Here is a 130,774-nt window from a genome sequence, read left to right as displayed (position 1 = left end):
TCTCAGCCTCAATAGAGAAGACCCTCATCCATGCCTTCATCACCACCCACCTGGATTATTGCAAAGGAGTCCTGTCTGGAGGACCTAGCAAAGCCCGACAGGCTTCAGTATGTGCAGAATTCAGCTGCCAGGGTGCTCACCCACACCAAGTCCTGGCAACACATCACTCCCACCCTTGTCCACCTTCACTGGCTCCTGGTCAAATCCTGACTTTCCTATCAAATCCTCCTCCTCCTCACTGATGAAGCCCTCCATGCCCTTACCACTCAGGACCTATCAGACCTCCTCAACCTCTATATTCTGTCCCAGAATCTGCAGTCTGCAGACACGGGCTTGCTTTCCATCCCCCACCACAACCTGTGGACTTTGGGGGTTAGAGCCTTTAGTGTGGCAGCCTCCACCCTTTGGAACTATATTCCAGCAGAGATCCACAACACTGCTTCTTTGGACAAGTTTAAAAGACTACTGAAACCTACCTTTTTACTAAGGCCTATGGTCTGTAGACTTTTAATCTTTGTTTTAATCCTTTCTATTGTTCTTATCTAGTGTAAAGTGTCATTGGGTTCCTTGAAAGGCGCTATACAAAACTAAATTGTTGTTGTTGTTGTTGTTGTTGTTGTTGTTGTTGTTGTTGTTCTATGAAGTCTGCAGCTTGTAATTTTGGCTCCAGGTAGCATGTGTATGCATGTCTATGTCTTTATCACAGCAACAACTGCAGAGAGACTCATGATGCCTGCATACACAAATCTGACCCCATCAACTTGTAAATATATATAAAATATGTAAATAAATAAAATAAAATGTAAGGTCACTATGTGCATTATTTTATCCTGTTGTGTAAGTCACCTTGTGATGTTGTTCAGGAAGGTGTGATATAAATAAAGTGTATTGTTATTTATTATGTATTGTTATAAATAATGCAGACAGTCAGTCCTAAAGGTCACATGTGAGAACAACAGTGGAAGTGCCTGCAGTGTAAACATGGGTTAGATGGGTCATATAAAGGTGTGTGATGGTATCAGTGGGGTCCATACCTGGCTCAAAAATGTCAGCATCACATGTCTCCTCTGGTTCTGAAAAGTCAGTACACTTGATTAACTGTCAGCAAGTTAGGTGAGGCTTTAAGTGAACATGGTTTTGACACGATGCTATCAAGAATGTACAATATGCGTCTTGGTGAAGTCACCTGTGCAGTTAAGCGTTCCAGGGGGAAACAGCGCCACCTGGCTGTAGAAGGAGTCCTCGTCAGGTCTGGTGGCCTCAGCTGCATTACCAAACACGTCTTGGGTTGCCTTGTAGGAGGTGAAATCTGTCGCCAGGCAGGCCTGTGTGTCGTTAGAGACACTTAGAAGGTAGTAGGAAGGCTCATAATTATCCTCTGTAGAAAAGAAAAACAAAACAACTTAATTATTGAGACTATTATATTGTTATATATTGACCCTGTGACGGCCTGGCGGCCTGTCCAGGGTGTCTCCCCGCCTGCCGCCCAATGACTGCTGGGATAGGCTCCAGCACCCCGTGACCCTGAGAGCAGGATGAGCGGTTTGGAGAATGGATGGATGGATTATTCTTATTATTATTATACGATAGTGCTCCTTAAGAAAGGTACAACGTGCTTGAGTTTGCATAACTGAGAATAACCAAATCCAAAACGAGCCACGTGATAATGGGCTGGCAGTTAAGGTTGGAGGTGGCACAGATAATCAGTATGACGTCACCGGTTATGAGTACAGGGAAAACTGTACAGTGTTTTTCTTTTTTAATTCTAGTCCTACGTTACCATGCCAACCTTATATTTACCCAATCAACTTTTAAATCTTATTTAAAGTAAAAATAAATCAGAGCAGATTAGGATATGTTTACAGGATAGTCAGCAATTTATGACCAGCAAATATTTTGTTTGTCTTTCTGTTTACTTGTTCATTTGTCTGTTTTCCATGCAAACAGGTTTTATGGACAGAGACGTTTGAGCAGCATAAAGACAACATGAAACCACATTTGTGTGTTTAATTTACTCGGTAGTGGTTGTACGGGGACGTCAGAATGTAGAAATAATTAAATCATTAATAAAACAATGTGGGACACTGCATTCTCAAAGCTAGCATAGCACAAGTCCAGTCAGGTGACAGTGGAGCATTAGCATGTCCACCATTCAAGATGTCAGTAAGAAGTGGAACATGAGGACTTTCACCATGGAGACAATTCACCTCAGTCAGCATCATTTCTGTTTCTTGTTGCTGTTGTTCAGCTCTCGTCATCAGAAAGAAAAGGAGGGGATTTACCTGACCTCTTATTGGCTGGAGCCTTTCACACTAACATATATATATACACACACACACACACATATATATATATATATATATATATATATATGTTAGTGTGATGCAACTTTTACCAATAAAGCATCATGATAAAGAATCCAACTTGTCTTCAGTGAGAATCTTTGAATTCCTGTCTTCCTGTCATGTTGTTCTGTTAGTTTTTAACAAACCTAAGTTATAACCATTAGTGCCATATTGTTTTAGTGAATGTTGAATTTAAACTTATTGGAGTCAATAGTCAACTTTGCTCCACGGCCAAAGATGATTTTGTTGTAGGTCGACACACAATGACTGAGACCTGATCAATAACCACCAGCCTTCAACAAGCCTTTTGAACACTCAAGTCTCCTTTCCCCTTTATTTATCATCCGTCCTCCCTGCAAACTCTTAACCCTACATGTCCAACTAATCACAACAAGACACATGTAAGCTGTTGGTAGAATATATTACAGTAGATTATCAACACACTTCATTTCATTCTTAACCTGCCTGCTGTGGGATTAGATGTGGCGCTATCTCCGTCTGTCTGATACTGACGTGACTCAACAAAAGCATCAGCTTGCAGAATATGTCTGCCCTGTTGATTCAGTCTTACAGAAGTACTTACTTGTACGGTTACTGTAGTTACAGTAACCGTACAAGTAAGATTACAGCAACACCTGCCAGCTTCAGATGGGCTCGTTTCCATCTTGTGCCTTTGTCATCTGCAATATTGTTTTTGGTGTAAAATGATGTAGCGTGAGGTCCAGCATTCATCAGCCCTTCATGGCTTCATCCTCACTCTGGCCTCCAGAAGCACACATCATCTTTATGCTTTGGTTTGTTTCTTTCATGGTAACGAGTCTCATGATAAACCTCCAGAGGCCTCCCCAAATATTCTCCCTGTTTGACCAGTCGCCCCCCCCCGCTACATTTAAACTGATGGGCTTACAAACCTCTTCAGACACCAACCAGAATGGGACTGGTTAAAAGATCATCTTCTTCTACATATTGTTGTTAAAAAACCTGACTTGTGTATAATAACTGGCTTTTCCCTCTTATTCAACTTACCAGATATGACAAACAACTGGGTCCCGGCTCCAACAGTCATGTTATCAGCACCTCCTCCCCACACACCGTGTTTGACTGCTAACTGAAAACCAAGGTCTCCTCAGCTACCCATGACAAGGTCAGTTGTCTTGTACCCTCAGCAAATAATCATGAAAACAAAACAAATCCCCTGGATTATTACTGGCCACAAAGCTTTCTGTACCAGTAAACACACTGGTCATTCTACTGACGTGTTTCTACCAGCAGTTTGGCTCCAGGACCAAAGTTGGTCCTGTAGCCCATGTCAAGCTACCTGCTCTGCTCATCGGCATGAAACCAAGCCAACATTATCCACATGAAATGAAACAAACACAAAGAGAATTTAACAAGAGATGAGACATTTCCTCAGCATCAACCCCACCACATCCAGCAGTTCATTCAGAGCTTCATCCATGTCAAACCCAGCATTTATCACCCCCACACACATGAACCTTCTGTCCCCCACATGTTTTAGGGCTCCAACACACGACTCTGACTCGCCACTGGAGACTAAATATTCTGCAACTCTTCCAGGGCTCCCAGTGTTCCCAGTACCGCTTACACCACCTACACCACCAGCCTCTAAAGTCCACTATGTTTACAAAATCCACTTCATAAGCCAACCCAACCACACATAATCACATGCAGGAAAAGGTCAAAGGTCTGAGTCCATTAAAAGCCACGTGTTCTGTCCACATGTCCTCTTAAGCATCAGTTAAAACATGCAAATTGTAAAATACATGAAATCTTTTTTCTATTACAAAATATTTTCCACATCAGGTTTTTGTCTCATTTGTATACATGTCTAACTTGCTGCAGTTTATAATAAGCAGGTTTATACCTGACAACTAAGAAACACTTTAGTGTGTGTGTGTGTGTGTGTGTGTGTGTGTGTGTGTGTGTGTGTGTGTGTGTGTGTGTGTGTGTGTGTGTGTGTGTGTGTGTATATATATATATATATATATATATATCTTAAATGTTTATCTCTGTCTGTATTTCTGTATTTTCTCATGCTAAGTGCAGTGATAGGAATTTTTAAGTCTTTTGAATATGTTTTATGAATTAACTTGGATTTATTTTGTGCCTGTTGGTTCTTCCATGACATAATCTTGATCTCTTAAAACCAGTTTTACCACAGGTGTCCATGTTAATGTTCATCTGTTTTCATTTTATTTGACGCCACCTCAAATATAAGGAACGTCTGATGTGTCAAAACAGAAAGTCGTTGCAATTTGTGTGTAGTTTTTGGACTTACCAGTGTCCACAATCAGTTTTGTCCCTCTGCCAAAGTGAAGCTTGTCCCCTGACTATTCACACGACATCACTGACTGTGACAAATACTGACCCTCCATCAAACGCTCATAGAAGCCATCACATGGAAAGAACAATAAAAACAAAAGCACTTCTCCAGTCTGCAGGAGTCAAACTTCACTCCACTTTCCCCACATGACGATATGTCCCCAGCTCAACATTTCCCCAGCGCCCGTCCATATTCTGACTCTCTAAAACTGAAGTTAAAGCAGAAGTTTATTGTCCCCTGAGCCTGACTATATGTCAGTCTGGGTAAGATGACCAGTAGGACAGAAATAACTCACTTAGCTGAACTTTTAAACTGATTCCTGGTCCAAAGGTGAGCTTGTCAACTGCAGCAGACGGCCACACTGCTCCAGTCCAGCACAAAAACCTTCCTCATCTCTGCAGCAAGCTAACACAGACACTGTTTCTACCAAGACACATAGGATTAGCACTCTTCACTATGACATTATATCATCCACCTCCTCTTCTCACGGACTAAATGTTCATATACAACATGTTTGCTATTCCCAAAATATCACGACACCATCATTCTGTTACAAGTATGATGCATGTCAACGTGTTGATGAATGAGGACGTTGTGGAGGACTTCCACTCAGATTGTCTGTTTTAGTACTATTAGACTAGAGATGGTTAAGTTACATAAGCTGTATACAACATTTCCTCTGTGACTGGGTCCTTTATAAGTATTTAGGTGTGGTTAATAGTTGTACAATACCCTCCCCACTGGGACCACTACCATCACCACTATTGATGGTTATGTGGGTAAGACCTATCATGCCCTGTACACCCTTTAATTAGCATGGGTACTATGACTACTGGTATTATCCCCTGCTGATATTACCAGTAAAACCACTACTGCTAGCCTCACTGCTTCTGCTGTCTTTGACCAGTGCACTTGCTGCTTCTGTTGCCAGAACAACCAGCACTAGATTACGTTTAGCAATACTAACATTTAACTTGGTCCAGCACTCCTTATGGTAAAACATTCTCCATCTGCTCTTCTACAAAGTACTGGCCTCTGATAAACTGTCATTTACAAAAGATACTGACCCAAATCCATGTTGCTGCCATGCTTGTGTTAAAAATTAACTCCAGTACGAGGTCATCATCTCCTGCTGGACGGAGGAGTAACATGTGAAAAGACATCCGGCGTATCTGACTCCCTGCAGATGGATTGGATTGGGCAGCCCGTCACCATTCAGCTCCCTTCATGATCAGCCAGTAGAAATGCTCATTCTACAGACACATAGCTTAAAAGTAAGTTGCTCTGTGACGTGCAGGAAGTAGGCACAACAGCTTCTCACCAACATCGTGCCTCCGGTGACCCGTTGGCCTGTATTCTCCACACCACGCTTCACCTGTGACCTCTATTTGGGGCATGACCCTATACATCTACATCACAGTCTCATTCTTTAGAAAAGAAAACACTTCCCTGGTTCTCTATTTTTAAAATGTGTCAAGGGAGATCCTATAGGTTCACTTCTTTTTTACAAAACAGAAAATGAGCTGCTTTGCAGTATGACTGAAGTTTAATGATGAAGAAAGGTTCACAGGGAGAGCTTTTTTTTTTTTGGTTGTACGTCCACTAAAAGAAAAAGTAAAGAGCACAAGAAGGCATGGCACTGAGTAAGAGACAAGTTTCAACCAAACCTTATTCATCAGGCAGCATGCAATGATTTAAATGAATCATGATAAATCAAGCACCCCATTAATAATAATAACTTTATTTATAAAACACTTTTCTAAAACAATGTTACAAAGTGCTTCACAAGGAAATAAAACCAGACAAGGCAAAAATAAGAGTAAGACCAAATAACTAACAGTAAAAATAAAAATAATATAAACAAATAGAAAAGACAACTTGGAGATGGGTTTGTAGTTACTTAGGGACAGGGGATCTAAATTAGGTTTCTCCAGCAATGGTTGAACAATGGCATGCTTAAAACTATGTGGAAAAAAAAACAGAGGCCAGAGAATTATGAAAAATTTGCAGAATAACAGGGCTGATAAGTGCAAATACCTCCTTGAGCAGCTTGGTGGGAATGATGTCTAAGATATAAATCTTTTGTAAAAGCTTTCATAAAAACAAAAGCTTTATGATGAGATAAAAAACAAAAACAAAAAACAACTACAGACCTGGTTTGTCTTAGTTCAATAGGAAGAGGGTTCCATATTGTGGGGGTTCTATTAGCAAAAGCCCAATCACTCTTTGTAAAAAACCGAGACCTTGGAATAACCAGCAGGGCTCCATCTGTAGATCTTAATTGTCGAGAGGATATTCACCAGGTCAATAAATTAGAAATGTATGTAGGGATATTAGAAATGTATTAGAAATGTATTTAAAGCCTTAAGCCGGAGCAATACAATTTTAAAATCAATTCAACATGTATCAGGGAGTCAGTGTATGGAAGCAATTACAGGACTGACATGGTCATGCCACTTTGTCCTGGTAATGAGCCGAGCAGTGGCATTTTGTACCAACTGCAGATGGTGGAGGGAGCCCTGATACCAGAATAAAGTGCTTTACAATATTCAATCTGAGAATAGATAAAAACATGTCCAACTTTTTGCAGATCGGCAATTGACAAAAATGACCTAATTTTGGATATTGTCTTGAGTTGGAGAAAGCATGACTAAACATGTTTTATTTGATTATCAAAACCGACGTTAGCACTGAATGTTGCCCCAGGATTCCTAGCAGCCTGCTTAAAACTACTTGACAGACCACCAAGATTAGTTACAAAAGTGCTGACGGGGTTTTATGGACATTTTCGGACATCCAGGATTTAATGCCAGAGGGTCAAGCTGTGAGATTTGCTAGGGCGCCAGGATCTGTGGGTTTTAGTGGCATGTATAACTGAGTGTCATCCAAATAAAAATGGTAAAGTACGTCATGATTTTGAATGACCTGGCCAAGGGGCAGCATGTATATAGAAAAGATAAGGGGCCAAGAACTGAGCCTTGATGGACACCATAACTCAACTGAGCCATCTAAGGAGCAACGTTACCCAGAACAACAGAAAAGGTTCTTTTGGTGAGTTAAGAGTGTAATAAACTAAGAGCCAAGCCCTTGATGCCAACCCAAGTCTGTAAATGATGTAAGAGGATTTTGTAATCGACTGTGTCAAAGGCAGCACTTATGTGGAGAAGACGAGAAGTGGAAGAACCATTAATAACAGAATCAATTACCCTAAAGAAAACGTTAGGATTGTGGTTATTCTTGATATTAGTTCAGAGAAGAATGCTGATCTCGCATCCTTAGCTGCCTTCTGGTAAATTAATATTTGGTTTTAAAGGCATTATGTGCTAATTCAGACTTGTTGACCTTCTATTGTCATTCAAATTTTCTACAGAGTCTTCTAAGGGCAAGAGTCTGATTTTTATTTGATTTTTATTTCCTAGTTTTAAATGATGCAATTTGGTGGAGGATGGATAGGCAGTGATCATTGAATGAATTTCACAGTGCATCTGGATTAATTAAGTAACTGCATCATCAGACTGGACAATTGGAAACTGCCTAGTACAATTCAAGGGACTGGGTTTAAATTCCTTGTGTAGCTCAAGAAACAAGGCACCAACTCTGCCATAGTTCTGACTGTCACACTAAACCCATACCCGAACAGTTCTGCAAGATATCTTGTGTTAAAGACTCAAATAGAGGTTCGATATTATATTCAGCTAACTTGTGCCTGGTACTTTGACTGATCAGCAGCTGTTTGTTGATAAATAATGCCAAAAGACATTAAAGTGCGTTGTTTTCAGATGGTTTTTAAATTGGTTGTCATTGTGTTGAAAATTAATTAAAACAAAGCAGGAAGAAAAAAACCTCACAAAAACAAATTCAACGTTCATCTAGAGGTGATAGAGATCGGCAAGATATCCAGCAGAGGGCAGCATCCCATCAGATGTTTACCAGCAGGTGGCTCTCCGTTTCATTCATACACAATTTAGTGCTGTGAAAATGTATATGTGTGTTTTATGAAACCTACATGAACATTCACATTTACTGGTGTGGCGTTGGGTTGCAATGAAAACCCTCAATCACATGGTTCTCTATAACTTGTTATATATGCATTTGAAATTACAGGAAATAAAGCAAATAAACTTTTCTGACTGCCCTCTATTCATCAGATCATCTCTATAATCATGTATGATATTCTAGAAATGCTCATTTTATCTACTGTAATGACACTGGGGTTTGGAGTCTTTGCTGGTCGGTGGTCATGTTGTCAGTCTAAGAATTTAAACTCATGCAACACCGTCAATGATTTGGAGACTCACTAGATAATGGATGAGTGAACAAGCAGGATATCACATACAGATAATCCATTGCCAATAATCTGAAGTGATCAACAAATCCACACATCAAACTCAACGAATAAATCTCCTTATACATCAGATTCTTTGTCACATGTTTGATAAGGAGTAGGAGGAAGTATACACTTATTTTGTCCCTACCCCTGATCAACTACTCTTAGTTAATTCATCTACTGTACATTACAAAAGGAAGAAGAAAGTAGAAAAAAATATGTCAATAAAATAATTTCTACATATAAAAACAACCCTAATATCACTCGGTGTCATATGAAGGAAAACGAAAGGGGAAAGAATGTAATTGGGAATATTTAAAGAAAAGTAAAACTTTAACAGTTAACACAACTCTTCATCATCCCTATATCTTTTTTAAATATTGTTTTATTAAAGTCTTCAACATACAAACACATCGGCAATGCCAGTATACTGTATAACAACAGAGCAGGCTAACAACAGTACACACAAACACGTCAAAGACAATGAGAACAAAACAAGGAAACAGGAATAGTAAATTAAAAAGAGACAAAACAAATAAAACATATATAAAAATAAAATAAGATAAAATAAAATCAAGTAAATAAAATCAAATAAAGCCAAGAAAAATAAAAAAGATAAAATAAAACAAATACAAATAAAATAAATAAAATAGAATAAAATAAAGTAAAGTAAAGTAAATTAAAAAATAGTTAAATTAAAATAATAATAATAAAATAAAATAAGTTTAAATACAATAAAATAGGACAATAGAATTTTTCAGGGGTTAAATTAGTTTAAATTGTTCTATAGTACAGAATGATTGTTGGGCATTTCTGTTTTTCATACTTTTTAGAGATGTGTAAAATGTCCCCAGTTGGTTTTTAAAGGCTGCTAAACAGGGTTGTGTTGTGTAAGGGAGAGGGGGACATGCTTCCATGTTGTGTTTCTATTACAAGTCCCTTGTCTTGCAGGAAAGTGGTCACCTGGTTCTCCACACACATCACTTCCTGGTCGTTGAGTTCTCCGCCGTATAGATCCGGTCTCAGTGCTGCGGCGTACTGTCGGTTAACCTCCAAACCACAGACAATACTGTCGTTCATATCGTGTATTGTTCCAGGTCATCCATGCGGTCTTCTAGAAGGACAGTTTTATCATCCCTCTCGTTGCTCAGCTCCCTTAGGGCTTTAATTTCGACCATCACGTCCTCAAGAAGGCTGTGTTTGTCCTGTTGGTCTTGGAGCGATTGATTTAGCTGACCAGTTTTTTGAAAACAACTCATATGAATTATTTTAGATTTAATCAAAGTAAAATAATTTGAATGCTAATGAGAAACGGATGAAACAAAAAAGGCACAGAGTAATGTGTTGTACAGACGCATGTTCACTCCACACAGAGCACTGTCAGCTGAGACCAACAAGAACACTTGTTGAAGTGTTTCTTGGAAACGGAAGCTGCTTCCAGATCGTAATCTGCAGGTTTGGTTTTTCAGTTAAAATGTGGTTTCATCTGCTGTGCCGGCCTACAGCATGCAACATTATCTACATGCACAAAACAATAACTACAGACACACAATATCAGAGGCCATGACAACCCATTTTCTTAACCAGCTTCTCACTGGAAGCAGTGAGGTCCTGTGCATTTTTAACCACAGGACTGAAAGTGCTTTACATGAAATGACTGCATCAGTGACGGTGGCTTTAACTACCGACACAAAACACCAACCACAGACAATATTATCTATTGACCGACATGAACTACAGACTGTAGGATGATATGGAAAATACCATTACCAGGATATCTGCTGACGTATGTAAACCACCGTGTTTAAGAACCCAGCTGAGAGTCAGCACACTGAGCTGTGTGGTAATGTAAAGTACAACATCAACCCAAGACTGGTTTTACATAATACTCCCTGAAACATTTCACACCTCATTTTAGGAGACATTTCAGCTGACCGCTTCTCGTTATCACTTTAGACAACAAAAGCAACAATGTTGTGTTATTGGCCATCCTACAGACACACAGCATTATTTACAGACCTGAAATAAGCAACTGACTAATACAGACAAATGATACTGACGCCAGTTTGACAAATGATCTCGACCGGAGTCACAATCACATCAGGAAAAACACATTCTTCCCCTGAGAAGCTGTGAACCCACACGACACAGCCACCACTCACACACAGCCTGATTACCCACATGTACATGTGGGTTCTTAAAAGAACTTGAAATGTTCTGCACCGTTTGATGCCGAACCGCTCAGTAGAACTTTTAGCCACTGACCAGTTACATCCTGTTAAAGTCCCTTTGGATTAAACCCACTACTTTTTATTCATTTGTTGATATATTAATATCTACTGCATCCATATAAGTGTATTTGCTCAGAGGACGTTGGTACTTTCAGAAGGACTGCTGGGAAATTAAATACCTGCTTGATAAAATGAGAAGACTTCACTGAGCGATCCCGTCGATATTAGACATGGTGATAAACTCCAGGTCAAAGCGGATGAACACATTTGTTGAACAGGACTCAGGAAAGTACCATAACGTAGGTTTGGAGCCGTGTGGAGGTTTTGGGGATGTTGGATCTGTATCGACCGCTAGAGACCAACACTTGGACAGTGAGCAGAACATTTAAAAGCAGGGCTTTGACGAGGAACCCTCTCAACCCGTTCACCAGCAGCACCGCGAGTTGGGCCTGATATATTCTGCACAGCAAAAGAGTCATTTTACTCTCCAGCCCAAAGAGACAAACAGCGAACAAACCACTTTCCCCGTCTCTACTTTCTGTGGAATCACTTACATCCACACACCTCTTCCTCACAGAAGTTCACTTGAAAATAAAGCAGCACAATCAGCTCTGAGAGACTGGCCCTGCTGACCAGACAACATGTAAAACCATTTGAAAACGTCATTAAAACTTTGGCTTTCCAACAAAGCAGCAGTGATTTAATCAGGGAAATAGAAGTGTGTACATTTTAAGAAGCTCCTGTTTTCAAATCACATTTACTAAGAAAAGTTCTTTAGGTCACTGGTTACAAAAGCTAAGCCTTTAATATAGCCATCCATCACTTCTCCATCATTCATCCATGATCATTCTCTCTGTGCCACTGCTCTCAGCACTAGTTGTTTCAGTGTGCATAAAGAGTTTAAATCAGGAATCCAACAGGTTATCAATACTCTGATTAAATTCACATTGTTTGGGGGCTGTACAATTGGACATATTTATTTTCCAAAGTGATTAGAGAATGTTGAGGCTATTATAAGGTGGTCTGTTGATACCTTTCCTGTTTCTGGACTTTAGTTTCATGTCCTATTCTGCCATCTCCACCAGGACTAACCTGACAACTACACATTTAAAATAAAAAATACAATTATTTCCCCTGTTCTCAACTGAATAAATGAACCAGCATGCAGAAAAAGTATTTCCTTACCTTTTGGTTGGACCGTGAGACGGATGGGCGCACCGAAGATAATATCCCACCCCGTAGCACAGTATTAAAGCCCCCTACAAAAACCCTCCTTCAGCAGACGTCTCTAATTAAATGGACATGATCTATTGTAATATCTGGACTGTGCTGTGTGACACGGAGTGAATTATCAGCACAGCCTAGATGTTGAATTTCAAGGTTTAAAAAACACAGGACTTGAAATGTTTCTACTCAGTAAAACACGACGGATCTTAACAACGTTTGTGTTCAGCAGTTATTCTACCATTTAACCAGCAGGGAATATTTAACCAAGACAAAGAGCTGCTTTCTCTGACGAGTCTGGATGAAATGAGGACCCTTCCAGGCTCTTACCAATGGAAGGACATGGGGAGGTTTCTGCTGAGCTCCGTCTGAACATTCAGTCCCCATGGTGTGTATGAACCCCACTTCTTCTTTCAGCTTGTTCCCTGTTTCTCAGGGGTCGCCACAGCAGATATTATGATATGTATGAAACCCACACGGAGAGAAAAGCCCCGACAGAAACTCTGTGGTGGTTTCTGAAAGGCAAGACAGATGAAAAAGGAAGAGACACGTGTTTGATTCCCATGTAGACGTTACACAGGGTAAAACACATCAGAGGTGATGCTAAACAGGAGGATGTATTTGATTACAGTCTCTGGAATTGTCATGAAAGAGTGTTTTGGTAAATGTGCAGTGATATGCTGTCTGCAAACTGAAGAGTTATTTCATGAGAAAGCTGAACTGAGATGTGTCAGGGACAAACTTCCCCCTTTTACTGCTTTTTACAGTTTGTAAGTTTTGATTCCTGTTCATTTTCGGTATGATTCATTGTGCTGATTTAGGTACAAAACAAAGCAGCCACTGAGGACGCACAAGCCAGTGCATTCTTACTGTCCATCCCAAGCCCGGATCAATGGGAGGGGGGGGGTGGTCAGGAAGGGCATCCGGCATAAAACCTTTGCTGAATCAAATATGTGGATCATAAATCAGATTCCCATAAGAGATCGGTTGAGGTCCGGGTTACCAACGACCACCACCGGTACTGTGGACCAGCAGGGTGTCGATGGAAACTATGCTGCTGTTGGGTGAAGGAGAAGGAGAAGGGGAGGCCTGTCCAGAGGCAGCGGGAGAAGGAGAATTCAGTTGTCTTGGTGCATGTTCAGTAACCCAGGTGAGATGATCACACAAGGTTGGATCAGTTCATCTGGATACGACGTTTATTGGGGGCACCGTTTCATCCCTCAACCAAGAGACACCCATCCATCATTCATCATCCATCCATCCATCATCCATTCATCCATCTATACATTATCCATACCGCTCATCCCAACCGGGGTCACGGGAAGCTGGAGACTATCCCAGCAGCCATTGGGCGGCTGTTGTGTTCCCCGTAAGGTCCAGGGGATGAGCGGAAGTAACAAAGAAAATAAAAGTGTCCTGGGGGAAGAAGAAAGGTGGGAGGTGGATCCAGGTGTAAAATCACATAGATTTATTTACACATATGAACCTTCAGTCAAAATATAGAATAACAAGGCAACTAAAGATGCTAGCTCTTAGCTAACCAGGCTTAGCTAACAAAACAAATTCCAATCAAACAAACAAACAAACAAACAAACAAACCAGAACAATTAAGAATGTCTCGCTCCGTCTCGAGGAGTAACGGATGTCGACACAGAAGCTCGCTCTCTGGCTGCCACCAATGGCCCACTGGCCCTGTTGGGTGTCTCTCTCCAAGGTACGTATATACCCAGCTGATGAGCAATTGGGGCACCTGGGCTCTCTCAGCAGTTCCACAGTAGGCGGGGCATTACCTGGAGAGGCAAGATTACACACACGGGGCACTAGGGCCGTAACACCCCTCCCTTAAAAACACACCCTAGCTTTGTATACGAGAGGGTCATTGTAGACACACAACAGTAGGGCCGTAACAGAGGCAGACAGGGAGACACCCCGGACAGGGAGACACCCCGGACAGGGAGACACCCCGGACAGGGAGACACCCCGGACAGGGAGACACACCGGACAGGGAGACACCCCGGACAGGGAGACACCCCGGACAGGGAGACACCCCGGACAGGGAGACACCCCGGAGAGGGAGACACCCCGGACAGGGAGACACCCCGGACAGGGAGACACCCCGGACAGGGAGACACCCCGGACAGGGAGACACCCCGGACAGGGAGACACCTCGGACAGGCCGCCGGTCCATCACAGGGCTCACACACACACACACACACAACGACCCGGGACGACCCCCAAGGTTGGACGACCCCGGGGGTTTGAACCCAGGACCTTCTTGCTGTGAGGCCACCACGCTAACCACGGCACCACTGTGCTGCCCAACTGAGTGTCCTCGTCAGTCTCAACTGACTGCAGGTGTCCCACCCTTATCAACAATACAGAGGCATAACGAGCCAAACCAACGAGCAGCTTGCCATGTAAACATGGGGGTGAGCATTAACTAGAGTCTCAGGGCTCATGTGTGGTGTTCACAGAGGGTTGGGAATGTGTGTTGCTGTCGCCATCTTACAATGCTGGGGCTGCAAACACATGAACTGACTCAAGTGTCTGTGAAAGTGGTTTGTTGACATGTTGTGTATTACTGTTAAACATACTACGGAGTACCTCGTAGGGAGTACTGGCACATCATTAGCTTTGTAGATACCCTCATATGGAAATGAAGTCTATCCACTTGTTTCTAACGTCTTGTTATGTGAGAAGACGGCAAACTAAGGATGTCACTGTACAAGACACCGTGTTCCCTCTGTGTGTGTGACCATAAAGACTTTGGCTTGACTTTGAATGTGACAGTACAACTTGTACCACATGGAATGAACCACACACACACACACACACAAAGCTTTGGCTGGGTTAAGTTGGGGCAGTAGAAGTCACAGGGATGTGTACTGGACTGTAGTTGTGGAGTTGTCCCGTGGGGCTTTCAGGCTCTCTCAGAAGGCCGCTGTGTTGGACCTTTTAAACACTTAGATAAAGACCGACAACCCCTGCCAACGCTTTGCTGCCTGTCCAGAGGAAAAACCAGGTCCAGGAATTTCATCAAGCTCGGATTTGGTCACACATGCATATCTGCACAGACAGCAGCCCAGCCAGCAGAACCACAAGATGGTCTTAACCACACACAACGGAAGGCCGTCTCCACAAAAACAGGAAGTTATATAATGAAAGGAAGGCTTCAAGACAGCAGCCAAGACCCCCATTCACAATCAATCAATCAATCAATCAATCAATCAATCAATCAATCAATCAATCAATCAATCAATCAATCAATCAGACTTTATTTGTATAGCACTTTTCATACAATCAAATGTAACACAAAGTGCTTCACACAATAAAACAATTAAATCTGCCACCTCACAAAAAGTACAAACAGGTCTTATAAAAGTACAGACAAGTTTAAAACTGATGTAGTAAAATAAAAGTGTGGTACACACTGATACACGTAGTGGAACCACCACGAATGAGTAGACTGGCTAGCCGGTTGGCTAACGGGTCGGCCTCTTTAGTCGACTGGTTAACTTAGTCGCCCGTGGTGTGGGAGACGTGGGTTTGAGTCCCGGCTGTGGCGGTTCCCGGCTGCCCCCCTGAATTTGCTAAACTCTAAACCAGGGTAGTGAATTCAGGGGGCAGCCGGGAACCGCCACAGCCGGGACGTGAACCGTTGGCGTCCCGGCTGCGTGTAGGCTTGTTTGTGTTGTCCATGTGTTGTGCGGGGTTTCCTACAGTCATCACCACCCGGTGGGACGTTGTGTGGTGTGACATGTGTACAGTGGCTGTTGTTGCTGGTTGGGATGGCTGGAGGTGTGACAGCAGGAGTACCTGTGTGATAGGTGGCTACTGACAGGACATCCAGAAAACACACACATTTACACACTGGGGACACAAGTCCAGCTGGCTTCACTACCAAGCTGGAGATCTGGTGGCTCAGCAGGGGGCAGAGGAAAAGGACCCAGGTGTCGTGGCCGATAGTTCAGCTGAATGTCACTCGCACATTTCTGAAAAGTTAAACAGCAGACTCTCTGCTGGCGGCCACTAGAAGAGCTGTGATAAAGCTGAGTAAGGAAATAGTTTCTCCATCATATAAATCCTTGGTGGGACCTCCTCTTGAATTGGCAGGCTGGGTCTGGTGTCCTGATGAAGTGAAACCTGTAGAGAAGCCTGAGAAGGTTCAGAGAAGAGCTGCTAAACTAATCCCAGGTCTGGAAGAGGTGTCACATGAAGAGAGGTTCAGAGAGGTACAACTACCAACTCCAGTACACAGGACACATAGAGGAGACATGATGGACGTCTGTCAGCTTGCTCCCACAATGTATGACGTCACAGATGAGCCTGCTGTCTGGGGTTGTGCTGACAGGTGTGAGTTAAGAGGGAACTGCTTAAAACTAGTCCCATTAAAGTGTCCCTCTGAAAAGAGAAACAGCTTCTCCACATTGGTGCTGTAAGAGCATGGAAGGACCTTCCAGAGGGGTGGTGCAGCGCCCCCACTCCACCCTTCTAAACACAGAGTACACACACGGTGTCCACAAAGGACTGGGATACAATGATACAGCTGGGTTGTGACCACTGTGAGGGTTGTGTGACTGTGATTACTTGTCAGACTCATGTATTTGTGGGACTTGTGATCGTGTGTGAGATCATTGTGATTGTAATAACTACATTGTGGGTCTTTGTGTGTGGTTGTTTGTGTGACTGGTGGAGTCTGGTGTAGAGCATTTGGATCCTGTGCCAGAAAACGTTTCATTAAACTTCATTAAACTTCATTAAATAACAGCCTGTCAGAATAAATGCAGGTCTCTAAGAGAACTCTGTGTGTGTGTGTGTGTGTGTGTGTGTGTGTGTGTGTGTGTGTGTGTGTGTGTGTGTGTGTGTGTGTGTGTGTGAGGGAAAGAAAATGTAATATTCCAGTAAAGTAATGTGAACATAAATACATGTAACTGTGTTTGTGTAGTGTGGTACTGCAGCATGTCAGTAAATGTGTACTGATAGCAGGTGTGAAGTATTCTGCTTCTACTCAGTACTAATACTAATTACTAACAAGTACTAATATTTTTAACATCACACTTCATAATTAATCTGGAGAGTAAACAACAGTTTTTGAGGTTCACATTTCAATTGTTCAGTGATTAAGACGTGTACTTTGAATGGAAAGAAGCATGAAAGGAAAAAGTGGCTGTGATAAAGCATGAATTAACATGAATTAACATGAATTACCATGAATTAACATTAATTAACACGAATTAACACAAGTTAACAGAATCCATCTGAGAGAAAGCTGTGGTTTGATCACCACTTCCCTTCTCTCTGAAGAAGACTGAGATATCTGGCTCCAAGTTTTTGTAAAGACTCTTCTAGACTTTCTATCACTGTGGGTCTTCCCAGACTATCTGTCACTGTGCATGCCAGAACACAGTAGTAGAGAGCAGTGTCTGCCAGGGTTACATCTGTTATGGTGAGTTCAGTTGATGTATAAGATGTTATGGTTTGATAACGAGGATCAGGGATGTTTCCCCATGTGCTCCATGTCCCGGCTCCTTTAAAGAGGATAAACTGAGGTGCCTGGTTAGGATGTTGTCTGAACCAGTAAAGTCCAACACCAGCAGCACTTGTCTGGTAAGAGCATGTCAGGGTGACAGATTCTCCTTCTCTTCCATTGACTTCCTGTTTTACAGGAGAGATGCTGTGCTGTCCAGCTATCATCCCTGGAAACAAGTAGAGAAAATGAAGCTATTAGACTGACATTGTCCATGAGGGTTGGAGGAGAAGACCGTGGAGAAACTCTTCATAACGTGATGAAAACTGTTCCTATTCATGTAAATAAGAGAATAAAAGGTGTTTTATCATCATCTAAATCTTCTTCCAAACTACCACCTATAAGATGTGGAAATATCCAAGAAGGTGCTGCAGAGAAAAGGTGTCGTGGTGGTAATTCAGTGAGTTAGTGTGGGCTTTGTGTGTTGGTTGTTGTCCATATTGAGCCTGCTGGTGATGGTAAATGTGTGTGTCTGCTTGTCAGCCTGTATGGTCAGAGTCAGTGTGCAGCAGGTTGTCATGGTGACAGCAGACTCACCTGTTAGTACAGAAAGGAACCAGATGAGATGGAGCAGCATGCTGCTGTTAGTTCAGCTGTCTCTTTAGTTGCACTGTGGACTTTACCAGTCCTTCCTGCTAACGTCCTCCCCTCATAGTGTGTCTGGCTCCTCCTATTCACCCACTGTTCACACCAACCTCCTCACTACTCCTCACATGCCAGCCAACCTCTGTGTCCTTCACTAGACCCACTAGCAGCTGTTTTACTGCATGTCCACATGGCTCTTCTGCTGCTGCTGCTGCTGCCTTCATTTACTCCATTCATCTCATATGGCTGCTTTGTGTGGGAGACGGTGTTGGATTTAATGGGGTTTTATTCTCAGTCCAGTTAAATCTCTCATAAAACCTGGATGACTTCTACAACACAATGGCCTGTTACTGATTTTGTTGAGAGCAGAACTTCAGCTCACTCAGATTTGGACCGAACATGAATGTTTTGTTGCTACAAAAGTGTTTTTTTTAAATGATCACATTTTATTAATCAGAACCAGAACCAGAACACTTGATTCGTCCCGAGGGGAAATTGGGTTCTACTACAGACACTCACGCTCCAGTAAGAAAAAACTAGAAACTAACAAGATACAAGATAACAAGAAAACAGAAACAAATAGAAACAAGAAAACAGAAACAAATAGAAATAACAGATACAATAAGAAATAGAAATAAGAACAAAATACATCAACAAGCATGGAGCACATACCAGCCTATCTATACTGCACTAGCGCAGCACACCACCACAGCACAAACACCCCCCGGCAGGGTGAAACAGGTGAGGGGCAGTCCAGTGGCCATTACCTCCGAGTGTCTGACCCTCTGAGGGAGCAGCTGTACAGTTTGATGGCCACAGCCAGGAATGACCACCTGTGGCGCTGTAGAGCATTTCGGCAGAATGTGGTGAGCTAGCGTGGAAGAAGACGTCGTGAGGCAGAGATTTCACCTTCATGGCGATCCCCGTGTCCCGTACACCGTCCGAGCCCGGGACTGCTCTTTTATTTACCAACGAGACAGAGTTCAGCACTTCCCAAGACCCCCCGACGTCACAACAGGACACGTTAGTCCAAGTCACGGTCCTACAGTCAGCCAGTCAGTACATGGTCTTCTACTTAGTCCGGGTCGAACCCCCAAACACACCCCAACATGAAGAGAACATGTGGACACGTGGAAATACGACATGGGTCATAACAATCTCCCACTCCCATGATCCTTTGGGCAGAACAAGGTGTAATACTGCGGTCCATCCGCTTGGGGTCACTACAATAATTGTCTCAATAACAGAAGGTTTAAAACATGAAGCATTGGCACAGCTAGTTTGTGTAGTTGGACTGCAGATGAAGATGTGTTATTGTAGTGTTGGCAGTGACGTCAGAAACATCAGCAGTTGTAGGAAGCTGGCTTGTCAACCTGTCCCACGTGTTTTTCTTCAACAAGGAGCCGATGAGATTAGAATGTGAATACTGCCCTCTAGTGGATGTGGGTTAACATCGTGTGGTCTCTGGATTCTTGATAGACCCTCCAAAGGTTTGTGTAGTAGGTTCTGCAGTTTCCTGTCACTTTGGGCCTCAGAGCACAGTAGTACACAGCAGAGTCAGACAGCTGCAGACTCTGGATCTTCAGAGGAACTGGTCTTGAGCTGGGATCCAGGCTGGAATCAGATCTCTCCTCGAACCCGTCCTCTGTGTCCCCTGATCCATAAGAATAGGGTCTCCGAATGAATGTGGGCTTGTCGTCTGCAGCCTGTCTGTACCAGTAAAGAGATGGACTGGTGTTATAGTGAATGTCCAGTGTTACTGTCTCTCCCTCACTAACAGTCACACCTCCTTTGGGTTGGAGCACGTTGTCTTTTTGAGCTCTGCATTCTGTGGGACAACAACAGACGGTGTCAGTGTGAGGAAAAGAATCAACAAGACAAAGTTCAGATTAATAACAAGCAAACCAAGAGTTACATTTCACGTACTCCAAAATGGCTGAGAGGGTTATTGCATTGTGACATCATCCACAATAGCTCGCTGGAAAGAAGAAAAACGATGGAGGTGCATTCTCCGTGCCAATCCCGGACAATATGACCCCCTGTGGTCATATGTCCTCCCACCGACCCCGTATTGGCACGCCCACCGGAAGCGCTATTCCCCTTTCCATCTCCAACTAAATGAGATCGGTCGATGGCTGTTTCTCTCTCGCTGGGACTAAGAGGAAAGCTGCAAATACGCAAGTAATCTAGTGATATACTGGTATATTAGATACTAACTTATAGTTAGTTTACCTTTTATCGCCAAGATGTTCGTTAATCCGGTCGATGTGGCCGCATTCTACGCTTGGTGCGGGTGTGTTAAACCGGCGACGCTCCGATGGGACCCCCATCCGGACTGTGTCTCCCATATCCCGCATGTTCACTACACGGGCTACTTGAGGGATGTAGACCTTAATGAGATCGACTGCAATTTCTGTAAAACCATCAGAGGATCGGGGCGCCAAAGGTGGGCTTTCCTGTACCGTCAAAGATGGGGACTTGCAGATCCCTTCGCACCTGCTAACGAGGCGGCTAGCATGGTGCTACCTAGCTATAGCCATGGGGCGGAGGCTAGCAACATCCCTCCGATGCTTCCTAGCTACAGTCACGGGACGGCGGCTAGCATTAGCATCCCTCCGGAGCCAGAGGCTATCCCACCATCCGGGATAGTTAGAGAGGACTGGATCAATGAGATCCTATCTCTCCCTGGTGAATCCGTGGCATGTTATTCGGCGGGTGCGGAACCCGAGGATTCACTGCCTGAGGAAGTAGACGATCAGGGCGTGGAAGACGACCAGCCAAGTTCGTCTCAACCAAACAAAGATGGTGACGCCATGCAACGTGGGTCCGAAACATTCCTCGCCAGTTTCCGCGATCTGTTCGCGCGAGCGGTCAAGTCTGCCGACATCGTTACCGAGCCGGGCAATCCTCAAGATCCGGTGGTAGCCGATTTTCCACGAATGGCAGAGAGGGTCAGGGACTCCACTCTACCACCTTATCCTCACATCGAACGAGCGTTTAAGCGGGCGGAGGCGGATCCGCTACTTAAATCGTCCTCAAAGTTCAGTCAGAAGGGGGTTGACGTCTTAGCAGTCGAGGTTAGGAACCTCAACTACAAAGACTGGAAAATTCCGCAACCAGAGAGGGACGTTTGATCGTTCAACCCTAACACCAAGGTGGGGTCTCGCGATACTCCCAAACACCCTTCGCAGTGGGGCCAACAGGTGGATCGTTACGCGTGTGATGCATGGCACGCCAGTACACGCGCAGCTGGACTCGTCTCAACGGCTTGGATGATAACGGCGTACATGCGCAAGCTCTGCAGCCTATCAAACGTCAAGCAAAGCAAAGCCGCCATCGCTACAGCAGGTATCGACGGGGCCGAGTTCGGTGACGTAGTGGCCAGCGAAGCAGGTTGTGAGTACATCTTGGAAATGGAACGCATAGCTGACTCCCTGGGATCGCTGCTGTATTCCATCGCTCTAGAGTGCGGTTCTAGCGCAGCTGCCTCCACCCTTTCGCGCAGACGTCTCTGGCTAGAGACAGCCGGGGTAAAAGAGGAATTCTGCAAGGAGTGGATGGCCCACTCCTGCGCAGGGAACCAGGGCCTGTTTGGAACGACCCCGGACATTATCAGCAAATACAAGGCCGCCCAGGCCGAGCGCGAAACCTTGCACAAGGAGCTTCTCCCGATGATGAAGAACCCGCCTACCCCTAAGCCCGCGGTGGGCACAGGGCAGGGGGACAAGCCTGCGCGCAAGCAGAAATGGAGAGAGACTTATCCAAAAAGAGGTGGTAAAGTGGGGCGCGGGCGTGGACAGGGCTCACGTCCAAACTCCCAGTCTTCCACAGATCCAGCGGCCAAGGCGGCCAAGCCGGACAGCACAGACACTTCCAAGAAGGGAGCTGCCAAGTGACGTGTTTCGGCAGGATGTTACGACCCACACCAACAGACTGATTCCAGAGCCGTCTCCGGCGATATAGACGCTTGTTCAGGGGACACAGCGTGCGCAGGGCTAAACTCTGCGCCTTTTATTTTGGTTTCTGATGCACAGTCTACTTGTTCTATTCCAAAGGTTGTGAATGTGAATAAAAGTTTTTATGTTGGTGATGATGGTGATTGCGTTTTAAAAGGTTTGAAACACAAGTCTGATTGTCTGTCTGAATCTTTAGGTAAAGATGATGATAACAATGTAATAACATCCCTGCTGGAAATATTGGATAATAATGACATGAGCGCAAATGAGCCCCTGGGAGGGGACTATGATGCGACAATGTTTAGTCTCTCTGATGGGTCAAATGGTAATTTGGAAAGGTTCAAAACGCCAATTCCCCCATCTGGGTCTCCTTTACAAGGACGAAGCCCCCCCATGGATGCAGGGCATGGCGGGCGGGGTTTCCCCAGACCCTTTACGCGCAACTTACGCGCGCTACCTGAACAGCAAGGTACAGGAGGCAACGAGACCTCTGTCACGCATGTTACACAGGTGGAAGGAATTGGTCCCGTCGGCTTCTGTTTTGGATCAGATAGCCCACGGACACCAAATCCTTTTCGAGAACGGTATTGTACCCCCGTACTTGGGAATAGTGCATACGGAACCGGGGTCGGTGGCCGAAGCACAAATCCTAGACAACGAACTCACAGAGTTACGCTCGAAAGGGGCAATCACGGTGGTTCCTCCCCTAGAAAGAGAAGACGGGTTTTACAGCCGTTACTTTCTGGTCCCGAAGAAGGATGGGGGCATGCGCCCAATCCTAGATTTGAAACCCTTCAACAAGTATGTAGAGAAGGTCAGTTTCAAAATGCTACGCACACCGGTTCTGCTGTCAATAGTGACACAGTCCGATTGGCTAACTTCGGTCGACCTAAAAGATGCTTTCTATCATTGTCCGATTGCGGAAAGACACAGAAAGTATCTTCGGTTCTGTTACCGGGGTCAGTGTTACCAGTACACATGCCTCCCGTTCGGATATCGCCTCTCTCCTCTGACATTCACAAGGTGTGTGAAAGCAGCGCTCGGAGTGTTGATGCGCAAAGGTATGCGCTTGGCATGGTTCCTAGACGACCTGTTGGTGTTGGCCCGGTCGCCGGAACAAGCAATACTCCATACTCAGGAGTTGATGGAATTCATGGAGTACATGGGTTTCACTATCAACATAAAGAAGAGCGCGCCATGGCCTTCGTGCCAGGCAACGTATCTGGGTCTGAGTTTGGATACGGTATCCATGCGCACAACCCTTACGCAAGAGAGATGGCATTCCACCAGGACCACGTTAGCACATTTCGTCCCGGGGACATATTTCACTTATCGGATGATCAGGAGGCTGCTGGGCCTTCTGGCATCGGCTCACCAAGTTGTTCCTTTAGGTCTGTTGTTCATGAGGAGACTGCAATTGTGGTTCGCAGTTCACTTCTTGAAATACGGCAACGAACGCCGGTACAACAACCATCTTATCCTGGTCCCGCGCGTGGTAGCGCAGGACCTAGACCACTGGAACAGAGCCTGCGTGGACATGTCTGGGGTCCCTATGGGCCCCAGGGGACCCGAGGTAACGATTTATACGGATGCGTCCCTCTCGGGTTGGGGGGCCATCCTTGGCTACAAAACAGCGCGAGGAGTGTGGCCGTCTGGGGAGAAGGTCCACATCAACGCGCGCGAGACAGAGACGATTTGGCTGGCTATCCCGCATTTCGCTCAGGATCTCGTAGGCCGTCACATACTGCTAATGACAGACAGCATGACGGCCAAGGCCTACATCAACCGCCAAGGCGGTATGAAGTCCAAGCGTTGCAGAGAGTTGGCCATGGAAATTTGGATTTGGGTCAACAGCAACGCGCTATCAATCAGGGCGCTTCATGTTCCTGGGAAGGACAACGAAGCAGCGGACATCCTCTCGAGAGGCGGCCCGCATGCGGACAATTGGAGCCTCAACCCAGCCATAGTGGCTATGATCTGGGAGAGGTTCGGGGTAGCTCAAGTGGATCTGTTCGCATCGAAACTCAATTACAAGTGCCCTCGTTGGTACTCGATGCTCCCGTCCGACCTAGCGCCGTTGGGGGTCAACGCGCTTGGACTAGATCCATGGCCCGAGGAGATGCTTTACGCATTCCCCCCGCGCAGGTGCCTCCTAGACCTGGTGGTCAACTTCGAGCGCACAGGGGGTCGGTTAGTTCTCGTGGCCCCGTACGAACCGAGCACCCCATGGTTTCCGCGAATAGTGCCCTGGATAGTAGGCGAGCGGTTCGACGTCCCGGAGTGGGCGGACGTGCTCACGCAAGCAGGAGGGCTGCTACGGGAGGGCCCCTGGATAGGAGGCTCCCGATTAGCGGCGTGGATGCTTACAAAGCCAGGCTCTTACCTATGGGACTTAGTGTGCAAGTGATTCGTGTCATCTTAGCGGGGCGTAAAGACTCCACGTATTCCAGGTACCAGGGGTACTGGAATCGATTTGACCAATTTTGCGCTGAACGCGACATGGACCCTTTGTCAGTAGGGATTGGCCCTATACTGACTTTTGTGGAGGTCTGTAGGAGTGATAGACTATGGTCTTTCTCCTCGGTCAAAGTCTGTGTATCGGCTCTCACGTTCTTCCGGGGGGAAGATCGAGGGTAGCACGGTTTTCACGCACCCGCTCATGACGCAGTACCTGTTGGGTGCTAAGAAGCTCTCAGCTAAGGAGCTTACGAGAGCTGAAACTTGGGATGCTTCCCTTGTTCTGCGCGCACTAGAGAAAGATCCCTTTGAACCCATGTCTACGGCAGACATGCGTTATGTCTCGGCTAAGCTGGCTGTGCTCTTGGCACTTACCACCGCAGCGAGGGGTTGTGAGCTCACTGCACTCACCATCAAAGGGATGGTGTTTTCTGGTGATCTGATGGTCACGCTCTTTACAGACCCCAGCTTCGTGCCCAAAACTGTGTCTGTCCTGACGCGTAGGGCCCCGGTGGTGATACACGCGTTTCATCCGTCACCGGTGACTAGGGATGAGAAACGCTTGCACCTCTCGTGTCCTGTACGGGCTTTACGCATTTACATGCGGCGCACAGCAGATATTCGTAGGTCTGACAGGCTGCTGTTGACCTACAGAGTGAGCAAACCAGGTTATGCCCTTTCCACCCAGAGGCTAGCACACTGGCTGGTGGATGGTATTACGGAGGCGTATACCAAAGCGGGTAAAACAGCTCCTAAGCTGAAGGCGCATTCTACCCGAGGGACTGCTACGTCGATAGCTGTGTTGTCAGGTATCGACTGGGAGGTCATCCGCCAGGCGGCGGTTTGGAGTGGTGAGACCACTTTCTTACGGCATTATTACCGGCACGTTAAGGTGCGGTCGGTTGCCGACGCTGTTCTGGAGCAGGCCTCTTAGGATGCTCTCATCAGAACGCGTACCCCTTCCCACCAGGGGTTTGAAGGGTTCATTGGACGGCTAGGGAAAGGAGGCACGAATCCTGTCGTTGTTCAATGCAATAACGCGAACCCAAAGTTACATTTCACGTACTCCAAAATGGCTGAGAATAGAGCCGTTCTCCTACCCGGGCCACAGGTGTGGTGCTCATTTAGTTGGAGATGGTTCGACTTACAAAGAGGAATAGCGCTTCCGGTGGGCGTGCCAATACGGGGTCGGTGGGAGGACATATGACCACAGGGGGTCATATTGTCCAGGATTGGCACGGAGAATGCACCTCCATCGTTTTTCTTCTTTCCAGCGAGCTATTGTGGATGATGTCACAATGCAATAACCCTCTCAGCCATTTTGTCGTTGTTCATATAACTAGGGTTCGCTTCGCGAACCCAAAGTTGTGTCCTACCAAAGGTTCAGACAGTACAACACATGTTACATCATATTCCTGGTGAGGGGAATTGTCTTTAAAACAATGAACACGTGTTATTATTCAACTTCTACAACAGCATCAAACATTTATCTACCTGTCTTTTAATCAGGATTTGGTTTGTTTGGTTGTGTGTTTCTAACTGGAGTGGACGTGAAACAAGTGTAAGGTGTTGTGAATAACATGCACATTAAAAAGTACAGTCATCATTGTGAGTGTAAAGTTGTCTTTAGTTGTGGAGTTATGATAACAAAACTTCTGCCTTTTGCTAATCACTGGATTATTTGGACAGAAACACTCTGAGACAAACGAAGAGGACACTAAGATCTGAGTTATCACACCAAACTCCACCAGCATGGAAACCAAACTTAAAGGTCTGTAGTCTACCAGTCAAACGTTCATGTGTGTAACTATTGTCACACGAAGGGTTTATGTCAGACCACCTCCACTCCCAGACAGCATCCGGATGTAGACCACTTCAGCCAGTGATGCAGCACTGATGGTCTTCTTCTGGCCCTGACAAAATGGATGTGAGCCTGAAGTGGCCCACATGTATAACAGCAAACATGGCCCAAATATGCCACATCACATGTGGGCCTTTGGTGGCAAAGCTGCGGTGCTCTGGGCAACATGTAGTCTGGATGTGAGCCTGCAGCGCCCCGTGTGGTAAATGGGGAATATGGCCCAAATATCACAAAACAAATATGGCCACCTTTGGCAAACATGCAGCATTGCTGTGGCTTGGTTCTGGCCCAGATCTGGCAAACAGGAGCGGACCGCCCCAGTGCCATCAGTCCACGTGGTATGTGGGCCGGATGAAGTGCCGGGTGTGGGACGGGTCCGGGCCACAGCAGCTTTGCTGTCTGGGTAACGTTGTTAAAGTTAGTCTCAGTGCTAGTTTCTTTCCACAAGCCCTCAGGTTGCTGAGCAGCTGACACCCCCATATGCACCGTATATTGTGGTGTTGTCATGGACTGTGTATTGTGTACATAATGTGTACATTCTGTGTACACGGTCCATGTAGGGTTGAGATGTCGATAGAAAGGACAGAACCGAGCTGACTCTGAATAAAGAGTGTGTAGCTTAGAAGTCAACGCTGCTGTGTGTCCTCCCCTCAACACACCGATTTACATGTAGAAATAACCTTCATACATTAAACCAGACTGTCATGTGTCTGGTCAAACGGTCCCATCACTACACACGGCGACGTGTGCCGGGCAGCCTCATTAAATGGAAGACTTGTAGTCCTGTAGAGGACACACTGTCTTCTCTACTCTCTGTCTTTTATCTGATAGGACATGTTTTTACTTTCAATAAGTCAGGGGTGGATCTTTTCTGAGCTCCACTCATATCGTCTACCTGCCTCATCCACACTGTAAAAACACTACACACAGTTGTGTGCTTGTGACATCACCAATCCTGTGTTGAAGGGCACTTTGAAGTGTTTAACGTTGTGGCTCTGCCCTGTAGGACAGAGCTGCTGTGGGCGGGAACTCGCGTCTGCCAATCTGAAATGTCAGCAATCTGATTGGTCATGTGGGGCCTCCAGCAGAAAGCAGCAGCATCTGACCGGAAGCTGTTATTTATCATTGTTATTGTTATCATCACCACATTCCTCCTCTGGTGCTCTTCCTGAGGTTTCTCCATCGCTGTTGTTCTCCTGACGTCACTGCCAGCTGTTTCCAGCTCCCACCCTCGGGGGAGGCGAGAGAGGCGATTCAAGATGGCGACCTGTGTGGTTGGTGGGTGGTGGGAAGGCTTGTTCCTGCAACCTTGATGCCTGTCTTAGCTTATGACAACCTCTTGTATTCTGCTGCATCTGCTAAATGTCTTCAGGCCACTGACCCGGTCTACCATGGTGCACTGAGCTTGATCACAGACTGAAAGGCTCTGCCTCGTCACTGCACGCTTCATTCCAGGGGGAGCTGGCCTGCACTACACATGTGTAGGCTTAGCCACTGCTCTCTCTTCATATATAAGGCCATTCTTGGCCTTTTGCCTACTTGTGTAGTTGTGTGTGTAGCAGCAATGCTGCAGGACGTCCCCCGTGCTGCCATATTGTCCTACTGTCCATTCCTAATGTGCACACTGGAATGGGAATGAAGGCTTTCAGCTATTTTGACTCTTTTTCCTGGAATTGTCTCCAAAGGAGCCAAAATGGGTCAACCTGGTGGCCCTGAATGACTTCAAGTTAATGAAGTTGAAAACCCGAGAGGCAGAGTTTCTGTCCTGCCTTGGTTTTAACACTGTAAATGCATATATAGATACCCTGTTCTTCATCTATATTGCAGTCCACTGTTTGTGTTGTGTGTGTGTGTGTGTGTGTGTGTGTGTGTGTGTGTGTGTGTGTGTGTGTGTGTGTGTGTGTGTGTGTGTGTGTCTGCTGCTGCCTCCCGTGGCCAGGGCACTCTTGTAAAAGACATTTCTAATCTCGGTGAGTTTCTTCCCTGGCTGAATCAAATTAAATATCACTGTTTTTTAAGGAAACCTTCTCTTTTTATCACGAAACCAAACATTTACTCTTTCATGTACGGATCATCAAAATATTTCTCTGGCATTCAGTTGGGTTCAAAGAGCTCGAGGTAACGAAACAAACCAGTTGTTGCCCGTTTGGTTGGAGACGGACCTGAGAGTTAATGAGAATGAAGCTGGGTCGTTAGAAGTCAAGCAACTGTTTATGTTTCCGGTTGAGTGCTGTTGGGAAATAGTATATTTAGGGCTGCAACGGAGTATTTTCATTATCGCTTAATCCAAAACATGATCTACAAAATAAACAGTTTGTAATTTAGTTAATGAAATGTCAACAGAGATGTCTACCTGTCATGTCCTGAAACACTCGAGTCTGACCAGCAGCCAAAAAAGCCCTACGTGTTGATGTCATACTGATGTGAGTCAGAGGAAGACGAGCCCATCTTAGCATTTGTACTGCTGCCACAGGCCAACATTTGGTCTTCCTACTGACAAATAACTAACATGACTGAATGGTTATACAATTATACTCCATTAGAGAGAGTCAAAACCAGACGGGAAATAGATGTGAAAGAAGATCTGACCTTTGACCGGGGCTCCTGTTTCTCAGGAATACTTGTTCCGTTAATTATCAGGGAGAAAACTGACGACCTCTTACTATTGGATGCTGTCATGCAGTTGATGTAAACATGAACTTAAGCGATTTAGAAGATCTGAGATGTTTACAGAGACAGAATTCTCTCTTTAGGACAGTTAAATACAGGCCTGACCTTTGACCTTCCCACTGTTGATGCCCAAATAATTCTTATTTTACAGTTGGTCTCATTACAAGTGTGCACGTGTCAGGTGAAATAAACATCAGCGATGCTTCACTACAAGCAGAACCTGCAGGAGCTACTTAGGATGTTGCAAGTTTCTCCTCTTGGTGGTATTCCTTGGTGGAAGGGTGGTCAGAACATTCATGTTGTGGTGAACCCTCCTGCATCTTCAGCAGGTATGTCAGGGTCACAAGTGTTTCGCCCCTTAGCCTGTACGCCTCACCTGAGTGGGGCAGCAAAGACCAAATTAGCCTTCACCTGCAGAAGGGCTCCAACTGTGGGCTCTCATCAACCACAACCATCTTGAGCTGGTCTCAGCTGCCGTGGGTATCTCACCAATGGCTTGCCTCAGCTGTCTGGTTTCCAAACCCATCTTCTGCAGGAAGTAGAGCAATGATGTTGCTGGGAAACCACAGCTGCTGACCTTGATGGGGAACAAGGTTGGGTACCATCCTTTGACGAAAGCTTCATCAATTAAATCCTGGTACTTGGCTTTCTCCTGTTGGTGAGAGATGGCTAGCCTGTCCTCCCAGGGCACTGTGAGTTCGGCTACTAAGATAGTTTTTGTGCTGCTGGATAGAAGTACCATGTCTGGTCTGAGTGAGGTTTCTACCACCTCTTCTGGAAAGACAAGTCTCTTCTTCACATCCACTTACATCTCCCAGTCAGAAGCCCGATGCAAAAGGGAGCACAAGTTCTTGGCAGTTGGCTTTGGCCTTCTACAGGTCTGTCCATTTGGTAATGTCTGTAAGAACATCTGAGATGTTTACAGAAACAGAATTCTGTCTGTATGACATTTAAATACAGGTCTGACCTTTGACCTTCTCACTGTTGATGTCCAAAGAATTCTTATTTTACAGTTAGTCTCATTACAAGTCTGCACGTGTCAATATTTAGCGCATATCTAACAGCCTTATATAGAAATATCACTTATAATCACTAATTATAGGATTTCAAGTAAATTATCACTACTTTATAATTTATCTTACACCAGATGTTACCCGGCTCATCATTTCTGCTCTCACACTGATTCCTCCCGTGGCCGCCACACCTGATGCAACTTCCTGTCTGTGCCTGCAGAGCATGGCTGGCCTCGTTCCACACACACACACACATCCTGTCACAGCAGGGTGAGGGTAGAAACCCTCACCAGGGGCAGATAGGTTGTCATGCTGCGCCTCCACCACAAGCCACTTCCTGTGGAAATTGTGATGCTGAGAACTGCCGGCGCTGCTCCGGCCCACTCAGCACCAGGAGAACTAGTAGATCAGACTTGATCAAACCACTGTGAAATGTTCAAAGTCTCAAAATGATCAAGGCAAACAGCAAACTGTCAACTGTTTCCTCACTCTTGCTCATCTTTGTTTTGAGGGCAGTTAAAACGTGGAAGTTGTTTGGAAAGTGAGTGTGAAGAAGGGCATCATGAAGCGGATGATGTTGGTAGACGTGTTTCAGGAGTCTCTGAGACACAGCAGACAGAAAGACCAATCTGACCCTCAGTAATTAGTTTATTCTGACAACAGCTGCTCTGACTGAACAGCAGCTACGCTGTTTAAACCGTCACGTCTTCATGCTAACACCAGTTAGCAGTGCTAGCAGGCTGCTGTGGAGGTTTCTCTTCAGGTGTGGAGGCACGTCGGCCATCGAGTCCAACACAACCTCAAGGTTCCTCCTCACAACATCCAACATGTCAGACATGACTGACACCAAGCCACTGACAAGATGTGACCCAAAGTCTACAAACATACTGTAACGACCACGGAAGTGGAGACTTGCTAGCAGCAGGGGTGGGCAGCTTATCCAGAAAGGGCCGGTGTGGGTGAAGGTTTTTGTTCCAACCAAGCAGTTACACTCCTGATGCCCCTGATCAACCAGTAGAGTCTTTGCTGAGGAACTTGATTAGGACACACAGGTGTGTAACTGCTTGGTTGGAACAAAAACCTTCCCTCACACTGGCCCTTTCTGGATAAGATTGCCCACCTATGCGTGGCTAGCTCTTGGCTAATAGTCCAACCCTTTAGTCAACTGGCTAGCACAGTCGCCCATGGTGCAGGAGACTCGGTTTCACGTATCGTCTGCGGCAATTCCCCACTGCCTCCTGACTTTGCTAATATACATTTATATACACGAGGTTTGAAGTACTTGGGTGTGTACTTTAGGAGGAAGTGATCTTAAATAATATTTAAATGGAATAATATACTTATGTGGTCTCCACATCTCCTGATTGTCTTACAGGAAAACCCTCATGAGGAGTCCATACTGTCCTCCTTCTACTGTGATGTTCATTTTTACCTTTTTGTTTCTGGATTCTAGAGACATGAATGAGCTGCATACAGGACACATTTATATATGAAGCAACAAGACCTTTGTTGTTTGCAGATGAGTGTTAAGCTGAGGTGGTCATGTTGATGCTGACCATGTGTCACCAAGTCCCAGATCTCTCAGACCCCATGTGACCCATCCCCATATGCCGACTGTGGCCCTCTGATGTTTCTCCTGTCATCTGACCCCGTCAGCACCTCAGCTAAACTCACAGAGGTGCCAGTGAAGTGGCTGAAGATCCATGACCTTCATGTCTGCAGCAGCAGATATGAAGATCCATGACCTTCATGTCTGCACCAGCAGATATGAAGATCCATGACCTTCATGTCTGCACCAGCAGGATATGAAGATCCATGACCTTCATGTCTGCACCAGCAGATATGAAGATCCATGACCTTCATGTCTGCACCAGCAGGATATGAAGATCCATGACCTTCATATCTGCAGCAGCACACTGGGATGTCAGCAGCTCATATTCTACTTGAATTTATTCTTTATATTAATCCCTTTATTGTTCAGCTAACTTGTTATCTCTATACATCTTAGGTTTTCATACATACATACATAAATACTTTCATAGACACACACACACAAACACACACAAACACACACACACACAACAGAGTGTGGGTGGAAAACAGGTGTGGTGGATGTGGGCTTTACTTCGTGACAGCTGTCAACATGTTTTTCTTTTCCTTCATCGACACAAGATGACAGGAAGTGTTGAATCACGTGACACTCCTTCAGCACACTTCAGTTAGTATAAATATTCTTCTATCTTCTATATGAGGACTCCCCTATATATACACACACTCAGGGCCTTCTGGGAATTAGACGGGTTCAGGGCCGAGCACCTCTCACTGTTTTCATCCATTACCAGAGTTCAACACCACCATATGTGTGTGTGTGTGTGTGTGAGTGTGTGTGTGTGTGAGTGTGTGTGTGTGTGTGTGTGTGTGTGTGTGTGTGTGTGTGTGTGTGTGTGTGTGTGTGTGTGTGTGTGTGTGTGTGTGTGTGTGTGTTAGTGGAGGTGACATAACAACATCTTGGTGCTCGGTGTCATGTGTTTTGTGTAGTGCAGCTCTTGGTAAAGGAAGTGGTATGACATGAACAGTAAAACACATTCACCATCTGTTCATCTCTCCATTTATTCATTCATTCACTGGTGTGTTTAAACTGCAACTAAAACTAAGCAGCAAGCTCAGATAAAAGCACATGTGACATCCTGTAATATAGTAGAAGGACATATCACATCCATCCATCCATGATCCAAACCACTTATCCTGCTCTCCAACACGTTTTGGTGGGTGGAGGACTCCACCAAGGTTGTCCCTTGTCTCCGATGCTGTTTGAGATATTCATGGACAGGACCTCAAGGTGCAGCCAAGGTGAGGAGTGTGTCCGTTTTGGGAACCTCAGGACTGCATCTCTGCTCTTCTCAGATGAAGTGGTTTTGTTGGCTTCATCAGAACGTGACCTCCAGCCTGCACTGGGGCGGTTTGCAGCTGTGAGTTGTGGTCTCAAGTGAAGGAGTTCAAGTATCTCTGGGTCTTGTTCAGGAGTGAGGGTAGGATGGAGCGGGAGATTGACAGGTGGGTTGGTGCAGCATCAGCAGTAATGTGGACGTTGTACCGGACCGTTGTGGTGAAGAGGGAGCTGAGCCGGAAGACAAAGCTCTCAATTTACCAGTCAGTCTTCCTCCCAACCCTCACCTATGGTCATGAGCTTTGGGTAGTGACCGAAAGAGTGAGATCGTGGATATAAGAGGCTCTAGACAAGCGGAAGAAAGGGGAAAATCATAAAAAACAATACAAAACAGTATTGTTGTTGCTTTAGCAGATTATGTTGTGCGACAGTTATTTCTTATTGTTGATGGAGATGCTGTTAACACTCATGTTGACCTGCTGTGACCATACACATCATTATGTTGTCCTGCTATGCAGTGCCCTGACCTGAACACACAGAGAGACAGACAGGAAGGTAGAGAGACAGACATGAAGGTAGAGAGACAGACAGACAGGAAGGTGGAGAGACAGACATGAAGGTAGAGAGAGACAGACATGAAGGTAGAGAGAGACAGACAGGAAGGCAGAGAGAGACAGACAAACATAAGTAGAGACAGACAGATCAAGAGAAACAGAGAGACAGACAGGAAGGTAGAGAGACAGACAGACATGAAGGTAGAGAGAGACAGACAGGAAGGTAGAGAGAGACAGACAGGAAGGTAGAGAGAGACAGACAAACATAAGTAGAGACAGACAGATTTAGAGAAACAGAGAGACAGACAGAGGGATAATAGACAGTGAGACAGTAGACATGTGTAATGAACACAGTGACTCCTGGTGTTACTCCTCCTGTTTATTGGTAGATGTTTAAGATATAAAACATTTAAAAAGTGACACACTGCTACTGAACAGAGGTAACAACACAACACTGTACAACACACATCACAATACATGTACATGTACATGTGCCGTACAAGATGTGGTGCTGGCATCTTTCCAGCCATGCCATGTGCCATGTGAGGAAGGGGGGATGAAGGCTTTAGGTGTGAGGCTGAGTACAGCAGAGCGGCTGTGCTGCTGGCTTGGTGTTTCTTCACTACAGAAGGAACATGAGGAGGAGGTCTTTAGGAGGGTCTGCACATCTGCACCAATAATTACATTTAACATCTGCACTGCACATGTTCAGCTGAGACTCCTGTCCAGGACAACTGGATTCTAACAGCAAAACAAGCTCCTATGTCCACACCAGTATCACCAACATTACAAGCAACGGGGGAGGAGGTCAAGGGTCAATCCTTCCAAAGGAGGTGTGGACATGGAGAACTGGTTCATGTCCTCAGCATCATGGAGAGAGGGCGCCGTGGCTTCCATCTAAAAGATATGAAACAAAAGTTATATTGTCTCCAACATACACTACTAACACTATCTGTGGTGGACTACACCAATATCCACCTTACATCATCATCATCATCATCATCATCATCATCATCTATCTGTCATGTCCCATGGGAACAGACTCAACATGGAGTTTTTCCCAAAGAGACCTACAGGTGTGGATGATGAAAACCGCTTCGTTACCCAGATAATTAAAGCTGGCAGTGTTGCAGGTTCCCCGTGAGAAAGAGGCCAGAGACAGACAGAAGAAACAGGACAGAACAATACATTAAACACATGTCTTACCTGTCTACTGGGTGTAGCTCCTCCACAGCTGAAGCATCATGAGAACGTTGAAGACAACGGTCTTGATGAAGACCAGTCTCAGGCCTTGCATGACCAGGGCCAGGAAGTTCACCTTCTCATCTGGAAACGGAGACCACACGATAGAGTCAAACCTTTACACAATGTGGTGAAAGCATATCCATTCTGACTGAGCAGGGTGAGCACCAGTACACAAATCTGTCCTTCATCCCAGAGGGACGGAGGCTGTAGCTTAGCTTATGTTCACACTGGCAGCTCAAATCTGATTTCTGGCAGTAGCTCCATTTACACCTGACATTAACATGTGATGTGTGTCTGGATATATGATCTGGATGAGGAACAATGCATGTTAATGCAAGGTGTAAAGGAAGGAGGGCTGTCGATCTTCTCCTCGACGTGGATGGCTGCTCCATCTGCCCATCCCCAGAGGTCAGCAACCTTGGTGTCATTCTGGACTCCACCCTCTCATTCCAGTCACACATCAAACTTGTCACCAAATCTGCTTTCTTTCACCTCAAAAACATCTCCAGACTCCGGACACTAGTCTCAGACTCAATAGAGAAGACCCTCATCCATGCCTTCATCACCCCCCACCTGGATTATTGCAAAGGAGTCCTGTCTGGAGGACCTAGCAAAGCCCGACAGGCTTCAGTATGTGCAGAATTCAGCTGCCAGGGTGCTCACCCACACCAAGTCCTGGCAACACATCACTCCCACCCTTGTCCACCTTCACTGGCTCCTGGTCAAATCCTGACTTTCCTATCAAATCCTCCTCCTCCTCACCGATGAAGCCCTCCATGCCCTTACCACTCAGGACCTATCAGACCTCCTCAACCTCTATATTCTGTCACAGAATCTGCAGTCTGCAGACACGGGCTTGCTTTCCATCCCCCACACCAACCTGTGGACTTTGGGGGCCAGAGCCTTTAGTGTGGCAGCCTCCACCCTTTGGAACTATATTCCAGCAGAGATCCACAACACTGCTTCTTTGGACAAGTTTAAAAGACTACTGAAACCTACCTTTTTACTAAGGCCTATGGTCTGTAGACTTTTAATCTTTGTTTTAATCTTTTTTATTGTTCTTATCTAGTGTAAAGTGTCATTGGGTTCCTTGAAAGGTGCTATACAAAACTAAATTGTTGTTGTTGTTGTTGTTGTTGTTGTTGTTGTTGTTCTATGAAGTCTGCAGCTTGTAATTTTGGCTCCAGGTAGCATGTGTATGCATGTCTATGTCTTTATCACAGCAACAACTGCAGAGAGACTCATGATGCCTGCATACACAAAACTGACCCCATCAACTTGTAAATATATATAAAATATGTAAATAAATAATATAAAATGTAAGGTCACTATGTGCATTATTTTATCCTGTTGTGTAAGTCACCTTGTGATGTTGTTCAGGAAGGTGTGATATAAATAAAGTGTATTATTATTTATTATGTATTGTTATAAATAATGCAGACAGTCAGTCCTAAAGGTCACATGTGAGAACAACAGTGGAAGTGCCTGCAGTGTAAACATGGTTTAGATGGGTCATATAAAGGTGTGTGATGGTATCAGTGGGGTCCATACCTGGCTCAAAAATGTCAGCATCACATGTCTCCTCTGGTTCTGAAAAGTCAGGACACTTGATTAACTGTCAGCAAGTTAGGTGAGGCTTTAAGTGAACATGGTTTTGACACGATGCTATCAAGAATGTACAATATGCATCTTGGTGAAGTCACCTGTGCAGTTAAGCGTTCCAGGGGGAAACAGCGCCACCTGGCTGTAGAAGGAGTCCTCGTCAGGTCTGGTGGCCTCAGCTGCATCACCAAACACGTCTTGGGTTGCCTTGTAGGAGGTGAAATCTGCCGCCAGGCAGGCCTGTGTGTCGTTAGAGACACTTAGAAGGTAGTAGGAAGGCTCATAATTATCCTCTGTAGAAAAGAAAAACAAAACAACTTAATTATTGAGACTATTATATTGTTATATATTGACCCTGTGACGGCCTGGCGGCCTGTCCAGGGTGTCTCCCCGCCTGCCGCCCAATGACTGCTGGGATAGGCTCCAGCACCCCGTGACCCTGAGAGCAGGATGAGCGGTTTGGAGAATGGATGGATGGATTATTCTTATTATTATTATACGATAGTGCTCCTTAAGAAAGGTACAAAGTGCTTGAGTTTGCATAACTGAGAATAACCAAATCCAAAACGAGCCACGTGATAATGGGCTGGCAGTTAAGGTTGGAGGTGGCACAGATAATCAGTATGACGTCACCGGTTATGAGTACAGGGAAAACTGTACAGTGTTTTTCTTTTTTAATGCTAGTCCTACATTACCATGCCAACCTTATATTTACCCAATCAACTTTTACATCTTATTTAAAGTAAAAATAAATCAGAGCAGATTAGGATAGGTTTACAGGATAGTCAGCAATTTATGACCAGCAAATGTTTTGTTTGTCTTTCTGTTTACTTGTTCATTTGTCTGTTTTCCATGCAAACAGGTTTTATATCTTATAAACATGATATTTTCCACACATGAGGAAATGGAAGCTCTTGTCAGTAATCACATGAAACCCATCAAAGAAAGTGGAATCAGGTCTTGTGGACACGGCGTTTATGGACAGAGACGTTTGAGCAGCATAAAGACAACATGAAACCACATTTGTGTGTTTAATTTACTCGGTAGTGGTTGTACGGGGACGTCAGAATGTAGAAATAATTAAATCATTAATAAAACAATGTGGGACACTGCATTCTCAAAGCTAGCATAGCACAAGTCCAGTCAGGTGACAGTGGAGCATTAGCATGTCCACCATTCAAGATGTCAGTAAGAAGTGGAACATGAGGACTTTCACCATGGAGACAATTCACCTCAGTCAGCATCATTTCTGTTTCTTGTTGCTGTTGTTCAGCTCTCGTCATCAGAAAGAGAAGGAGGGGATTTACCTGACCTCTTATTGGCTGGAGCCTTTCACACTAACATATATATATACATATACATATACATATACATATATATAGTGAGAATCTTTGGATTCCTGTCTTCCTGTCATGTTGTTCTGTTAGTTTTTAACAAACCTAAGTTATAACCATTAGTGTCATATTGTTTTAGTGAATGTTGAATTTAAACTTATTGGAGTCAATAGTCAACTTTGCTCCACGGCCAAAGATGATTTTGTTGTAGGTCGACACACAATGACTGAGACCTGATCAATAACCACCAGCCTTCAACAAGCCTTTTGAACACTCAAGTCTCCTTTCCCCTTTATTTATCATCCGTCCTCCCTGCAAACTCTTAACCCTACATGTCCAACTAACCACAACAAGACACATGTAAGCTGTTGGTAGAATATATTACAGTAGATTATCAACACACTTCATTTCATTCTTAACCTGCCTGCTGTGGGATTAGATGTGGCGCTATCTCCGTCTGTCTGATACTGACGTGACTCAACAAAAGCATCAGCTTGCAGAATATGTCTGCCCTGTTGATTCAGTCTAACAGAAGTACTTACTTGTACTGTTACTGTAGTTACAGTAACAGTACAAGTAAGATTACAGCAACACCTGCCAGCTTCAGATGGGCTCGTTTCCATCTTGTGCCTTTGTCATCTGCAATATTGTTTTTGGTGTAAAATGATGTAGCGTGAGGTCCAGCCTTCATCAGCCCTTCATGGCTTCATCCTCACTCTGGCCTCCAGAAGCACACATCATCTTTATGCTTTGGTTTGTTTCTCTCATGGTAACGAGTCTCATGATAAACCTCCAGAGGCCTCCCCAAATATTCTCCCTGTTTGACCAGTCGTCTCCCCCCCCCCGCTACATTTAAACTGATGGGCTTACAAACCTCTTCAGACACCAACCAGAATGGGACTGGTTAAAAGATCATCTTCTTCTACATATTGTTGTTAAAAAACCTGACTTGTGTATAATAACTGGCTTTTCCCTCTTATTCAACTTACCAGATATGACAAACAACTGGGTCCCGGCTCCAAAAGTCATGTTATCAGCACCTCCTCCCCACACACCGTGTTTGACTGCTAACTGAAAACCAAGGTCTCCTCAACTACCCATGACAAGGTCAGTTGTCTTGTACCCTCAACAAATAATCATGAAAACAAAACCAATCCCCTGGATTATTACTGGCCACAAAGCTTTCTGTACCAGTAAACACACTGGTCATTCTACTGACGTGTTTCTACCAGCAGTTTGGCTCCAGGACCAAAGTTGCTCCTGTAGCCCATGTCAAGCTACCTGCTCTGCTCATCGGCATGAAACCAAGCCAACATTATCCACATGAAATGAAACAAACACAAAGAGAATTTAACAAGAGATGAGACATTTCCTCAGCATCAACCCCACCACATCCAGCAGTTCATTCAGAGCTTCATCCATGTCAAACCCAGCATTTATCACCCCCACACACATGAACCTTCTGTCCCCCACATGTTTTAGGGCTCCAACACACGACTCTGACTCGCCACTGGAGACTAAATATTCTGCAACTCTTCCAGGGCTCCCAGTGTTCCCAGTACCGCTTACACCACCTACACCACCAGCCTCTAAAGTCCACTATGTTTACAAAATCCACTTCATAAACCAACCCAACCAAACATAATCACATGCAGGAAAAGGTCAAAGGTCTGAGTCCATGAAAAGCCACGTGTTCTGTCCACATGTCCTCTTAAGCATCAGTTAAAACATGCAAATTGTAAAATACATGAAATCTTTTTTCTTTTACAAAATATTTTCCACATCAGGTTTTTTGTCTCATTTGTATACATGTGTAACTTGCTGCAGTTTATAATAAGCAGGTTTATACCCGACAACTAAGAAACACTTTAGTGTGTGTGTGTGTATATATATATATATATATATATATATATATATATATATATATATATATATATCTTAAATGTTTATCTCTTATGTATTTCTATATTTTCTCATGCTAAGTGCAGTGATAGGAATTTCTAAGTCTTATGAATATGTTTTATGAATTAACTTGGATTTATTTTGTGCCTGTTGGTTCTTCCATGACATAATCTTGATCTCTTAAAACCAGTTTTACCACAGGTGTCCATGTTAATGTTCATCTGTTTTCATTTTATTTGACGCCACCTCAAATATAAGGAACGTCTGATGTGTCAAAACAGAAAGTCGTTGCAATTTGTCTGTAGTTTTTGGACTTACCAGTGTCCACAATCAGTTTTGTCCCTCTGCCAAAGTGAAGCTTGTCCCCTGACTATTCACACGACATCACTGACTGTGACAAATACTGACCCTCCATCAAACGCTCATAGAAGCCATCACATGGAAAGAACAATAAAAACAAAAGCACTTCTCCAGTCTGCAGGAGTCAAACTTCACTCCACTTTCCCCACATGACGATATGTCCCCAGCTCAACATTTCCCCAGCGCCCGTCCATATTCGGACTCCCTAAAACTGAAGTTAAAGCAGAAGTTTATTGTCCCCTGAGCCTGACTATATTTCAGTCTGGGTAAGATGACCAGTAGGACAGAAATAACTCACTTAGCTGAACTTTTCAACTGATTCCTGGTCCAAAGGTGAGCTTGTCAACTGCAGCAGACGGCCACACTGCTCCAGTCCAGCACAAAAACCTTCCTCATCTCTGCAGCAAGCTACCACAGACACTGTTTCTACCAAGACACATAGGATTAGCACTCTTCACTATGACATTATATCATCCACCACCTCTCACGGACTAAATGTTCATATACAACTTGTTTGCTATTCCCAAAATATCACGACACCATCATTCTGTTACAAGTATGATGCATGTCAACGTGTTGATGAATGAGGACGTTGTGGAGGACTTCCACTCAGATTGTCTGTTTTAGTACTATTAGACTAGAGATGGTTAAGTTACATAAGCTGTATACAACATTTCCTCTGTGACTGGGTCCTTTATAAGTATTTAGGTGTGGTTAATAGTTGTACAATACCCTCCCCAATGGGACCACTACCATCACCACTATTGATGGTTATGTGGGTAAGACCTATCATGCCCTGTACACCCTTTAATTAGCATGGGTACTATGACTACTAGTATTATCCCCTGCTGATATTACCAGTAAAACCACTACTGCTAGCCTCACTGCTTCTGCTGTCTTTGACCAGTGCACTTGCTGCTTCTGTTGCCAGAACAACCAGCACTAGATTACGTTTAGCAATACTAACATTTAACTTGGTCCAGCACTCCTTATGGTAAAACATTCTCCATCTGCTCTTCTACAAAGTACTGGCCTCTGATAAACTGTCATTTACAAAAGATACTGACCCAAATCCATGTTGCTGCCATGCTTGTGTTAAAAATTAACTCCAGTACGAGGTCATCATCTCCTGCTGGACGGAGGAGGAACATGTGAAAAGACATCCGGCGTATCTGACTCCCTGCAGATGGATTGGATTGGGCAGCCCGTCACCATTCAGCTCCCTTCATGATCAGCCAGTAGAAATGCTCATTCTACAGACACATAGCTTAAAAGTAAGTTGCACTGTGACGTGCAGGAAGTAGGCACAACAGTTTCTCACCAACATCGTGCCTCCGGTGACCCGTTGGCCTGTATTCTCCACACCACGCTTCACCTGTGACCTCTATTTGGGGCATGACCCTATACATCTACATCACAGTCTCATTCTTTAGAAAAGAAAACACTTCCCTGGTTCTCTATTTTTAAAATGTGTCAAGGGAGATCCTACAGGTTCACTTCTTTTTTACAAAACAGAAAATGAGCTGCTTTGCAGTATGACTGAAGTTTAATGATGAAGAAAGGTTCACAGGGAGAACTTTTTTTTTTTTGGTTGTACGTCCACTAAAAGAAAAAGTAAAGAGCACAAGAAGGCATGGCACTGAGTAAGAGACAAGTTTCAACCAAACCTTATTCATCAGGCAGCATGCAATGATTTAAATGAATCATGATCAATCAAGCACCCCATTAATAATAATAACTTTATTTATATAACACTTTTCTAAAACAATGTTACAAAGTGCTTCACAAGGAAATAAAACCAGACAAGGCAAAAATAAGAGTAAGACCAAATAACTAACAGTAAAAATAAAAATAATATAAACAAATAGAAAAGACAACTTGGAGATTGGTTTGTAGTTACTTAAGGACAGGGGATCTAAATAAGGTTTCTCCAGCAATGGTTGAACAATGGCATGCTTAAAACTATGTGGAAAAAAAACAGAGGCCAGAGAAATATGAAAAATTTGCAGAATAACAGGGCTGATAAGTGAAAATACCTCCTGGAGCAGCTTGGTGGGAATGATGTCTAAGATATAAATCTTTTGTAAAAGCTTTCATAAAAACAAAAGCTTTATGATGAGATAAAAAAACAAAAACAAAAAAACAACTACAGACCTGGTTTGTCTTAGTTCAATAGGAAGAGGGTTCCATATTGTGGGTGTTCTATTAGTAAAAGCCCAATCACTCTTTGTAAAAAAACCGAGACCTTGGAATAACCAGCAGGGCTCCATCTGTAGATCTTAATTGTCGAGAGGATGTTTACCAGGTCAATAAATTAGAAATGTATGTCGGAATATTAGAAATGTATTAGAAATGTATTTAAAGCCTTAAACCGGAGCAATACAATTTTAAAATCAATTCAACATGTATCAGGGAGTCAGTGTATGGAAGCAATTACAGGACTGATATGGTCATGCCTCTTTGACCTGGTAATGAGCCGAGCAGTGGCATTTTGTACCAACTGCAGATGGTGGAGGGAGCCCTGATACCAGAATAAAGTGCTTTACAATATTCAATCTGAGAATAGATAAAAACATGTACAACTTTTTGCAGATCGGCAATTGACAAAAATGACCTAATTTTGGATATTGTCTTGAGTTGGAGAAAGCATGACTAAACATGTTTTATTTGATTATCAAAACCGACGTTAGCATTGAATGTTACCCCAGGATTCCTAGCAGCCTTCTTAAAACTACTTGACAGACCACCAAGATTAGTTACAAAAGTGCTGACGGGATTTTATGGACATTTTCGGACATCCAGGATTTAATGCCAGAGGGTCAAGCTGTGAGATTTGCTAGGGCGCCAGGATCTGTGGATTTTAGTGGCATGTATAACTGAGGGTCATCCGCATAAAAATGGTAAAGTACGTCATGATTTTGAATGACCTGGCCAAGGGGCAGCATGTATATAGAAAAGATAAGGGGGCCAAGAACTGAGCCTTGATGGACACCATAACTCAACTGAGCCATCTAGGGAGCAATGTTACCCAGAACAACAGAAAAGGTTCTTTTGGTGAGTTAAGAGTGTAATAAACTAAGAGCCAAGCCCTTGATGCCAACCCAAGTCTCTAAATGATGTAAGAGGATTTTGTAATCGACTGTGTCAAAGGCAGCACTTATGTGGAGAAGACGAGAAGTGGAAGAACCATTAATAACAGAATCAATTACCCTAAAGAAAACGTTAGGATTGTGGTTATTCTTGATATTAGTTCAGAGAATTATGCTGATCTCGCATCCTTAGCTGCCTTCAGGTAAATTAATATTTGGTTTTAAAGGCATTATGTGCTAATTCAGACTTGTTGACCTTCTATTGTCATTCAAATTTTCTACAGAGTCTTCTGAGGGCAAGAGTCTGATTTTTATTTCCTAGTTTTATATGATGCAATTTGGTGGATGATGGATAGGCAGTGATCATTGAATAAATTTCATAGTGCATCTGGATTAATGAAGGAACTGCATCATCAGACTGGACAATTGGAAACTGCCTAGTACAATTGAAGGGACTGGGTTTAAATTCCTTGTGTAGCTCAAGAAACAAGGCACCAACTCTGCCATAGTTCTGACTGTCACACTAAACCCATACCCGAACAGTTCTGCAAGATATCTTGTGTTAAAGACTCAAATAGAGGTTCGATATTATATTCAGCTAACTTGTGCCTGGTACTTTGACTGATCAGCAGCTGTTTGTTGATAAATAATGCCAAAAGAGATTAAAGTGCGTTGTTTTCAGATGGTTTTTAAATTGGTTGTCATTGTGTTGAAAATTCATTTAAACAAAGCAGGAAGAAAAAACCTCACAAAAGCAAATTGAACAAGTTCATCTAGAGGTGATAGAGATCAGCAAAATATCCAGCAGAGGGCAGCATCCCATCAGATGTTTACCAGCAGGTGGCTCTTCGTTTCATTCATACACAATTTAGTGCTGTGAAAATGTATATGTGTGTTTTATGAAACCTACATGAACATTCACATTTACTGGTGTGGCGTTGGGTTGCAATGAAAACCCTCAATCACATGGTTCTCTATAACTTGTTATATATGCATTTGAAATTACAGGAAATAAAGCAAATAAACTTTTCTGACTGCCCTCTATTCATCAGATCATCTCTATAATCATGTATGATATTCTAGAAATGCTCATTTTATCTTCTGTAATGACACTGGGGTTTGGAGTCTTTGCTGGTCGGTGGTCATGTTGTCAGTCTATGAATTTAAACTCATGCAACACCGTCAATGATTTGGAGACTCACTAGATGATGGATGAGTGAACAAGCAGGATATCACATACAGATAATCCATTGCCAGTAATCTGAAGTGATCAACAAATCCACACATCAAACTCAACGAATAAATCTCCTTATACATCAGATTCCTTGTCACATGTTTGATAATGAGTAGGAGGAAGTGTACACTTATTTTGTCCCTACCCCTGATCAACTACTCTTAGTTAATTCAGCTACTATACATTACAAAAGGAAGAAGAAAGTAGAAAAAAATATGTCAATAAAATAATTTCTACATATAAAAACAACCCTAATATCACTCGGTGTCATATGAAGGAAAACGAAAGGGGAAAGAATGTAATTGGGAATATTTAAAGAAAAGTAAAACTTTAACAGTTAACACAACTCTTCATCATCCCTATATCTTTTTTAAATATTGTTTTATTAAAGTCTTCAACATACAAACACATCGGCAATGCCAGTATACTGTATAACAACAGAGCAGGCTAACAACAGTAAACACAAACACGTCAAAGACAATGAGAACAAAACAAGGAAACAGGAATAGTAAATTAGAAAGAGACAAAACAAATAAAAAAATAAATAAAAATAAAATAAAACCAAGTAAATAAAATAAAATAATACAAAATAAAACAAATAAAATAGAATAAAACAAAATAAAGTAAATAAAAAAATCTTTAAAAAAAGTTTAAATACAATAAAATAATGACAATAGAATTTTCCAGGGGTTAAATTAGTTTAAATTGTTCTATAGTACAGAATGATTGTTGGGCATTTCTGTTTTTCATACATTTTAGAGATGTGTAAAATGTCCCCAGTTGGTTTTTAAAGGCTGCTAAACAGGGTTGTGTTGTGTAAGGGAGAGGGGGACATGCTTCCATGTTGTGTTTCTATTACAAGTCCCTTGTCTTGCAGGAAAGTGGTCACCTGGTTCTCCACACACATCACTTCCTGGTCGTTGAGTTCTCCGCCGTATAGATCCGGTCTCAGTGATGCGGCATACTGTCAGTTAACCTCCAAACCACAGACAATACTGTCGTTCATCTCGTGTATTGTTCCAGGTCATCCATGCGGTCTTCTAGAAGGACAGTTTTATCATCCCTCTCGTTGCTCAGCTCCCTTAGGGCTTTAATTTCGTCCATCACGTCCTCAAGAAGGCTGTGTTTGTCCTGTTGGTCTTGGAGCGATTGATTTAGCTGACCAGTTTTTTTGAAAACAACTCATGTGAATTATTTTAGATTTAATCAAAGTAAAATAATTTGAATGCTAATGAGAAACGGATAAAACAAAAAAGGCACAGAGTAATGTGTTGTACAGACGCATGATCACTCCACACAGAGCACTGTCAGCTGAGACCAACAAGAACACTTGTTGAAGTGTTTCTTGGAAACGGAAGCTGCTTCCAGATCGTAATCTGCAGGTTTGGCTTTTCAGTTAAAATGTGGTTTCATCTGCTGTGCCGGCCTACAGCATGCAACATTACCTACATGCACAACACAATAACTACAGACACACAATATCAGAGGCCATGACAACCCATTTCCTTAACCAGCTTCTTACTGGAAGCAGTGAGGTCCTGTGCATTTTTAACCACAGGACTGAAAGTGCTTTACATGAAATGACTGCATCAGTGACGGTGGCTTTAACTACCGACACAAAACACCAACCACAGACAATATTATCTACAGACACGACATGAACTACAGACTGTAGGATGATATGGAAAATACCATTACCGTGATATCTGCTGACGTATGTAAACCACCGTGTTTAAGAACCCAGCTGAGAGTCAGCACACTGAGCTGTGTGGTAATGTAAAGTACAACATCAACCCAAGACTGGTTTTACATAATACTCCCTGAAACATTTCACACCTCATTTTAGGAGACATTTCAGCTGACCACTTCTCATTATCACTTTAGACAACAAAAGCAACAATGCTGTGTTATTGGCCATCCTGCAGACACACAGCATTATTTACAGACCTGAAATAAGCAACTGACTAATACAGACAAATGATACTGACGCCAGTTTGACAAATGATCTCGACCGGAGTCACAATCACATCAGGAAAAACACATTCTTCCCCTGAGAAGCTGTGAACCCACACGACACAGCCACCACTCACACACAGCCTGATTACCCACATGTACATGTGGGTTCTTAAAAGAACTTGAAATGTTCTGCACCGTTTGATGCAGAACCGCTCAGCAGAACTTTTAGCCACTGACCAGTTACATCCTGTTAAAGTCCCTTTGGATTAAACCCACTACTTTTTATTATTTGTTGATATATTAATATCTACTGCATCCATATAAGTGTATTTGCTCAGAGGACATTGGTACTTTCAGAAGGACTGCTGGGAAATTAAATACTTGCTTGATAAAATGAGAAGACTTCACTGAGCGATCCCGTCAATATTAGACATGGTGATAAACTCCAGGTCAAAGCGGATGAACACATTTGTTGAACAGGACTCAGGAAAGTACCATAACGTAGGTTTGGAGCCGTGTGGAGGTTTTGGGGATGTTGGATCTGGATCGAACTCTAGAGACCAACACTTGGACAGTGAGCAGAACATTTAAAAGCAGGGCTTTGACGAGCAACCCTCTCAACCCGTTCACCAGCAGCACCGCGAGTTGGGCCTGATATATTCTGCACAGCAAAAGAGTCATTTTACTCTCCAGCCCAAAAAGACAAACAGCGAACAAACCACTTTCCCCGTCTCTACTTTCTGTGGAATCACTTACATCCACACACCTCTTCCTCACAGAAGTTCACTTGAAAATAAAGCAGCACAATCAGCTCTGAGAGACTGGCCTTGCTGACCAGACAACATGTACAACCATCCATCACTTCTCCATCATTCATCCATGATCATTGTCTCTGTGTCACTTCTGTCAGAACTTTTTGTTTCAATGTACATAATAAGTTTAAAGCAGGAATCCAACAGGTTATCAAGTCTCTGATTAAATTCACATTATTTGGGGGCTGTGTAACTGGAGATATTTCAAGTTTCCAAAATGATTACAGAATGTTGAGGCTATTATAAGGTGGTCTATTGATACCTCTCCTGTTTCTTGACTTTAGAGTTTCATGTCCTATTCTGCTATCTCAACCAGGACTAACCCGGCAACTAAACGTTTAAAATAAAAAAAAACAATTATTTCCCCTGTTCTCAGCTGAATAAATAAACCAACATACAGAAAAAAGTCTTTCCTTACCTTTTGGTTGGACTGTTAGACGGATGGGCTCACCGACGATGTTATTCACAGTATTAAAGCCCCCTACAAAAACCCTCCTTCAGCAGACGTCTCTAATTAAATGGACATGATCTATTGTAATATCTGGACTGTCCTGTGTGACACGGAGTGAATTATCAGCACAGCCTAGATGTTGAATTTCAAGGTTTAAAAAACACAGGACTTGAAATGTTTCTACTCAGTAAAACACGACGGATCTTAACAACGTTTGTGTTCAGCAGTTATTCTACCATTTAACCAGCAGGGAATATTTAACCAAGACAAAGAGCTGCTTTCTCTGACGAGTCTGGGTGAAATGAGGACCCTTCCAGGCTCTTACCAATGGAAGGACATGGGGAGGTTTCTGCTGAGCTCCGTCTGAACATTCAGTCCCCATGGTGTGTATGAACCCCACTTCTTCTTTCAGCTTGTCCCCTGTTTCTCAGGGGTCGCCACAGCAGATGTTATGATATGTATGAAACCCACACGGAGAGAAAAGCCCCGACAGAAACTCTGTGGTGGTTTCTGAAAGGCAAGACAGATGAGAAAAGGAAGAGACACGTGTTTGATTCCCATGTAGACGTTACACAGGGTAAAACACATCAGAGGTGATGCTAAACAGGAGGATGTATTTGATTACAGTCTCTGGAATTGTCCTGAAAGAGTGTTTTGGTAAATGTGCAGTAATATGCTGTCTGCAAACTGAAGAGTTATTTCATAAGAAAGCTGAACTGAGATGTTTCAGGGACAAACTTCCCCCTTTTACTGCTTTTTACAGTTTGTCTGTGAATGTTCTCATTAATCCAGGTCATGGTTCTCCAAAGGAGTTGAATCAAGTGCAACTGGACTTGGTATATATCCGTGAAGACGGTTCGCCTCTCATCCAAGAGGCTTCCTCAGTTCGTGCCTTTCTGACTAGACCAAGCTAGTCTGACTGGCTGCTGATGAGACTCAGCATTTATCCTCTTTGGTGTCGTTGTCAGAGCTATAGATGTCCATGGCTCTTTGTGTCCTGATGTTTACCAACGCCCATCACTAACAGAACCATAGATATGCGTGGCTCTCCTGTGCTCCGATGTCCAGCCGCGCCCGTCGCCATCGGAGCTGTTGATATGCATGTTTAGCAGCGACGGTGGTTGGGGGTGTTAGTCTCGACTTCATTGTTCAGTGGTCATGAGAGTGGTTGGAGCCGTTAGTGACTGACTGTTGTTCTTGGAGGCTAGGCTTCTTGAGTCTCCTGGGTAGAGATGAAAGGACGGCATTGTAAGTGGGAGATAGGTGGTGTAGCAGACCTCCTCCTCTGTTGAGGGATGGTTTTCCAGTTTGGCATAGATGGCTTCCTTCACCCCTCTTTCAAACCATCTATCTTCTCTGTCCAAAATGTGTACGTTGCTGTCCTGGAAGGAGTGTGTCTTCTCCATTAGGTGTAGATAGACTGCTGAGTCTTGTCCTGAGGAGTTTGGCCTTCTGTGTTGGGCCATCCGTTTGTGTAGTGGTTGTTTGGTTTCTCCTATGTACAGGTCAGTGCACTCCTCATTGCATTGTACGGCATACACCAGACTGCTTTTTTGGTTGTGTGGTACATGGTCTTTGAGATGAACCAGTCTTTTTCGGTGTGTGTTGCTGGGTTTGAAGTAACTATACAAAAAAAAAAAAAAAAAACGAAAACATTTGACTCACCAGTGTTGTCTATTTGAAGACAAAATCCATTCTCCTTTGTCTAGATGAAGCGGTCGATCACACGTCATAGAGCACTCCTTTGGCTTTTAAATCCACCAGAATGTCCTTTGACAATGGAGGCCAATCCTGTGAGTCGTGTCTGTCCCGTTGTATTCCCGGAATACATTTTATTATTTTAAGTGCTAAAAATGTACCTTTCAACAGATGCTGTGGAAACTGTCACAGCTAAACAAGTGAAATGCCGAACATAGGTCTTGAAAATGGTGTGACTAATAAAACTGCCACCACATCATTCACGAGCATAGCCGGCCCGTCGTATAGGCGAAATAGGCAGTCGCCTAGGGCCCCGAAACAACGGTAGGGCCCCGAAACAACGGTAGGGCCCTGAAACGGTTAAAATAATAATAAAAAAATTAACATATAATAATCGCCGTGTTGCTCAATGTCCAAGATAAACGCTGTGACTGGTGAAATGAGGTGTCTGCAGAGATGATTGAATAATTTCTGGCGAATCACCTAATTTCACCAGTCACCTGACTGGGGTGTGGGCTGGGCTGGGCTAGATTGTCAACACAACGGTCATCTCAAATATGTCGTGTAGGCAGTACCCCTCTGGCGCCCAAAAAAGAAAATGTAAAAAAGAAGATGAAGAAAAACAAGGCCAAAGTAGAGGCTTGTATGTCCTTGAATTTCATTATTTAGTTAGTGGTTAGCACAACTGGCTAAGCAGCAACGTTGTTAGCTAGCTAGCCAGCTAGATTTAGCTACCATCCATCATCATCAGTATTAACTTAAGTTATAGCTAGTAGCCTAGTGTGCAGTAATAATAGAAGTAACATTAACTGTATGTAGAAATATGGCAGGAAGGGTCATTTATTATGGGAAATGGCATTGTTTGCCTGAAATCAAGTTATGCTAGAGAAGATTAGCATGGCCCCTGTGCAAGGATGACTTGCAGACGGCGGTCTGGACTTTGAAAAGCCCGCCTGCCTACTTTCTGTCCCCTCGTATCTAGCTAGTGCTAGCTAGCTAGGTAATTTAGCGGAGATACAGAGAGCAAGGCCAAAGTACCCGTTTGGTGCATAAAACTGCAACAGTGACTAGCATAACTAGCCAAGCTGGGTTTTTTTTTAACCAGACAGAATGGCGAGTGGTCTTAAAACAACACTATAGAACGTCTAGATTTTAGGCGATTTGTAGGGGACTGGCGCCGCCCAGTGGATGCTTGTGAAACTACACTCCATTGACTTCCATTCACTCGCGAAAATTGGCTTAAAGTTACATACTGTAGTCCTACAACCAGGCATTGGGGGTAGTGAGTGGGAAGGATAGGGGCTCAGTTCTCCCTAGTACAAGGCAGTGTCCCATCCAAATAATTCTGAAACTGTTATTTTAAGATAAAAATGTTACCTAGTGCTTCAATTTACTCGACAATGGCTAAATTTACCTTCCATTGGCAAGTATATAGGGTTCATTTTTAACCTTGGCTTCTGTATTCCTGTAGGAGCTTTGTTGAAATTTCTTAGTGGGTCCCCACCCACCTCCCCAAGTGTCTCCAACTACTGCTGTTGGTGAGTAATGGTTCAAAATACTGTGTTATTTGTGTGACATTGCAGATGTCCAGTATGTCCATTTTAGGTAAAGGTTTTCTGATTATTATACATTATCTTATACTGTATGTCTGTTTGAAGGTCCTTCTACTCAAAAGGACCCTGACCCAGGTCCTTCTACTCAAAGGGACCCTGAGCCAGGTCCTTCTACTCGAGGGGATCCTGAGCCAGGTCCTTCTACTGAAGTTTGTCCTACTACTGCTGGTAAGAGAAAAATAATGTTTCATAGTCTACACTGTGTTATATCATGTCATGTGTGACATTGCAGGACATTTGTAGTGTCTTATGTCTACTTGAAGGTCCTTCTACTCAGGCTGTACCTGAAACAGACCTCACCCACCCACCTCCTGTCCCAGCTGCCAGCCAAGCTCCACCTTCTAACCCAGCTGACTGGCCCTCTGTCTTATCAGACACAGTAAGAGCTGATGTTGTAAGCAAAGGTCCACTATAGCCTAAATCTGACTACACCTTCCCCAAAAGAGAAGATAGCAGTGCATGCCACCACCACTACTTATTTTGAACATTGGTAAATGGTGAGAAAATGAGTAGAAGCTGGTTAACTTATTCCCCCAAAAGCAATGCACTTTTTTATTTTTGCTGCAAATTGTTTTCTCCAAAAGAGTATAATTTAGTCAAATGGGGGGGAAGTGATTGGAAGAATGCACAATCTATCTTGAAAAGCCATGAGAGTTCTCCTGAACACACCAAGCATATGGCAGCCTGGAAGGATTTAGAGTTGCGTCTCAAAAAGGGGAAGACTATAGACAGGCAGGACATGTTACTACTAGAGGCTGAGAAGAGGTGTTAGAAGGATGTTCTTACTCATTTAGTGGCCATTAGCCAATCTCTAGCACAGAGAAACCTCACTTTAAGAGGATCAAGTGACGCATTGTACCAGCCAGACAACGGTAACTTTTTGAAAGAGGTGGAACGTCTTGCTAAGTTTCATCCTGTAATACAGCAACATATTGCAAGGGTGCAAAGTGCAGTTGGATATCATCCACATTACATAGGGGAAACTGTTCAGAATGAACTAATTGCAGCAATGAGTAGCAAAGTAATGGAAGAAATTGTGACCGAAATCAAACCAGCCAAATACTTCTCAATCATATTAGATTGCACCTCAGATTGAAGCCACCAAGAACAAATGTCTGCAATCATTCAAATAGTCTGTTTCAGTGACATGCCAGAGATCAAGGAACATTTCATTGGTTTTCTTGTGGCAGACGAAAGCACTGGTGAAAATTTGACAAACCTCATACTCAAAAAGTTAAATGAACACAATCTCCCCTTTGGTGACTGCAGAGGTCAGGCTTACGATAATGGATCGAACATGTGTGGGAAACACAAGGGTGTACAGGCCAGACACTTAGAAGTCAATCCCCAAGCCTTTTTTGTGCACTGTGGGGCAAATACCCTGAACTTAGTTGTTTCTGATGCAGCCAAAGCCTCCACAGATGCAATTAGTTACTTTGGATACCTCCAAAAGAACTATGTCCTTTTTTCAGCAAGTGTTCAGAGATGGGCAATCCTGAAAAAACATGTTACAATTAGTGTGAAGTCCTGGGCAGAAACTAGGTGGGAGAGCAGAATCAAAAGTGTAGAGGCTCTACGCTATCAGGCTGCAGAGGTAAGGGAGGCCCTCTTGGAGGTGAGGGATAAGGCCTCTGATGGAAACATCAGGATTGAAGCTCAGTCTTTGGCAGAAGAAGTGGGCTCATACCGTTGTTCTGTTTGCTCGGTTGTGTGGTATGAAATTCTAGCAAAGATCCAGCATGTCAGCTAACTTATGCAGTCATCTGAAATGCAGTTAGATGTAGCTGTTGGTCTGCTCAGGGACACACAGAGATTCCTTGCTGACTACAGAGTCACTGGTTTTGCATCGTCGTAAGCCTGCGCTATCACTTTATCTCTCTGCTGCTCTCCCTTCTATCACTTTATCTCTCTGCTGCTCTCCCTTCTATCACTTTATAGCTCTGCTGCTCTCCCTTCTATCACTTTATCTCTCTGCTGTTCTCCCTTCTATCACTTTATCTCTCTGCTGCTCTCCCTTCTATCACTTTATCTCTCTGCTGTTCTCCCTTCTATCACTTTATCTCTCTGCTGTTCTCCCTTCTATCACTTTATCTCTCTGCTGCTCTCCCTTCTATCACTTTATCTCTCTGCTGTTCTCCCTTCTATCAATTTATCTCTCTGCTGTTCTCCCTTCTATCACTTTATCTCTCTGCTGTTCACCCTTCTATCACTTTATCTCTCTGCTGCTCTCCCTTCTATCACTTTATCTCTCTGCTGTTCTCCCTTCTATCACTTTATCTCTCTGCTGTTCTCCCTTCTATCACTTTATCTCTCTGCTGCTCTCCCTTCTATCACTTTATCTCTCTGCTGCTCTTCCTTCTATCACATTATCTCTCTGCTGTTCTCCCTTCTATCACTTTATCTCTCTGCTGTTCTCCCTTCTATCACTTTATCTCTCTGCTGCTCTCCCTTCTATCACTTTATCTCTCTGCTGTTCTCCCTTCTATCACTTTATCTCTCTGCTGCTCTCCCTTCTATCACTTTATCTCTCTGCTGTTCTCCCTTCTATCACTTTATCTCTCTGCTGCTCTCCCTTCTATCACTTTATCTCTCTGCTGTTCTCCCTTCTATCACTTTATCTCTCTGCTGCTCTCCCTTCTATCACTTTATCTCTCTGCTGCTCTCCCTTCTATCACTATATCTCTCTGCTGTTCTCCCTTCTATCACTTTATCTCTCTGCTGCTCTCCCTTCTATCACTTTCTCTCTCTGCTGCTCTCCCTTCTATCACTTTATCTCTCTGCTGTTCTCCCTTCTATCACTTTATCTCTCTGCTGTTCTCCCTTCTATCACTTTATCTCTCTGCTGTTCTCCCTTCTATCACTTTATCTCTCTGCTGCTCTCCCTTCTATCACTTTATCTCTCTGCTGCTCTCCCTTCTATCACTTTATCTCTGCTGCTCTCTCCCTTCTATCACTTTATAGCTCTGCTGTTCTCCCTTCTATCACTTTATCTCTCTGCTGCTCTCCCTTCTATCACTTTATCTCTCTGCTGTTCTCCCTTCCATCACTTTATCTCTCTGCTGCTCTCCCTTCTATCACTTTATCTCTCTGCTGCTCTCCCTTCTATCACTTTATCTCTCTGCTGCTCTCCCTTCTATCACTTTATCTCTCTGCTGCTCTCCCTTCTATCACTTTATCTCTCTGCTGTTCTCCCTTCTATCACTTTATCTCTGCTGCTCTCTCCCTTCTATCACTTTATAGCTCTGCTGTTCTCCCTTCTATCACTTTATCTCTGCTGCTCTCCCTTCTATCACATTATCTCTCTGCTGCTCTCCCTTCTATCACTTTATCTCTCTGCTGCTCTCCCTTCTATCACTTTATCTCTCTGCTGTTCTCCCTTCTATCACTTTATCTCTGCTGCTCTCCCTTCTATCACTTTATCTCTCTGCTGCTCTCCCTTCTATCGCTTTATCTCTCTGCTGCTCTCCCTTCTATCACTTTATCTCACTGTTGCTCTCCCTTCTATCACTTTATCTCTCTGTTGCTCTCCCTTCTATCACTTTATCTCTGCTGTTCTCTCCCTTCTATCACTTTATAGCTCTGCTGTTCTCCCTTCTATCACTTTATCTCTGCTGCTCTCCCTTCTATCACTTTATCTCTCTGCTGCTCTCCCTTCTATCACATTAAAATCCACTAGTCCGAGAAAAACCCCAGGGTCGGCAGCGTCACTGCTCTCATCATGGCCACATAATCCAAGTTCATATGGTTTGGACGACATCTCTCCATCTCTTCACCTAACGTTATTCTACTGGAGTCAACTGTTCTAGGCTAGCGCGCTCTGTAAGACTGACTGAGCCATGCAATGCACAGAGAGAGGGGGGAAATAAGGCCAATCCATCCTGGTAATTTGGCCAAAAATGGAGAAACAAAACACAAGCTTGTTTCATTTGTAACTTTTTAATACATACAATTATAATTTTAAGTACATTCACTTACTCACGATAATAATAAAAATAATAATAGTGTTCTCTGAAGGGCCCCTGTCCGTGCTGGGCCCTTGGCATCATCCTAACCCCCCTCCACATTACGGCGCCCCAGGTTGCAAGCAATGTTTTTTCATCAGTTATCACACTGTTCCATGATAATGCATGCTTTATGTAAATATAACAATTGAATTTTATACACACACGGCACCACAATTTAAAAAATAATTTGTTACAATACTTATTTTCCAATTGGAACTGTAGGTAAGGCGGCGCCCTAGCGCCCTTAGTGGACGACACGCCACTGGAAAGAACTTCCAGAGGGGTGGTGCAGCGCCCCCACTCCACCCTTCTAAACACAGAGTACAAACACGGTGTCCACAAAGGACTGGGATACAATGATACAGCTGGGTTGTGACCACTGTGAGGGTTGTGTGACTGTGGTTACTTGTCAGACTCATGTATTTGTGGGACTTGTGATCGTGTGTGAGATCATTGTGATTGTAATAACTACATTGTGGGTCTTTGTGTGTGGTTGTTTGTGTGACTGGTGGAGTCTGGTGTAGAGCATTTGGATCCTGTGCCAGAAAACGTTTCATTAAACTTCATTAAACTTCATTAATTAACAGCCTGTCAGAATAAATGCAGGTCTCTAAGAGAACTCTGTGTGTGTGTGTGTGTGTGCGTGTGTGTGTGTGTGTGTGTGTGTGTGTGTGTGTGTGTGTGTGTGTGTGTGTGTGTGTGTGTGTGTGTGTGTGTGTGTGTGTGTGTGTGTGTGTGAGGGAAAGAAAATGTAATATTCCAGTAAAGTAATGTGAACATAAATACACGTAACTGTGTTTGTCTAGTGTGGTACTGCAGCATGTCAGTAAATGTGTACTGATAGCAGTTGTGAAGTATTCTGCTTCTACTCAGTACTAATACTAATTACTAACAAGTACTAATATCTTTAACATCACACTTCATAATTAATCTGGAGAGTAAACAACAGTTTTTGAGGTTCACATTTCAATTGTTCAGTGAATGGAAATAAGCATGAAAAGAAAAAGTGACTGTGATAAAGCATGAATTAACATGAATTAACAGGAATTAACATGAATTAACATGAATTAACACGAATTAACATGAATTAACATTAATTAACACGAATTAACACAAGTTAGCAGAATCCATCTGAGAGAAAGCTGTGGTTTGATCACCACTTCCCTTCGCTCTGAAGAAGACTGAGATATCTGGCTCCAAGTTTTTGTAAAGACTCTTCTAGACTTTCTATCACTGTGGGTCTTCCCAGACTATCTGTCACTGTGCGTACCAGAACACAGTAGTAGAGAGCAGTGTCTGCCAGGGTTACATCTGTTATGGTGAGTTTAGTTGACATGTGAGATGTTATGGTTTGGTAACGAGGATCAGGGATGTTTCCCCATGTGCTCGCTGTCCCGGCTCCTTTAAAGAGGATAAACTGAGGTGCCTGGTTAGGATGTTTTCTGAACCAGTAAAGTACAACACCAGCATCACTGGTCTGGTAAGAGCATGTCAGGGGGACAGATTCTCCTTCTCTTCCATTGACTTCCTGTTTTTCAGGAGAGATGCTGTGCTGTCCAGCTATCATCCCTGGAAACAAGTAGAGAAAATGAAGCTATTAGACTGACATTGTCCATGAGGGTTGGAGGAGAAGACAGTGGAGAAACTCTTCATAACGTGATGAAAACTGTTCCTATTCATGTAAATAAGAGAATAAAAGGTGTTTTATCATCATCTAAATCTTCTTCCAAACTACCACCTATAAGATGTGGAAATATCCAAGAAGGTGCTGCAGAGAAAAGGTGTCGTGGTGGTAATTCAGTGAGTTAGTGTGGGCTTTGTGTGTTGGTTGTTGTCCATATTGAGCCTGCTGGTGATGGTAAATGTGTGTGTCTGCTTGTCAGCCTGTATGGTCAGAGTCAGTGTGCAGCAGGTTGTCATGGTGACAGCAGACTCACCTGTTAGTACAGAAAGGAACCAGATGAGATGGAGCAGCATGCTGCTGTTAGTTCAGCTGTCTCTTTAGTTGCACTGTGGACTTTACCAGTCCTTCCTGCTAACGTCCTCCCCTCATAGTGTGTCTGGCTCCTCCTATTCACCCACTGTTCACACCAACCTCCTCACTACTCCTCACATGCCAGCCAACCTCTGTGTCCTTCACTAGACCCACTAGCAGCTGTTTTACTGCATGTCCACATGGCTCTTCTGCTGCTGCTGCTGCTGCTGCCTTCATTTACTCCATTCATCTCATATGGCTGCTTTGTGTGGGAGACGGTGTTGGATTTAATGGGGTTTTATTCTCAGTCCAGTTAAATCTCTCATAAAACCTGGATGACTTCTACAACACAATGGCCTGTTACTGATTTTGTTGAGAGCAGAATTTCAACTCACTCAGATTTGGACCGAACATGAATGTTTTGTTGCTACAAAAGTGTTTTTTTTTTAATTATCACATTTTATTAATCAGAACCAGAACCAGAACCAGAACACTTTATTCGTCCCGAGGGGAAATTGGGTTCTACTACAGACACTCACGCTCCAGTAAGAAAAAACTAGAAACTAACAAGATACAAGATAACAAGAAAACAGAAACAAATAGAAACAAGAAAACAGAAACAAATAGAAATAACAGATACAATAAGAAATAGAAATAAGAACAAAATACATCAACAAGCATGGAGCACATACCAGCCTATCTATACTGCACTAGCGCAGCACACCACCACAGCACAAACACCCCCCGGCAGGGTGAAACAGGTGAGGGGCAGTCCAGTGGCCATTACCCCCGAGTGTCTGACCCTCTGAGGGAGCAGTTGTACAGTTTGATGGCCACAGCCAGGAATGACCACCTGTGGCGCTGTAGAGCATTTCGGCAGAATGTGGTGAGCTGGCGTGGAAGAAGACGTCGTGAGGCAGAGATTTCACCTTCATGGCGATCCCCGTGTCCCGTACACCGTCCGAGCCCGGGACTGCTCTTTTAATTAGCAACGAGACAGAACTCAGCACTTCCCAAGACCCCCCGAGGTCACAACAGGACACGTTAGTCCAAGTCACGGTCCTACAGTCAGACAGTCAGTACCTGGTCTTCTACTTAGTCCGGGTCGAACCCCCAAACACACCCCAACATGAAGAGAACATGTGGACACGTGGAAATACGACATGGGTCATAACAATCTCCCACTCCCATGATCCTTTGGGCAGAACAAGTTGTAATACTGCGGTCCATCCGCTTGGGGTCACTACAATAATTGTCTCAATAACAGAAGGTTTAAAACACGAAGCATTGGCACAGCTAGTTTGTGTAGTTGGAGTGCAGATGAAGATGTGTTATTGTAGTGTTGGCGGTGACGTCAGAAACATCAGCAGTTGTAGGAAGCTGGCTTGTCAACCTGTCCCACGTGTTTTTCTTCAACAAGCAGCCGATGACATTAGAATGTGAATACTGCCCTCTAGTGGATGTGGGTTAACATCGCGTTGTCTCTGGATTCTTGATAGACCCTCCAAAGGTTTTTGTAGTAGGTTCTGCAGTTTCCTGTCACTGTGGACCTCACAGCACAGTAGTACACAGCAGAGTCTGTCACTGCAGCAGAGGACATCTCCAGATGAAACTCTATTCTTTCTCTCTTGTGCTTAAAAGTCAACCCTGGTATTTTCTCTGAATAATCCATGATAAGAAGCTGTGGAGGTGAGCTGGAGTACTGTTGATACCAGTAGAGGTTTCTTGGCTTGTAGAGACAGAGTAGTTGCAGGAGAGAGTGACCGTGTCTTCTAAATCCAGAATTCTATCATGAAATGGTGTAACTCAATCCTCAGAGGTCCCTAGATAGACAGGTCGATTTTTAAAAACACAATATTTCATGGAAATACCTTATGGATAATAATAGGATGTATGTTCTTCCATTTCATATTTACCAGTATGAAAGGTAGATATCATCAGCCAGATTAAATGGAGTAACATTGTGACTGAAGTGTATTGAATCACCAAATGAAAAGAACTCAGCAGCTCTTCAGTTCCAACATGAAGTCTTTGACATTCAGTTCTCTAACGCCTCCTCTTGTCTTGGTCTGTTTACTGTTATGGTGATGGAGGTTCAGAAATGAATGTCATGATGTCCCCTTCACCTCTTTGTTCTCATAAATTATAAAAATAGAAACAATGGTATTCTTACATTTTAAGAAATGATAAATGTGTTGATCGAAACAGCTTGACATAGAATAAGATTAATCATTATAATGATTAAATGGTTTGTGAACATGACCCAAAGTCAATAAGTCTCATCAACCATGACAGAGACAAAAAACAGTGGAGAGAAAGGATCTCCTTATCAAGTGCCTCTACTGATCAGCTTGAGGTGGAGAGGGAGGAATCATTGAGTCAAATACATGGTTGGGATGATGAGGTGGCCAGATAGAGAGCCAGGTTGGGAATTTTGCCAGGACACCGGGGGGAACCCCCCCCCGGGAACCCCCCCCCCCCGAGTCTTTGCGATAAGTGCCATGGGTCTTTAATGACCACACTGAATCAGGACCTCAGTTTAACATCTCATCCGAAGGACAGGAGATGGGTAGTTCAGCAGAGGTGATGTTATATGGTGCGATGCCGGAACAGCAATCCAAGCCAAAGATATGACCCTTGGTGTGGGTTGCAAAGTTGACATATTGCATTAGATCAAAGCAATCTAACATCACGTTAAAACATGTGGTGAATATCTTGTCAGTGTTATGAAAATGAACATTTAAATCCCCCATTAGGATTATATAGGGAGACATTGTACTAAGGGTGGTTAAAACTGTTGAGCGTTCAGTGATAAAAACATTCGATGCCTTAGGTGGTCTGTAGAGAGCAGCAACAATGGTGGGTGAAGGTCCATTGAGCTTAACAGCCAGCAGTTCAAAGGAAGAGTGATCAAGTAGAGAGAGTTGTGTTGGTTTTATACTGTCACAATAAATCTGCACAAGGCCGCCTCCTCTGCCTGAAGACCGAGGTTTGGATATTAAACAAAGTTGTTTAATTTAACTATAGAAAGACATATTGTGACTGCCAGGTTTCTGTCAGACATAAGTAGTCCAGCTTGTGCTCTGTGATGGCGTTATTGACCTGAGGGGCTTTGTTGGTAATAGATCGGATATTGTAAAGGGCAAACTTACGACAGGTTGTGCACGTATAAACACCTGATTTAACTAGTGGAGTTAGCACACTGTGGTCCACATCCAGGTCAAGTTGGAATATGTCGTGTGGATAAGAGACCCGGTGCCTAATAGTAGTCTGTTTTGGGAAAACTACCGGTGACAGGTTTAATGACAGATGAGACCAGTGGGGGGAGCTATCGGACAAAACAGGTTGCACCCCACAGGGTCTGGAAGGAACGTTTGGAATGTAAACAGTCAGTCACATAGAGAAGTGTGTAGGGCGTGCTGCAGAAATTAGGTGATAAATCTCACAGCCACAAATTCAAGCATTGTCAGCAACAATCTTAATCAACTCTGTAGATAATTAATAGAGTAGGACTCACCAGTCACTTGAAAACAAAACCCATCCTTCGTTCAGTAAAGTATCTCGTGAAGGCCTTGCCTTCCTGTGTGAGGCCTTCGAGTTTAGGTCCTGATCTCTCCCTTTGATCACTCATAACAATTCACTGGCCAGATCAGTTAAGCAAGAATATACAAATAAATCAATCAAAATATCCTCGTTTAAGATTAATCTTTAATGAATTTAATAGCATTAATATTATAATTTCCTATTTTATATTACCTTTACATTTGTATTTTTCTTAATTCGTCATTTAGTTTTTGTTTGTTTGTTTTTTTTTTTGTTTAGTTTTTGTTTATATGTGAGACCGTATGGGATTTACAGTTATTTTTCTTCTAACACTAGAATACGATACAGGAATGCAGCATTTGTTAAACAAAACTACATATAACATTAATAATTTTCTTTATCAAGACAGTTTAACATTTTAATGCAGATTAAAATGTTTTGAATGTTGTATTGACACATTGGATGAATCAGCAGTTGTAGGAAGCTGGCTTGTCAAACTGTCCAATGTGTTTTTCTTCAACAAGGAGTCGAAGAGATTAAAATGGGAATACTGCCCTCTATTGGATGTGGGTTAACATTGTTTTGTATCTGGATTCTTGATAGACCCGCCAAAGGTTTGTGTAGTAGGTTCTGCAGTTTCCTGTCACTGTGGGCCTCAGAGCACAGTAGTACACAGCAGAGTCAGACAGCTGCAGACTCTGGATCTTCAGAGGAACTGATCTTGAGCTGGAATCCAGGCTGGAATCAAATCTCTCCTTGAACCCGTCCGCTGTGTTCCCTGATTCAGCAGTAAAGCGGCTCAGAATGAATGTGGGCTTGTCGTCTGCAGCCTGTCTGTACCAGTAAAGATATGGACCTGAGTCACTGGTGTTATAGTGACAGTCCAGTGTTACTGTCTCTCCCTCACTAACAGTCACATCTCTTTGGGGTTGGAGCACGTTGTCTTTTTGAGCTCGGCATTCTGTGGGACAACAGCGGTGTCGATGCGAGGAATAGCATCAACAAGACAAAGTTCGGATTAATAACAAGCAAACAAAGTGGCAAAGGACGGCCTGACTGCTTCCCCTGCAAGAATCCACGGAGCAGCAGAAGCCTTTCTTCCTGACCTGAGAAGCTTTCCTCTATTGGAGGCTGAGGAGGGGCCGAAGAGTGAGATGAACGAAGCTGACAACAGTTGGAGAGAGCTGTTCTCCTTCTGGAATGGTTCAGAGGAGGAGAAAATAAATAAAACAAATGGGGAACTGCCTTTGTAACGTTTTTCAGGGTAACATTGTTGATTTGTATTACTGAAAAGACCAAACACTAAGATTTTTGAGGCTGCCAGGATTGCTGCAGCAGAGAGCTGCAGGCAGGCCAGGAAAGACCGTTCCAGCTACCCTCCAGCTACTACCACTATCCCATGCCCACACTGCCAAAGAATATCTAGGGCGCAGATTGGACTAACCAGCCATTTTCGCACCCACAGAAATTGACACCTACAGGATGAACAGATGGCATTTATCACTGTGACGGACAAACAACATATTACTCAAAAGACCAAGCACTTTTAAGATAGACCAATCCTGAAAAAGTGAATGATGTGGAAATGTTTCACCCTCTAGTGGGGTGGGGGGCGTTACCAATGGGGGGCATTTACATGGTCAAGTGTAAAATCAACCTGCTTAACATATGCTGACCCAATGTGTACTTAAAATACCTGATGCTCACTATCAGCAGAGCCATAAGGTTTGTCTGTACTGTGCACTTCAGATTCAGATTCAGATTCAGACAACTTTATTTATCCCAGAAGGACAATTCAGTTCCACAATCTACCCAGACCATACACAAGCTCACACACAAGCAGCAAGCAGCAGTATGTCAGAGACAAGACAGATCAGTACATGGGCAAGAGATGCACAAGGGCGCCCTCGTGTGGCCTTGAATGCAGACTCACATGAGGACCAGGCAAAAGATAAAAATGCACACAAGTTAAAAGAACAAATAAGCAAATAAATAAACAAACAAATAAATAAATAGATAAATAATACATCCTAAGATACATTGCATTGCATTCCAGCACAACATTCAGTGAACGTACAGGCCCACAAGCCATGTGAACAACAGACAAGGTATAAACCAACTGTAACCCACATGATTACATGTACCATGTGACATATGTCAGTTCCACTAGTAGCCTCTAGGAGGCGCACGAGCTGCAGAGTTAAACCACAACAAACAACCGTCAACAATAGAGAAGAGAGGGTGAATCTGACGAGAGAAAGACTGGAAGAGAAGAGAGATACGGATATTTTGAAATACGGACAACTTTGACTACGGATATTTGGACTACAGGACATTTGAACTACGACATAAAGATCCTCCCACCAAGCTTCCTTGGTGAGCCGCTAGCCAAAGCTAAAAGTAAGCAGCTTCCTGTGTTCCATGTGATCATAGCCATTTACGTAGGATATCTTGATTTTATCCAAAGACAGATGATCTCCCGTTGAAGGAAGAAGGAAGACTCTTGTCTCTTGTGTTTTGTACGCTGCTGGAATCCTGGTGAGCTAAGAGTTTAAAATCTTGAAATCTAAAGACTGACAATTTTCCATTGGTTGCTAAGCTAAGCTAACCCAGCTAAAACGTATATCTATGATCCTTAGCAGTTCCCATATGATTCAGAGCTTTAAAACCAGTCAGGATACCCGGTCCATAGGGTTTATTTGATGTAGGAATGTTAGACATTTTAATATAATAATATGCTTGTTGTTAAAAAAACCTGTAAGCTCCAGTTGCCACTAGCCACCGAGCCAACTCGGGCTACATGGCATCCATGGAACCCATAGCAACCAGCTAGACGTGAATTCACGTTGGTAGTGCCGTCTGACCGTCATGCAGCCTGGCTGCGATGACGTTGTTTTAACGGTTCTGACAGCAATAGGCTGTTGTCATTCAGCCGCATATTAGTTATATGTAGGAAATGATTTGATTCTGAGAATTGACTCTAGATTTGGGTATTTTTATTTTGCTTGTAATTGTTTGATAGACATTGCAATTAATAAGGAATCTGTACAATTTTGTGCAGACTGGTTTTTTTAGTACCCCGAAGAACCCCCCTTGCTACACCTTTTGGAACCCTTGGATACCCCCCTTTGGATTGCCCCCATCATCGCCCTGGATTTGGATTCTTCATCATCGCCCTCTACATTACCTTGCCCCTTGCTTTTGGACTGCCTTACATCACCATCCCCTTGCCCCTGTGATTGTGGTAGGATCTGGACATTGCGCCTTGCACAAATTGGAAGACTGAATCATTCCCCCTTTTCTTTATTATTTTCTTTGAGTGCACTCATACTTTATTTAGGGTTATTTTGTTTAATTTGTTAATATAGAATATGGTTGCATAAGTAATATATTAGAAGGGTATAAAATAAAATATTAAGAAAGTAATATTATAAATAGATATTAAATAGGAAAATAGAAAGGACATAAATAAGATATTAAATAGAAGATAGATATAAAATAGTATATAGATAGATATCGACAATAAATAGAATATTAGGAGGAACTTTTAAAAAGTATAATAGAGTAAAAAAAAAATATATATTTAACATAACACATCTCATTTAGTATTGATATTAAATAACTTGACTTTGAACTATTGAAATAAATTATGTTTATATTGTAGCCTATACCCACGAGTGTGTGTGTTGTCTTTGGGGTGAGTACTAGAATCTGGTCTAGAAAGACATTGCAATTAATAAGGAATCTGTACAATTTTGTGCAGACTGGTTTTTTTAGTACCCCGAAGAACCCCCCTTGCTACACCTTTTGGAACCCTTGGATACCCCCCTTTGGATTGCCCCCATCATCGCCCTGGATTTGGATTCATCATCATCGCCCTCTACATTACCTTGCCCCTTGCTTTTGGACTGCCTTACATCACCATCCCCTTGCCCCTGTGATTGTGGTAGGATCTGGACATTGCGCCTTGCACAAATTGGAAGACTGAATCATTCCCCCTTTTCTTTATTATTTTCTTTGAGTGCACTCATACTTTATTTAGGGTTATTTTGTTTAATTTGTTAATATAGAATATGGTTGCATAAGTAATATATTAGAAGGGTATAAAATAAAATATTAAGAAAGTAATATTATAAATAGATATTAAATAGGAAAATAGAAAGGACATAAATAAGATATTAAATAGAAGATAGATATAAAATAGTATATAGATAGATATCGACAATAAATAGAATATTAGGAGGAACTTTTAAAAAGTATAATAGAGTAAAAAAAATATATATATTTAACATAACACATCTCATTTAGTATTGATATTAAATAACTTGACTTTGAACTATTGAAATAAATTATGTTTATATTGTAGCCTATACCCACGAGTGTGTGTGTTGTCTTTGGGGTGAGTACTAGAATCTGGTCTAGAAAGACATTGCAATTAATAAGGAATCTGTACAATTTTGTGCAGACTGGTTTTTTTAGTACCCCGAAGAACCCCCCTTGCTACACCTTTTGGAACCCTTGGATACCCCCCTTTGGATTGCCCCCATCATCGCCCTGGATTTGGATTCATCATCATCGCCCTCTACATTACCTTGCCCCTTGCTTTTGGACTGCCTTACATCACCATCCCCTTGCCCCTGTGATTGTGGTAGGATCTGGACATTGCGCCTTGCACAAATTGGAAGACTGAATCATTCCCCCTTTTCTTTATTATTTTCTTTGAGTGCACTCATACTTTATTTAGGGTTATTTTGTTTAATTTGTTAATATAGAATATGGTTGCATAAGTAATATATTAGAAGGGTATAAAATAAAATATTAAGAAAGTAATATTATAAATAGATATTAAATAGGAAAATAGAAAGGACATAAATAAGATATTAAATAGAAGATAGATATAAAATAGTATATAGATAGATATCGACAATAAATAGAATATTAGGAGGAACTTTTAAAAAGTATAATAGAGTAAAAAAAATATATATATTTAACATAACACATCTCATTTAGTATTGATATTAAATAACTTGACTTTGAACTATTGAAATAAATTATGTTTATATTGTAGCCTATACCCACGAGTGTGCGTGTTGTCTTTGGGGTGAGTACTAGAATCTGGTCTAGAAAAAAAACGTACACCAATCTCCACTGAACTTAGACATTAGACTGTAGACTGTCCCTGCGCAAGCATAGGCCCATTCCCCTGTCATGCAGGTTGCACGACTATTGTGGTTTAAAACAAAATAAAGTATTCATTTAAAATGATTACTCTCAGGGCGTCCGGGTAGCCTAGCGGTCGATTCCGTTGCCTACCAACACAGGGATCGCCGGTTCGAATCCCCGTGTTACCTCCGGCCTGGTCGGGCGTCCCTACGGACACAATTGGCTGTGTCTGCGGGTGGGAAGCCGGATGTGGGTAGATGTGACCTGGTCGCTGCACTAGCGCCTCATTTGTCTTGACTCCCCAGCTCCTTCCATTGCAGCCAGGCCTCTGTGCTTTCACAGCAGGAGCACGCTTGTTCTTCTCCTACTTGCTGTCATCGCTTCGTCTTTCAAGCAACCTGACAGCTCGACAGAAGAGTGTGTTCCCCGCCTCTCCCTTCCTTCTCGACACGACTCCTCCAGGGCAGCCAAATGAATCAGGAACAAAACATTTGCCTTGCAGAAAATGCACCAGTCCAGCTCAGTCATGACTCTCATCACAGTGGTAAACGATTTATAGTGACGACCAGGGAACACGATGTTTTGTATGCGTGTTCAAAAGTAAGACAGGGAGCTAAAATAATGAGTCTTGAAAGAATAGCTGTTAAATAAGCAGGACTAAACACCACCACTCACCTGTCACCATACACACTGCTACTTGTCCCATGGATTAGTCAAGCAGTCTCGCTTCCATCAAGTAACCACCAAGCTCTGACTTCCATCAAGTTATTTTTCTTCTAAGACTAGAATACAATGCAGAATTTGTTAAACGAATCTACAGAAGACATTAATACTTTTCTTTATCAAGACAGTTTAACGTTTCAATGCAGAATAAAATGTTTTTGAATGTTGGATTGACACATTGGACAAATCAGCAGTTGTAGGAAGCTGGCTTGTCAAACGGTCCAAGGTGTTTTTCTTCAGCAAGGAGCGATGAGATTAGTATGTGAACACTGCCCTCTAGTGGATGTGGTTTAACATTGCGTTGTCTCTGGATTCTTGATAGACCCTCCAAAGGTTTGTGTAGCAGGTTCTGCAGTTTCCTGTCACTGTGGGCCTCAGAGCACAGTAGTACACAGCAGAGTCAGACAGCTGCAGACTCTGGATCTTCAGAGGAACTGATCTTGAGCTGGAATCCAGGCTGGAATCAAATCTCTCCTTGAACTCGTCCGCTGTGTCCCCTGATCCAAAAGTAGAGCGGCTCAGAATGAATGTGGGCTTGTCGTCTGCAGCCTGTCTGTACCAGTAAAGATATGGATTTGTGTCACTGGTGTTATAGTGACAGTCCAGTGTTACTGTCTCTCCCTCACTAACAGTCACACCTCCTTTGGGTTGGAGCACGTTGTCTTTTTGAGCTCTGCATTCTGTGGGACAACAACAGACGGTGTCAGTGTGAGGAAAAGAATCAACAAGACAAAGTTCAGATTAATAACAAGCAAACAAAGAGTTGTGTCCTACCAAAGCACATAGCAGCCAACAGCAGTGAGATGAGCAGGAAGCTCATAGCTCTTCTGTTCAGTAACTATGAGCTCCAGTGACCAGAGAGGACTTCCTGTGTCTCACTGTGGAACCTGCTTTTAGCTCCAACACTAAGTGGTAGATTTGAAGGAGGGGCTTGTTCAGAGTGACAGGGCTGATGACCAATCCCCTGTTATTACTGCTGCTGACAGATTCAGACAGTAAAACACATTTTACATTCAATTCAATTCAATTCAATTTTATTGTCATTAAAAACAATGTGCAGGCACATGTTAAAAATGAAATGAGGGCTGTGGCTTCACCAAACAGTGCAAGACAGACACAGACAAACACAGCAAACACAGGAAATCACGTCAGGACACAGCGCTGTCGCTCGACACAACCTCTCCGTGGCATTCTTTATTTAGACTGACACAGCATCAAAGGCAGACCCGATCAAACAACCCAGAGCCCGCAGGCATCACCAATCGATCCCAGCACAATAGAACAGCACCAAATCAAATGCAGCACTGTCGATGTGTGCATACATAACATTCCCCCCCCCCCCCGGCAGGATTTCAAACATGAAAGGTTGACACAAAGTCCTCTAGGTGGCCAGGGCGTAAACGTGTGCGAACAGGTCGCGGGGCGGCCTGAGGCTGGGCAGGACGAGGTGAGGAGGGAGATGGCAGGGGAAGCTGAGGCCCAGGAATGTCTGGGGCCCGTGTAGGAACTGCATGAAGCCCCGGGGCGTCTCGCCATGCTGAGGGAATGGCTATGGTTGTGTCACCAGCTGTGTGTGGCGGAGCTGACACCTTCCGTAGACGACTGGAGTGCCACCGAGTGCCATCGCTGAGGAGGTAAGTGGCTGGGCCCAGCTGACGGGTGACTTGGAGAGGAGAGGACCAGTATGAAGCCATTTTATTGTCCCTGTGGGGCCTGCGGACCCTGACCCAGTCTGACACATTGATGTCTGGCACCCTGGTTCGTTTTGACTGGTCAAACCGTTGCTTCATCCGCGTCTGCTGACGAGTGACTGAGGCTCTGACCCCAGAGGGAGGTGCCTGAGGTGTGGAGGGGCGGAGCCTGTCAAGGGGCATGCACAGTTCCCGGCCTAGCATGAGAGAGGCTGGGGAGACGCCTGTGGTCGAGTGCTGTGTGGCCCGATAGTGTAGCAGAGTGTGACGGATGGCCTGCGTGAAAGAGCACCCTTGGGCCATGTGTGCTCTGAGGCCGTTCTTCAGTGACTGGTGAAAACGTTCAATGCCGCCATTGGCCTGGGGGTGGTAGTACGCAGTGCGTATATGACGGATGCCCTTGCTTTCGAGATAAGCAGTGAACTCAGCAGAGACCAGCTGAGGGCCGTTGTCAGTGGTGATGGCCTTTGGGAGGCCCCAGCGAGAGAAAAGAGAGTCCAGGAAGTCGATGATGATCTGTGAGGTCACAGTGCCGGAAGTGGTGAGTTCAGGCCATTTTGAGTGTAGATCGTAGGCGACCACCATGAAGCGTTGGTGGTGGGGAACTCCATGGATCTCACCACAAATGTCCAACTGCAGGTGTTCCCAGGGCTGAGAGGGCCAGGCGAGAGGTTGCAGGGGTGGGGGAGCCTGGTGGCCGGTCTTGCCACTCACAAGGCAGGCAGAACAGTCCTTCACCAGAGCCTCAATATCTCTGTCTATCCCCGGCCACCACACCAGGTCTCGGCAGCGCTGTTTCAGTTTCACAATGCCCAGGTGGCCTTCATGCGCCGTATTCAAAACACGTGCACGGAGAGCAGCTGGGACCACTGTGCAAAACCCACGTGCCACGCAGGTGTCGTTCCAGCAGGAGAGCTCCTGTCTGACTCGGGCGAACGCAGCCAGCTCCTCTGGGACCTTGTGAGGCCAGCCGTTCTGGATGTAGGTGCGGAGCTGGGAGAGGACAGGGTCCTGTTCGGAGGCTGCCCTCAGCTCCTGCAGAGAGACAGTGGCCTGGAGGGGTGTGTGTAGCATTTGGACAATGTCCTTTTCCACACAGTCAGTGTCCGTCTGTGGAGCTGGGGTGGAGACAGAGCGAGAGAGCAGGTCGGCGACAACATTGTCTCTGCCTGGGGTGAACTGCAGGCTGAAGTTGTACTGGCGGAGGCGGTCAGACCAGCGGTGCAGCCTCAGGGGTTTGTGGCCTGTCCCAGATGTGGACAGCAGCGCTGTCAGGGCCTGGTGATCTGTCCTGAGGGTGAAGGAGCGGCCATAGAGGTAGAGGTGCCACCTTTCACAAGCCCAGATACAGGCTAACGCCTCACGCTCACCCACGGAGTACCGCTGCTCGGTCAGGTTGAGGGCACGGGAGGCGAAGGCAATGGGCTTCTCCACACCGTTCTGGGTTTGAGACAGCACGGCCCCTATCGCTGTGGCTGATGCGTCACAGGTCACAAAGGTGGAGCTGGAGATGTTGAAGTGAGCCAACACTGGTGGTGAAGTCAGTTGAGTCTTGAGATCACGCACAGCGTCACTGCATGCCTTTGACCACACCCATGGCTCGTCCTTACGCAGCAGCAGGCGCAGGGGGGCTGTGGTCGCAGAGTACTGGGGAAGAAACCTCAGGTAGTAACTTGTCATACCCAGGAAGGAGGCGACCTGGGCGGCCGAGCTGGGCTCAGGGATGGTCTGAATGGCGTCCACGTTGGATTGTAGTGGAGTTACACCGCTCGCTGACAGCCGGAACCCCACGAAGTCGATGGCTGGCACAGAGAGGACACATTTCTCAGCATTGAGAGTTAGCTTGTGCTTGGACAGGGCTGCGAAGACCATGTTAAGGCGCTTGTCGTGGATTTCACTGGTGGGCCCGTGTACCACTATATCGTCCAGATAAATGGCCACGCCAAGTATGCCAGCCAGCACGGAGACCATGATTTTCTGGAAGCAGCTAGGGGCGGAGCTGAGACCGAAAGGCATCCTGGTGTAGCGAAACACTCCTGCATGTGTCACAAAGGCTGTGAGGTTTCGGCTGCTGGGGTGGAGGGGCACCTGTAAGTACCCCTGTCTGAGGTCGAGCTTGGAGAACACCTCAGAGCCATAGAACTGAGCAGTGAGTTCTTCTGAGGTGGGCAGTGGATACTTATCAGGGACCACTGCCTTATTTACTGCACGTAGATCGACGCAGACACGCAGGCCCCCCGACTTCTTCTTAGCCACCACGAGGTTTGAGACCCAAGGTGACGCGTCCACCGGTTCAATGATGCCAGCTTCCAGCAGTTGTTGCAGCTCGGCGGAGACCCCATCACGGAGAGCCAACGGGATGCGGCGCAGTGGTTGGATGACAGATTTCACAGCAGGGTTGAGGAGAGGTTGATGGGTGAAGGCGGAGAGGCAGCCAAGCCCCATAAACAGCGATGGCCACTTCTGCTGCCAAGGTGTGGCGACAGTCAGGATTGCTGCCCCCCTTGTGTCTAAGAGGGAGAACCCCAGAGCGGAGAACAGGTCCAGGCCCATCAGGTTGGCCCCACGGTGTGCCACATGAAAAACTGCATTAGGCACCAGCTTGGTTCCATAGCGGACAGTCAGTTGGAGAGAGCCAACCAGATCGATTTTGGAGTCACCATACCCACAGAGGACAGCTGAGGGTGCGGACAGTGGCAGTGAACCGAAAAATTGACTGTAGGTATCAACATTCAGGAGAGACACACCTGCACCGGTGTCCAACAGCAGGGGGATGCACACATCATTAATGTTGACTGCGCATGATTTGAATGACACTGGCGCAGAGCTCACCTTGTGAATGACGGCGGTTGAAGACTGGGGGGTGTGGCCCTCTGACCCAGCCGGGGAAGATCGACAGACGTTGGCAAAGTGATTGTGCTTACCGCAGCTACGGCATGTCTGGCCACGGGCAGGGCAGTTCTGAGCCCTTGAAACATGAGACCGAGATCCACAGTTACCACAGGACTGTTGAGGGCGGGGCCGAGAACGCCGTCGTTGCAGTTGCAAGACGTCCCCAGTGGAGTCGGCGCCCGCCTCGCTCTGGCTGGGTTGCGTCCCGAGGGGCAGCCGTGAGTAGAGGGAGGAGTCGTTGGCAGCTTGACTGGAGGTGGCCACTTGCTGTGTATTTAGCATAGCAGCACACTCAGCTGCTCCCTCAACCTGTACTGCGATGGTAATTGCTCTGGACAGCAGCAGACCGTCTTTTTCCAGCAGGAGAGTCTCACGCACCTTTGCGTTGTTGGTGTGTTCGATTAGCTGGTCGCGAACCATCTCGTCCTGAAGCGCGCCAAACTTGCATGAGCTAGCTAGCCCTCGCAAATTAGCTACGTACTGCTGCACAGACTCACCAGGCAGTTGGTGTCGCTGACGGAATATAAATCGCCGAAGGAGGGCACTCTGTGGAGCAGTGAAATGGGTGCTCATAAGTCCCACAGCTTCGGCAAAGTTTGTGACGTTTCCCAGAGTCCCGAGCACACGATGACCCTCTGCTCCCAAGCAGTGTAGCAACAGAGCCGTCTTCCTAGCCTGGCTCACGTCGTCGAGCCCTGAGGCGATGATGTAATTTTCAAAACTATGTAGCCAGCGAGTCCATGGTACCGGAGGCTCGCCAGGTAATGCCAGGAAGGGGGCAGGTGGTGGGAGGGAGATATCATCCCATCCTCGTCGCCAATATTAAGTTTAGAAATCACGTCAGGACACAGCGCTGTCGCTCGACACAACCTCTCCGTGGCATTCTTTATTTAGACTGACACAGCATCACAGGCAGACCCGATCAAACAACCCAGAGCCCGCAGGCATCACCAATCGATCCCAGCACAATAGAACAGCACCAAATCAAATGCAGCACTGTCGATGTGTGCATACATAACACCCTAAGTATAAGATATACACACATGAAGACCCAGCTAAAAATAAGTTTAAAATAAGTTAAAATTTATAAGTTACATCATATTCCTGTTGAGGGGAATTGTCTTTAGAAACAATCAACGCGTGTTATGTTGTTCTTATTTATGTGATTCGTATAAAGTTGAATCCATTTTGGTTCATCTTTGGAAATGAAGGACATTTAATATTCAAATATTTAAAATTTGAGCTATTTATTATTTGGATTTTGTTTTTGTTTTTGATTTGTTTTGTTTTTTGTTTTTGCTTTTGTTTTTTTCTTTTGCATTTTATGGAGAAAACCGGAAGAATAATTGCATTGTGTTGTGAATAACATAGATAATAAAAATGCAGAAATCTTTGTTTTGGAAAAGCACATTCATCCTGTGTCATTAAAGAGTGTGGGTGTGATGTGCTAATAAACTGATGGAATCACAGCAAAGTTGATGGAGTATTTGGAAAGAAATAAAGGTTTGTTTTTCCTCATCATTTTAATTGTAGATGTCTGAAACCTAAAATCATCTTCAGACTGTTGATCTGTTTTCATAATTTGAAGAACTTTTAGCATCTCAGTGTATCTGTGAGGATTCAGCTGTGATTCCACTCAGCTCTACATGACTCTTCATCACTATGAAGAACCTGAATGGACTAAATGACAACAAGTAAACAAAGACATGAGTCCTGAAACCAGACTCCAGCCACCATGAAAACTAAAGTTAAAGGCTTGAAGTCAGTCATTCATGTGATGTAACTAATGTCATAGGAAGGTGGAGGTCCAACCGTCTCTATCAAGTTAATGAGAAACATTGATCATGAACATTGTCAAATGGTATCCTGATGGTGTCCTGATGATGCACCAAAGCCATGACCACATCTCATCCACAGTTATAGTAAAAAAATACAAAGAGGAGGGAAAGAAAACACTAATCCAGTTCCACTGAATGAACAAGAAGTTATATTTAATTAAACTTAAATATAAAGATAACTATATTTGCACAAAGTGCAAAAACATTAGTCCAGTTATGAACTCTGATACATTATTTCCATTATGTGGGTATGAAAACTCTACTTGATTGATCTGCTGTTAAATGACAAGCAGCTGAAGTTTGTAAATGTTCTGGCAGACACTGTCAGGTTTGTGTACAGTGACTCTGGGTTTCCTGTCACTGTGGGCCTCACAGCACAGTAGTACACAGCAGAGTCTGTCACTGCAGCAGAGGACATCTCCAGATGAAACGCTTTTCTTTCTCTCTCATGCTTAAGAGTCAACCCTGGTACTTTCTCTGAATGTTCCATGATGAGAAGCTGTGGAGGTGAGCTGGAGTACTGTCGATACCAGTAGAGGTTGTTTGTAGAGACAGAGTAGTTGCAGGAGAGAGTGACCCTGTCTCCTTCCAAAGCCAGAATTCTATCATGAAATGGTGTAACTGAATCCTCAGAGAGCCCTAGATAGACACATGGATTTTTACAAACACAATAGTTCATAGAAATACCTTATGGATAATAATAGGATGTATGTTCTTCCATCTCATATTTACCAGAATGAAAGGTAGATATCATCAGCCAGATTAAATGGAGTAACATCATGACTGAAGTGTATTGAATCACCAAGTGAAAAGAACTCAGCTGCTCTTCAGTTCCAACATGAAGTCTTTAACATTCAGTTCTCTAACTCCTCCCCTTGTCTTGGTCTGTGTAGTGTTGTGGTGGTGGAGATTTAAAAATTAATGTCATGATGGACCCTTCACCTCTTTGTTCTCTTTACTAAAATATTATATATATATAAGGGGATTCTTACATTATAAGAAATGATAAATGTGTTGATCTAAACAGGACGACATAGAATAAGATTAGTCATTATAATTATTAATTGGTTTTTGAACATGATTCAAAGTCAATAAGTCTCACCAACCATGACAGAGACAAAAACTGTGGAAAGAAAGGTCCTCCTTATCAAGTGCCTCTATTTAAACAGACAACGGCCATCAGTAATATTTTCCGAAGAAATAACAACGGGGGGACAGAATTAGCACAATGGTGCCCCCAAGGGGTGGCCAGGGGTGGCCACGGCCACCCCAATACTATTCCTGGGCCCCCTGCTGCCCCCCCCCCAGCCACAAGTCGCATATGCAGAATATGCTTCTGATTAAGCATAATATGCTTCTATCTGATATTTTACATTAGGTGCCGTTCATTTAAATCAGTAATGTTTATTTTTCATAATACAGTCATACAGTTGCAGAATCAACCTTCTATTGATATGCATCATATATTATCTGTTTTGTGTGCTAATGTCATTGATAAAGTCATGTTTTTGCTGGATGTTATCGATATGCTATAAACTCTGTGTACCCAATCCACAGATGAAGAAGCGGAGAGAGAGAGAGGGAGAGAGGGGGGGGGAGAGGGAAAAGTCTATTAGTTTTGGGAGAAATGTCATTTGTCTTGACTCCACAGCTCCTTCCATTGCAGCCAGGCCTCTGTGCTTTCACAGCAGGAGCACGCTTGTTCTTCTCCTACTTGCTGTCATCGCTTCGTCTTTCAAGCAACCTGACAGCTCGACAGAAGAGTGTGTTCCCCGCCTCTCCCTTCCTTCTCGACACGACTCCCCCAGGGCAGCCAAATGAATCAGGAACAAAACATTTGCCTTGCAGAAAATGCACCAGTCCAGCTCAGTCATGACTCTCATCACAGTGGTAAACGATTTATAGTGACGACCAGGGAACATGATGTTTTGTATGCGTGTTCAAAAGTAAGACAGGGTGCTAAAATAATGAGTCTTGAAAGAATACCTGTTAAATAAGCAGGACTAAACACCACCACTCACCTGTCACCATACACACTGCTACTTGTCCCATGGATTAGTCAAGCAGTCTCGCTTCCATCAAGAAACCACCAAGCTCTGACTTCCATCAAGTTATTTTTCTTCTAAGACTAGAATACAATGCAGAATTTGTTAAACGAATCTACAGAAGACATTAATACTTTTCTTTATCAAGACAGTTTAACGTTTCAATGCAGAATCAAATGTTTTTGAATGTTGGATTGACACATTGGACAAATCAGCAGTTGTAGGAAGCTGGCTTGTCAAACTGTCCAATGTGTTGTTCTTCAACAAGAACCAATGATTTTAAAATGTGAACACTGCCCCCTAGTGGATCTGGTTTATCGTTGCGTTGTCTCTGGATTCTTGATAGACACTCCAAAGGTTTTTGTAGTACGTCTTGCAGTTTCCTGTCACTGTGGTCCTCAGAGCACAGTAGTACACAGCAGAGTCAGACAGCTGCAGACTCTGGATCTTCAGAGGAACTGATCTTGAGCTGGAATCCAGGCTGGAATCAAATCTCTCCTTGAACCCGTCCACTGTGTTCCCTGATCCAAACCTAGAGCGGCTCAGAATGAATGTGGGCTTGTCGTCTGCAGCCTGTCTGTACCAGTAAAGATATGGACCTGTGTCACTGGTGTTATAGTGACAGTCCAGTGTTACTGTCTCTCCCTCACTAACAGTCACACCTCCTTTGGGTTGGAGCACGTTGTCTTTTTGAGCTCTGCATTCTGTGGGACAACAACAGACGGTGTCAGTGTGAGGAAAAGAATCAACAAGACAAAGTTCAGATTAATAACAAGCAAACAAAGAGTTGTGTCCTACCAAAGCACATAGCAGCCAACAGCAGTGAGATGAGCAGGAAGCTCATAGCTCTTCTGTTCTGTAACTATGAGCTCCAGTGACCAGAGAGGACTTCCTGTGTCTCACTGTGGAACCTTGTTTTAGCTCCAACACTAAGTGGTAGATTTGAAGGAGGGGCTTGTTCAGAGTGACAGGGCTGATGACCAATCCCCTGTTATTATTGCTGCTGACAGTTTCAGACAGTACAACACATTTTACAACATATTCCTGTTGAGAGGAATTGTCTTTAAAACAATGAACAAGTGTTATGTTATTAACATTTGTGTGATTCTACTTTGCTGAATCTGCAAATAATTCACACATTTAATATTAGAGATTTTTATTATTTGGACTTTTTTTTGTTGTTCTTAGTTTGTCTGTTAAACTGACTGAGAAAACCTAAAGAAGAATTGCATTGTGTTATGAATAACATTGACAATAAAAATGCAGAAATCGTTATTTTGGAAAAGTGCATTCATCCTGCTTCATTAAACAGTAATGCTGTGATGTGCTAATAAACTGATGGAATCATAGCAAAACTGATGGAGTATTTGGAAATAAATAAATATTTGTTTTACTCTCATCATTTCAATTGTAGACGTCTGAAACGTCATAATTTGAAGAACTTTTAGCATCTCAGTGTATCTCTGAGGATTCAGCTGTGATTCCACTCAGCTCTACATGACTCTTCATCACTATGAAGAACCTGAATGGACTAAATGACAACAAGTAAACAAAGATATGAGCCCTGAAACCAGACTCCGGCCAACATGAAAACTAAAGTTAAAGGCTTGAAGTCAGTCATTCATGTGATGTAACTAATGTCATAGGAAGGTGGAGGTCCAACCGTCTCTATCAAGTTAATGAGAAACATTGATCATGAACATTGTCAAATAGTATCCTGATGGTGTCCTGAAGATGCACCAAAGCCATGACCACATCTCATCCACAGTTATAGTAACAAAATACATAGAGGAGGGAAAGAAAAACACTAATTCAGTTCCACTGAATGAACAAGAAGTTATATTTAGCTAAACTTAAAAATAAATATGGCTATATTTTAACAAAGGGCAAAAACATTAGTCCACTTATGAACTCTGATACATTATTTTCATTATGTGGGTATGAAAACTCTACTTGATTGTTCTGCTGTTAAATGACAGAAGCAGCTGAAGTGTGTAAATGTTCTGTCAGACACTGTCAGGTTTTTGTACAGTGACTCTGGGTTTCCTGTCACTGTGGGCCTCACAGCACAGTAGTACACAGCAGAGTCTGTCACTGCAGCAGAGGACATCTCCAGATGAAACGCTTTTCTTTCTCTCTCATGCTTAAAAGTCAACCCTGGTACTTTCTCTGAATAGTCCGTGATGAGAAGCTGTGGAGGTGAGCTGGAGTACTGTCGATACCAGTAGAGGTTCTGTGTAGAGACAGAGTAGTTGCAGGAGAGAGTGACCCTGTCTCCTTCCAAAGCCAGAATTCTGTCATGAAATGGTGTAACTGAATCCTCAGAGAACCCTAGATAGACACATGGATTTTACAAACACAATAGTTCATGGAAATACCTTATGGATAATATTATGATATATTTTGTTCCATTTCATATTTACCAGTATGAAAGGTAGATATCATCAGCCAGATTAAATGGAGTAACATCATGACTGAAGTGTATTGAATCACCAAGTGAAAATAACTCAGCACCTCTTCAGTTCCATAATGAAGTCTTTGACATTCAGTTCACTAACTCCTCCCCTTGTCTTGGTCTGTGTAGTGTTATAGTGGTGGAGGTTTAGAAATTAATGTCATGATGGACCCTTCACCTCTTTGTTCTCTTTGCTAAAAAATAAATGAATAAGGGGATTCTTACATTTTAAGAAATGATAAATGTGTTGATCTAAAAAGGACGACATAGAATAAGATTAGTCATTATAATTATTAATTGGTTTTTGAACATGATTCAAAGTCAATAAGTCTCACCAACCATGACAGAGACAAAAACTGTGGAAAGAAAGGTCCTCCTTGTCAAGTGCCTCTATTTAAACAGACAATGACCATCAGTAATATTTTCCTAAGAAATAACAGAGGGGGGACAGAATTAGCAAGAAATAATCCATGTCAAGTTATCCGTGAAAGTATTTTAAACTACAATACAAAATAAAGAACCACATGACACAAAGTGGAGAATGTAAAATGTCTTTATCACACAACTTGGATTGAAATATTCTGCTTATACAATGATCACTTGGCAAGATATTAGAAGAACATTTAATTTTTTGTAATGATTGTTTTAAACTCAGCGGTAAAATATTTTGAACAAAAAGTTAGCCGTTAAGCTAAAATGTTGAATGTTAATTGGACTCAATACTAATTCAACATGTTTAACACTAACTTTTTGCCCTGCGTGTGAATTTGTAACAGTATTTAACCTTGAGCTGAACTATGTGTGCATTAAAAGGTTTTGACGCAAACCTTCCATCAACCAGAAACAAGGATCCTCCATGGCCATGCTATGGTTAGAGATACTAACTACTAGATACGATACTAAACGCTGTTTTTAATTACCTTGATTGATCTGCTGATTGATCTGCTGTTAAATGACAGAAGCAGCTGAAGTGTGTAAATGTTCTGTCAGACACTGTCAGGTTTGTGTACAGTGACTCTGGGTTTCCTGTCACTGTGGGCCTCACAGCACAGTAGTACACAGCAGAGTCTGTCACTGCAGCAGAGGACATCTCCACATCCATTTGAGTCTCATTCACTTTAACAGACAGTCTAGAGTTTGTATCTGCTCTGTTCATTATTGAACCTGATTTAGTGGAGGATATTAGAAACTGTGGTGGTTCTCCTGCATCCTGGCGATACCAAAATAAGTAGTTTGCTGAGGAGTATTTACAGGAGAGAGTAACTTTGGCACCTTCTAGACCATGTACTCTTTCTTGGAGGGACTGGATGGTTTGCTGATAACTGGAACCTGCAGATGGGAAGAAATGATAAAAAAAAAGTCAATAATCATGTCATATATTGAATCTATCTCATTGTTTTTTCTGTTAAAAAGGGATTCATAGTTTAACAAATACTGAGCTGCCAAAGTGTTTCTTACCAGTAAAGCCAGTGAATAAAACAAGTGGTAGGAGGAACTGCATGGCTGATGTCAGACGTCAAACAGAAACTGTGGCACAGCAACAATCACCTAGTTAAAGATGTGCTGCTCTCAGAGATCTGATCTGTTTCCCTGTCTGTCAAACTCCACTTCCTGCTGAAGAGGAAACAATGACTGGATCAACTCTGACAGGTCATTACAAGTCACTGTCCAGATAGGTTTAGCAAGAATATTCAAATAAAACAATCAATTAATCATGGTTTAAGAATAATCTCATCTTTAAGGAATGTTGATAGAATAGAGTTATTATTATTAAATATTTTATATTACCTTCAGGTTGTCTTTCTTCTCCTGTCATCATGTAGTTTATCTTTTGTGGTTGGGTTTATATGTGAGACAGTATGGGATTTATTGTTGTGTTTCTTCTAAAACTAGAATACTACACATGAATATGGTGACGCCTGCTCAATCATCCAGGTGTAGAATCCCAGAAAAGTTGAATCAGTTCATCTGGACACAAGGTTTCATGGGAGAAACGTGTCATCATTCATCTAGGAGACTGTCAGTGTCTTTGTCTCAGAGGCTGACGAAGTCACTTTGATGACGTCATGACTGAAGAACCCAACCGGCTGATGTCCAAAGTGGATGCAGTTGCATATCTACACTGAATCACACGTTTTTTCACTATCAGATGAAACAGCAGATCTGCTGACTTACTCTCCTCCCTCTCCTCCCCCATCACCCCCATCCAACACTTCTCTGACTGTTTCTGATGAACGTGATGTCCCCAAAGCTCCCGGCAGTTTTATTTTACTTGAAACTCTGACATCTGATTTTATTGCTGATGAATGAGGTCTTCACTTAGTTGTCATTAAAGAGATTGTTTGGGTTTCAGACACGTCACCCCAGTCAGCGGCAGCACTCTTGTCTATGTGCCCTTGAAGGTGATGACATGCTGAAACATGTCATCACCAACAGTTTGATGAACTCATCAAGGATGTGTGGACACACAGGTCCATTCCTGCTCTGCAGTGTATTGAGGCAAAGGACGGCCTGACTGCTTCCCCTGCAAGAATCCACGGAGCAGCAGAAGCCTTTCTTACTGACCTGAGAAGCTTTCCTCTATTGGAGGCTGAGGAGGGGCCGAAGAGTGAGATGACCGAAGCTGACAACAGTTGGAGAGAGCTGTTCTCCTTTTGGAATGGTTCAGAGGAGGAGTAAATAAATAAAACACATGGGGAACTGTCTTTGTAACGTTTTCCAGAGTAACATTGGTGATTATATTATTGAAAAGAACAAACACTTTTAAGATAGACCGAACCTGAAAAAGTGAATGATGTGGACATTGTTCACCCCCCAGCCACACTTTTATGTCGGTGGACATTACCAATGGGGGCATTTACTCGGTCAAGTGTAAAATCAACCTACTGAACATGTGCTGACCCAATGTGTCTTTAATATACCTGATGCTCACTATCAACAGACCCACATGTTTTGTCTGTACTATGTACTTCAGATTCAGACAACTTTATTTATCCCACAAGGACAATTCAGTTCCACAATCTACCCAGACCATACACAAGCTCACACACAAGCCATCAGCCGTATGTCAGAGACAACAGACAGATCAGTACATGGGCAAGAGATGCACACTGGCGCCATCGTTTGGCCATGCATGCAGACTCGCTCACGGACCAGGCGAAGGATCAACATTCACACAAGTTAAAAGAAGAGAATAAATAAATAAATGCATAAATAAAGCATCTTGCTTTGCACGTTACATTCCAGCACAACATTCAGTGAACGTATAGGCCCACAAGCCATGTGAAGAACAGACAAGGTATAAACCAACTATTGTGGTTTAAAACCAAATCAAGCATTCATTTAAAATGACTATCTCTGCATTTAACAGCCTGGTAGCAGAAGGAATGAAGGACTTAGAGTAGTGATTTGTTTTCCTAGGGGGCGCTTTATAGCACCGAACTGGGGGCATTACAGTGAATTCACTGGACAGGACGTGGTCAGATTGGCTAATAATTCCTTTTGCTTTCTGGGCCCCACGTTTCTCCCAGAGGGAGCACAAGTCTCTCTGCTGGACTCCGATGATCCTGGAGCCGACCTGAACCATGCTGTTTAGACTGTTCCTGTCCTTCGCAGTCAACCCATTAAACCAACAAATAAAGGAAAAAGTTACAAGACTTTCAATAATTGAACGGTAAATAAATACATGAGCTGGTGTTACAGACATTAAAGGAGTTAAACTTCTGCAGTTAGTGAATTCTTTGTTGGCCACGCTTGACAATCGAATCTGTGTTCACGTCGAACTTGACTTGGGAGTCGAACACGGTGCCCAAGGTACTTATAAAGGTCACCAATTTGAACATCCTCACCATGTATGGTGCTAGCTTTGGGTTTATCACTGTTTCTCCTAAAATCAGTGATAAGTTCCTTAGTTTTTGACACTTTAAGGTCAAGGAAGTCATCATCGCACCGGTCAACAAAGGCAGGTAAGACACAACCGTGATCTGACTCCGATCCCTGAAGAAGAGACAAAAGTGCGGTATGGTCAGAGAATTTCACCAGGTAGCTCACCTCTTTAGAGGACCTGCAGCGGTCTGTATACACTATAAAAAGCAGGGGGGAAAGAACGCAACCCTGCCGTGAGCCCCTGTGTGAGACCAGGACATTGGACAAAACGCCATTAATTAAAACCTGCTGGATTCTGTCTGTTAAAAGGAAAAGCAACATTAAAAGCTGATCAGGCAAATTAAAATAAGAAGCAGGCCGCTCGATCAAAACGTAAGGTTGTATCTTGTTAAAAGCCGAAGAGAAGTCGGCAAATAAAAGCCTTACATGGGTTTCTCCAGGTGCTTATAAACTCTGTCGAGGATAAAGAGTTTGGCATCCTCCACACCCTTGCCAGCTTGATAAGCAAACTGCAAGGGGTCTAGTTTGCCATCAGCTAGGGAGACAACCTCATCTTTTAAAATGTTCTCAAAGTTTTCCATCGCAAGTGATGTAAGCGCAACAGGTCTGAACTCATTTAGTTCTCTGAAGTTTTAGATTTTGGAATAGGGATTATAGTGGAAGTTTACCAGATTGTTGATGTATTAGTCACACAGTTGCAGAATCAACCTTCTATTGATATGCATCATAAATTATCTGTTTCGTATGCTACTATTATTGATAGAGTCATGTTTTTGCTGGATGTCATCGAAATGCTATAAACTCTGTGTACCCAGGTACACAGATGAAGAAGCGGAGAGAGGGAGAGAGAGGGGGGGGGAGAGGTAAAAGTCTATTAGTTTTGGGAGCAATGTCATTTGTCTTGACTCCATGATTAAATACCATGACCAACCTGTGACCATACAGACTGCTACTTGTCCCATGGATCAGTCAAGCAGTCTCGGTTCCATCAAGTAACCACCAAGCTCTGACTTCCATCAAGTTATTTTTCTTCTAAGACTAGAATACAATGCAGAATTTGTTAAACGAATCTACAGAAGACATTAATACTTTTCTTTATCAAGACAGTTTAACGTTTCAATGCAGAATAAAATGTTTTTGAATGTTGTATTGACACATTGGACAAATCAGCAGGTGTATGAAGCTGGCTTGTCAAACTGTCCAATGTATTTTTCTTCAACGAGGAGCAGATGAGATTAAAATGTGAACACTGCCCTCTAGTGGATGTGGGTTAACATTGCGCTGTCTCTGGATTCTTGATAGACACTCTAAAGGTTCTTGTAGGACGTTTTGCAGTTTCCTGTCACTGTGGGCCTCAGAGCACAGTAGTACACAGCAGAGTCAGACAGCTGCAGACTCTGGATCTTCAGAGGAACTGATCTTGAGCTGGAATCCAGGCTGGAATCAAATCTCTCCTTGAACCCGTCCACTGTGTCCCCTGATTCAGCAGTAATGCGGCTCAGAATGAATGTGGGCTTGTCGTCTGCAGCCTGTCTGTACCAGAAAAGATATGTATTTGTGCCACTGGTGTTATAGTGACAGTCCAGTGTTACTGTCTCTCCCTCACTAGCAGTCACATCTCCTTTGGGTTGGAGCACGTTGTCTTTTTGAGCTCTGCATTCTGTGGGACAACAACAGACAGTGTCCGTGTGAGGAAAGGAATCAACAAGACAAAGTTCAGATTAATAACAAGCAAACAAAGAGTTGTGTCCTACCAAAGCACAAAGCAGCCAACAGCAGTGAGATGAGCAGGAAGCTCATAGCTCTTCTGTTCAGTAACTATGAGCTCCAGTGACCAGAGAGGACTTCCTGTGTCTCACTGTGGAACCTTGTTTTAGCTCCAACACTAAGTGGTAGATTTGAAGGAGGGGCTTGCTGACAGGTTCAGACAGCAAACACATTTTAGATCATATTCCTGTTGAGGGGAATTGACTTTAAAACAATGAACACGTCTTAATATTCAACTTCTACAGTTGCATCAAACATTTGTCTACCTATCTTTTTAAGTCATGAATTGGGTTGTTTGGTTGTCTGTTTTTACTTGAGTGGATGAGAACTAAGTGCAATATGTTGTGAATAACATGGACATTTAAAAAAAAGTACAGTCAACACTGTGTATAAAGTTGTTGTGAAATTTTTATAAGAAAAATGCTGCCTTTTGCAAATGTCTGGATTATCTGGACAGAAACAAACTAAGACATGAGTTTTCAAACCAAACTCCAACCAACTTCAGAACTAATCTTAAAGATTTGTAGTCAACCAGTCAAATGTTCATGTAATGTAACAATTGTTACATGAAGGGTTTATGTGAAACCATCTCCATAAAGTTGTAGACAAAGTTATTGATTACAGCTCTGCTTTCAATATCATTAAACCATCCAAACTGGTGTTGAAACTCAGAGGTCTTGGTATGGGCAACGCTATCTCTAATTGCTCATTTGATTTCCTGAGAGGCCCGTCCAAGACTGTGAGAATAGGTAAAACATAATCATCCAGATTAGTTCTTCATAGTGGCACACCTCAGGGCTGATGTCTAGGCCCCCTAATGTACAGTCTATTTACACACGACTGTGTAGCCAAATATGACAACAAAAGCATCATTGAATTCACAGATGACACCACAGTGATTGGAGTAATAAGTGACAGTGATGAGACGGCCTATAGGAGGGAAGTGGAAGATTTAACCATATGGTGCCATGATAACGACCTCTCTCTCTAAATGTCAATAAGACAAAATAAATAATGACGTCGCCTTGTGGTGTACTGCACCACAAGGCGACGTCACTAACCGCTCGGCTAAAGGGTCAGATCCGTTAGCTAGGGGGCTAACGTGTCGTATTAGTAGTTTATAATAATAAATAATCATAATTATTCATTTTGCAAATAAATAGTGAACAGTAGATAAGTAATTCGTGGTACCGATAAATTCATATTCATATTGTTGGTTCAGATTGCTATTTCTTGAACGCAGCGCGTGCAGTGCCGATTAGCCAATCAGCTGCCTTGCTCGAGAGGGAGGACGTCCCAGAAGCAGCCCGGTTTCAGAACGCCAGGCAGACGCTTGAGAGAAGCCGCTGGAACGAGAGATAGAAGATTCTGCTTTGAAATGGCAGCGAGCTACAGTTGGTTCTTTCTTTATCCAAGCTGAGTGTTTTGTTGGTCTGGTCCTCCTCCGAGCCCTGGGTTTTGTGTTGTGTCCAAGTGTCGTCCAGGACTTGGTGAGTCAACTGCTAACTAGCCGATGCTAACTAGCCGAATTTGTCCGTTTACAATGTCTGTGTGCATAGGCTAGTTAAAGCTATAAGTAGCTCGGTTGTGTTGTGGATCATAATTTGTGTAAAGATTGTTGAGGAGCCACGTTTTTCTTTTGTGAACCGAATTCAGAATGTGTTTTTCTTTTGTGAACCGAATTCAGAATGTGTTTTTCTTTTGTGAACCGAATTCAGAATGTGTTTTTCTTTTGTGAACCGAATTCAGAATGTGTTTCTCTTTTGTGAACCGAATTCAGAATGTGTTTTTCTTTTGTGAACCGAATTCAGAATGTGTTTCTCTCTTGTGCAAACCGAGTTGCTAAGCTAGCTCCTTCCAGCTAGGCCGCAGCAGCAGCAGCATGGCGTATTAGCACAGAAATTAAACTGCGTCACGTTTTAGCGGTGGGTAGATTGACCATGTCAGTCGGTACTTTTGTTGTTTTCTTTTGATTCTTTTATTGAGAGATATGTAAACTAACGTCTTTGCGTGTGTGATGCGCCTGTTATAATCCAGGCCAGGTTTTTCTTGGATTGGGAAGATCGCGCTTGGTGTTTCTTACCCCAAGCTGGAAACAAGATGGCGAGCCACCTATAGGAGCCCTGCTGGATCCACGTGGTCTGTCTGCGGCTTCACACAGCTCATTCTCAGGACAGCAGCCTACAGTTTCGAGCACCTGGATTGTGGTAGGACAGAAACTTCCAGTTTGTTACAGCAAAACGTAGTTGGGCTCATTGGAGCAACAACGGACTTTCCAAAAAGGACCGATTATAGCCTACATTGATTATTGATTTTGATTTTTGATCTGATATTGTATTGTTAATCGCAGTATCGGCTGAGTTTATTACTCATTCATACTGTTCATGGGGTAATGCAGTTGTGTGTTACTTTTGGCATTCTGATTTACTGGTTAAGTAACTTAGGTTAATGGAAATTAGATCTGAAACTTAAAGGCCCAATGGAGAAAAATAGAACATAAAACAAATTAACATAATTTGTCAACTCAAACAAGCGATAACTTCAAATTAGAATTAAGGATCCTAAATTAGAACTAAAATATCTATCTAAAATATCTGAAACTCAAAATAGTGGTTTAATAAGGGTTAAATCATAAAACAAGAGGTTTCAAGGAATTTATCCATTCTTACTGTGTTATTGTGTAATTGTGTATGTTTCTCTGTCTATGTTTACAATTCTTTATATAAAAACAAGCCGGCAGTTCAAACTTTATTCCCTGGTCTGTGGTCTGCAATCATTTGATGCTAGTTATAAACTGCTCCTACGTACCTAGAACTGGTCCTAGTCAACTGTCAACATCTACAGTGCTACACTGCTGTTAAGGTGGTGGCTGAAAGATATAAGTTTAGACAACGGAGTCAGCATCACGGAGAATCATTGGCACAGTACGTGTCCGCGCTGAGAGAACTTGCTGCTACGTGCGACTCTAAAACGTTTGAGGATGACGTGCTACGGGACCAGTTGGTGGAAAAGACTAACTCCAATCAGATAAGAGAGCGTTTGCTGCTGGAGGTGCCCCTAACTCTGGAAAAGGCTGTGACTATTGCTGGACTAATTGAATCCGTCACATCGAACGCTAAAATCATGGACCGGGGAACTGCGGCTGCAGCGCCGCCCGCGGCAGCTGTGGGTGTGCAGCCGGTGGACACAACCAGGGGACCGCCAGTGTCCACGAGAGACAATGCCACGAGACAAGGGCTAACATGCTTCAGATGTGGAGCACGCCACCATAAAGCTTCCTACCCATCTTGCCCCACCAGGTTGGCCCGCTGTAATAACTGCGGGAAACAGGGGCATTTTGCAAAGATGTGTAGGGGGGCAAAGAGAGTAAGTGGAATTACAGATGATGTGGAACAAGTAGAGAGCACTGTGTCTGAGTGGAACTCTACATGCCACTGTGTCATACGCCATTAATCCAGTGATCCACTTCCTGTCTACAGTGTTCAGCAGGGTAGGAAACCCAAAAGAGTTCATCTCATACAATGGTAGTCAACTGATTTCACAGGAATTTGAATCCTTTCACAAGGACAGGGGAATTGCACACAAACACTCCTCACTCTACTACCCCCAGGCCAATGGGGAAATTGAGAGATTTAATCGATGTCTGAAGTATAGTCTACTGACTGCGAAAATAGATGGAAAGGAGTGGACAGCATCAACCAGAGACTTTCTCCAGGTCTGCAGGGCAACCAGGCATGCCACCACTCAATGCTCCCCTGCAGAGCTGTTGCACGGTCTTCAGACGCACACCAAACTCCATGTGACAGGCCTCCACAAACCACAGCCTGTCACATCCCTACAAGCACAAAACACAGCACAAACAGTGAAAGAGAAGCAGAGGAAGATGAAGGAGTATGCAGACATGAAGAGAGGAGCAAAAGCAGTGCACTTTCCTCCTGGGTCTTGGGTCAGAGTTAGGAGACCAGGTAAACTACGCAAGAGACAGTCAAAGTACTCTTCCCCTCTTCAGGTGCATGAGCAAAGAGGCCAGTACACTTACAGGCTGTCTCATGGGCGCACATGGAATGCATCCTATCTCGTGTCTGCCCTACCCCTTCAAGGTCAGGGGCCTGACATAGACTGTAGCTGAGTCCAGCCTGACCCACTACATGCTCAGCCCCCTCTGCGAGAGTTCAGGGTCAGGAGGCCGCCTGCTTGGGCACAGGGCTATGCTATGTGGGGACGGTAAACTAAAACAAGAATAGCCTATTGTTGGTATGAAACTGTTATTTTGAGACTGTTATTTCTTATAGACCTAGTACTGTCTGTGTGAAACTGTTATTTCAAATCTGTTATTTTTTAATGACCTAGTATTGCCTGCATGAGACTGTTATTTCAAAACTGTTATTGGTTTTATGGTCAAGGTGGTATTCTGTTGTTATTGTAAGAGTGTTTATAGCTAATGCAGTTCAGCGTAGCACCACAGTGATTGTATAGTTGGTGATGATATAAATGTTATCTTTTGCAAAGGGGATATGTGACGTCTTAAGTTGATGCAGTTGGAGGACAGTAGGGGGAGCTAGAGGACAAGATAGGATGTAAGTGACTGTAAGAGGGGAGGAGGAGTGTGACGTGGGTTGTTCCAGTAAAGAAGTGTATGCTAACAGACGTGTGTCTTCGAGTGGTCCCTTAGCATCACCACGCAGTGTTATCAAAATGAACATTTATAAACCCTCCATTAGGATTAAATAGGGAGACGTTGTACTAAGGTGGTTAAAACTGTTGAGTGTTTAGTGATAAAAACATTCCAGCCTTAGGTGGTCTGTACAGAGCAGCAACAATGGTGGGTGAAGGTCCATAGAGCTTAACAGCCAGCAGTTCAAAGGAAGAGTGATCAAGTAGAGAGAGTGGTGTTGGTTTTATACTATCACAATAAATCTGCACAAGGCCGCCTCCTCTGCCTGAAGACCGAGGTTTGCATATGTAAACAAAGTTGCTGAATTTAGTTCTAGAAAGTCATTCTGTGACTGGCAGGTTTCCGTCAGACATACATAGTCCAGTTTGTGCTCTGTGATGGCGTTATTGACCTGAGGGGCTTTGTTGGGAATAGATGGGATATTGTAAAGGGCAAACTTCTGACAGGTTGTGCACGTATAAACACCTGATTTAACTAGTGGAGTTAGCACACTGTGGTCCACATCCAGGTCAAGTCGTAATATGTCATGTGGATAAGAGGCCCGGTGCCTAATAGTAGTCTGTATGGGGAAAACTCCTGGTAAGAGGGTTAATGACTGATGAGGCCAGTGGGGGGAGCTATCGGAGAAAACAGTACTGTGGGGTGCAACCACCGGTGGAAACAGAGGCTATGGGATTGAAATGAGGGATTTAAACAGTCAGTCACATAGAGAAGTGTGTAGGGCGTGCTGCAAAAATTAGGTGATAAATCTCACAGCTGCAAATTCAAGCACTGTCAACAACAATCTTAATCAACTCTATAGATAATTAATAGAGTAGGACTCACCAGTCACTTGAAAACAAAACCCATCCTTCGTTCAGTAAAGTATCTCGTGAAGGCCTTGCCTTCCTGTGTGAGGCCTTCGAGTTTAGGTCCTGATCTCTCACTTTGATCGCTCATTACAATTCACTGGCCAGATCGGTTTAGCAAGAATATACAAATAAAACAATCAAAATATCCTGGTTTAAGGTTAATCTAATCTTTAATGAATTGAATAGCATTAATATCATAATTTCATATTTTATATTACCTTTAAATGGGCCGTTTTGTCTTTACGTCATTTAGTTTTTTGGTTTATTCTTTTATTTTATTTCTTTTGGTTTATATGTGAGACAGTATGGGATTTACAGTTAATTTTCTTCTAACACTAGAATACGATACAGGACTGTACCATTTGTTAAATAAAACTACATAAGACATTAATAATTTTCTTCATCAAGACAGTTTAATGTTTCAACGCAGATTAAAATGTTTTTGAATGTTGGATTGACACATTGGATGAATCAGCAGGTGTAGGAAGGTGACCTGTCAAACTGTCCAATGTGTTTTTCTTCAACGAGGAGCCGATGAGATTAAAATGTGAATACTGCCCTCTATTGGATGTGGTTTAACATTGTTTTGTCTCTGGATTCTTGATAGACACTCCAATGGTTTGTGTAGTACATCTTGCAGTTTCCTGTCACTGTGGGCCTCAGAGCACAGTAGTACACAGCAGAGTCAGACAGCTGCAGACTCTGGATCTTCAGAGGAACTGATCTTGAGCTGGAATCCAGGCTGGAATCAAATCTCTCCTTGAACCCGTCCGCTGTGTTCCCTGATCCAACAGTAAAGCGGCTCAGAATGAATGTGGGCTTGTCGTCTGCAGCCTGTCTGTACCAGTAAAGAGATGGACTTGATTGACTGGTGTTATAGTGACAGTCCAGTGTTACTGTCTCTCCCTCACTAACAGTCACACCTCCTTTGGGTTGGAGCACGTTGTCTTTTTGAGCTCTGCATTCTGTGGGACAACAACAGACGGTGTCAGTGTGAGGAAAAGAATCAACAAGACAAAGTTCAGATTAATAACAAGCAAACAAAGAGTTGTGTCCTACCAAAGCACATAGCAGCCAACAGCAGTGAGATGAGCAGGAAGCTCATAGCTCTTCTGTTCAGTAACTATGAGCTCCAGTGACCAGAGAGGACTTCCTGTGTCTCACTGTGGAACCTTGTTTTAGCTCCAACACTAAGTGGTAGATTCAAAGGCGGGGCTTGTTCAGAGTGACAGGGCTGATGACCAATCCCCTGTTATTACTGCTGCTGACAGGTTCAGACAGTATTTCACCTATTGGTAGATCTAAAGTCCTGCCTACTACTGATCACTTCCACACGATGCTTAACTTTGGTTTCATAAGTATCAGATCACTGTGTACCAAAGCCTTACAAATAAACGATCTGGTTCTTGAACATAGTTTCGATATGATTGGTTTATGTAAAACATTGCTGAAACAAAACATTTTCCTTCCCTTATATGAAACTTCTCCACCCGACTATACATATGCCCATGTAGCTCAGGCAAATAAACAAGGTGGGGGTGTCGCCCTCATATATAAATCTATTTTCAATCTTTCTTCGTTTCTTGAATCTAAATTCCAATCATTTGAGGACCTTGTGGTTTCATCTCTCTCAGCCATGAATAGACTCACCTCAGTCCAGGTTGTGATACTCTATCGACCTCCCGGCTCTTACTCCACCTGCTTCCTCCGGTACATGTGGAGTCACCAGCCGCTTCTTTTCACCTGACAGTGAGGAGTTTCACCAGCAGGATGTAGCATGTGGGAGGATCACGCTATTATCCCCAGTTCTCCTTCCCCCCTGAACAGACGCCCTGACCGACCAGAGGAGGTGCTAGTGCAGCAACCCGGACACATACCCACATCTGGCTTGCCACCTGCAGAAACAGCCAATTGTGTCTGTAGGGACGCCCGACCAATCCGGAGGTAACACGGGGATTCGAACCGGAGATAACCCGTGTTGGTAGGCAACGGAATAGACCGCGACACTACCTGGACACCAACTCAGTGTTTCTTAAAGAATATGAAGAATTTGTCTCAGGGCTTGTTACTCATTATGATGTGATTGTAATTCTTGGTGATTTAGATATTCATCTGAATAAGGCTGCTGATCCGCTAAGAAAAGCCTCTCTGGCACAAGCTGATACTGTTGGGTTCGCTCAGTTTGTTCAAGAGTCGACTCATTGGTGACACCCTTGATTTGGTTTTATCTAAAGTGATACCTGTTTCTGATCTGAATTACTTGCAGACCACATCTGCTGTGTCAGATCATTTTCTCATGCATTATTGGCTTATCCAGGTAATGTCGGCGCAGATTTAGTTGCCACTCGCCACATTGGTCCCTCCACTGTAGCTGCATTTAGCAAGCAGCTGCCTAAAGTCTTGGCTCCTTTCACCGTAGTGAGTCACTCTTGAAGATTTCACTAGTGAATTAAATGTGGCCCTCTCTAGTCTCCTCGGTTCAGTTGCACCTCTCACTACCAGAGCTAGGTGACTAAAGAGGCCTACACCCTGGTTTAAGATGAGACACGTGCTCTTAAGTGGGCCTGCAGGAGACTGGAACGTAAATTGCAGAAATCAAAACTGGAAGTTTTTACCTATCTTGGAATGAGTGTTTATTGAAATACAAGTGTGTTAAATATACTGCTCAAAAAACACCTAAAAACACAATATAGACCTCGATGAATGAAATATTTCAGCTGAAAATCTTTATTTATTAGACAGAGGAATGTGTTTAGAGCAAAATAACCTAAGAATGATCAATGGAAATCAAAATCATTAGCTTATTAAGGTCTGGATTCAGAATCATACTCACAATCAAAGTGGAAAATGAGAACATAGGTTGATCCAACTTCTGTGGAAATTCTTCAAGACGATTCAAAATGAGGCTCAGTAGTGTGTGTGGCCTCCACGTGCCTGTATGCACTCCCTACAACGTCTGGGCATGCTCCTGATGAGACGACGGATGGTCTCCTGAGGGATCTCCCCCCAGACCTGGATCAGGGCATCGGTCAACTCCTGGACAGTCTGTGGTGCGACATGGCATTGGCGGATGGTACGAGACATGATGTCCCAGAGGTGCTCGATTGGATTCAGGTCTGGGGAACGTGCAGGCCGGTCCATAGCATCAATGCCCTCGACATACAGGAACTGCTGACACACTCTGGCCACATGAGGACGAGCATTGTCATGCATGAGCAGGAACCCAGGGCCCACTGCACCAGCATATGGTCTGACAATGGGTCTGAGGATCTCATCCCGGTACCTAATGGCAGTCATGGTACCTCTGGCTAGCACGTACAGGTCTGTGCGGCCCTCCAAGGATATGCCTCCCCAGACCATCACTGACCCACCGCCAAACCGGTCATGCTGGAGGATGTTGCATGCAGCAGAACGTTCTCCACAGCGTCTCCAGACTCTCTCACGTCTGTCACATGTGTTCAGTGTGAACCTGCTCTCATCTGTGAAGAGCACAGGGCGCCAATGGCCAATCTGCCAACCAAGATGTTCTCTGGCAAAGGTCAATCGGGCTGCACGGTGTTGGGCTGTGAGCACAGGCCCCAATTGTGGACGTCGGGCCCTCATACCATCCTCATGCATTCTGTTTCTCACTGTTTGAGCAGAAACCTGCACATTAGTGGCCTGTTGAAGGTCGTTTTGTAGGGCTCCGGCAGTGCTCCTCCTGTTCCTCCTTGCACAAAGGACCAGATAGCGGTCCTGCTGCGGGGTTGTTGTCCTCCTGCGGCCCCCTCCACGTCTCCTGGTGTACTGGCCTGTCTCCTGGTACCTCCTCCATGCTCTGGACACTGTGCTGGGAGACACATCAAATCTTCTTGCCACAGCACGCATTGATGTGCCATCCTGGATGAGCTGCACTACCTGAGCAACTTCTGTAGGTTGCAGATACCGCCTCATGCCACCTCTAGTGGTGAGGGCACTAGCACAATGAAAAACTAACCAAAGATCGGCCAGAAAAGATGAGGACAGGCAAATGGTCTGTGGCCACCACCTGCAAATCCATTCCTTTTATAGGGGTTGTCTTGCAAATTGTCTAATTTCCACCTGGTGGAAATTAGACAATTTACCAACAGGTGAAATTGATTCACAAATCAGTGTTGCTTCCTAACTGGACAGGTTGATATCTCAAAAGTGTGATTGACTTGGAGCTACATTGCATTGCTTATGTGTTCCCTTTATTTTTTTGAGCAGTGTAGATAGATAGATAGATAGATAGATAGATAGATAGATAGATAGATAGATAGATAGATAGATAGATAGATAGATTTTTGTATGCTTTGATGAAATGCTTATGTTTGGTGCAAAGACTCAGAGACAGAGAATGGCAGCTCGTCTCAGCTCTCTGTCTCTGGAGGGCAGAAGTGAAGCTAGAAATCTCAGTGTAATCATAGACAGGGATCTGAATGTCAAGAGCCACATCCATCATCTCACAAGATCAGCCTTCTACAATCTTAACAATATCTCAGAAATCACTTTAAGGCAGAGAGAGCCGAGCACAAGGATGTAATTATGTTTAAATACACATGACAATAAAGTTGAATTGTAACTCGAGCTGAAGTGTGTAAATGTTCTGTCAGACACTGTCAGGTTTGTGTACAGTGACTCTGGGTTTCCTGTCACTGTGGGCCTCACAGCACAGTAGTACACAGCAGAGTCTGTCACTGCAGCAGAGGACATCTCCACATCCACTCGTTTCTGTTCTCCGTTGAAGCTGATTGACAGTCTGAGATCTTCAGGTTGTCCTCTGACCACTGACTGCTGACTGCTGGGTGATGCAGAGAGGAGGAATTGGGCTGTAGATCCTGGTGACTGACGATACCACTGAAGGTTGTAAGGTGAGCCGGTGTAAATACAGGATAGAATAACTTTGGCTCCTTCTACACTTTGGACTGAAAGGGTCATGGGGTTGATTTCTTCTTCCAAACTACTACCTGAAAATTTTGGAAATATCCAAGAAGTCTTTGCAGTGAAAAGGTGTCGTTGTGGTAATTCAGTGAGTTAGTGTGGGCTTTGTGTGTTGGTTGTTGTCCATACTGTGCCTGCTGGTGATGGTAAATGTGTGTGTCTGCTTGTCAGCCTGTATGGTCAGAGTCAGTGTGCAGCAGGGTGTCATGGTGACAGCAGACTCACCTGTTAGTACAGAAAGGAACCAGATGAGATGGAGCAGCATGCTGCTGTTAGTTCAGCTGTCTCTTTAGTTGCACTGTGGACTTTACCAGTCCTTCCTGCTAACGTCCTCCCCTCATAGTGTGTCTGGCTCCTCCTATTCACCCACTGTTCACACCAACCTCCTCACTACTCCTCACATGCCAGCCAACCTCTTTGTTCTTCACTAGACCCACTAGCAGCTGTTTTACTGCATGTCCACATGGCTCTTCTGCTGCTGCTGCTGCCTTCATTTACTCCATTCATCTCATATGGGTGGGTTTGGGGCAGCACAGTGGCCCAGTGTTTAGCACTGTGCCTCACAGCAAGAAGGTCCTGGGTTCGAACCCCAGGCCGTACCAGGTCGTTTCTGTGTGGAGTTTGCATGTTCTGTGTGGGTTTCCTATGGGTGCTCTGGTTTCCTCCCACCATCAAAAAGAAATGTTAGGGTTAATACTGCTGTCTCTGCCCCTGAGCAAGGCAATGGAAAGAAGAATTGGAGTTGGTCCCCGGGTGTTGCAGCTGCCCACTGCTCCTATACAATAGGGTGATTACATGCAAATAACACATTCATTATAACCTGTACAATGACAAAATAAAGTGCCTTTCTCTCTTTCTTTCTTTCTTTCTTTCTGTCTATCATTATATGGGAGACGGTATTGGATTGAAAGCTGTTTTCTTCCCAAAACAATTAAATATTGAATAACACGTATATAATATTGCAAAATAAAATCGCATATTACAAATTTTGTTAAAATGAGGACTTAACCTCAACCAGATTTGGACAGCACGGAGTTTTTGCTGCCTTGAAAGTTTTATTTGTAACTTATTTCACAATGTATTAACATTAATCTAAATATAGCATTCTATTAAATTTGTATTTTACTAATTGTTCAATATTGATTTTCTTCATTTCATTTAAGAAGCATCATTTATATAATAACAAAATGTTTAACAACATTAAGATTTGACACGTAGGGAACAATTAACCACAGCTCATCTTGGAAGCTGGAGTGCAGATGAAGATGTGTTATTGTAGTGTTGGCAGTGACACTGGACAAATCAGCAGTTGTAGGAAGCTGGCTTGTCAACCTGTCCAATGAGTTTTTCTTCAACAAGGTGACTATGAGATTAAAATGTGAATACTGCCCTCTAGTGGATCTGGTTTATCGTTGCGTTTTCTCTGGATTCTTGATAGACACTCCAAAGGTTTTTGTAGTACGTCTTGCAGTTTCCTGTCACTGTGGGCCTCAGAGCACAGTAGTACACAGCAGAGTCAGACAGCTGCAGACTCTGGATCTTCAGAGGAACTGATCTTGAGCTGGAATCCAGGCTGGAATCAAATCTCTCCTTGAACCCGTCCGCTGTGTTCCCTGATCCAAAAGTAAAGCGGCTCAGAATGAATGTGGGCTTGTCGTCTGCAGCCTGTCTGTACCAGAAAAGATATGGACCTGTGTAACTGGTGTTATAGTGACAGTCCAGTGTTACTGTCTCTCCCTCACTAACAGTCACACCTCCTTTGGGTTGGAGCACGTTGTCTTTTTGAGCTCTGCATTCTGTGGGACAACAACAGACGGTGTCAGTGTGAGGAAAAGAATCCACAAGACAAAGTTCAGATTAATAACAAGCAAACAAAGAGTTGTGTCCTACCAAAGCACATAGCAGCCAACAGGAGTGAGATGAGCAGGAAGCTCATAGCTCTTCTGTTCAGTAACTATGAGCTCCAGTGACCAGAGAGGACTTCCTGTGTCTCACTGTGGAACCTGGTTTTAGCTCCAACACTAAGTGGTAGATTTGAAGGGGGGACTTGTTCAGAGTGACAGGGCTGATGACCAATCCCCTGTTATTACTGCTGCTGACAGGTTCAGACTGTACAACACATTTTACATCATATTCCTGTTGAGGGGAATTGTCTTTAAAACAATGAACAAGTGTTATGTTATTATTATTTGTGTGATTCCATTTTGGTGAATCTTTGCATATAAATAACACATTTAATATGGTGGTGGTTTGGTTGTTTGTCTTTTATGGAGGAAACCTGAAGAAGAATTGCATTGTGTTATGAAGAATATTGAAAATAAACAAAAATGTGGAAATCATTATTTTGGAAAAGCACATTCATCCTGTTTCATTAAAGAGTGTGGGTGTGATGTGCTAATAAACTGATGGAATCACAGCAAAGTTGATGGAGTATTTGGAAAGAAATAAAGGTTTGTTTTCCCTCATCATTTTAATTGTAGATGGCTGAAACCTAAAATCATCCTCAGACTGTTGATCTGTTTTCATAATTTGAAGAACTTTTAGCATCTCAGTGTATCTCTGAGGATTCAGCTGTGATTCCACTCAGCTCTACATGACTCTTCATCACTATGAAGAACCTGAATGGACTAAATGACAACAAGTAAACAAAGACATGAGTCCTGAAACCAGACTCCAGCCAACATGAAAACTAAAGTTAAAGGCTTGAAGTCAGTCATTCATGTGATGTAACTAATGTCATAGGAAGGTGGAGGTCCAACCGTCTCTATCAAGTTAATGAGAAACATTGATCATGAACATTGTCAAATAGTATCCTGATGGTGTCCTGAAGATGCATCAAAGCCATGACCACATCTCATCCACAGTTATAGTAAAAAAATACAAAGAGGAGGGAAAGAAAACACTAATCCAGTTCCACTGAATGAACAAGAAGTTATATTTAATTAAACTTAAATATAAAGATAACTATATTTGCACAAAGTGCAAAAACATTAGTCCAGTTATGAACTCTGATAGATTATTTCCATTATGTGGGTATGAAAACTCTACTTGATTGATCTGCTGTTAAATGACAAGCAGCTGAAGTTTGTAAATGTTCTGTCAGACACTGTCAGGTTTTTGTACAGTGACTCTGGGTTTCCTGTCACTGTGGGCCTCACAGCACAGTAGTACACAGCAGAGTCTGTCACTGCAGCAGAGGACATCTCCAGATGAAACGCTTTTCTTTCTCTCTCATGCTTAAGAGTCAACCCTGGTACTTTCTCTGAATATTCCATGATGAGAAGCTGTGGAGGTGAGCTGGAGTACTGTCGATACCAGTAGAGGTTGTTTGTAGAGACAGAGTAGTTGCAGGAGAGAGTGACCCTGTCTCCTTCCAAAGCCAGAATTCTATCATGAAATGGTGTAACTGAATCCTCAGAGAACCCTAGATAGACACATGGATTTTTACAAACACAATAGTTCATGGAAACACCTTATGGATAATAATAGGATGTATGTTCTTCCATCTCATATTTACCAGAATGAAAGGTAGATATCATCAGCCAGATTAAATGGAGTAACATTGTGACTGAAGTGTATTGAATCACCAAGTGAAAAGAACTCAGCTGCTCTTCAGTTCCAACATGAAGTCTTTAACATTCAGTTCTCTAACTCCTCCCCTTGTCTTGGTCTGTGTAGTGTTGTGGTGGTGGAGATTTAAAAATTAATGTCATGATGGACCCTTCACCTCTTTGTTCTCTTTACTAAAATATTATATATATATATATTTATATATATATATATAAGGGGATTCTTACATTATAACAAATGATAAATGTGTTGATCTAAACAGGACGACATAGAATAAGATTAGTCATTATAATTATTAAATGGTTTCTGAACATGACCCAAAGTCAATAAGTCTCACCAACCATGACAGAGACAAAAACTGTGGAAAGAAAGGTCCTCCTTATCAAGTGCCTCTATTTAAACAGACAACGGCCATCAGTAATATTTTCCGAAGAAATAACAACGGGGGGACAGAATTAGCACAATGGCGCCCCCAAGGGGTGGCCAGGGGTGGCCACGGCCACCCCAATACTATTCCTGGGCCCCCTGCTGCCCCCCCCCCCCCCAGCCACGAGTCGCATATGCAGAATATGCTTCTGATTAAGCATAATATGCTTCTATCTGATATTTTACATTAGGTGCCGTTCATTTAAATCAATAATGTATATCTCTCATAATACAGTCATACAGTTGCAGAATCAACCTTCTATTGATATGCATCATATATTATCTGTTTAGTGTGCTAATGTTATTGATAAAGTCATGTTTTTGCTGGATGTTATCGATATGCTATAAACTCTGTGTACCCAATCCACAGATGAAGAAGCGGAGAGAGAGAGAGGGAGGGGGGGGAGAGGGAAAAGTCGATTAGTTTTGGGAGAAATGTCATTTGTCTTGACTCCCCAGCTCCTTCCATTGCAGCCAGGCCTCTGTGCTTTCACAGCAGGAGCACACTTGTTCTTCTCCTACTTGCTGTCATCGCTTCGTCTTTCAAGCAACCTGACAGCTCGACAGAAGAGTGTGTTCCCCGCCTCTCCCTTCCTTCTCGACACAACTCCTCCAGGGCAGCCAAATGAATCAGGAACAAAGCATTTGCCTTGCAGAAAATGCACCAGTCCAGCTCAGTCATGACTCTCATCACAGTGGTAAACGATTTATAGTGACGACCAGGGAACATGATGTTTTGTATGCGTGTTCAAAAGTAAGACAGGGTGCTAAAATAATGAGTCTTGAAAGAATACCTGTTAAATAAGCATGACTAAACACCACCACTCACCTGTCACCATAGACACTGCTACTTGTCCCATGGATTAGTCAAGCAGTCTCGCTTCCATCAAGTAACCACCAAGCTCTGACTTCCATCAAGTTATTTTTCTTCTAAGACTAGAATACAATGCAGAATTTGTTAAATGAATCTACAGAAGACATTAATACTTTTCTTTATCAAGACAGTTTAACGTTTCAATGCAGAATAAACTGTTTTTGAATGTTGTATTGACACATTGGAAAGATCAGCAGGTGTAGGAAGCTGGCTTGTCAAACTGTCCAATGTGTTTTTCTTCAGAAAGGAACCAAAGACTTTAAAATGTGAATACTGCCCTCTAGTGGATCTGGTTTATCGTTGCGTTGTCTCTGGATTCTTGATAGACACTAAAGGTTTTTGTAGTACGTCTTGCAGTTTCCTGTCACTGTGTGCCTCAGAGCACAGTAGTACACAGCAGAGTCAGACAGCTGCAGACTCTGGATCTTCAGAGGAACTGATCTTGAGCTGGAATCCAGGTTGGAATCAAATCTCTCCTTGAACCCGTCCACTGTGGTCCCTGATCCAACAGTAAAGCGGCTCAGAATGAATGTGGGCTTGTCATCTGCAGCCTGTCTGTACCAGTAAAGAGATGGACTTGATCCACTGGTGTTATAGTGACAGTCCAGTGTTACTGTCTCTCCCTCACTAGCAGTCACATCTCCTTTGGGTTGGAGCACGTTGTCTTTTTGAGCTCTGCATTCTGTGGGACAGCAACAGACGGTGTCAGTGTGAGGAAAAGAATCAACAAGACAAAGTTCAGATTAATAACAAGCAAACAAAGAGTTGTGTCCTACCAAAGCACATAGCAGCCAACAGCAGTGAGATGAGCAGGAAGCTCATAGCTCTTCTGTTCAGTAACTATGAGCTCCAGTGACCAGAGAGGACTTCCTGTGTCTCACTGTGGAACCTTGTTTTAGCTCCAACACTAAGTGGTAGATTTGAAGGAGGGGCTTGCTGACAGGTTCAGACAGTACAACACATTTTAGATCATATTCCTGTTGAGGGGAATTGCCCTTTAAAACAATGAACACGTCTTAATATTCAACTTCTACAGTTGCATCAAACATTTGTCTACCTATCTTTTGACGTCATGAATTGGGTTGTTTGGTTGTCTGTTTTTACTTGAGTGGATGTGAACTAAGTGCAATATTTTGTAAATAACATGGACATTTAAAAAAATGTACAGTCAACACTGTGCATAAAGTTGTTGTGAAATTTTTATAAGAAAAATGCTGCCTTTTGCAAATGTCTGGATTATCTGGACAGAAACAAACTAAGACATGAGTTATCAAACCAAACTCCAACCAACTTCAGAACTAATCTTAAAGATTTGTAGTCAACCAGTCAAATGTTCATGTAATGTAACAATTGTTACATGAAGGGTTTATCTGAAACCATCTCCATAAGTTGTAGACAAAGTTATTGATTACAGCTCTGCTTTCAATACCATTTGTACCATCCAAACTGTTGTTGAAACTCAGAGGTCTTGGTCTGGGCAACTCTATCTGTAATTGGTCATTTGATTTCCTGAGAGGCCCGTCCAAGACTGTGAGAATAGGTAAAACATAATCATCCACATTAGTTCTTAAGACTGGCACACCTCAGGGCTGATGTCTAGGCCCCCTAATGTACAGTCTGTTTACACACGACTGTGTAGCCAAATATGACAACAACAGCGTCACTGAATTCACAGATGACACCACAGTGATTGGAGTAATAAGTGACAGTGATGAGACGGCCTATAGGAGGGAAGTGGAAGATTTAACCATATGGAGCCATGATAACGACCTCTCTCTCTCAATGTCAGTAAGACAAAATAAATCATTGTTGCCTTTAGAAAGACTGAAGGAAATCACGTTCCTATTTCCATCAATGGATAATATGTTGAAATTGTGGACAGTTTTAGAGTTCTCAGTTTACACATCACTGACACAAGCACATGGTCTGTCAACACCAATTGCATCCTCAAGAAGGCACAGCAGAGACCATCTTTTTGGAGGCGTCACATTGGCACACATTTGGTATGAATATATAAACTCTTATTAACTTTTATCTCAATACCACGGAGTGCATATTCACAGGCTGTACCACAGTGTGGTTTGGTAACCTGACTGCTCAGGACTGCAGACTGCTGCAAAGGACTGAAACAACAGCAGCAAATATCATTGGCAGGGAACTACCACAACTTGATAATATTCACACCACTAGCTGCAAAACGAAAGCCCAAAAATCATTAAGGACACCAACCACACCACTAATGTTCTGTTCTCACTCCTTCCATGTAAAAGCATCAAATCACACACCACCCGTCTCAGTAATCGTTTCTTTCCACAGGCAGTGAAGTTGCTGAACAGTTGGCGCACCCATATGCACCTTACACTCTTTTGTTATTGTGTACTGTATATTGTGTATATAATGTATGAATTCTGTGTACATAGTCTATGTAGGTCTGTATTGTGGGGGGGGGTTGGGGGGGTGTCCTTGTGTCCTTTGTGTTAAGACAGAGAGAGCACAAAGCACACGAATTTCATTGTATTTAAATACACATGACAACAATGTTGAACTTCAGCTTGGCCTTGAGCTGAAGAGTGTAAATGTTCTGTCAGACACTGTCAGGTTTGTGTACAGTGACTCTGGGTTTCCTGTCACTGTGGGCCTCACAGCACAGTAGTACACAGCAGAGTCTGTCACTGCAGCAGAGGACATCTCTAAATCCACTCGCTTCTCTTCTTTGTCATGCTGGATGTTCACTCCTGATATTGCGTTGGTTTTGTATCCTGAGGAGTCCATTGTGAGAAACTGTGGAGCTGATCCAGGATACTGGCGGTACCATAACAAGGTGTCAACCTAGAACTGTTGTATCTACAGGAGAGTTTAACCTCATCACCCTCAGTTACATCTTCAGTATTCTTATCTGGTCTGATGGTGTCTGCAGAACTCTGAGCTGGAAGAAAAAGGTGAAACACAGAATTCAAGCATTTTCATTCAGATTCAGATTCAGATTCAGACAACTTTATCTATTGCAGAAGGACAGTTCAGTGTTCCAATCTACCCAGACCATACACAAACTCAAAGACAAGTGACAATCATCAGTATGTCAGAGACATTTTGGTTCAGCGTGTCAAATTTTGCAACATGCTTGTATATTTGTTGTTTATTGTTGTTTAAAACAATAAGAAAAAAAAATAATCAGATCAAACGTGACCTTAGGTTTTGAGAAAAATATGACAGGATATCTTACCCCATATGGCACACAATAAAATAACAGAAGAGAGCATCACCAAAGCTAACTTGAGGAAGAGTAGAAGGTGAGAGGAAGCTGGACAGGAATGAATCTCCTTTTAAAGATTCAAAGTAAAAATTCAGTCATAAGCACTGAGGGGGAACTTTGCTCCTCCTCTTGTCTTAAATCAGTATCCTGAAAACATCAGGAAATGCTGTCGTCGTTCAGGAGAGTCCAGCAGGTGGCAGTATAACCAAATACATATGTGAGCTGTTGTGTTTGGAGTCTCTGGTGATGTGCTGTTTTATTACAGTGACTCTGGGTCTCCTGTCACTGTGGGCCTCAGCACAGTAGTACAGAGCAGAGTCCGTCACTGCAGCAGAGGACATCTCCACTTCTACTCGGTTTCTCCTTTCATTCAGTCTAACAGCAAGTCGAGGATGAGGAGGTGTTGCTTCGACTACAGAAGGTACTGCTGTGTCTGTGACCAGGAGAAGGAAAGTGGGAATAGATCCAGCTTTCTGTTGGTACCACTGAATATTATCAGTTTGAAGTGTATAATTACAGGGGAGAATAACACTGTGACCCTCCACTGAAAACAGCTCAGAACTGGTGGCAGTGAGGCGTCTTCATAGGTGTCACCTACCAGACACCAGACTGATTACATTCACAAAAACACCATGAAGAAATAACGTTAAAAACACATGAAGAAAACACATAGCTCCCTGATTTATTATGGAAGTGTTTGCATACTGACAAGAGCTGAGAACAGTAAAATTGTGATGAGCGTCATCGTGGTTGTTCAGAGAAAATCTAATGGATGAATGTTGTGATGTGAAAGTAGTGGTGTCTCTGATGAGCTGTGATGGGTCAGATCTTTACAGGTTGGAATAAACAGCTCTCTGCCTGCAGCTTCCTCTGTAGTCAAGGGGAGGAGCCACAGATGAAGCCAGAGTCCCAATCCTGGACCTGGACAGGTTTCCATGCTGGTAGGATGGGATGGTGTGATGGTGCACTTCAGATGGTTTATTTAGGGTTAGATGGTACAGTATATAATGTTTTATTATTAAACCTGTTTTATTCCCAGTACAATTGAATCTTCACTAACATGTATATGATATTTTAAAAACAGTTACCAAGTTTGTTAAAAGGAGAAATTCACCTCATTCTGACTTGGAACACATGAATATGTTCTTTCTTCATAACTGTTAGTTGTTGTTTGCTATCATATAATAGTATCATTAATTTTGATACACCTCATTCAATTCAATAAGTAGTTAACTATTTATTCAGTATTCATTTACTTCAACTTATTTGACAATCACCGTTTTCACAACTTCATTAAGAAATTTGATGTTTTCTGCTTCAACGAGGAGTCGATGAGATTAAAATGTGAATACTGCCCTCTAGTGGACGTGGGTTAACATTGTGTTGTCTCTGGATTCTTGATAGACACTCCAAAGGTTTTTGTAGTACGTCTTACAGTTTCCTGTCACTGTGGGCCTCAGAGCACAGTAGTACACAGCAGAGTCAGACAGCTGCAGACTCTGGATCTTCAGAGGAACTGATCTTGAGCTGGAATCCAGGATGGACTCAAATCTCTCCTTGAACCCGTCCGCTGTGTCCCCTGATCCAAAAGTAAAGCGGCTCAGAATGAATGTGGGCTTGTCGTCTGCAGCCTGTCTGTACCAGTAAAGATATGGACTTGATCCACTGGTGTTATAGTGACAGTCCAGTGTTACTGTCTCTCCCTCACTAACAGTCACACCTCCTTTGGGTTGGAGCACGTTGTCTTTTTGAGCTCTGCATTCTGTGGGACAACAACAGACGGTGTCAGTGCGAGAAAAAGAATCAACAAGACAAAGTTCAGATTAATAACAAGCAAACCAAGAGTTGTGTCCTACCAAAGCACATAGCAGCCAACAGCAGTGAGATGAGCAGGAAGCTCATAGCTCTTCTGTTCAGTAACTATGAGCTCCAGTGACCAGAGAGGACTTCCTGTGTCTCACTGTGGAACCTTGTTTTAGCTCCAACACTAAGTGGTAGATTCAAAGGCGGGGCTTGTTCAGAGTGACAGGGCTGATGACCAATCCCCTATTATTACTGCTGCTGACAGGTTCAGACAGTATTTCACCTATTGGTAGATCTTAAGTCCTGCCTACTACTGATCACTTCCACACGATGCTTAACTTTGGTTTCATAAGTATCAGATCACTGTGTACCAAAGCCTTATAAATAAACGATCTGGTTCTTGAGCATAGTTTCGGTATGATTGGTTTATGTAAAACATTGCTGAAACAAAACAGTTTCCTTCCCTTATATGAAGCTTTTCCACCCGACTATACATATGCCTATGTAGCTCGGGCAAATAAACAAGGTGGGGGTGTCGCCCTCATATATAAATCTATTTTCACTCTTTCTTCTATTCTTGAATCTAAATTCCAATCATTTGAGGACCTTGTGGGTTCATCTCTCTCAGCCATGAATAGACTCACCTCAGTCCAGGTTGTGATACTCTATCGACCTCCTGGCTCTTACTCACTGTTTCTTTTTCTTTTTTTCTTTTTGGACCCCCCCCCTCTTCTTTTTTCTCCTCAATTGGACTTGGCCAGTTACCCTATTTTACGAGCCGTCCCGGTCACTGCTCCACCCCCTCTGCCGGCCCGGGTAAAGCTGCAGACTACCACATGCTTCCTCCGGTACATGTGGAGTCACCAGCCGCTTCTTTTCACCTGACAGTGAGGAGTTTCACCAGCAGGATGTAGCACGTGGGAGGATCATGCTATTATCCCCAGTTCTCCTTCCCCCCTGAACAGACGCCCTGACCGACCAGAGGAGGTGCTAGTGCAGCAACCAGGACACATACCCACATCCGGCTTGCCACCCGCAGAAACAGCCAATTGTGTCTGTAGGGACGCCCGACCAAACCGGAGGTGAAACGGGGATTCGAACCGGAGATAACCCGTGTTGGTAGGCAACGGAATAGACCACTACACTACCTGGACGCCTAATCAGTGTTTCTTAAAGAATATGAAGAATTTGTCTCAGGGCTTGTTACTCATTATGATGTGATTATAATTCTTGGTGATTTAGATATTCATCTGAATAAGGCTGCTGATCCGCTAAGAAAAGCCTTTCTGGCACGAGCTGATACTGTTGGGTTCGCTCAGTTTGTTCAAGAGTCGACTCATTGGTGACACCCTTGATTTGGTTTTATCTAAAGTGATACCTGTTTCTGATCTGAATTACTTGCAGACCACATCTGCTGTGTCAGATCATTTTCTCATGCATTATTGGCTTATCCAGGTAATGTCGGCACAGATGTAGTTGCCACTCGCCACATTGGTCCCTCCACTGGAGCTGCATTTAGCAAGCAGCTGCCTAAAGTCTTGGATCCTTTCACCGTAGTGAGTCACTCTTGAAGATTTCACTAGTGAATTAAATGTGGCCCTCTCTAGTCTCCTCGGTTCAGTTGCACCTCTCACTACCAGAGCTAGGTGACTAAAGAGGCCTACACCCTGGTTTAAGATGAGACACGTGCTCTTAAGTGGGCCTGCAGGAGACTGGAATGTAAATGGCAGAAATCAAAACTGGAAGTTTTTCCTATCTTGGCATGAGTGGTTATTGAAATACAAGTGTGTTAGATAGATAGATAGATAGATAGATAGATAGATAGATAGATAGATAGATAGATAGATAGATAGATAGATAGATTTTTGTATGCTTTGATGAAATGCAGATAGATAGATAGATAGATAGATAGATAGATAGATAGATAGATAGATTTTTGTATGCTTTGATGAAATGCTTATGTTTGGTGCAAAGACTCAGAGACAGAGAATGGCAGCTCGTCTCAGCTCTCTGCCTCTGGAGTGCAGAAGTGAAGCTAGAAATCTCAGTTTAATCATAGACAGGGATCTGAATGTCAAGAGCCACATCCATCATCTCACAAGATCAGCCTCCTACCATCTTAACAACATCTCAGAACTAAGGGCTTTCTTTCAAAATCAGACTGTGAGAAATTAACCCATGCTTTTATAACAAGTAGACTAGACTACTTTACTGGACAATTCACCGGCCTCCCAAATTCCTTTGTGCGCCAACCACAGTTAATTCAAAACGCGGCAGCGCGTGTTCTCACCGGAAGTAGAAAGTATGAGGCCATTACATCTGTTCTTACATCTCTGTATTGGCTCCGCGTCAAAACTAGAATCCATTTTAAACTTGTGTTAATTGTCCACAAAGTGCTAAATGGTCTTGCACCACACTATATAAAAGACATGCTCATTACTTACAAACCAGCATATTTGACAATGTTCATGATCAATGTTTCTCATTAACTTGATAGAGACGGTTGGACCTCCACCTTCCTATGACATTAGTTACATCACATGAATGACTGACTGCAAGCCTTTAACATTAGTTGTCATGTTGGCTGGAGTCTGGTTTCATGACTCATATCTTTGTTTACTTGTTGTCATTTAGTCCATTCAGGTTCTTCATAGTGATGAAGAGTCATGTAGAGCTGAGTGGAATCACAGTTGAATCCTCAGAGATACACTGAGATGCTAAAAGTTCTTCAAATTATGAAAACAGATCAACAGTCTGAGGATGATTTTAGGTTTCAGACATCTACAATTAAAATGATGAGGGAAAAACAAACCTTTATTTCTTTCCAAATACTCCATCAGCTTTGCTGTGATTCCATCAGTTTATTAGCACATCACACCCACACTCTTTAAGGCAGAGACCCGAGCACAAGGATTTAATTGTGTTTAAATACACATGACAATAAAGTTGAATTGTAACTTAAGCTGAAGTGTGTAAATGTTCTGTCAGACACTGTCAGGTTTGTGTACAGTGACTCTGGGTTTCCTGTCACTGTGGGCCTCACAGCACAGTAGTACACAGCAGAGTCTGTCACTGCAGCAGAGGACATCTCCAGATCCACTCGTTTCTGTTCTCCGTTGAAGCTGATTGACAGTCTGAGATCTTCAGGTTGTCCTCTGACCACTGACTGCTGACTGCTGGGTGATGCAGACAGGAGGAATTGGGCTGTAGATCCTGGTGACTGACGATACCACTGAAGGTTGTAAGGTGAGCCGGTGTAAATACAGGATAGAATAACTTTGGCTCCTTCTACACTTTGGACTGAAAGGGTCGTGGGGTTGATTTCTTCTTCCAAACTACTACCTGAAAATTTTGGAAATATCCAAGAAGGTGTTGCAGAAAAAAGGTGTCGTTGTGGTAATTCAGTGAGTTACTGTGGGCTTTGTGTGTTGGTTGTTGTCCATACTGAGCCTGCTGGTGATGGTAAATGTGTGTGTCTGCTTGTCAGCCTGTATGGTCAGAGTCAGTGTGCAGCAGGGTGTCATGGTGACAGCAGACTCACCTGTTAGTACAGAAAGGAACCAGATGAGATGGAGCAGCATGCTGCTGTTAGTTCAGCTGTCTCTTTAGTTGCACTGTGGACTTTACCAGTCCTTCCTGCTAACGTCCTCCCCTCATAGTGTGTCTGGCTCCTCCTATTCACCCACTGTTCACACCAACCTCCTCACTACTCCTCACATGCCAGCCAACCTCTGTGTCCTTCACTAGACCCACTAGCAGCTGTTTTACTGCATGTCCACATGGCTCTTCTGCTGCTGCTGCTGCTGCCTTCATTTACTCCATTCATCTCATATGGGTGGGTTTGGGGCAGCACAGTGGCCCAGTGTTTAGCACTGTTCCTCACAGCAAGAAGGTCCTGGGTTCGAACCGCAGGCCGTACCAGGTCGTTTCTGTGTGGAGTTTGCATGTTCTGCGTGGGTTTCCTATGGGTGCTCTGGTTTCCTCCCACCATCAAAAAGAAATGTTAGGGTTAATACTGCTGTCTCTGCCCCTGAGCAAGGCAATGGAAAGAAGAATTGGAGTTGGTCCCCGGGTGCTGCAGCTGCCCACTGCTCCTATACAATAGGGTGATTACATGCAAAGAACACATTCATTATAACCTGTACAATGACAAAATAAAGTGCCTTTCTCTCTTTCTTTCTTTCTTTCTTTCTTTCTTTCTGTCTATCGTTATATGGGAGACGGTATTGGATTGAAAGCTGTTTTCTTCCCAATACAATTAAATATTGAATAACATGTATATAATATTGCAAAATAAAATTGCATATTACAAATTTTGTTAAAATGAGGACTTAACCTCAACCAGATTTGGACAGCACAGGAGTTTTTGCTGCCTTGAAAGTTTTATTTGTAACTTATATCACAATGTATTAACATTAATCTAAATATAGCATTCTATTAAATTTGTATTTTACTGATTGTTCAATATTGATTTTCTTCATTTCATTTAAGAAGCATCATTTACATTATAACAAAATGTTTAACAACATTAAGATTTGACACGTAGGGAACAATTAACCACAGCTCATCTTTGAAGCTGGAGTGCAAATGAAGATGTGTTATTGTAGTGTTGGCAGTGGCACTGGACAAATCAGCAGTTGTAGGAAGCTGGCTTGTCAACCTGTCCAATGTGTTTTTCTTCAACAAGGTGACAATGAGATTAAAATGTGAATACTGCCCTCTAGTGGGTGTGGTTTAACATCGTGTTGTCTCTGGATTCCTGATAGACACTCTAAAGGTTTTTGTAGTAGGTTCTGCAGTTTCCTGTCACTGTGGGCCTCAGAGCACAGTAGTACACAGCAGAGTCAGACAGCTGCAGACTCTGGATCTTCAGAGGAACTGATCTTGAGCTGGAATCCAGGCTGGAATCAAATCTCTCCTTGAACCCGTCCACTGTGTCCCCTGATCCAAAAGTAAAGCGGCTCAGAATGAATGTGGGCTTGTCGTCTGCAGCCTGTCTGTACCAGAAAAGATTTGTATTTGAGCCACTGGTGTTATAGTGACAGTCCAGTGTTACTGTCTCTCCCTCACTAACAGTCACATCTCCTTTGGGTTGGAGCACGTTGTCTTTTTGAGCTCTGCATTCTGTGGGACAACAACAGACGGTGTCAGTGTGAGGAAAAGAATCAACAAGACAAAGTTCAGCTTAATAACAAGCAAACCAAGAGTTGTGTCCTACCAAAGCACATAGCAGCCAACAGCAGTGAGATGAGCAGGAAGCTCATAGCTCTTCTGTTCAGTAACTATGAGCTCCAGTGACCAGAGAGGACTTCCTGTGTCTCACTGTGGAACCTGGTTTTAGCTCCAACACTACGTGGTAGATTTGAAGGCGGGGCTTGTTCAGAGTGACAGGGCTGATGACCAATCCCCTGTTATTACTGCTGCTGACAGGTTCAGACAGTAAAACACGTTTTACATTCAATTCAATTCAATTCAATTTTATTGTCATTAAAAACAATGTGCAGGCACATGTTAAAAATGAAATGAGGGCTGTGGCTTCACCAAACAGTGCAAGACAGACACAGACAAACACAGCAAACACAGTATAAGATATACACACATGAAGACCCAGCTAAAAATAAGTTTAAAATAAGTTAAAAGTTATAAGTTACATCATATTCCTGTTGAGGGGACTTGTCTTTAAAACATTCAATACGTATTATGTTGTTCTTATTTATGTGATTCTTATAAAGTTGAATCCATTTTGGTTCATCTTTAAAAATGAAAGACATTTAATATTCAAATATTTAAAATTTGAGCTATTTATTATTTGGATTTTGTTTTTGTTTGTGTTTTGTTTTGTTTTTTGTTTTTGTTTTTTTTTCTTTTGCCTTTTATGAAGAACACCTGAAGAATAATTGCGTTGTGTTATGAATAACATAGATAATAAAAATTCAGAAATCTTTGTTTTGGAAAAGTACATTCATCCTGTGTCATTAAAGAGTGTGGGTGTGATGTGCTAATAAACTGATGGAATCACAGCAAAGTTGATGGAGTGTTTGGAAAGAAATAAAGGTTTGTTTTTCCCTCATCATTTTAATTGTAGATGTCTGAAAGCTAAAATCATCCTCAGACTGTTGATCTGTTTTCATAATTTGAAGAACTTTTAGCATCTCAGTGTATCTCTGAGGATTCAGCTGTGATTCCACTCAGCTCTACATGACTCTTCATCACTATGAAGAACCTGAATGGACTAAATGACAACAAGTAAACAAAGATATGAGTCCTGAAACCAGACTCCAGCCAACATGAAAACTAAAGTTAAAGGCTTGAAGTCAGTCATTCATGTGGTGTAACTAATGTCATAGGAAGGTGGAGGTCCAACCGTCTCTATCAAGTTAATGAGAAACATTGATCTTGAACATTGTCAAATAGTATCCTGATGGTGTCCTGAACATGCATCAAAGCCATGACCACATCTCATCCACAGTTATAGTAACAAAATACATAGAGGAGGGAAAGAAAACACTAATCCAGTTCCACTGAATGAACAACAAGTTATATTTAGTTAAACTTAAATATAAATACGGCTGTATCATAACAAAGTCCAAAAGCAGTAGTCCAGTTATGAACTCAGATACATTATTTTCATTATGTGTCTATGGAAACTCTCCTTGATTGTTCTGCTGTTAAATGACAGAAGCAGCTGAAGTGTGTAAATGTTCTGTCAGACACTGTCAGGTTTGTGTACAGTGACTCTGGGTTTCCTGTCACTGTGGGCCTCACAGCACAGTAGTACACAGCAGAGTCTGTCACTGCAGCAGAGGACATCTCCAGATGAAACGCTTTTCTTTCTCTCTCATGCTTAAGAGTCAACCCTGGTACTTTCTCTGAATAGTCCGTGATGAGAAGCTGTGGAGGTGAGCTGGAGTACTGTCGATACCAGAAAAGGTTCGGTGAAGAGACGGAGTAGTTGCAGGAGAGAGTGACCCTGTCTCCTTCCAAAGCCAGAATTCTATCATGAAATGGTGTAACTGAATCCTCAGAGAGCCCTAGACAGACACATGGATTTTTACAAACACAATAGTTCATGGAAATACCTTATGGATAATATTAGGATATATGTTCTTCCATTTCATATTTACCAGTATGAAAGGTAGATATCATCAGCCAGATTAAATGGAGTAACATCATGACTGAAGTGTATTGAATCACCAAGTGAAAATAACTCAGCAGCTCTTCAGTTCCAACATGAAGTCTTGGACATTCAGTTCTCTAACTCCTCCCCTTGTCTTGGTCTGTGTACTGTTATGGAGATGGAGGTTTAGAAATTAATGTCGTGATGGACCCTTCACCTCTTTGTTCTCTTTACTAAAAAAATAAATAAAAAAATAAATAAGATGATTTTTACATTTTAAGAAATGATAAATGTGTTGATCTAAACAGGACGACATAGAATAAGATTAGTCATTATAATTATTAAATGGTTTCTGAACATGACCCAAAGTCAATAAGTCTCACCAACCATGAGAGAGACAAAAACTGTGGAAAGAAAGGTCCTCCTTGTCAAGTGCCCCTATTTAAACCATCAGTAATATTTTCCTAAGATATAACAAAGGAGGGACAGAATTAGCAAGACATAATCCATGTCAAGTTATGCGTGAAAGTATTTTAAACTACAATACAAAATAAAGAACCACATGACACAAAGCGGAGAATGTAAAAATTCTTTATCACACAACTTGGATTGAAATATTCTGCTTATACAATGAACAATTGGCAAGATATTAGAAGAACAACATTTAATTTTTTGTAATGAATGTTTTGAACTCAGCAGTAAAATATTATGAACAAAAAGTTAGCCGTTAAGCTAAAATGTTGAATGTTAATTGGGCTCAATACTAAATCAAGATGTTTAACACCGACATTTTGTCCTGCGTGTGAATTTATAACAATATTTAACCTTGAGCTGAACTATGTGTGCATTAACAGGTTTTGACGCAAACCTTCCATCAACCAGAAACAAGGATCCTCCATGGCCATGCTATGATTAGAGATACTAACTACTAGATACGATACTAACTACTGTTTTTAGTGACCTTGTTTGATCTGCTGATTGATCAGCTATTAAAGGTCAGAAGCAGCTGAAGTGTGTAAATGTTCTGTCAGACACTGTCAGGTTTGTGTACAGTGACTCTGGGTTTCCTGTCACTGTGGGCCTCACAGCACAGTAGTACACAGCAGAGTCTGTCACTGCAGCAGAGGACATCTCCACATCCATTTGAGTCTCATTCACTTTAACAGACAGTCTGGAGTTTGTATCTGCTCTGTTTATTATTGAACCTGATCTAGTGGAGGATATTAGAAACTGTGGTGGTTCTCCTGCGTCCTGGCGATACCAAAATAAGTAGTTTGCTGAGGAGTATTTACAGGAGAGAGTAACTTTGGCACCTTCTAGACCATGTACTCTGTCTTGGAGGGACTGGATGGTTTGCTGATAACTGGAACCTGCAGATGGGAAGAAATGATTAAAAAGTCAATAATCATGTCATATATTGAATCTATCTCATTATTTTTTCTGTTAAAAAGGGATTCATAGTTTAACAAATACTGAGCTGCCAAAGTGTTTCTTACCAGTAAAGCCAGTGAATAAAACAAGTGGTAGGAGGAACTGCATGGCTGATGTCAGACGTCAAACAGAAACTGTGGCACAGCAACAATCACCTAGTTAAAGATGTGCTGCTTTCAGAGATCTGATCTGTTTCCCTGTCTGTCAAACTCCACTTCCTGCTGAAGAGGAAACAATGACTGGATCAACTCTGACAGCTTATTACAAGTCACTGTCCAGATAGGTTTAGCAAGAATATTCAAATAAAACAATCAATTAATCATGGTTTAAGGATAATCTAATCTTTAAGGAATGTTGATAGAATAGAGTTATTATTATTAAATATTTTATATTACCTTCAGGTTGTCTTTCTTCTCCTGTCATCATGTAGTTTATCTTTTGTGGTTGGGTTTATATGTGAGACAGTATGGGATTTATTGTTGTGTTTCTTCTAAAACTAGAATACTACACATGAATATGTTGATGCCTGCTCAATCATCCAGGTGTAGAATCCCAGAAAAGTTGAATCAGTTCATCTGGACACAAGGTTTCATGGGAGAAACGTGTCATCGTTCATCTAGGAGACTGTCAGTCTCTTTGTCTCAGAGGCTGAGGAAGTCACTTTGATGACGTCATGACTGAAGAAACCAACCGGCTGATGTCCAAAGTGGATGCAGTTGCATATCTACACTGAATCACACGTTTTTTCACTATCAGATGAAACAGCAGATCTGCTGACTTACTCTCCTCCCTCTCCTCCCCCAACACCCCCATCCAACACTTCTCTGACTGTTTCTGATGAACGTGACGTCCCCAAGCTCCTGGCAGTTTTATTTTACTTGAAACTCTGATATCTGATTTTATTCCTGATGAATGAGGTCATCACTTAGTTGTCATACACGATTGCTCTCATATTCAGCAGGAAGTGTAAAAGTATGGGGACGGATGGATGTTAGAACTGGGGGGACATGTGTCACGGCTTTTTATTCTCCTTCACTCTCAGATGAAACAGCAGACCTGCTGACTTACTCTCCTCCCTCTCCTCCTCCAACATCTCCCCCATCATGCTGAAAATGTTCACCCTCCAGTGTTATCAGGCACTCTTCTTTTTCTTTTTTCTTTTGTTTTGGGGGTGGGGGGTATATTATGAATGGGGGCATTGGTTGGGCCAAGTGTAAAATCAACCTGTTGAACATGTGCTGACCCAATGTGTACTTAAAATACCTGATGCTCACTCTCAGCAGAGCCATAAGGTTTGTCTGCACTGTGTACTTCAGATTCACATTCAGACAACTTTATTTCCCCCAGAAGGACAATTCAGTTCCACAATCTACCCAGACCATACACAAGCTCACACACAAGCAGCAAGCAGCAGTATGTCAGAGACAAGAGACAGAACAGTACATGGGCAAGAGATGCACACTGGCGCCATCGTGTGGCCATCCAAGCAGACTCACACGAGGACCAGGCGAAAGATAAAAATGCACAGTCAAGTCAAGTCAATTTGGTTTGTATAGCCCAATATCACAAATTACAAATTAAAAGAAGAAATAAATGAGGAAACAAACAAACAAACAAACAAATAAATAAATAAAGCATCCTAAGATACATTGCACGTTACATTCCAGCACAACATTCAGTGAACGTACAGGCCCACAAGCCATGTGAAGAACAGACAAGGTAGAAACCAACTATTGTGGTTTAAAACCAAATAAAGCCTTCATTTAAAATGACTACTCTCAGGGCATCCGGGTAGCGTAGCGGACTATTCCGTTGCTTAGCAACACGGGGGTCGCCGGATCGAGTCCCCGTGTTACCTCCGGCTTGCTCCCTACAGACACAATTGGCCGTGTCTGCGAGTGGGAAGCCGGATGTGGGTATGTGTCCTGGTCGCTGCACTAGCGCCTCCTCTGGTCGATCGGGGCGCCTGGTCGGGGGGGGGGGGATTAGCGTGATCCTCCCACGCACTAACTCCCCCTGGTGGAACTCCTCACTGTCAAGTGAACAGAAGTGATGACTCTCATCACAGTGGTGAACGATTTATAGTGACGACCAGGGAACACCATGTTTTGTATGCGTGTTCAAAAGTAAGACAGGGAGCTAAAATAATGAGTCTTGAAAGAATAGCTGTTAAATAAGCAGGACTAAACACCACCACTCACCTGTCACCATACACACTGCTACTTGTCCCATGGATTAGTCAAGCAGTCTCGCTTCCATCAAGGAACCACCAAGCTCTGACTTCCATCAAGTTATTTTTCTTCTAAGACTAGAATACAATGCAGAATTTGTTAAACGAATCTACAGAAGACATTCATACTTTTCTTTATCAAGACAGTTTAACGTTTCAATGCAGAATCAAATGTTTTTGAATGTTGGATTGACACATTGGACAAATCAGCAGTTGTAGGAAGCTGGCTTGTCAAACTGTCCAATGTGTTTTTCTTCAGCAAGGAACCAAAGTCTTTAAAATGTGAATACTGCCCTCTAGTGGATCTGGATTATCATTGCGCTGTCTCTGGATTCTTGATATACACTCTAAAGGTTTGTGTAGTACGTCTTGCAGTTTCCTGTCACTGTGGGCCTCAGAGCACAGTAGTACACAGCAGAGTCAGACAGCTGCAGACTCTGGATCTTCAGAGGAACTGATCTTGAGCTGGAATCCAGGCTGGAATCAAATCTCTCCTTGAACCCGTCCGCTTTGTTCCCTGATCCAAAAGTAAAGCGGCTCAGAATGAATGTGGGCTTGTCGTCTGCAGCCTGTCTGTACCAGAAAAGAGATGGACCTGGGTCACTGGTGTTATAGTGACAGTCCAGTGTTACTGTCTCTCCCTCACCAACAGTCACACCTCCTTTGGGTTGGAGCACGTTGTCTTTTTGAGCTCTGCATTCTGTGGGACAACAACAGACGGTGTCAGTGTGAGGAAAAGAATCAACAAGACAAAGTTCAGATTAATAACAAGCAAACCAAGAGTTGTGTCCTACCAAAGCACATAGCAGCCAACAGCAGTGAGATGAGCAGGAAGCTCATAGCTCTTCTGTTCAGTAACTATGAGCTCCAGTGACCAGAGAGGACTTCCTGTGTCTCACTGTGGAACCTTGTTTTAGCTCCAACACTAAGTGGTAGATTCGAAGGATGGGCTTGTTCAGAGTGACAGGGCTGATGACCAATCCCCTGTTATTACTGCTGCTGACAGGTTCAGACAGTACAACACATTTTACACCATATTCCTGTTGAGGGGAATTGTCTTGAAACAATGAACAAGTGTTATGTTATTATTGTTTGTGTGATTCATGTAAAGTTGAATGCATGTTGTTGAATCCTTGCAAATGAATCACAAATTTAACATTGTAGATATTAAAGTATTTAGATTTTTTTTTGTCTTTTATGGAGGAAACCTGAAGAAGATTTGCATTGTGTTATGAAAAACATTGACAACAAACACTTCACCTCTTTGTTCTCTTTACTAAAATATATATAAGGTAATTCTTACATTATAAGAAATGATAAATGTGTTGTTCTAAACAGGACGGCATAGAATAACATTAGTCATTATAATTATTAAATGGTTTCTGAACATGACCCAAAGTCAATAAGTCTCACCAACCATGACAGAGACAAAAACTGTGGAAAGAAAGGTCCTCCTTATAGAGTGCCTCTATTTAAACAGACAATGGCCATCAGTAATATTTTCCTAAGATATAACAAAGGGGGGACAGAATTAGCACAGTGGCGCCCCCAAGGTGTGGCCAGGGGCGGCCACGGCCACCCTGATACTATCCCTGGCCCCCCTGCTGCCCCCTCCCCCCCAGCCACAAGTCGCATTTGCAGAATATGCTTCTGATTAACCATAATATCCTTCTATCTGATATTTTACATTAGGTGCCGTTCATTTAAATCAATAATGTATATTTTTCATAATAATTCATGTCAAAGAAAGTAACAAATGCATAGCCAGGCAGCCAGTCGCTTCTGATCGTCCGTCACTGCGTCACACATATACCATCCAACAATGAATCATCTAACACTTTACAATATATACAGATACATAACACATTAAAACAGAACTGTTGTGGAACTCAAAATGTTAACTGTACCAGTATTAGTCTATGCACATCAGATATGTAGTAACATTAACTGTAAAAAACAAGAAACCAAAGTATTTCAGTAGGCGATTCCTTAACTCTCATGTTGGCAGTTTTCAATTAGCCTATACAGTATACTACAACGGCATAATAGAATTCCTGAAATTCAGTCATGGCTTTTGGTTTTGGTGTGCCCCCCCAAGATTTTCAGTGGCCCCATTTGGCCACCCCTATGAACATTCTCTGGGGGCGTGACTGAATTAGCAAGAGATAATCCACGTCAAGTTATGCGTGAAAGTATCTTAAACTACAATACAAAATAAAGAACCACATGACACAAAGTGCAGAATGTAAAAATTCTTTATCACATAACTTCGGTTGAATTATTCTGCTTATAGAATGATCACTTGGCAAGATATTAGAAGAAAAACATTTAATTTTTTGTAACTAATGTTTTGAAGTGAGCAGTAAAATATTATGAACAAAAAGTTAGCCATTAAGCTAAAATGTTGAATGTTAATTGGACTCAATACTAATTCAACATGTTGTGCAGCAACTTCTTGTCCTGCGTGTGAATTTATAACAATATTTAACCTTGAGCTGAACTATGTGTGCATTAAAAGGTTTTGACGCAAACCTTCCATCAACCAGAAACAAGGATCCTCCATGGCCATGCTATGATTAGAGATACTAAATATCTCACCTTGTTTCTAATGAGCTGATATTAAAACTCTACTTGATTGTTCTGCTGTTAAATGACATAAGCAGCTGAAGTGTGTAAATGTTCTGTCAGACACTGTCAGGTTTGTGTACAGTGACTCTGGGTTTCCTGTCACTGTGGGCCTCACAGCACAGTAGTACACAGCAGAGTCTGTCACTGCAGCAGAGGACATCTCCACTTCCATTTGAGTCTCATTCACTTTAACAGACAGTCTGGAGTTTGTATCTGCTCTGTTCATTATTGAACCTGATTTAGTGGAGGATATTAGAAACTGTGGTGGTTCTCCTGCGTCCTGGCGATACCAAAATAAGTAGTCTGCTGAGGAGTATTTACAGGAGAGAGTAACTTTGGCACCTTCTAGACCATGTACTCTGTCTTGGAGGGACTGGATGGTTTGCTGATAACTGGAACCTGCAGATGGGTAGAAATGATTAAAAAGTCAATAATCATGTCATATATTGAATCTACATCATTGTTTTTTCTGTTAAAAAGGGATTCATAGTTTAACAAATACTGAGCTGCCAAAGTGTTTCTTACCAGTAAAGCCAGTGAATAAAACAAGTGGTAGGAGGAACTGCATGGCTGATGTCAGACGTCAAACAGAAACTGTGGCACAGCAACAATCACCTAGTTAAAGATGTGCTGGTTTCAGAGATCTGATCTGTTTCCCTGTCTGTCAAACTCCACTTCCTGCTGAAGAGGAAACAATGACTGGATCAACTCTGACAGCTTATTACAAGTCACTCTCCAGATAGGTTTAGCAAGGATATTCAAATAAAACAATCAAGATATCCTGGTTTAAGGATAATCTAATCTTTAAGGTATTTTGATAGAATAGAGTTATTATTAAATATTTTATATTACCTTCAGGTTGTCTTTCTTTTCCTGTCATCATGTAGTTTATCTTTTGTGGTTGGGTTTATATGTGAGACAGTATGGGATTTATTGTTGTGTTTCTTCTAAAACTAGAATACTACACATGAATATGTTGATGCCTGCTCAATCATCCAGGTGTAGAATCCCAGAAAAGTTGAATCAGTTCATCTGGACACAAGGTTTCATGGGAGAAACGTGTCATCATTCATCTAGGAGACTGTCAGTCTCTTTTTCTCAGAGGCTGACGAAGTCACTTTGATGACGTCATGGCTGAAGAAACCAACCGGCTGATGTCCAAAGTGGATGCAGTTGCATATCCACACTAAATCACACGTTTTTTCACTATCAGATGAAACAGAAGATCTGCTGACTTACTCTCCTCCCTCTCCTCCCCCAACATCTCCCCCATCATGCTGAAAATGTTCACCCTCCAGTGTTATCAGCCACTCTTCTTTTTCTTTTTTCTTCTGTTTTGGGGGTGGGGGGTACATTATGAATGGGGGCATTTGCTGGGCCAAGTGTAAAATCAACCTGTTGAACATGTGCTGACCCAATGTGTACTTAAAATACCTGATGCTCACTCTCAGCAGAGCCATAAGGTTTGTCTGCACTGTGTACTTCAGATTCACATTCAGACAACTTTATTTCTCCCAGAAGGACAATTCAGTTCCACAATCTACCCAGACCATACACAAGCTCACACACAAGCAGCAAGCAGCAGTATGTCAGAGACAAGAGACAGAACAGTACATGGGCAAGAGATGCACACTGGCGCCATCGTGTGGCCATCCAAGCAGACTCACACGAGGACCAGGCGAAAGATAAATATGCACAGTCAAGTCAAGTCAATTTGGTTTGTATAGCCCAATATCACAAATTACAAATTAAAAGAATAAATAAATTAAGAAATAAACAAACAAACAAACAAATAAATAAAGCATCCTAAGACACATTGCACGTTACATTCCAGCACAACATTCAGTGAACGTACAGGCCCACAAGCCATGTGAAGAACAGACAAGGTAGAAACCAACTATTGTGGTTTAAAACCAAATAGAGCCTTCATTTAAAATGACTACTCTCGGGGCGTCCGGGTAGCGTAGCGGACTATTCCGTTGCTTAGCAACACGGGGATCGCCGGATCGAGTCCCCGTGTTACCTCCGGCTTGATCCCTACAGACACAATTGGCCGTATCTGCGAGTGGGAAGCCGGATGTGGGTATGTGTCCTGGTCGCTGCACTAGCGCCTCCTCTGGTCGATTGGGGCGCTTGGTCGGGGGGGGGGGGAATTAGCGTGATCCTCCCACGCACTAACTCCCCCTGGTGGAACTCCTCACTGTCAAGAGAACAGAAGTGATGACTCTCATCACAGTGGTGAACGGTTTATAGTGACGACCAGGGAACACCATGTTTTGTATGCGTGTTCAAAAGTAAGACAGGGAGCTAAAATAATGAGTCTTGAAAGAATAGCTGTTAAATAAGCAGGACTAAACACCACCACTCACCTGTCACCATACACACTGCTACTTGTCCCATGGATTAGTCAAGCAGTCTCGCTTCCATCAAGGAACCACCAAGCTCTGACTTCCATCAAGTTATTTTTCTTCTAAGACTAGAATACAATGCAGAATTTGTTAAACGAAACTACAGAAGACATTCATACTTTTATTCTTCAAGACAGTTTAACGTTTCAATGCAGAATCAAATGTTTTTGAATGTTGGATTGACACATTGGACAAATCAGCAGTTGTATGAAGCTGGCTTGTCAAACTGTCCAATGTGTTTTTCTTCAGCAAGGAACCAAATCCTTTAAAATGTGAATACTGCCCTCTAGTGGATCTGGTTTATCATTGCGTTGTCTCTGGATTCTTGATAGACAGTCTAAGGTTTGTGTAGTACGTCTTGCAGTTTCCTGTCACTGTGGGCCTCAGAGCACAGTAGTACACAGCAGAGTCAGACAGCTGCAGACTCTGGATCTTCAGAGGAACTGATCTTGAGCTGGAATCCAGGCTGGAATCAAATCTCTCCTTGAACCCGTCCACTGTGTCCCCTGATCCATAAGAATAGCGGCTCAGAATGAATGTGGGCTTGTCGTTTGCTGTCTGTCTGTACCAGTAAAGATATGCACTTGTCTCACGGGTTTTTAGTGACAGTCCAGTGTTACTGTCTCTCCCTCACTAACAGTCACACCTCCTTTGGGTTGGAGCACGTTGTCTTTTTGAGCTCTGCATTCTGTGGGACAACAACAGACGGTGTCAGTGTGAGGAAAAGAATCAACAAGACAAAGTTCAGATTAATAACAAGCAAACAAAGAGTTGTGTCCTACCAAAGCACATAGCAGCCAACAGCAGTGAGATGAGCAGGAAGCTCATAGCTCTTCTGTTCAGTAACTATGAGCTCCAGTGACCAGAGAGGACTTGCTGTGTCTCACTGTGGAACCTGGTTTTAGCTCCAACACTAAGTGGTAGATTTGAAGGAGGGGCTTGTTCAGAGTGACAGGGCTGATGACCAATCCCCTGTTATTACTGCTGCTGACAGATTCAGACAGTACAACACATTTTACATCATATTCCTGCTGAGGGGAATTGTCTTTGAAACAATGAACAAGTGTTACGTTATTATTATTTGTGTGATTTCATCTTTGTTCGTCTTTGCAAATGAATCACACATTTAATATTGGAGATTTTTACTATTTGTTCATGTTTTTTTTTTTACTTTTATGGAGAAAAACTGAAGAAGAATTGCATTGTGTTATGAATAACATTGACAATAAACAAAAATGCAGAAATCGTTATTTTGGAAAAGTACATTCATCCTGTGTCATTAAAGAGTGTGGGGTGTGATGTGCTAATGAACTGATGGAATCACAGCAAAGTTGATGGAGTATTTGGAAAGAAATAAAGGTTTGTTTTTCCTCATCATTTTAATTGTAGATGTCTGAAACCTAAAATCCTCCTCAGACTGTTGATCTGTTTTCATAATTTGAAGAGCTTTTAGCATCTCAGTGTATCTCTGAGGATTCAGCTGTGATTCCACTCAGCTCTACATGACTCTTCATCACTATGAAGAACCTGAGTGGACTAAATGACAACAAGTAAACAACGACATGAGTCCTGAAACCAGACTCCAGCCACCATGAAAACTAAAGTTAAAGGCTTGAAGTCAGTTGTTCATGTGATGTAACTAATGTCATAGGAAGGTGGAGGTCCAACCGTCTCTATCAAGTTAATGAGAAACATTGATCATGAACATTGTCAAATAGTATCCTGATGGTGTCCTGAAGATGCATCAAAGCCATGACCACATCTCATCCACAGTTATAGTAACAAAATACATAGAGGAGGGAAAGAAAACACTAGTCCAGTTCCATAACATTAAATTATATTTAATTAAACTTAAATATAAAGATGGCTACATTTTAACAAAGTCCAAAAACATTAGTCCAGTTATGGACTCTGATACATTATTTTCATTATGTGGGTATGAAAACTCTACTTGATTGATCTGCTGTTAAAGGACAGAAGCAGCTGAAGTGTGTAAATGTTCTGTCAGACACTGTCAGGTTTGTGTACAGTGACTCTGGGTTTCCTGTCACTGTGGGCCTCACAGCACAGTAGTACACAGCAGAGTCTGTCACTGCAGCAGAGGACATCTCCACTTCCATTTGAGTCTCATTCACTTTAACAGACAGTCTGGAGTTTGTATCTGCTCTGTTTATTGATGAACCTGATTTATAGGAGGATATTAGAAACTCTGGTGGTTCTCCTGCGTCCTGGCGATACCAAAATAAGTATTCTGCTGAGGAGTATTTACAGGAGAGAGTAACTTTGGCACCTTCTAGACCATGTACTCTGTCTTGGAGGGACTGGATGGTTTGCTGATAACTGGAACCTGCAGATGGGAAGAAATGATTAAAAAGTCAATAATCATGTCATATATTGAATCTATCTCATTATTATTTCTGTTAAAAAGGGATTCATAGTTTAACAAATACTGAGCTGCCAAAGTGTTTCTTACCAGTAAAGCCAGTGAATAAAACAAGTGGTAGGAGGAACTGCATGGCTGATGTCAGACGTCAAACAGAAACTGTGGCACAGCAACAATCACCTAGTTAAAGATGTGCTGGTTTCAGAGATCTGATCTGTTTCCCTGTCTGTCAAACTCCACTTCCTGCTGAAGAGGAAACAATGACTGGATCAACTCTGACAGCTTATTACAAGTCACTCTCCAGATAGGTTTAGCAAGAATATTCAAATAAAACAATCAATTAATCATGGTTTAAGGATAATCTAATCTTTAAGGTATTTTGATAGAATAGAGTTATTATTATTAAATATTTTATATTACCTTCAGGTTGTCTTTCTTTTCCTGTCATCATGTAGTTTATCTTTTGTGGTTGGGTTTATATGTGAGACAGTATGGGATTTATTGTTGTGTTTCTTCTAAAACTAGAATACTACACATGAATATGTTGATGCCTGCTCAATCATCCAGGTGTAGAATCCCAGAAAAGTTGAATCAGTTCATCTGAACACAAGGTTTCATGGGAGAAACGTGTCATCATTCATCTAGGAGACTGTCAGTCTCTTTGTCTCAGAGGCTGACGAAGTCACTTTGATGACGTCATGACTGAAGAAACCAACCGGCTGATGTCCAAAGTGGATGCAGTTGCATATCTACACTGAATCACACGTTTTTTCACTATCAGATGAAACAGAAGATCTGCTGACTTACTCTGCTCCCTCTCCTCCCCCAACATCTCCCCCATCATGCTGAAAATGTTCACCCTCCAGTGTTATCAGCCACTCTTCTTTTTCTTTTTTCTTTTGTTTTGGGGGTGAAGAAATAACAACGGGGGGACAGAATTAGCACAGTGGCGCCCCCAAGGGGTGGCCAGGGGTGGCCACAGCCACCCAATACTATTCCTGGCCCCCCCTGCTGCCCCCCCCCCAGCCACGAGGCGCATATGCAGAATATGCTTCTGATTAAGCATAATATGCTTCCATCTGATATTTTACATTAGGTGCCGTTCATTTAAATCAATAATGTATATTTTTCATAATACAGTTATACAGTTGCAGAATCAACCTTCTATTGATATGCATCATATATTATCTGTTTTGTGTGCTAACGCCATAGATAAAGTCATGTTTTTGCTGGATGTCACCGATATGCTATAAACTCTGTGTACCCAATCCACAGATGAAGAAGCGGAGGGGGGGGGGGTAAAAGTCTATTAGTTTTGGGAGAAATGTCATTTGTCTTGACTCCACAGCTCCTTCCATTGCAGCCAGGCCTCTGTGCTTTCACAGCAGGAGCACACTTGTTCTTCTCCTACTTGCTGTCATCGCTTCGTCTTTCAAGCAACCTGACAGCTCGACAGAAGAGTGTGTTCCCCGCCTCTCCCTTCCTTCTCGACACGACTCCTCCAGGGCAGCCAAATGAATCAGGAACAAAACATTTGCCTTGCAAAAAATGCACCAGTCCAGCTCAGTCATGACTCTCATCACAGTGGTAAACGATTTATAGTGACGACCAGGGAACACAATGTTTTGTGTGCATGTTAAAAAGTAAGACAGGGTGCTAAAATAATGAGTCTTGAAAGAATAGCTGTTAAATAAGCAGGACTAAACACCACCACTCACCTGTCACCATACACACTGCTACTTGTCCCATGGATTAGTCAAGCAGTCTCGCTTCCATCAAGTAACCACCAAGCTCTGACTTCCATCAAGTTTTTTTTCTTCTAAGACTAGAATACAATGCAGAATTTGTTAAAAGAATCTACAGAAGACATTAATACTTTTCATATCAAGAGAGTTTAACGTTTCAATGCAGAATCAAATGTTTTTGAATGTTGTATTGACACATTGGACAAATCAGCAGTTGTAGGAAGCTGGCTTGTCAAACTGTCCAATGTGTTTTTCTTCAGCAAGGAACCAAAGACTTTAAAATGTGAATACTGCCCTCTAGTGGATCTGGTTTATCGTTGCGTTGTCTCTGGATTCTTGATAGACGCTCTAAAGGTTTTTGTAGTAGGTTTTGCAGTTTCCTGTCACTGTGGGCCTCAGAGCACAGTAGTACACAGCAGAGTCAGACAGCTGCAGACTCTGGATCTTCAGAGGAACTGATCTTGAGCTGGAATCCAGGCTGGAATCAAATCTCTCCTTGAACCCGTCCCCTGTGTTCCCTGATTCAGCAGTAATGCGGCTCAGAATGAATGTGGGCTTGTCGTTTGCAGCTTGTCTGTACCAGTAAAGATTTGTATTTGTGCCACTGGTGTTATAGTGACAGTCCAGTGTTACTGTCTCTCCCTCACTAACAGTTATACCTCCTTTGGGTTGGAGCACGTTGTCTTTTTGAGCTCTGCATTCTGTGGGACAACAACAGACGGTGTCAGTGTGAGGAAAAGAATCAACAAGACAAAGTTCAGATTAATAACAAGCAAACCAAGAGTTGTGTCCTACCAAAGCACATAGCAGCCAACAGCAGTGAGATGAGCAGGAAGCTCATAGCTCTTCTGTTCAGTAACTATGAGCTCCAGTGACCAGAGAGGACTTCCTGTGTCTCACTGTGGAACCTTGTTTTAGCTCCAACACTAAGTGGTAGATTTGAAGGAGGGGCTTGCTGACAGGTTCAGACAGTAAACACATTTTAGATCATATTCCTGTTGAGGGGAATTGCCTTTAAAACAATGAACACGTCTTATTATTCAACTTCTACAGTTGCATCAAACATTTGTCTACCTATCTTTTTAAGTCATCAATTGGGTTGTTTGGTTGTCTACTTGAGGGGACGTGAACCAAGTGCAATATGTTGTGAATAACATAGACATTTAAAAAAAGTACAGTCAACACTGTGCATAAAGTTTTTGTGATTTTTTTAGAAGAAAAATGCTGCTTTTTGCAAATGTCTGGATTATCTGGACAGAAACAAACTAAGACATGAGTTATCAAACCAAACCCCAACCAACTTCAGAACTAATCTTAAAGATTTGTAGTCAACCAGTCAAATGTTCATGTAATGTAACAATTGTTACATGAAGGGTTTATGTGAAACCATCTCCATAAAGTTTTAGACAAAGTTATTGATTACAGCTATGCTTTCAATATCATTGTACCATCCAAACTGGTGTTGAAACTCAGAGGTCTTGGTCTGGGCAACTCTATCTCTAATTGCTCATTTGATTTTCTGAGAGGCCCGTCCAAGACTGTGAGAATAGGTAAAACATAATCATCCACATTAGTTCTTCAGACTGGCACACCTCAGGGCTGATGTCTAGGCCCCCTAATGTACAGTCTATTTACACACGACTGTGTAGCCAAATATGACAACAACAGCATCATTGAATTCACAGATGACACCACAGTGATTGGAGTAATAAGTGACGGTGATGAGACGGCCTATAGGAGGGAAGTGGAAGATTTAACCATATGGTGCCATGATAACGACCTCTCTCTCAATGTCAGTAAGACAAAATAAATAATGATGTCGCCTTGTGGTGTACTGCACCACAAGGCGACGTTACTAACCTCTCGGCTAAAGGGTCAGACCCGTTAGCTAGGGGGCTAACGTGTCTTATTAGTAGTTTACAATAATAAATAATCATAATTATTAATTTTGCAAATAAATAGTAAACCGCAGATAAGTAATTCATGGTACCGATAAATTCATATTCATATTGTTGGTTCAGATTGCTATTTCATGAACGCAGCGCGTGCAGTGCCGATTAGCCAATCAGCTGCCTTGCTCGAGAGGGAGGACGTCCCAGAAGCAGCCCGGTTTCAGAACGCCAGGCAGACGCTTGAGAGAAGCCGCTGGAACGAGAGATAGAAGATTCTGCTTTGAAATGGCAGCGAGCTACAGTTGGTTCTTTCTGTTGGTCTGGTCCTCCTCCGGGCCCTGGGTTTGTGTTGTGTCCGAGTGTCGTCCAGGACTTGGTGAGTCAACTGCTAACTAGCCGATGCTAACTAGCCGATGCTAACTAGCCGAACTTGTCCGTTTACAATGTCTGTGTGCATAGGCTAGTTAAAGCTATAAGTAGCTCCGTTATGTTGTGGATCATAATTTGTGTAAAGATTGTTGAGGAGCCACGTTTTTCTTTTGTGAACCGAATTCAGAATGTGTTTTTCTTTTGTGAACCGAACTCAGAATGTGTTTTTCTTTTGTGAACCGAATTCAGAATGTGTTTTTCTTTTGTGAACCGAATTCAGAATGTGTTTTTCTTTTGTGAACCGAACTCAGAATGTGTTTCTCTTTTGTGCAAACCGAGTTGCTAAGCTAGCTCCTTCCAGCTAGGCCGCAGCAGCAGCAGCATGGCGTATTAGCACAGAAATTAAACTGCGTCACGTTTTAGCGGTGGGTAGATTGACCATGTCAGTCGGTACTTCTGTTGTTTTCTTTTGATTATTTTATTGAGAGATACGTAAACTAACGTCTTTGCGTGTGTGATGCGCCTGTTATAATGCAGGCCAGGTTTTTCTTGGATTGGGAAGATCGCGCTTGGTGTTTCTTACCCCAAGCTGGAAACAAGATGGCGAGCCACCTATAGGAGCCCTGCTGGATCCACGTGGTCTGTCTGCGGCTGCAGACAGCTCATTCTCAGGACAGCAGCCTACAGATTCGAGGACCTGGATTGTGGTAGGACAGAAACTTCCAGTTTGTTACTGCAAAACGTAGTTGGGCTCATTGGAGCAACAACGGATTTTCCAAAAAGGACCGATTATAGCCTACATTGATTATTGATTTTGATTTTTGATCTGATATTGTATTGTTAATCGCAGTATCGGCTGAGTTTATTACTCATTCATACTGTTCATGGGGTAATGCAGTTGTGTGTTACTTTTGGCATTCTGATTTACTGGTTAAGTAACTTAGGTTAATGGAAATTAGAACTGAAACTTAAAGGCCCAATGGAAAAAATAGAACATAAAACAAATTAACATAATTTGTCAACTCAAAAAATAGATAACGTCAAATTAGAATTAAAGGATCCTAAATTAGAACTAAAATATCTATGTAAAATATCTGAAACTAGTTAGTCCGCGGTGGCGTAGCGGTCTAAGCATCGGCTTGGTGTCGATGCAGTTGCCCACTGGGGACTGGGGTTCGCGCCCCGGTCTCGTCAGATCCGACTATGGCCGGACTCGATGAAGCAGCAATCATTGGCAACGCTGTCTTCGGGAGGGGGGCGGAGTCGGCTTGTGTTCGTCATGTGAATGCGTCTCTGTGTGTGTCGGAAAAACAGTGGTTCGGCTTGGATTCGCCTTGTCACGAAAGTGGGGAGGCGCTTTCCTTCGAGACTGCCGGCCGGAGAGACGCAGTTGGCGAGCGCATGCAATACGAGGGTGGGTGTTTGAATTAAAATAGGGATCAATTGGCCACTAAATTGGGAGAAAAAAGGGAAAAATCAGAAATAAATTAAAAAAAAATATATATATATCTGAAACTCAAAATAGTGGTTTAATAAGGGTTAAATCATAAAACAAGAGGTTTCAAGGAATTTATCCATTCTTACTGTGTTATTGTGTAATTGTGTATGTTTCTCTGTCTATGTTTACAATTCTTTATATAAAAACAAGCCGGTAGTTCAAACTTTATTCCCTGGTCTGTGGTCTGCAATCATTTGATGCTAGTTATAAACTGCTCCTACGTACCTAGAACTGGTCCTAGTCAACTGTCAACATCTACAGTGCTACACTGCTGTTAAGGTGGTGGCTGAAAGATATAAGTTTAGACAACGGAGTCAGCATCACGGAGAATCAGTGGCACGGTACGTGTCCGCGCTGAGAGAACTTGCTGCTACGTGCGACTCTAAAACGTTTGAGGATGACGTGCTACGGGACCAGTTGGTGGAAAAGATTAACTCCAATCAGATAAGAGAGCGTTTGATGCTGGAGGTGCCCCTAACTCTGGAAAAGGCTGTGACTATTGCTGGACTAATTGAATCCGTCACATCGAACGCTAAAATCATGGACCGGGGAACTGCGGCTGCAGCGCCGCCCGCGGCAGCTGTGAGTGTGCAGCCGGTGGACACAACCACGGGACCGCCAGTGTCCACGAGAGACAATGCCACGAGACAAGGGCTAACATGCTTCAGATGTGGAGCACGCCACCATAAAGCTTCCTACCCATCTTGCCCTGCCAGGACGGCCCGCTGTAATAACTGCAGGAAACAGGGGCATTTTGCAAAGGTGTGTAGGGGGGCAAAGAGAGTAAGTGGAATTACAGATGATGTGGAACAAGTAGAGAGCACTGTGTCTGAAGTGACTATATTAAATGTAGACACTGTAGCTCGCACTGGGAATAAAATAATGTGCACAGTACAGATGGCTGTTGAGGGGCAGACAACACAAAATGTGGAACTTTTGCTGGACACGGGCTCTGCCGTTTCAATCCTTCCAAGTGCAATGTTAATGCAACTTTTCCCAAACACCCCACTGAGTACACCCGACACTGAAACTTGTGAGTTACGGAGGCAATCCTATTCCTCTGAGTGGAACTCTACATGCCACTGTGTCATACGCCATTAATCCAGTGATCCACTTCCTGTCTACAGTGTTCAGCAGGGTAGGAAACCCAAAAGAGTTCATCTCATACAATGGGAGTCAACTGATTTCACAGGAATTGGAATCCTTTCACAAGGACAGGGGAATTGCACGCAAACACTCCTCACTCTACTACCCCCAGGCCAATGGGGAAATTGAGAGATTTAATCGATGTCTGAAGTATAGTCTGCTGACTGCGAAAATAGAAGGAAAGGAGTGGACAGCATCAACCAGAGACTTTCTGCAGAGCAACCAGGCATGCCACCACTCAATGCTCCCCTGCAGAGCTGTTGCACGGACTTCAGACGCACACCAAAGTCCATGTGACAGGCCTCCACAAACCACAGCCTGTCACATCCCTACAAGCACAAAACACAGCACAAACAGTGAAAGAGAAGCAAAGGAAGATGAAGGAGTATGCAGACATGAAGAGAGGAGCAAAAGCGGTGCACTTTCCTCCTGGGTCTTGGGTCAGAGTTAGGAGACCAGGTAAACTACGCAAGAGACAGTCAAAGTACTCTTCCCCTCTTCAGGTGCATGAGCAAAGAGGCCAGTACACTTACAGGCTGTCTCATGGGCGCACCTGGAATGCATCCTATCTCGTGTCTGCCCTACCCCTTCAGGGTCAGGGGCCTGACATAGACTGTAGCTGAGTCCAGCCTGACCCACTACATGCTCAGCCCCCTCTGCGAGAGGTCAGGGTCAGGAGGCCGCCTGCTTGGGCACAGGGCTATGCTATGTGGGGACGGTAAACTAAAACAAGAATAGCCCATTTTTGGTATGAAACTGTTATTTTGAGACTGTTATTTCTTATAGACCTAGTACTGTCTGTGTGAAACTGTTATTTCAAATCTGTTATTTTTTAATGACCTAGTATTGCCTGCATGAGACTGTTATTTCGAAACTGTTATTTGTTTTATGGTCAAGGTGGTATTCTGTTGTTATTGTAAGAGTGTTTATAGCTAATGCAGTTCAGCATTAGCACCGCAGTGATTGTATAGTTGGTGATGATATAAATGTTATCTTTTGCAAAGGGGATATGTGACGTCTTAAGTTGATGCAGTTGGAGGACAGTAGGGGGAGCTAGAGGACAAGATAGGATGTAAGTGACTGTAAGAGGGGAGGAGGAGTGTGACGTGGGTTGTTCAAGTAAAGAAGTGTATGCTAACAGACGTGTGTCTTCGAGTGGTCCCTTAGCATCACCACGCAGTGTTATCAAAATGAACATTTATAAACCCTCCATTAGGATTAAATAGGGAGACGTTGTACTAAGGGTGGTTAAAACTGTTGAGTGTTTAGTGATAAAAATATTCCAGCCTTAGGTGGTCTGTAGAGAGCAGCAACAATGGTGGGTGAAGGTCCATAGAGCTTAACAGCCAGCAGTTCAAAGGAAGAGTGATCAAGTAGAGAGAGTGGTGTTGGTTTTATACTATCACAATAAATCTGCACAAGGCCGCCTCCTCTGCCTGAAGACCGAGGTTTGCATATGTAAACAAATTTGCTGAATTTACCTCTAGAAAGTCATTCTGTAACTGGCAGGTTTCCGTCAGACATACATAGTCCAGTTTGTGATCTGTGATGGCGTTATTGACCTGAGGGGCTTTGTTGGGAATAGATGGGATATTGTAAAGGGCAAACTTCTGACAGGTTGTGCACGTATAAACACCTGATTTAACTAGTGGAGTTAGCACACTGTGGTCCACATCCAGGTCAAGTCGTAATATGTCATGTGGATAAGAGGCCCGGTGCCTAATAGTAGTCTGTATGGGGAAAACTGCTGGTAAGAGGGTTAATGACTGATGAGGCCAGTGGGGGGAGCTATCGGACAAAACAGTACTGTGGGGTGCCACTGTAGGTGGAAACAGAAGCTATGGGATGGTAAATGAGGGATTTAAACAGTCAGTCACATAGAGAAGTGTGTAGGGCGTGCTGCAAAAATTAGGTGATAAATCTCACAGCCGCAAATTCAAGCACTGTCAACAACAATCTTAATCAACTCTATAGATAATTAATAGAGTAGGACTCACCAGTCACTTGAAAACAAAACCCATCCTTCGTTCGGTAAAGTATCTCGTGAAGGCCTTGCCTTCCTGTGTGAGGCCTTCGAGTTTAGGTCCTGATCTCTCCCTTTGATCGCTCATTACAATTCACTGGCCAGATCGGTTTAGCAAGAATATACAAATAAAACCCTGGTTTAAGGTTAATCTAATCTTTAATGAATTGAATAGCATTAATATTATTATTTCATATTTTATATTACCTTTAAATGGTCCGTTTTGTCTTTACGTCATTTAGTTTTTTGGTTT

General features: G+C 43.1%; 2 protein-coding genes and 2 gene segments (V, D, J or C); all 4 read right to left on the bottom strand.

Moving 5' to 3' along the window:
* Positions 1–20,406, bottom strand: part of LOC130123525 (T cell receptor alpha chain MC.7.G5-like) — a gene marked incomplete at its 5' end in the record, with an annotated part of 21,815 nt that extends 1,409 nt beyond the window's left edge. Inside the window, 4 exons of the mRNA XM_056292716.1 lie at positions 1,035–1,073; positions 1,187–1,378; positions 4,645–4,696; positions 20,107–20,406. Of these exons, the coding sequence (XP_056148691.1) occupies positions 1,035–1,073; positions 1,187–1,378; positions 4,645–4,696; positions 20,107–20,406 (583 nt within the window). The remainder of the gene's footprint in view (positions 1–1,034; positions 1,074–1,186; positions 1,379–4,644; positions 4,697–20,106) is intronic.
* Positions 20,407–34,352: 13,946 nt separating this feature from the next.
* Positions 34,353–108,888, bottom strand: LOC130123577 (T cell receptor alpha chain MC.7.G5-like; the record flags this gene model as incomplete). The annotated part of the gene is made up of 7 exons (XM_056292792.1): positions 34,353–34,878; positions 35,188–35,307; positions 36,778–36,816; positions 36,930–37,121; positions 40,383–40,434; positions 108,462–108,775; positions 108,870–108,888. Coding segments are annotated over 6 exons (732 nt in total), but the record flags the coding sequence as incomplete, so codon positions are not given.
* Positions 108,889–114,776: 5,888 nt separating this feature from the next.
* Positions 114,777–115,242, bottom strand: LOC130124539 (T cell receptor alpha variable 14/delta variable 4-like; the record flags this gene model as incomplete). The annotated part of the segment is given in 2 exon segments: positions 114,777–115,129; positions 115,224–115,242. Coding segments are annotated over 2 exon segments (372 nt in total), but the record flags the coding sequence as incomplete, so codon positions are not given.
* Positions 115,243–121,758: 6,516 nt separating this feature from the next.
* On the bottom strand, positions 121,759–124,407 carry LOC130124538 (T cell receptor alpha variable 14/delta variable 4-like; the record flags this gene model as incomplete). The annotated part of the segment is given in 3 exon segments: positions 121,759–121,812; positions 123,975–124,294; positions 124,389–124,407. Coding segments are annotated over 3 exon segments (393 nt in total), but the record flags the coding sequence as incomplete, so codon positions are not given.
* Between the last annotated feature and the right edge of the window lie 6,367 nt (positions 124,408–130,774).

This window comes from Lampris incognitus, chromosome 14 (assembly GCF_029633865.1).
Source record: "Lampris incognitus isolate fLamInc1 chromosome 14, fLamInc1.hap2, whole genome shotgun sequence".
NCBI classification, from domain to species: Eukaryota; Metazoa; Chordata; class Actinopteri; order Lampriformes; family Lampridae; genus Lampris; species Lampris incognitus.
This window is presented reverse-complemented; position numbering and strand designations above follow the sequence as displayed.